The 109,183-nt window shown below is 46.9% G+C and overlaps 3 protein-coding genes across 18 annotated transcripts in view; 2 read left to right on the top strand and 1 right to left on the bottom strand.

Moving 5' to 3' along the window:
• COMMD7 (COMM domain containing 7) overlaps positions 1–13,343 on the bottom strand; it is a 19,717-nt gene extending 6,374 nt beyond the window's left edge. The window contains exons 1-3 of one of the 3 annotated variants that reach the window (XM_053890352.1): positions 13,154–13,343; positions 6,411–6,464; positions 6,215–6,317 (exon numbers count right to left, since the gene is read on the bottom strand). In XM_053890352.1, coding sequence (XP_053746327.1) covers positions 6,215–6,317; positions 6,411–6,464; positions 13,154–13,237 — 241 coding nt within the window. In that variant the 5' untranslated portion in view covers positions 13,238–13,343. The remainder of the gene's footprint in view (positions 1–6,214; positions 6,318–6,410; positions 6,465–13,153) is intronic. The other 2 variants (XM_053890353.1, XM_019458809.2) reach the window with 2 other exon arrangements.
• An 18,022-nt stretch (positions 13,344–31,365) lies between these two features.
• DNMT3B (DNA methyltransferase 3 beta) lies at positions 31,366–73,635 on the top strand. Of its 14 annotated transcripts, XM_053890349.1 has the most exons (25): positions 31,366–31,694; positions 35,670–35,775; positions 37,017–37,162; positions 46,844–47,006; positions 47,979–48,040; positions 49,808–49,915; positions 50,886–51,011; positions 51,671–51,880; positions 53,038–53,196; positions 55,958–56,065; positions 56,946–57,090; positions 57,898–57,957; positions 59,145–59,270; positions 59,431–59,475; positions 60,866–60,945; positions 61,248–61,360; positions 61,988–62,171; positions 62,735–62,819; positions 63,813–63,958; positions 64,934–65,024; positions 65,339–65,487; positions 66,569–66,654; positions 69,508–69,577; positions 70,332–70,450; positions 72,030–73,635. In XM_053890349.1, exons 4-25 carry the CDS (start codon positions 46,850–46,852, stop codon positions 72,169–72,171), a joined length of 2,571 nt encoding a protein of 856 aa, XP_053746324.1. In that variant the 5' UTR covers positions 31,366–31,694; positions 35,670–35,775; positions 37,017–37,162; positions 46,844–46,849; the 3' UTR covers positions 72,172–73,635. The 14 variants fall into 14 exon arrangements, with proteins under 14 accessions (XP_053746324.1, XP_019314344.1, XP_019314342.1 ...); XM_019458799.2 differs by lacking the exon at positions 37,017–37,162; XM_019458798.2 differs by lacking the exons at positions 31,366–31,694; positions 35,670–35,775; positions 37,017–37,162 and adding exons at positions 37,284–38,258; positions 38,405–38,524.
• A 4,039-nt stretch (positions 73,636–77,674) lies between these two features.
• Positions 77,675–108,218, top strand: MAPRE1 (microtubule associated protein RP/EB family member 1). Its single transcript, XM_053890348.1, has 7 exons — positions 77,675–77,778; positions 83,977–84,100; positions 94,504–94,649; positions 96,999–97,206; positions 99,972–100,093; positions 104,723–104,875; positions 106,475–108,218. The coding sequence occupies exons 2-7, from the start codon at positions 83,980–83,982 to the stop codon at positions 106,529–106,531; spliced, it is 807 nt and encodes a 268-aa protein (XP_053746323.1). The 5' UTR covers positions 77,675–77,778; positions 83,977–83,979; the 3' UTR covers positions 106,532–108,218.
• Positions 108,219–109,183: the final 965 nt, after the last annotated feature.

Genomic DNA, 109,183 nt, shown 5'->3' with positions numbered 1-109,183 from the left:
AGTGTCCACAAGGGCCACATATCTTGCTACGTATTAAAATAAGACCAGGCTTTGGGGTGCCTGGGTGGCCCAGTCAGTTGCACATCTGACTTTGGCTCAGGTCACCATCTCACAGTTCGTGGGTTTGAGCCCTGCATTGGGCTCTGTGCTGACAGCTCAGAGCCTGGAGGCTGCTTCAGATTCTGTATCTCCCTCTCTCTCTGTCCCTCCCCCATCCACACTGTGTGTCTCTCTCAAAAATAAGTAAACATTAAAAAATTTTTTCTTAATAGGGGCACCTGGGTGGCTCAGTCGGTTAAATGTCTGACTTCAGCCCAGGTCATGATCTCGTGGTCTGTGAGTTCGAGCCCCGCATCAGGCTCTGTGTCGACAGCTCAGAGCCTGGAGCCTGCTTCAAGTTCTGTGTCTCCCTCTCTCTCTGCTCCTTCCCCATTCATGCTCTTGTCTCTCAAAAATTTTAAAATAAAAGTAAAAAACAGGGGCGCCTGGGTGGCTCCGTCGGTTGAGCGTCCGACTTCAGCTCGGGTCACGATCTCGTGGTCCGTGAGTTCGACCCCCGTGTCGGGCTCTGGGCTGATGGCTCAGAGCCTGGAGCCTGCTTCCGATTCTGTGTCTCCCTCTCTCTCTGCCCCTCCCCCGTTCATGCCCTGTCTCTCTCTGTCTCAAAAATAAATAAATGTCAAAAAAAAATTAAATAAATAAATAAATAAATAAATAAAAGTAAAAAACAAAAAAAGTAAAAAAAAATTTTTTTTAATAAAAAAATAAAACCAGCCTTCAGTAGTAGCCCTACAGCCAAGTAATCTGTAATCTGGGAGCTCCCTGTGTCTGGGAGACAACTCGTAATGATAACAACAATCATAATATTAGCAACAGTGCAGCCACCGCTTACTGAAGGATTTTACAGTTATTATCTTTATTCATATAATGATATATGAGCTACTATTAGGAGCTCTGTTTTCTGAAGAAAACAGATTTTCAGAGAGGTTCAGTAACTTGGCTCAAGATCTCAAAGCTGTTAAGTAGCCATGGTGACAAGTAAGCATATGAGGGGACATCCAGCAACCAAATGCAATGTGGGGCCTTCCCTGGATCCTGACGAAAGCAACCAACTACAGACAAATAAAATGTGTGAGACAATGGGGACACTAGAACACTGACTGCATATTTTAATTTTAGATAATGGCACTGTGGTTTGATAAGGGGAAAAAAAATTTATTTTTTAGAGATGGTAATTAGGTATTCAGAAATGAAATGATATGACCTGAGAGTTGCTTTAAAAGAATCCAGTTTGGAGAGCAGTGAGAAGTGGACGGGTTGTACATGAAACAGTCTGGCTATGGGCTGGTAACTATTGAAGTCAGGTGTTTTTTTAAAAATTTTTTTGGGGCGCCTGGGTGGCTCAGTCGGTTAAGCGGCCGACTTCAGCTCAGGTCATGATCTCCCGGTTCGTGAGTTCGAGCCCCGCGTCAGGCTCTGTGCTGACCGCTCAGAGCCTGGAGCCTGTTTCGGATTCTGTGTCTCCCTCTCTCTCTCTCTGACCCTCCCCCGTTCATGCTCGCTCTCTCTCTGTCTCAAAAATAAATAAACGTTAAAAAAAAATGTTTTAAAATAAAAAATAAAAAAAAATAAAAATTTTTATAATGTTCATTTATTTTTGAGAGGGAGAGAGAGACAGAGCGTGAGCGGGCAAGGGGCAGAGAGAGGGAGACACAGAATCCAAAGCAGGCTCCAGGCTCTGAGCTGTCAGCACGGAGCCCAACGCTCCATGGGCTCCAACTCACAAACTGCAAAGTCATGACCTGCGCTGAAGTCAGACACCTAACCGACTGAGCCAACCAGGTGTCCCTGAAGTCAGGTGTTTTTTTAAGAATTACACACTAGTTAGTAAAAGAAAAACATTAAAACACACACACACAAACCACTGGGCTTTACACCAACCAAGGGAGGTAGTAGCCCCAGCTTTTCTACTGTAAGATCCTAAGCAAGTCACTTCTCTCTAGGGCTCTGTCTCTATCTACAAGACAGAGATTACACCAGATCAGCCTTTACAAAAAGGTTTTACTTGACCCTCCCCCTACAAGGAGGAGAAGGAGGAGGAGGAGAAGGAGGAGGAGGAGGAGGAGGAGGAGGAGAGGAGGAGGAGGAGGAAGAGGAGGAGAGGAGGAGGAGGAGGAGGAGAGGAGGAAGAGGAGGAAGAGGAGGAGGAGGAGGAGGAGGAGGAGGAGGAGAGGAGGAGGAGGAGAGGAGGAGAGGAGGAGAGGAGGAGGAGGAGGAGAGGAGGAGGAGGAGAGGAGGAGGAGGAGGAGGAGGAGGAGGAGGAGGAGGAGGAGGAGGAGGAGGAGGAGAGGAGGAGGAGGAGGAGGAGAGGAGAAGGAGGAGGAGGAGAGGAGGAGGAGAAGGAGAAGGGGGGTTTCATGGTTAACTGTTTCTCAGATACCGGATAAGCAGGTTTCTTTATTGCAGGACTTTTCAGAGGCCAGGATATGTTAATGTGTGTGTCTCTTCAAGGTTCCAAGGCTGGGGGAGTGGGAGGGGACAGTATTTCCTGCTTCTAGCTGACCACATAAGCCTTTTCTGGATGAAAACACCGAGTTGGGGACAACTGATCTGGAGGGTTGAGGCTCCTCCAGCTCTAACAAGGAGGTCTTACTGCAAGGCAGGCCCGGGATGAGGAAGGAGGTGAGGACCTCGAGGCCCTTGTATTTCAGATGAGATTGGGAAAGGCCTTGAACGCCACTCTGAGGGCTACAGATGTCATCATGTGAAGCAAACAGTTCAGAGGTGCAGCGTGACCCCCGCTGTGCTGCAGACCGTACTCCAGGCCAGGCTGGAACCTGGGATGGAAGAGCCCCGTTGGAGACGCCACTGCCACAAGAAGGCACGAAGGACTAAGAACTTATTCCGGGCTGAGGAAAAGGACAAGTGACTTATAAGTCACACTCTCTCAGCTGCTCAGTCCTCATAGTCTGAGGAGTCATAGGACCGAAACCAACTACAATACATAAAGCGAAGCTTAGCAAGCACCGAATTAAGTGCTTTGCATATATTAACTCATTCGTTCCTAATGCCACCACCATAAACTGCTTCTTATCGTTCCATTTTTCAGATGTGAAAACTGAGGCTGATTTGCCCAAGGCTGAATAGCTACATAGGTGATGTGATCGACCCTCAAATCCACGTGAGACTGCAAAGCCCATCTCTTGATTGGTACGCTGAGTTCCTTGGGGTTCTCTGCACCTATAGAAAATGATCTGCTGTAAACAATGACAACCAATCTTGCCTGAAAAACGTACGCTCGACATCCCCTGGGAGGCGACAGGATCCCCCAAGTTCAGTTCAACTCACGCAGCATATACTGAGCATCGCTTCATGTCATCACTTTACTTGTAACCTTGGCTCAGGAAAGAAGTACGAGATCTTCCTCTGACTTCAAAGAACAAGCTCTCTGTCGAAGCCACAAAACAGACACATGTAAAACAGCATGAACAATAGAAAACTGTAAGTGATTGTGGCCCAAAATGGTAACTGTAGATAAATACCATCTCTTGGGAGCTGAGAGGAAGGGAGGTCACTGCAGACTGAAGTGGTTTAGGAAGGCTTTCTGGTGGGAGTTCCCGGGCTGGGGAGGGGTGAAGGCAGTCTGACAGGGCTGAGGGGCATGGGGAGCAGAGCTAAGGAAGACAGCAAAGGAGGGAGGCAGGGACGCCAGAAGACAGAGGTCTGCTGAAAAATCAGTGTCCACAACAGCTGTTGGGTGGACAGGTCCCCACCTGCAGACAAACCCACTCCCACAGATGTAGGCTAGAGAATGAGAAAGAAGATCTGCATGCCGGGCAGCTATCCTAACGCTCACACTCGGGCGGGCACAATGTCCTAAGGATATTCACCACGGCACTGTTTCTAAGAGTGAAGGGCTAGAACTAAAATGTCCGGCCGCAGGAGACAGATGGCTAAAAGATACATCCAGTCCACGGCACATACAGCCCTGAGAAGAATGAGGTTCACATGGACAGGTCCCCATGACGTAACAGGTATGACAAAATACAAGCTGCATGAGCACTTTTATGGTTTACCACCATTTACGGCAAACAGAACATGAATGCACACGCGTGTGAAAATATAAAAGGATACACAGCAAAATTAAATTGCGATGGTGTCTGCAGACAAGAGCAGCATGAGGGTCAAAGGGGATCTTTCCCTTCTGACTCTCCAACAGCTCCGCACTGTTGTAGGTGTGCAATGAAAAATGTATGCCCGCGTTACAAAAGACCGCACATTCTCCTACAGCCTTCGGTTCACGTGCCTTTAACCCGCCACGAGAGCAAAAAATGCGAGAACCACACACACAGAGGATGAGAAAATGTCACAGTTGAAACATTGGGAGGTTCTGATTCGAGCCCCCAGAACATCAGGAACCTATGACAGGCAAAGGAAAGGACCTGCACAGAGACATGGGAGGGCGCCCAACTTTCAGCGCAGCAGCACCGGCTGAGAGCCTGGGGAACATCAGCCCGTTACTAATTTGTAAAACGTGCAAACCGGGGATGCTGTTTCACCCACTTTCAGCCGGGTCAGCATCGACTCATTCTTTGAGACTGGGCTCAAATGTCGCCCCTCTCTTTACATAAAATGAACTTTTAATTAAGTTGCCAAATTCTAGCAACTTTTTAGGCAAAACATAGCCAACAATAAACAAGACAACCTGCTGACCCTCCACCCAGATAATATAGTCACAGTTAACATTCTTTTTTGTTTTTGTTACAAAAGTAGGACTGTGGTAGTTTTATAAGCTATTATTTTTATTAAACAGTTTTATAAACTGTTATTTTTATTAAACTATTATACTGCGAAAGATTTTCCATATCATTACATTTCCTTGATAGCGTCTTTTTAAATTATTACAGAATTTCAAAAATTAGAGCAACCTTTTACTGAGGTACTATGTTAAGCATATGTTTTATATTATCTCAGTCTTCAAAACAAGCCCCCTCCACACACCAAGAAAAAACTCAGACTGGGGGGAAAACGTGAGAGAGGGGCTGCTGCTTGGGGTTGGGAGACATAGGGTACTTGGACAAAGTCACACTACTCATCGAGTGACAGGCCCACGTCTACCTAACTCAGAACATGAATTTTTGACCCCCATGATGTTCCCCTGTAGAAACAGCACATTATACTAATCTCCAACTATTGGGCTATTGGTTTCTAATTGTTCTAGACCATCAAAACAGTGCTGTAATGGATATCTCTACAGCTAAACCTTTGTGATCGCCTCCCTCCTGGCTAGAAACTTTTCCTGATTGCTCTAGGCAAACTCTACCTCTGAAACCATCTGTCATGGAAGACCTTTTCTATTTTGAATCCATTGTGGACTAATATTTTTGAAAAAAAAAACAAAACAACGAAAATTAATTTCCAGAAATCTGAAACGAAAAACCACATACAAAATATAAGCCCCAAATGGTTAAAATGGTAAATTTTACATTATGCATATTTTACCACATTAAAAAAAAAAAAATACAAGCCCGTGGGGTGCCTGTCTGACTGGCTTAATCAGTAGAACATGTGACTTTTGATCTCCGGGTTGTGAGTTCAAGTCCCACCTTGGATGTTTAATGTTTATTTATTTTTGAGAGAAAGAGAGAGAGAGAGAAAGAGACAGAGCATGAGCGGGGAAGGGAGAGAGTGAGGAAGACACAGACTCTGAAGCAGGCTCCAGGCTCTAGCTGTCAGCACAGAGCCCGACGTGGGACTTGAACTCACAAACCCTGAGATCATGACCTGAGCTCAAGTTGGACACTTAACCAACAGAGCCACCCAGGCGCCCCCCCCCCCCAAAATAAAATCTTTAAAAATATATAGAGATAAGCCCCATTTTAAAAATCAGTAAATTCAAAATATTTTGCCAGATTGCTCTAATTTCGCAAAAGGAAGCTCACTGACTACTCTCGATTTCTATACACTGCGCAGGGGACCAGACAGCAGTTTGGGGATGGAAGCTGGGATACAGACTGCACTTTTAGCTGTACCTCTAGTTCACTCTACTGCGGTGATCTGTGTACCTGGCTTCCCTCCTAGACTGAGTCCCGCCCACGTCTGGTTCTCCACTGAATGCACTGGCTCAGCGCCCAAAGCACGCTTGCCAACTCCGTGGTCTGAAACACTGTTCAAAGAACGTCTCTGGCCTCAGCTGCTAAGAGAGGCTACTCACCATTTGGAACCAGAAGGAGGCTTTTCACAATGCTTCTGAGAGGGCCAAGGCTGATCTGATTGGTGGTGGCAAACTCAGAGAGCTGAGCCAGAAACCTTTCCACCTGCAGAGAGGGAACAAGCCAGGCCTTCACTTTCTAAGCATCTCAGGGCTGTAGACCCACACTCAGCACTCTCCTTATCACAAGGTACTTTACCTCTTTTGGCTCAGTTAGGAAGTGGAAAAGCACTTCTGTCAAGGCTGAGAACTGCTGTGAAGAGAATAACACAGAACATCAGCAAAATTCTACTCCTGGGTCAGTGTTCCCACATCTCATCCACGTATAGACCCTTTGGAGAGAACACACAGGTGCTGACACCTGTCTGATCATCTTATAGTTCAAATATTCACAATACCCACTACCCAGTGTCAATATATCAGTATCACCATATTGTCTGAAAAACTTGTATATCTTAGTGGAACACCTGGGAGATATGTATTGAGAGACTGTGAGTGTATGCACACACATGCACATGCACATCTCAAGGGTCCAAATACACACACACACACACACACACACACACACAGCCTGAAAGGAAAATCATTGGAAGATTAATAGCAGTTGTTTTGTTTATATTTCCACATACTTATTATTCAAACATAAGCCAATCCAAATATATAATTTCTTATTCTGCCCCACACAAATGTTAACATACTTCATAAACTTTTTCTCTATCTGTTTTTTTTTTTTTTTTTGAGAGAACGCAAGTGGGGGAGGGGCAGAGAGAGGGGGACAGATCTGAAGTGGGCTCTTCACGGACAACAGTGAACCTTACGCGGGGCTTGAACTCACAAACCATGAGATCATGACCTGAGTCGAAGTCAGGTGCTCAACTGACTGAGCCACCCAGGTGTCCCTCTACCTTGTTTTTTAAAGCAGTTATTTCTGTGGAGTGAGATTTTGGGTGATTTTTATTTTCTTCTGTTTTCTCTATCCATATTTTCTGGATTTCTTCCCCCACAATAAACATTATGTATATAACAAAACAGTAAAATTTACACTTCCTTATACACTGTCTTAGAACACACTCTTATTCTTTTTTTTTTTTTTTTTTTTTAAAGATTTTATTTTAGGGAAGCCTGGATGGGTCAGTTAAGTGTCTGACTCTCGACTTTGTCTCAGGTCATGATGTCACTGTTCATGAGTTCAAGCCCTGCATTGAGCTCTGTGCTGAGTGTGGACCCTGCTTGGGATTCTCTCTCTCCTCTCTCTCTGCCCCTCTCCCACTTGCACTCCCTCTCTGTCTCTCGAAATAAATAAATAAACTTAAAAAAAAATTTAAATAAATACAAATGGGATGTAAGTGAACCCACACACTGCATCTTGCCTTTTTACATTCAATTATATCTTAGAGACTGATCTTGTCAGTAGATATAATTCTACCCAGTTTTTCCCCCCAAGAGTTTATTTTTAAGTAATCTCTACACCCAACAGGGGGCTTGAACTCACAACCCGGAGATCAAGAGACATACGCTCCACGGACTGAGCCAGTCAGGTGCCCCTCTACCCAGTTCTTTTAACAAGTGCATGGTATTCAACTGCATAGACAGTATAATTTAGCTCCCTAGGGATGAACATTAGTGTGTGTGTGTGTATGCGTGTGTGCGCACATGTGCTTTGTTCATGTTACTGCAATGCTGCAATGAATATCCTCCCACATATTTTTTTGACATACGTGTCTACAAAACACTTTTTAAAAATTTCTTAGGTCAAATAATATGTGCATTTTAAATTCTGTGTAAAGTGGTGCCAAGTTGCCTTGCAAAGAAGTTGCATGGATTTACATTTCCACCAGCCAATGGCACATAAGTATCTACCTTCTCAAAACTTCATAGATATTCCCTGGAAACATTTTAACCAATGCTGACCCAGGGGTTGTCTTTCTGTGGTATTTATGATAATAGCTTTGCCTAACTGGTGATTCTATATAGTAAAAACAAGAAAAGTCAGGGACAAGCTTCAGACAGTCCTCAAACTGTGAGTTTTCCTTTATTTAATTTTTTTTTTTTTTCAGCTCTGAATTTGTGGACCCTCAGATCTTTGGCTGACCCTTTGCCACCCTGAGCCTTTTAAGAAAGAGAGCAGCTGTGAAGCCCTCCAGCAGCTTTTCTATTTCCAGGCCTCAGCCTAGCATTCAGGCTCAACCTCCCTGTGAGGCCTCATTCCCCCATGTCTCCTCTCAAGGGGAGCCTCAACTTAATCTGGTCTGCAGGACATGCTGACCCCCATCCCTATCTCCACTTTTCCAAACCCTCCTTTATCCTTCAATGCTCTGCCAAGACACAATGACCCTCCCAACAAGAAAGTGACCTACCCAGATTCTTAACTTCTAAGGCTCCCTCTTGGAACCTTGCCTGAGGGCACTTAGAATGTTAAATCTTGATAAGTAAAGACTTGTCTTAGCAGAGAAGGTTCCTTGTATACGTTTGTATGGTCACAGAGCCTTAGTTAATGAAAGTGCATAGTTAAGTATTTGTTGAATAAATCTCCCTAAACACTTTCCTCATTCTTTGCCTTTTTGTATCTGCATAGCTGTCTCCCTCTGGAATGCTCACCTGCCCATCACCATCCGAGAAATCAAAAGCTTAACTGTTCTCACTAGCGAATACATGGAAAGATGCTCCAGATCATTCCAGATGAGAAATGCAAATGAGCAAAATAAGGAAATGCCACTGCTTTATCAAATCTTCAAAAATAAAGGTCTGATGACACCAGTGCTGATGCAAGTAAGTGCCAGGAAACAGATGTGCTCCCACTGCTGATGAGAGGACAAACTGGGGCAACCTTCCCAGACAGCAATTTGATAGTCATATCTAATTTTTATTTTTTAATTTATTTTTAAAAAACGTTTATTTTTGAGAGACAGTGCGAGTGGGGAGAAAGGCAGAGAGAGAGGGAGACAGAGGATCTGAAGTGGGCTCCACACTGATGGCAGTGAGCCCCATGTGGGGCTCGAACCATGAGCTCATTACCTGAGCTGAAGTGGGACGCTTAACCAACTGAGCCACCCGGGCGCCCTGATAGTCATATCTAATGTTTAAATGCTCAAATCTCTTGACCTAGTAATTGATTGCAGGAAGAACACCCTTCAGATATGTTCCCAAAGGTAAACCCAGCCACATTTACACAAAGCAGTTCATCGGCAGCGCTGTTCAGAAAAACAAAAGACTGACAGCAACTGAAGTGTCTGTCTATTAACAGAGGGCTAGTTAAACAAATTATGGTAGATGCATTTCAAAGAATATCATGCAAAAGAGAAAGAGGCTAGTCTAATCTCTTGTGTAAAAAAGAAAATGTTGTGAAGGCTACCCATATATATACAGGCAGAGGCAGACTTTTTTTTTTCTCCAAAGATACACAAGAAACTATTAAAATGTCAATTTCTGCAGAGAAGAGAAACAGGCATTTTAACTTTATACCTTGAATACTGTTTAAATTTTCTAACTGCATGTGTTGCTTTCATTTATAGCTAGATGAGAGGATTACAGACCATTTCTTTTTTTCCTAATGTTCATTTATTTAATTTGAGAGAGTGCACACATGCCCACGTGAGGGGGACAGTGGGGAGGTGGGAGTACGGGGGATGGGGGGAGGGAGGGAGAGAGAGAATCCCAAGCAGGCTCCCCACGCAAGAGTCCATGACATCCCAAGACTGCAAGATTACGACCGACCTGAGCTGATATCAAGAGTCGGACACTCAACCAACTGAGCCACCTAGGTGCCTTATTCTTCTTTATATTTTTCTGATTTTCCTCTCAAATAACCATTCCAAAAATTATTTTATTTTTAAAATATTTTTTAATGTTTATTTATTTTTGAGAGAGAGAGAGAGAGTGAGCAGGGGAGGGACAGAGAGAGAGGGAGACACAGAATCCCAAGCAGGTTCCAGGCTCTGAGCTGTCAGCACAGCTTGAGGAGCTCAAACTCAAAGACCGTGAGATCACGACCTGAGTAAAAGTTGGACTCTTCACCGACGGAGCCACCCAGGTGCCCCCAAAATTATGATTTTTAAAATCATATTCTCAAGGCTCCACATTACCTAGGACTGGCCCAAGGCATTACAGGATGTATCTAGGTGAACTCAGCACTGTACTTTGTCTCCATTTTCTGACCTGCCCTAGCAAATCAAAATTTCCCCAGCATAAGAGGCTGTGTCCATCAACCCTTTGCACACCTCACTGTGTTTAGTGGCTATTTGGGCACAGTAGGGCATTCAGATAAATACCCACAGAGTGAGCAACAAATGGTGATGCCCACATTAATACAATGATTCTTTTTCTCCTTGATATCTAGGCCTCAGTCTTCAAAATAAATTCGGCTAATAGAGTGGGTACTCGGGGAAATCTGATCACCCAACAAAAGGCAGGGAAAGGACTCTGCTAAGTTGCTCATCAGGAAGAAGCTTTCTGTGTTAAAAACCAAGGTAAAGGGACACCTGGCTGGCTCAGCCAGAAGAGCACGCACTTCTTGATCTCTCGGGGTTGTGAGTCTGAGCCCCACACTGGGTGTAGACATTACTAAAATTAATAAATAAACTTAAGAGAAAAGGGTGAAAGGTCCAGAGTGTAGTTTAAGGTTAGAATGAGTAAAAAGCAAGCTCTGGTTTTAAAGGGCGTGGTTTATATTTTTCCATGAATACCAAATTGGAGGAGGTAACTTTAGGCGTCATAGCATCCTGTAGCTTCAAAAAAGTTTTTTAGCAGCAGAATCTTTTTTATTCTCCACATGGAAGTCTTCCAGAAAATCCTGCCACACATACAAGTAAAAGCTAAGCAACCTGGGTAGGGAGGTCATCTGGAAAGCTCTGTTCTGTATATTTAATTCCCCGGAATCTAAAATCAAGCATCAGGTCCCGAATTCCGGGCTCTACCACCCCCGGTGCCTGACCTTAAACAGGTCAATTTCTGGGGTATCTGGGTGGCTCAGTCAGTTAAGCGTCAGACTCCAGCTCGGGTCATGATCTCACGTTTCAGGCGTTCGAGCCCTGCGTCGGGTTCTGTGCTGACAGCTTGGAGCCTGAAGCCTGCTTCAGATTCTGTGTCTCCCTTTCTCTATCCCTCCCCTGCTTCTCTCTCAAAAGTAAATAAATAAACATTTAAAAAAAAAAAAAAAAACCAGGTCAATTTCTTTCCCTGAACCGTTTTTCTTATCTGTAAAATGGGAATTATAACAGCACCTACCTTTTAGAGTTGCTACACATAAAGCAATGAAAACAGTGCCTGCCACATGGTACATGCTCCATAAATGACAGCTATTTTTGTTCAACCACTCTGTGATCCAGTTTCCTTAATCTGTAAAATGGGGATGATAATAAAACCTACTGCCTAGGGTGTCTGTAAAGACTCAATGACGTAATATACATAAAAGCACTTAGAAGTGCTGTATGATAAACAGTGGCTACTAGCCACATGTAGCTATTAAACACTTGAAAAAGGCTAGTCTAGGGACATCTGGGTGGCTCAGTTGGTTGAGCATCTTGATTTCAGCTCAGGTCATGATCCCAGGGTGGCAGGATTCAGTCTTTTGTTGGGCTCACGCTGAGCATGGAGCCTGCTTGAGATTCATTCTTTCTCTCTCTCCCCCTCTCCCCAGCTTGGGCTCTCTCTCTAAAATAAAGAAAAAAACTCAAAACCCTATTAAAAAGAAAAAGGGTAGTCTAATTTGAGATATGCTGTAAATGTGAACGCACACCAGAATCAGAAAAATTAGTACTAAAAAGTAAAATATCCCCCATTGATATTTTTTATGTGGATTAGATGTTGAAATGATAGTATTTTAATATACTGGATTAAAGAAAACATTAAATCAGCTTTCTGTTTATTTCTTTACTTATTTATTAAAGATTTTATTGTTAAGTAATCTCTACTCCCAATGTGGGACTTGAACACACAATCCTGAGATCAAGAGTCACAGCCAGGCACCTTCTTTTTAATTTTTACATGTGACTGCTAGAAAATGTAAAATTAGACCTGTGGCTCGCAATTTATTTCTGTTGGACAAAGGGGCTTCAGAATATGTCTGGCATTGCAATTACTTTAGGAGAAAACAGTAGGTTGTAGGGGATGCTGAGATGAAGGACAGGGAACCCCATCTCCTGGGAAGTTAAGACTTGGTAGGGGGAAACAGATGCACCTTTACAATGGTGGTGAGAAGTGTCATTTTAACCTATTTATTTTCGCTGCCTTGGTGCTTTGAAAAGGGCATCCGGCCAGCACAAGGACAGGAAGTCGGCTGGCTGGCATTTGCTGCCCGAACAGGCAAAAATCAGCCTCCCCACTTCCACTATCAAGGTGGGGGGCGGGGGAGGGGTAGACTATATGGCTTCTTTCTTTGAGGACTGCCAGGTATTCCTCTTAATTGGGAGGTCGACAGTCCCACCCTGGCCTGGCCATTACCCAAACCCACATGCGACCCCGGATTACCTGCCCCTACTCCAGGCTCCCCCACCCCCACCCCCGGGCTCCCATAGGATGCAAAGACCCTCAGTCTCCGCAGTTGGCCTCCCTACTGAACGTCTCAAATTCCACAACTCCCCAAACTCCCTAGGCCTCCCGACACCCCAGTCTGTTCCCTCGGTTCCCCACAATGCTTTCAGCCTCATCGAGGCTCCCCTCAATTCCTCTTCCGAGATCCCTCCCCGTTCTCACGCCTCCCGGAAGTCCCACGTCTGAGTCCCCACGCCCCCGGGACCCCTCAGCTGGCCCTAAGGCCTCCTTAGAGCCCTCGGCCCCCCGAACTGTCCTCAGACCCCAATTTCCCTCTCAGCCCGCCGCTGAATGTCCCTAAGGCCACACCGCGCCCCGGACTCTCCCCGCCCCCAGGCGGCCCTCGGCCCACACCCCTCCCCTCCCTCGGCCCTCGGGACCGTCGCGGGCCCGCGCCCCGGCCGCCCGGCCCACCTGCGCGCCCAGCTGGTTCAGCTGCTGCATGTCGCCGCCCACGGCCTCGGGCACCGGGTCCTGCGTGCAGTGCAGGCGGCCCATGGCGTCGGCCCGGCCTCGCAGCGCCCGCCGCCTCCCAGCTTCCTCCCTCGCCGCCGTCCGCCTCGCCGAGCTTCCGCAGCCGCACTTTCGCCACGGGCCCTCCGGCCGCCGCCGCGCTCCTCCCCCGGCCGGCCTCGGGGCGGGGCGCTCGCGGAGCCGCGGACACGCGCGGGCCCCGGGGCGGGGCAGGGCGCCCTGGCTGAGCAGCAGGAGCGTGCGGCCGCTGCGACCCCTGGAGAGCCCGGAGGAGCCCAGCCGCGAAACGCGGGATTCCATGCCGGATCTCCCGCTAGGTGACCCCAGAACACCTCAATACCCTTGGCCTCCCTGAGCCTCAGTTTCCCTATCTGTAACGTGATCCCAGCGACGGCTGCTTAACTGAGCTAATCCTCCTAAAACGTTCAGAACATAGCCTGGCACAAAGGAGGCCCTCAATCAATGGTTAGTGGCTATCATTATGATAGTTATTATGCATTCAGCAGATATTAATTGCACGCTGACCGTGCCAGGCCCCGCGGATAGAGAAGTGAACAGAGCAGGCCCAGTGTCCCTAGGAGAGCTTACATCAGAGCAGAGCAGTAAGGTCTCAAAGTTGGGCTTGCATCAGCATCTTCTGGAGGTCTTGTTGTAAAGCAGATTGCTGGGCCCCACCCCCAAAGCATCTCATCTGGAAGGGTCTAGTGTGGAGCCTGAGAACTTGGATTTCCAGCAAGTACTTCGGGACCACGCTTTGAGAACCTCTGGAGTGGAGGACACTGCCCCAAAGAAGTGCTAAGACTGTGATAATACCAGAATGGGTGGTGGTGGTCAGGTCCATGAAGTGAGATTATTATGACAGTGATAATCACTGCAGCCCCTGAAACACTTTAACCCCCAGTCTGTCTCTTCCCAAGGACCTCCCACAGCCCCAAGTAACTTTTACCCTGATCTCCATTGGACAGAGAAGAAAACTGAGAGATGCTCCCTGGAACCTAGGACAGGACTCCCAAGTCCAAGAGCCTCTTCACCTACCCTTGCACTCAACTTTGAGGGTAGGGAGGTGGTGCCTAGAAACGTGGAATGGGGGACCGTGGAAAGGACTGGCTGGCTTTCCCTACCAGGCTTTCTTCTCTACCTTTTACTAAATACCCTCTGGAAGGGTATGAACAAAATGCCTTCTACCTAGAGGCCAAGCACCTCCCCTTTAGTCATTATTTCACTCATGCACTCATTCATTAGATAATATCCGGTGTCCACTGTGGAGTAGATGCCGTGACAGGTGCTGGGATACCACACTGCAACCAGATGCAGAGCCTGACTTGGGACAAGTCAGAGTTTACTCAGGATAGCAGACACACACATGGGAAACTCACATGTGCATGAAATTGTTAACTGATGCCAAGAAGCACAAAGTGCTTTGGAAATATATGCAGAGCACTTGTCCAAGTTACCTGGAAGAGAGCAAACCTTCAAGTTACGGACAGATAGGAACTGAACTCAAGCCCCCGGACTCACCCTCCAGGAATTTTTATATTAAAATATTTTTAACCTTTTAAGAAATATCCCTGAGTAAATATAATGCCCTAGCATTATTCGTATGCCCCAGATATTTATTCATATCTTTAAGTGTTAAATCAACTTTGTTGAGGTATAATTTACATACAATGAAATGTGCTTTTAAGTATGTTTCTTTAAATTATTTATTAAAAATTTTTTTAATGTTTATTTTTTAAAAATTAATGTTTTTATTTATTTTTGAGACAGAGACAGAGCATGAGCAGGGGAGGGGCAGAGAGGGAGACACAGAATCTGAAGCAGGCTCCAGGCTCTGAGCTGTCAGCACAGAGCCTGATGTGGGGCTCAAACCCACAAACTGTGAGATCATGACCTGAGCTGAAGTCGGACACTTAACCGACTGAGCCACCCAGGCGCCCCTAATGTTTATTTATATTTCAGAGAGAGAGAGACAGTGCATGAGTGGGGTAGGGGCAGAGAGAGAGGGAGACACAGAATCCGAAGCAGGCTCCAGGCTCTGAGCTGTCAGCATGGAGCCCGACTCACAAACTGTGGTATCATGACCTGGGCCAAAGTCAGATGCTTAACTGACTGAGCCAGCCACCCAGGCACCCCTAAATTATTTTTAACTTAAAAAAATTCTTAAGGAAACCATTGGATTTCTTTCATTTCTGCTCCCACAGTGACTGGTGCTGAAGCACTCAATAAATATTTATGGAATTGAATTAACCCATGTGACCGAAAATAGACAAAAGGGGGGGGACACCTGAGTGCCTCCATCAGTTAAGCATCCAACTCTTGATTTCAGCTTGCCTCATGATCTCACAGTGTCTGGGTTTAAGCCCTGCCTCGGGCTCTGAGCTGACAGTGCGGAGCCTGCTTGGGACAGTGCGGAGCCTGCTCTCCTTGTCTCTCTACCCCTTTCACATGCGTGCTCTCTCTCTCCCTCAAAATAAATAAAGAAAAGAAAAGAAAATAGAGGGAAAGAAATCCACTCAAAGCTGCTGTCCAACACTGTAGTAACACAATGACTGTCTTACTTTCCAGTTTTCTCCCACATCACAGGTCCTTGGGGTTTCTGTGATTTGTTTTGTTTTTAAATATTCAGCGCTTCCCACTTCCCCAACCTATTTACTCTCTGATAGTCAAAGTGTGATCCTTGAATGACATGGACGCCATCTGGGAATTTGTTAGAAATGCAGACTCTTAGCACCCGTCCCCCACCCCCAGACCTGCTGCAGATTCAGGATCTGCATTTTAACAAGATCTCCAGGTGATTCCTGGGCACATTCAAGTTTGAAGTATAAATAATAACAACCATTTTTAGATGCTTACCATGTGCTAGGCTTTACCTGAAACACCTGAGTGGACAACACGTAACATCGTCTACGTATAGTCGCTCATATTGTTTCTATTTTAAAGTTTATCACGTTGCATTATTGCTGTCATTTGCACATCTGTCTCCCTCACTTACTAATAATGTTGTCTTGGGCAAAATACTAACCTTTTTGTGCCTCCATGTCTTTTTTCATTTGTAAGAATGGAGACAAAAATAGAACCTACTTGAAAGAATGAAATGAGACAACGTTCATGAAACAGCACAGCAACTGGCCCATGGTAGGTGCTCAACAAATGCTTGTTATTATTATTCCAATTTTTTAATCTTACAGAAATATGGCAATAAGCATTTTCCCCCACCTCTGATGATTTGTTTATGAGAAATTCCTATGAGGGTCAAGGAATGTTATGTTCAGACTTTCTGGGTTCTAAACAGCAAGAAAATGGCCAAATTTTCTAGGTAGGGAGAGACCATGACTGATCTCAGAAATTAGCATTTCACCCTAAACAGGGATCCGGGGGTAGTTTCGTTTCCCTGATGATGCTCTTAAGAGCATCTCGCTCTTCTTCCAACCCAGCTTCCCTCAGCCTTGAGGAAAATTCCAAATCCTCTTAAAAAAACCTCAAAATCTCAGACAATGCCATTCTTGGCTTCAACTATAAATGCTATTAGATGCTGCCTACTATTCTTCTGAGCGAGAATATAATGCTCATAACTAATCCCCAAGGATGCCTACTTAGGGCTTTACAATTTTTCAATTTTATTAAGTACTTGGCAGTTAGTGAAAATAATAGGTAAAACGGCCTTTCCAAATGTTACCCTTCACAGTCCATTCTTGGTTGCAGGAGTGGTGATTATTGTTAATGCCATAACTTTGTCGCAGGAAATGCAGACCTGGGGCCAGGCCTCCTTTCTAGAAAACCCCCGCCCCCAGCAGCTCCCATTTCAGCCTTAATGAGAGACCTTGCTCCCTTCATTCACTTTAAAATGTCCCTGTGGAGGGCAAAGGAGGCGCCCTCCCCCCACCCCTGCAAGTGAAAGGAGCTCATTAAGAAGTCCTTTCTCAGGCACGAGGATTCCCGCTGGGAATTCCACCACAGGGCCAGGTTCTTCCTGGGAGAAGGGTTGACCCTTCCTGCTCTGAAATGCCAAAAAGCATTTTTTAAAAATTAAATTTTTAATTCTGTGACAATTGTAGATTTATGTACAGTTGTAAGAAACAATAGATCCATTATACCTTCACCCAGCTTCCCTCCACGTACAGATCCTATCTTCTAAAACAAAATACTAACACTGGTAGGAGATGCAGAACATTTCCATCACCATTAGGATCTGGCATGTCACCCAAGGGCCTTATAACAGAAGGGATAGACTCCAGGTCCTCCTCCTACCAAAAACTGGGGAAGAAAAATACTATGGACATTTTCGTGTTTCCATTTATTATTATACTCATCAGACCTCCAATACTAGCTCCTTTATTATAAAAGCACATAACGGAATGCAAAATTAGAGTTGGCCTAGACTCTTCAAAACACCTATGTCATGAAAGTCATCAAAAAAGGAATGTTGGGGAATTGTTCCAGATTAAAAGAAAAAAAAAAAAAAGACAAGACAAGACAACTAAATCCAATGTGTGGTCTTGGATGGAGGTAAGCAATTGCCATAAAATATGTTATTGGCACAACAACGTGAATATACTCAACATTACCGAACTGTATGCTTAGAAAGGTTAAGATGGTCAATTTTATATTATGCAGGTTTTATTATTTTTTTTAACCACAAATTTAAAAGAGGACATTTTGGGGACAATTGATGAAATTTGAAGATGATTTTAAACTAGATAATCCTATCGTATCCATGTTCAACTTCCTTTGTACTTTGGTTATGTAGGAGAATGTTTTTGTTCTTCAGAATTACATGCTGAAAGTAAGGTACAGAGGGATGAAATGGTTCAAGAAAAAAACCCGGAGAGGCGGTTAAAAGCACAAATATGGCAAAGATAAACAGTTGTTGACTCTGGGTAGGGTGTATGGGTAGTCTTTGTATTCTTGAAACTCTTTCATCAATTTGAACTTATTTACAGAATACATTTTTAAAGGAGTGAAAAGAAGTTAAATGATCTTTGTTCCCATCCTGTCGCAAGGGAAATAAATTTCTACTTTAACTAATATATCTGAGTACTCACTCCGGGAGAGGCGCTGGGCGTTTACCTGCATTTTCTTCCTTAATCCTCTCAGTAACCCCACCAGGAGGTCTTAACTCTTATCCTTGTTTTTTGGGGGCAGGGGGTTGGGGCCTAGGGAGGAAAGGTGCTATCCAAGGTCCCACGCTGGTTAGGGGCAGGACTGAGATCTGAACTTCCCAAAAGTGCTTTTAGGATCATTCTAGAATGGCTGAGACTTCTTTCTCTGAGTTATTATTTTTGGTTCGCACCATGGACTCCTATATACACTACTACACTCTTCAGCATCTTGCCTTTTCATATACAGAGGTATCCATGCAAACAGATATCTTATGAATGGTATTCCTGGGTCTTACAATGGAATTGCTGGGTTGGCCCCTTTCATTCGGGTAGGAGTTGCGAAATTGCCCAAGATTTGAAGTCAACCCTGTGGATGTATTTGTCCATTCATGCAACATGTCTTTACTGAGAATCATGCTGGGTGCTGGGACAGAGCAGTGAACCAGACAAAACTCCCCTGTTGGGAGGCTGTTACTGGCTGAAGAAATGAGCCACTTAAAGTAGGAGGGTTAAAAAAAACAACAACCCCAAAACCAAAAAAAAAAAACCAAAAAAACAAAAAACCACGTAAATCAGGACCAGGTAGGGTGCAAACTCACCAACATGTGGAGCAGTAGAGAGATTATTGACTAGGCTTCAAATTGGCTCTGAGCTTGCTGAAAGCTGTGGGGAGAGGGGTCATTTCCTTTTTAGCTTTCTATCCTTATACTTGCACATTAATGTAAACATTCCTCTATTGTTGGACTTCTAGGACAGTTCCAATTCCGATTTTTGAATAGGATGTAGAGAAGTTGCTCACCTGTTCGAAAACCTGCCTGAATCTCAAGATTTTTCTTTGACGTAAATTTTAGAAGTGGAACTCCTAGGATAAAGGTGAAGCTGTTTTAAGACCCTTGGCCTAAGCTCCAATGGACTTTTAAACGGTCCCTTCTAGAAATGTGCTTTTTATTTAACATATATATATATATATATATATATATATATATATATGTATGTGCGTGTGTGTGTGTGTGTGTATGTGTGTGTGTGTGTGTACATATATATATGTATATATATATATATATGTGTGTGTGTGTATTTTTTTTTCTTTTTCTTTTTCTTTTTAGAAATTTGCTTTTTAAAGTACCCTTGGGAAGTTCCTAGTTTTGAGGGTGGGGGTGATAATGCCTCCACCTTAGGAGAATCTCACCCCTTATTTCAAATTCATGGTTGGAATCTCTTTGCCTGAGAAAATGAGGCCTCGGATCTCTATTGTCTGTTTTGTTTTTCTCCTCAGGACAATTATAAAATGAATGCCTGGCCTCGCCTGAGGTAGGACTGCAATGCAAATGGCCGCAGGGTGCCGAGAACACTGCCTGGGTGTAACCTTGGAGGAGTTACCAGGGGAACTTTCGCTTCTAGACCGTCTTTCTCATCTGAAAGATGGAGAAGTCCACTCAGTCATTCCGGCAGCAGGTATTTACGGAATACTTTCTGTGTCCCAGGCCCTGTGCTAGGTGCTGGGGACACGGTGGTGACCCAGACAGATTACTGCCCCGCCCCCTTCCCCCTTCCCCCCAGCAGCTCACAATCTGATGGGAGAGACCCACTGCATTTAGAAAGTCGCTCAAAGACATTGCAAAGCGGTACATTCTAGGAAGGAGGGGAGGCTGTGAGCAGGTTCGATGGGGGTGAAGCGTCCGTGGGGGTAAGCCATCTGTGGGTAGACCTGAAAGACGAATGGACTGGCCGTGGGCATAAACCTAACAACCAAGGGGGCAACCCTAGGGTTTGGGGCTTGCCACCCTGCCTTCTCCCACTCCTCCCCAGGTCAGCATGACTCAGTAAGCACTTTCCAAAGCCCAGCCTGCAGGCAGGGTTATCTGTAGTAGTCTGTGTATATGGACTTCCTGAAGCTTGGAGGGAGAGAGGGCCTGCCCAGAGGAGATAAGGACGGGTCTGGACAGGTCTGTTTATCCCAAAACAAAAGAGGAGGCAGAGTCCAGATCCAGAGCAAATCCCGGGAACTAGAATCCTTCTTTTCCAGCCCCTCAACAAGGACGGTTGTTATTATTACTATATCAGACACTGTGTTAAGCACTTTCCTCGTGGCCTCTTGTATAAACCCTCAGGAAACTTCTGAAGCAAGTACTAGAAGGGCCAGGGAACCTGAGTGACCTGGTGTTGGAAGCCAGTGCCCTAAGTCATAAGGCCTCTTCACTCTTAATTAGGCAGCACTCTATAACATGGAAACACACGTTATATTTCACAACATAACGAGGGAAACATTGAGAGCCTTTTTAAAGGGAAGAATCCAAGCCTTAGAAAAGATCATTGCTAGAGGTAAGTCCCAAACCCATGTTCCCTGACTCCCCCACATATTTACTGAGCACCTACTATGAACTAGGCCCTCTTCTAGGTGCACAGTGAACAAAATATAGCAGTGGTCAAAACAGATAAATAAGCTGTCCCTCATGGAGCTTACATTCGAGTCAGGTAGACAGGCAGTAATAAGTAAATACATAGCACATTGGACGATGGTAAGTGGAGATGGGGAGTGCTGGAGGAGGAAGGCGAAGGCTTGCTCTTTAATAGGCAGGTGAGTGAAGGCATCTTTAATAAAGTGTCATTTGAGCAAAGACCTGAAGGTAGTGAAGAAATGAGCCATGAAAATATCTGGGGGGAAGAATTCCAGGTAGAGGGAAAAGTAAATGCAAAGGCCCTGAGGTCAGAGTATGCTTGGCATGCTCAAGGAAAAGCAGAGGTCAGTGTGGTGAGAACTGAAGATGGTAGGAGGTGGGATTGGGTCAAGGTCATGGGGGCCCTTGGAAAGACTTTGGCTTTTGCTCCCAGTGGGATGGGGAGTCACAGGAGGGCTTTGGACAAAGACCGGCCTGGCTGCTCTGGAAGAGCAGACAGGAGTGGGCAAGGGTGGAAGCTAGGGACTCAGTGAGTAGGCTCGGTGCAGGATTCTGGTGGAGTGAGGACCGTAGCTTGTACCACGGTGCTGGCACTGAAGAGTGGTGAGGGTCAGATTTGGTATCAGAGCTGAAGGAAAAACTGTCAGATATGCTGGTAGATCCTGTGTGGAAACATGAGAGAAGGGTGTGAAGAATGACACTAAGGTTTTTGGCCCCATTCCACACCATCCCAGCTTCCTTGTTTGACAGTGTGGGAAGCCAGTGCCCAGCCTGGGGAAAACATTTGCACAGGGTCACTCAGTGGGTTGATGAAAGAATGAGACCAGGCTGCTGACCTTCTTCCCTTTACCATCCTACCCCCCTCAGGAGTCAAACCTGAGCTTCCAGAAATAAAGGAAAACCCACAGGTACTTCATGGTGTGTTTGAAAGTAAGAGAAAAATAAGTTAGGGTTTCAAGGGAAGAAACATTTATTGAGCACCTGTTGTCGGGTAACTGTGGTCCCTACACTAGGGTAGCTCAGAGCCTAAATACATGTGTCCCAGGGAATGAGAAGTTAATTGCTTATTGGAACTCAAAGAAGGAATAGAACTTATCTGACCAGGAAGAAATTCCTTTAGGTGTTGGAGAGGAGGTGAGATACTTTTTTTCTCCCATTAAAATAAAAGGAAGAAAAAAATTGTACGTAGGGAGTGTTCCCCTCATCCCCACACTCATTAAAAAACATAAAGACCTAGAACAGGCAATCAGTGGTGGAAAAAATTAGAACACCAATGGTCTCTGCAAGGGTTGGGGCAGAGATTGCCTGGAAAGGACAAAAGAACTTTCCAAGGTGATGATGATGTTCTGTATCTTCATAGGGGTTTGGGTTACACAAGCACACACCTGTGTATATGTGCATATAAGTGTTCAGGAATGTGTGCTTAAGATGTGTTCCTGTCTTTTATGCAAATCTTACCTTGAAGACAAAAAAGTGTAAACAAATGTTAAACTCTAGTTAATGAAATGCATTTTGAAATGTTTAGAAGGAAGTGTACTGAGGTCTGCAACTTACTTTGAAATGCTTCAAAAAGTAAGATGGATGGCCGGATGGATAAAATGTTAACAGCAAAATCTGGGTGGAGGTATAAGAGTGTTCCCCATAAATTCTTTCAACTTTGCTGAATGTTAGAATATTTTCCATAATAAAACGTTGGAAAATTATAAAAGTAACTAATAAATTGTTCCATAGTCATCTTGGACAATTGAACAGTAACTATAAAACTAGAAGTGTATATACATATGAAGAGGAAATATAGAGGAATGTTCTTGGTAACCAGGATTGTAATGGGAAAAACTTGTAAACAGATGAATTGTCCATGAGCAGGATCCGTTGTGAAATAAACTGCAGTTCATTCATCCTGTGGGGTTCTGTGAAGCAGTTACAAAGAATGACAGTCATATGTGTTGACATGGACATTTTGTCCATATGGATTGGCCGAGGAAAGGACAAGATGTTACACACATAAACATTACGTGGCCTCAATCCTACCTCCAGGACTCTGGGTTTTGCATCAAGAGTGACCTGTGTCAGGGGTGCCTGGGTGGCTCAGTCGGTTAAGCGGCCGACTTCGGCTCAGGTCATGATCTCGCGGTCCGTGAGTTCGAGCCCCGCGTCAGGCTCTGTGCTGACAGCTCAGAGCCTGGAGCCTGTTTCAGATTCTGGGTCTCCCTCTCTCTGACCCTCCCTCGTTCATGCTCTGTCTCTCTCTGTCTCAAAAATAAATAAACGTTAAAAAAAATTAAAAAAAAAAAAAAAGAGTGACCTGTGTCAGGGTTTTAAGCAGAAGCTTGAGGGCACTGGAGTAGGGGGATGAAAAAGACCTTATAATGTAAGATCCTTTAGGCATCCACCTGGGAGTAACAGACAAGAACTTCAGGTGGAACCCTGAAACCTGGAAGGTGGACTGAGGTCTCTCGGAGGCCCTGAGAACAGAAACAGAACTGGGGTGGGCCTGGGGCCTAAAACTTGTAAAGGTAAACATGGCCTGGTTACTGGGCACCTGGATTTCCCTGTCACTATCTCTACCACCAGCCCAGCTGATGTGTCTTCGGGAAAATCTCCAGGCTCAAGTCTGTGCCAATGTGCACGAGGACAGACATGAGGGCATGCGTCATTCCTTTCAACACTCACCATCCCACACGTTACAGATGGAGACGGTAAAGCTCAGCCAGGCGAGGTGGCTCTGCTGGGTAACAAGTGGCAGAAGCAAGACTTACTCAAAGAACTTCCAAAAGTTAGAAACCCATCAAGTATGGGTGAATACCTTATTTCATGATCGTCACAAAAAATGGAAGGGACGTTCTCTCAAAAGTAAGGCATGCTGTCTGTTTTAAGGCTCGGGATGGGGAAAGCAGTAAGTGGTTCACACCTGGGACCCAGGTCAAAAGCCAAAAACGGATCATGGACTATTTTGCAGCGGGGCCTCTTCTTAAAAGGGCCATTCTGAGGGGTGTGTTTCAGGGCAGTGGTGGGCAATAGTGTTGTGTTTTCTTTGCTTTCCTTTTTTTTCAAGTTTGTGTATGTATGTACATCCATGGGTGCGTATGTAGCCTCTACAGCCAGTATGGGGCTGCAACTCACAACTCCGAGATCAAGAGTCACTTGCTCTCCTGACTGAGCCAGCCAGGTGCCCCAGGGCTGTGTTCTCCTAACTGTGTCTCATACCTTTTAAAAAATCGTCTCCTTAGGCAATTCAGGGGAAGCAAATTAGGAGTAATATTGTTACCACTATGAATAATAATGATGATAAATAACTTGAGCAGTCATTCATTTGATGTCTGGAGAAATTGGGATAAAATATTATCTACAGGTACAGAAACTTGCAGAATGAAGGGAGGGCTTTTTTGCTTTCTATTAGCTACCATTGTGCCAGACACGATGCAAAATGCTCTATTTACATCTGATCACATTACTAATCTGTCTGCTGAAAACCCTCCAATGATTTCATTGCTTAAGGTCTCGTGATCTAGCCCTGCCCTCTTCACCGGATTCTTTCTCTCCAGTTGCTAGCTCGAGCCACATACGGCCTCCTCTCAGTTCTCTGTGTTCCAGGATCTTAGCAAGTGCTACTCCCAGTGCCCAGAACACACACACATTTCCCTCCACCTTGTAGCCTGCATCCCCTCAGAGCGCTGTTGGACCATCACTTTCTCAGGGAAGATTTCTCAGGCCCTAAAACCTAAAACGTTTCCTCTTATTCACCGGTGTCTTTGTCTTCTTAGCATTTAACACAGCTGTAACCTCGTAATTGTTTATGAGATAAATTGAATTAGTGTCTGTTTCCCTACTTGGTTGTAAGCTCCAGGAGGGCAGAACCAGGACTGAGTCCATTTTTGTTGTGTGCTTTGCCCCCAGCCCTTCCCACCCATTCCATAGATATCTACACCCTCCTCCACCAAGGCATCCTCCTCAGTGACAGCAGCGAGGAGAGAACTGCTTCTGTAGGGAATGGAGAGAGGAAGAGTGGCCTCCTTCCTATCCTAACTTCCATGCCCACCCCAGGGCATTTCTCTGTTTTGAAGGAGGGAAAGGAGGAGGAGAAGGAAGATGCCGGGAGCAGAGCCTCAGGACAGTTTCCCTGGCTGAGAAGGCACGGGCGGACTCACTTCCCCGGGCAAAGGAAAGTCAATGGGGCTGTGCAGGGAGCGAGGGGCTCTTCGGGAGATGCAGGGTCCCTTCACCTGCTCACCAGTGCCACCTCATAGGCATCATGCTAAAACTTTTACAGGGTAGCAAAGTGGTTAAGACCACGGCTTAGAATTTAATCTCGGCTCTCAGCACACTTCCTGGCAGTATGACCTGGAATAATTATTCTGCCTCTGTGGCCCTCAGTTTCCCCGTGTGTCACATGGAGATAACACCGCTTTCTACCTCGTAAAGGGGACGCAAGCATCAGTGTGTAATAATACGTGTAAAACACTCAGCCCAGTGCCTGGCGCAGGGTTATTCCCTTGATGGCTGCGACTAGCATGCTTAGTTAATAATAACTAATGAATAATACCTGGCCAGACTCTGTGTACCTGTCTAGGCAGGTATATTTAAAGCAGATATTTCAATGGCCCATTTTTAGGTTTGAAAGGCATGAAAGAATTCCTTCTGTGGGTCGACTGGGGCAGAGAGAAATCTGGGTGTTCCAGCAGAAAATGAAAGGTGAGGAACCCACTTTGCAAATGAAGGTGGCCTTTAATGACACTACAATTGAGACTGAGTAGTTTACAATAGAGTTCTTTCACATACCTGGGCTCAGAGAATGCCGGCAGTCACTCCAGGAAGCAGTCATTACTATTATTATTATTCCAATCAGACTGGGAGTTGACTGAGGCTCAAACTCCTTAGCATAGCACACAAGGTGGGGGGGGGGGCGGCCCACAGGGTGGGGGTTGAGCTGGGAGTCTAGTTCCAGCTCTGCCACTGGCCAGTTATGGCTTTCAGGCAAACCTCCTTACCTTGCACAGCCTCAGTTTCCTCAACTATTATATGGGGCTCATCATACTAGCCACTGCTTGTGGATCCAGCGGTGAACTGGGTTTGCCTTGGCAGCCTGGAACCCAAGGGACAGGGCTATGTGATGCTGGGGAGGCAGTGAGAGCTTTTTTCTCTGCACCTGCCAAGAGCTGGGACAGCAGAGGAGAGGAGCAGCATGAATTCCTGTATTTTGGGAGGCGCCTGGGTGGCTCAGTTGGTTAAGCGTGATTTCGGCTCAGGTCGTGATCCCATGGGTTCATGGGTTTGAGCCCCGCATCAGGCTCTCTGCTGTCGGCGTGGAGCCGGCTTGAGATCCTCTGTCTCCCTCTTTCTCTGTCCCTCCCCCGCCTCTCAAAAGTAAAAATAAACATGAAAAAAATAACAATGTATTTTTTAAATTTACTAAGCATGTTTATGGTTGTTATGGTTCAAAATGCCCTCTATATATTAACTTATATGATTCTCACGACAATCCTATGAAGTAAGTGCTCTTATTACCTCCATTTTATAGATGATGAAATCGAGGCATAGAGAGATGAAGTCACTTGCTCATAAAAATACCTACCACATGTGAAAAACCTATTATGCAACAAGCACAGTGCTTAGCACTTTGTATGTTATTAAAAGCCTGTAGCTGCTTTGAGAGTTGAGAAAACAGTGGTAGAATTCAACACAAGTACCATATTTAACCACAACTTAAGTGTAAACCCATCAATGTGTTGATTAGCATGATATTTACGTGTGCTTTAAAAAATTTTTTTTCATTGTTTATTTATTTTGAGAGACAGAGAGAGAGACAGAGCATGAGTGGGGTAGGGACAGAGAGAGGGAGACACAGAATCCGAAACAGGCTCCAGGCTCCGAGCTGTCAGCACAGAGCCCGACGCAGAACTCGAACCCACAAACACAGAGATCATGACCTGAGCCGAAGTCGGATGCTCATCCGACTTAGCCACCTAGGGGCCCCTTTGTGTGTGCTTTTTAAAAAAATTTATTTAAGTAATCTCTACACCCAGTGTGGGGCTTGACCTCAAGGCCCCTAGATCTGGAGTCACACGCTCTACCCACTGAGCCAACCAGGTGCCCCTGTGTGGTTTCTTTTTATATTTTAGTTTTTAATTTAATTTAAATTAATTAATTTTTGAGAGAGAGAGAGAGCATGAGTGAGTGAGGGGCAGAGAGAGAGGAAGAGAGAGAGAATCCCATAAGGGGCAGAGAGGGAGAGGGAGAGAGAGAGAGAATCCCAAGCAGGCTTTGCACAGTAAGGAGCCCAAAACGGACTGGAGCTCACCCAGTGCGGAGCTTGACCTCACCTGAGCTGCAGTTAGATCCGTAACCAACTGAGCCACCCAGGCATCCCTGGTTCATTTTTTTTAACGTTAATTTTTGGGGGGCATCTTTTTATTTGCATAAGCTCTAGTTTACAGAAGAGTTGTAAGACTAGTACAAGGAACTCATGAATGAATGCCTTAGCTAGATTTTCCATTTGTTTACATTTTGCTCCATTTGCTTTACCCTCTCCCCCTCCCATATATACGCATATTATTGTTTCTGAACCATCTAAGAGCAAATTGGTGATATTGTGCCCCTTTACCTCTAAATACTTTAGTGTTTATTTCCTAAGAGCAAGGACATTCCCTTATCTATGTGTTTTTTCAGATGACGAAACAAATGACCTTTAATCACAGAATTTTTGTTGTTTCCTTATAAACATTGATTACCATCGTGAGTATAATTGTGATCTGCTTAGATAAATTTTTATTTTTACTTACTATTTATTTTTAAAGATTTTATTTTTTTATTCTTATTACTATTTTTAAAGATTAAAATTTTTTTAAATGTTTATTTTTGAGACAGAGAGAGACAGAGCGTGAGTGGGGGAAGGGCAGGGAGAGAGGGAGATACAAAATCTGAAACAGGCTCCAGGCTCTGAGCTGTCAGCACAGAGCCTGTCACGGGGCTCGAACCCACGAACCATGAGATCATGACCTGAGCTGAAGTCAGACACTTAACCGACTGACCCACACAGGCGCCCCTATTTTTAAAGATATTTTTTTAAAGTTTATGTATTTATTTTGAGACAGAGAGAGAGCAAGTGAGCAGGGGAGGGGAAGAGAGAGGGAGGGAGAGAGAGAATCCAAAACAGGCTCTGTGCTGATCCTGTCAGCGTGCAGCCCTCGTAAGGCTCAAACCGTGAGATCATGACCTGAGCTGAAATCAAGAGTCTGTTGCTTAACCAACTGAGCCACCCAGGAGCCCCTTAGAGATTTTATTCTTAAGTAATCTCTATACCTAATGTGGGGCTCGAACCCACAACCAGAGATTAAGATTCAAATGCTCCACCGACTGAGCCAGCCAGGTACCCTAGCTACATGGTTTTTTAAACATCAAAAAGCAAAATCTTGGGGAGTCTGGGGGAAGAAAGAAAAATCTTTCATAAAAATATTTCTTTGGGGCCTGGAGCCTTGTCTGCCCAACTGGGTAATCCAGCATCAATGTTTTCATTTAAGGTCATTTAATGCTCCCTGTGCCAATGAAGTATTTTCTCTCTCTGGCTGTGCTGTGGAAACCGAGGCTCAGAGAGACCAGGTGATTTATCAGATTCAGGCAACTTTGGAGGTGGGATTCAAACCACAGTGTGTGATGAAAAATCCCTTTCTAGGACACGTGGGTCCATCCTTCTGAGAAGGGGTCCACCACCCTGGAGGAGGGGTGTGGCCTGGGAGATGTAGATGGCATGGCATGCCCTACCACTCAGACAGTGAGAGGAGCACTGGACACAGTCAGGGGACCTGGGTGGCAGCCCAGACCACAGTGTGACTCCACATTCGTGCAGCCAAGGCCAAGGCAGACTTGCTGAGCTCCCTTTCAAATCCACATTATGTAAACCTTCCTCCTTTAGGTAAATGCACCACCCTTCACCCAGGTGCTCAGGCTAAAATTCTAGGGGCCCTCCGTGAAGCCATCCTTTCCTCTGCCCCCTGGAGCCATCAGCACTACTTGCCCCAATCCCCACAATCTATCCCAAATTCAGTCCCTTCTCTCCACCTCCTCTGCTCCCACCGTGGTCCAGGCCACCATCCTCAGTTTTCCAGACCAGGTCCCTTCCCTGTCCATCTCCCCACCTGGATGTGTTTTAAACATCTGAGTCAGATCGTGGCTCAAATGGTGACATCCAAATTCCCTGCCATGGCTTACTAGGTCCCACGAGACCTGGCCCCCTATTATTTCTCCCCTCCTCACTCCCTCAGCTCTGGCCACACTGGTGTCCTGCTTGTCCCTACCACATGCTATCCACAAGCTGGATCCTGACCTAGGTCTTCCCCTGGCTACATCAGTCTTGTCTCCATTTTATCTTCTTCCCAGATTGATCTTATTCTCTTATTTCCTTATATGTGTTCATTTTCTGATACTCTCTACCCAGCAGGTAAGCTATGGGCTTTCTTGTCTCAATTCCTAGCCAGCCACCTGCCACATAGCAGGTGCTCAGTCAAGGTCAGGCTGCACAAGTCCATCTCTTCTCTGGGCCTCAGACCCCTCATCTGGAATGGGGTGCCTGATTCTCCTTGCCCTGACTCCTCATGGAGTGGCTGTGAAGTTCAAATGAGGTGGTGACTATGACCAATGAACTTTGCAAATTATAAAGTGCTGTGCCCTAGGGAGACGTCCTGCCCTTTTTCTTTTGCCCATTCTGGCATTCCTTCCTTTCCAGAAGATAGGACTCAACACTTGCTCATTCGGATCCTCTACTTTTTTTCTGAAGTTAGGTGGTCTGCTTTTGCCAGAGATGTCTGCATGTTCCGGAAAACCACCCCTTTGGCATCTCACCTAGGCCTCCCAGGCACTCCTGGTGGTACAGACATCTTTTTCCAGGTGGCAGATCTTGGTTTATGGATCAGAAAATGGGCCCACCAGCCCTCCCCAAAAGCCCAGCAGCTTATATATTTCTTTCCACTAACGGCATACCTCAGATGGGGGCCAAGCCCCAGGTCCTTTGAGAGATCCCATTCTTCCTACACCAACTGACTGGAAGCCAATTTTGGATGTTTGTGCCAGAGGCCAAGAAGATCTTGCTGCTCCTTCACGGGAGGCTCTCCCATTTCACTTTCATATTTCCTCAACCTCCATCCAGGTTCCTAGGTAGAACAAGATCCAATAGGTTTAGAAATGTTTGTAGCTTCTACGGAGTTTGCCATGTAGTAATTTGCAAAGGCCTGGTAAGAGATGAAGGGAGAAAGCTGTGGTTTTACTCAGAGATCTGGAGCCCTGGAGGCTGAAAACCTGTGTTCATTCATTCATTCAACAAACTTGCACTGAACGCCTCCTGTGGGCACTAGACATCCAGCTTGGAGCAAGATAGATGTGGTTTCTGCCCTCATGGAGGATAGTCTATAGTCCCTGTGTCACAAGAAAAAAACAAGAAAAAGAAAGATGTAAACAAGGAAGTTGGCAAAACAATGTGAAAGAGCTCAGAGTGCTATCTAGGGAATGAAATAGGAGGGATGGAGAGGGGAGACTGTTATGTGGGGTGATCGGTGGCAGAGTGGGAAGGTCTCTCTAGAAGATGACCTTTTGGCAGAGAACAGAAGGGTGAAAGACTGGCCATGTAGAGATCTCTGGACAAGGAATGTCCAGGAACATGCTCTATGCGTCTCAGAGCAGAGTGGTGAGAAGGCTGCCTAAAGGGGGTGGTGGGGGTGGGTGAGGAGGATAGGAGATGCAGGGAAAGGCAGGCAGGAGCCAGCTCCTATAGGGCCTTGCAGGCCATCATGTTATCATCCATTTGTTCTTTCACTCATTCATTCAATACATATTTATTAAGCATCTACTGTGTGCTAAGATACCCGGAGATCCATCCTGCCCTCACAGTCTAAAGTGTGGAGAGACACGCACAATAAGCAGACAAATAAATATATGAATATAAACACCAGGGTGCGATAAATGTTAGTAAGAGAGCTGTTTTCCAAAAGTTCAACGCCCTTTAAGGGCAGAGGCAGTGGTAAAACCTAACAGAGTGGGGCTTCTCCTTCTGCTGGTGAGGCCTGCAGGACCAGAGAACCCAGGCAGCCAAGGACCTGCCTGCCTTCCCTGTCTGCTCTCCTCTCCCCTCCCCTCCCCTCAAGATGGCTGACAAAGGCCCAGCAGGGTGGGAGGAAGGAAGGAAGGACTGGTCCGAGGGTCCAGAGGGGGTGACTGACTGGCGGGGGCAAGGCAGCGCCCTGGTAGCATTGGGGCTGAGGTGGGGGTAGAGGGAAGACTCAACTGCTGTGTGACTCCAGTGGGGGCGCTTCCCTCTCTGGGCCCTGCATCGAGACCGGCGCGTGCCAGCTTGGGGTGGGAGGGGGGGGGCGGGGAAGCAGGGTCCCCGGTGGAGCCCCGGAGTTGGGGGGATGCCTGCGAGCTCCCCATCAGGGCCGGTTCGAGGGGTGGGTAATTTAACAGGCCGGGGGTAAGGTGGGGGGGAACAGGAGGCGGTGCCTGTGGAGGAGGGGCGGAGGGGAGGCTCCGGAGTGATTTCAAATTTCCCTCGTCCCCACCCCCGGCTCCCCCCGCTCGCGCCCGGGGCCCGCTCTGAGTGGCTGCGGCGGGGGCGCCCCCGGGCGGGGGCGGGGCGAGCGCCGGGCCAGGGTTACAAGGGGCCTCGGCACCGCCCCCTCCCCACCCACTCCAGCTGCCTGGTCCGGCCTGCGCTGCCTCCGCGCCGCAGCCGCCCCCCAGCCCCGCGGACCCGGCCCGCGTGGACGCCCCTAGCGCCCCCCGACGGACGCCACCGGCCCACTGGCAGGCCGGCGAGCGGGCGGCCGCCGCGCCCGGCCGGCAGCGCGGGGGTTAAGTGGCCCAAGTAAACGTAGCTCGGTGATCGGCGCCGGAGATTCGCGAGCCGAGCGCCCTGCGCGGCCGCCCGCCGGCCTCCCGCCAGCCTGTCCCGACCCGCGGTTCGACCGCGGAGCGGCGCCCGAGCCAGGCTCTCGGCAGGTGAGCGCCCCGTGGTCCGGGGGAGGCTCGCCAGTCCGGGGGCTCCGGGGGCTGGGGTGGGGGGAGGGAAGAGACAACAGAGGGGTCCCGGGACTGGCAGGAGGGACCCTCTCTCCGGGACGTCCGGGGGAGCGGCTCCCATCCGTTTAGAGACCCGGCTTGGTAGGGGAGGAGAGGACCACTGGACCACCTGGAACAAGAAGGGAAAATAGGGCGGGGGGGTGCTATGTCTTGCAGGGATAATCTTGCTGTAGTCCCAAGACCCCGGGGAGAGAGGTTTGTCTTCAGGGAGGGAAGATGGGGTGGCCTTCCTGGGGTCTAGACTGGAAGGGAGGACGTGTTCCTCCGGAGAAAAGTGGAGCAAGAAGAGGTCTTGGTCATCAGGAGGGGGAGTCCTTACCTGGCCTCGGCTTCAGAGGGAGCCTCATTAGGGGTGGGGGAAAGAGGAGAGAGTTCAGCCAGGAAGGTGGGCGTCCGTCCCTTAAGACTTGGACTAGAGGGTTTCGGGCGAAACCCGTTTAACCCCCTCGCAGGGATGGAAGAAAAGTAATGGGTGTGGGTGCGGGCGAGCAGGTGGGCCAGGGTGTGCACCAGGGGGGTGGCCTCCCGAGGTCCTCTCTAGATGAGCCACCGGGGCGAGGCACAGCGGGACTGCCGGGACGTCCTCGGGAGGGGCTGCCCTCTCCCCTTTGCACACCTGGCCGGGGAGGAGCCCGGCTGGGGCGGCGCCACCCTGCCCCGGCCACGCTGCCTGCCCTGGGGGCTCACTTTCCATTTTTCCCCTCTTCCGGGATGAAGCCGGTCCCACTTCCCAAACTCCGCAAACCGAGGTCTCAAAACCTTTAGCACCTCCCGGATACCGGCTTCCCTGCTAGTGTGATTGTTCGACGAGGGAGAGTAGGTGTTGAGTCCCACTTGGTAGGAGAGAAAGTGGAAACCAGGAAAGACTGCGGGGTGGACTTACCAAGTTAGCAACAGGGAGCCGCTCTTGGGCTCGGGCTTTCCTGCTGGATTTACTCACCTGTGGCAAAGAAGGGCAGCCTTTCTGGGCCCAGCCCCAGGCCTGTGCCTCCAGTCTGCCCTTTCCCCTTATCCTCTGGCCTGAGAGACTGGGCTCCTGTGTTTCCCCATCTCCCCACTTACCTCGCGCCTCCCCCCTCCCCAACGCCCCCCCTCCCCACGCCCTACCCCCGCCCCCAGCTGAGAGAGTGCATGCATTAATGAGAATTACGGACAGTGAATTTGGACCGTTTCCTGATTTCTGGATGCTGTGGGTTTAGACTGGCGGAAATTTTCCCGAGGAGGGGTAACCCTTCTGCCGCTCTCAGGTGGAGGTCTCAGGACACCGACCTACCCCTGCCCTCCTCCCCAACACCTGCTCTGGCTTCTTGCGCCCCCACCATTGGATTCCAAGACTGCCTCTATTTTTCCAGGGTTGAATTGATGATACCTATTTTATAGGGCTGGTATACAGTAGTTACTCAATAAAAGTCTGCCACTGTTGGCATCCTTAGCTAGCATGTGGGGTAAGCTGGCTGCCCTCTTTAGCGGCACACGAAAGTCTTTGGCATGCATTTAAATCTGTCCCAGCAACTCCATTTCCCTCTGTGCCTTAGTTATTACATCTGTGAAATAGGAACAGTGTTACTAATAACCCTAGGTTGTGTAAGAATGAAACCAGTTTTATGCATGATTTGACATTTAACCCTCTGTGTTCCTTAGATGTCTGATGGGTGTCAATAGCTCCTTCCACACTGGGCTTGGGGAAAGGGCTCGATGGGATAGTGCTTGGCATAGCGGGTGATGAATGTTGACATCTGAAATAGTTAACCAATAGCCCCTCTTCGTAGGGCAGCCACTAATGAGAAATGGGGATGAAGGGAGGGACCTCTGCTGGCCCTACCTATCCTGTATTCCACCAAGGTACCCTATTCCTTTCAGTTAGGAAAGCTTTTCCAAATCCTTCCAAAGCTTTTCCAACTCCTGTTGGGAGTTGGCAGGAAGGAACGCCTTTGTTACTTTTTGAAAGGAGCCAGGGTTTTTGACGGGTTGGGGCCGCTTTTACCATCCGTCCCCCAAAAGTTTGAGGCCTACCTTGGAGGCATAATTGCAGAGCTAAGAGAGATCCTTTACCTTTCCTCCTTGGGGTAAAGAGGGCCAAGACAAAGGGGTTGGGCCTGGCTGCATCATGCGCCTAAAGCATAGGCATTACCTGCCCCTCCTTCAAACCCTAGAAGGGGAGGAGAGTATCTGGGAGCTGCAGGGGGTGAAAGGGAGGAGCAAGGGAGGTAGGGCTGGGGGAAGTACCTTGCCTTCCTTTCCTTCCTTCAGCCACGTGGGGCCTGCGACCCAACGGTGCCTGTCACCCCTCATTGCAGCCCCAGGGACCCGTTTCCGATTTGGGAAAGTTTTTCCAGGAAAACTTACCTTGTGATTCCTTTGTCTCAGACCAGCTCTCATGCAAGCCATCTTGCTCAGACACCTTTTCCAATTTCATCTGAGGTGGTGCATTTTATTATTTTATTTTATTTTATTTTTATGGTTTTAATTTTATTTTTGAGAGAAAGTGAGAGCTGGGGAGGGGCAGAAATAGGGAGACAGAAGATCCAAAGCAGGCTCTGCACTGTTAATGTAGAGCCCAATGCAGGGCCTCGAACCCATCAACTTTGAGATCATGACCTGAGCCCAAGTGGGACGCTTAACTGACTGAGCCACCCTGGGCTAGTCCATTTTAAATCTCTAACTCCTCCTGGGTCCTATATCATGACAAACGCCCCCACCTTCCTCCAGCACTTGATAGGTACAGGGCCTCAGCTCTGGCCCGTTCTTGTGAGTTATTTTTTAATTGTGAATTCAGGTTGCGGGATCAGAGAAGTGCAGAATTCCTCATTGCATTTTCAGACCATTCTTATCTTTGCAAAGTGAGGGGCTGATTTGTCTAACTTTTTGTGGGGGCTGATCTCATCAGATCCCTTTTGTAGCTGATGGGACCAGGGGTTATGGGCACTGACCCCTTCTCCACGTGCTGGAAAATCCATGTATAACTTGACTCCTCCAAAACTTAATCGCCTACTGTTGATGGGAAACCTTACTGAGAACATAAACAGTCTATTGACACATACTTTGTATGTTACATGTATTGTATAATTTATTCTTCCAATAATACCTAACTTAAGTTTTTTCAGGGCACCTAGGTGGCTCAGTTGCTTAAGTGTTAGACTTCGGCTCAGGTCACCATCTGCTGTGGCACAGAGCCTGCTCTGGATCCTCTGTCACCCCCTCTGCCCCTCCCCCACTGGTCCTTTCTGTCTCTTAAAATAAATAAATGTAAAAAATTTAATTTTTTCCCTAGTATTGCTAGGTTATGCAGTTAAATCTTTTTTTTTTCAAATTGTTGTACATTTCCAAACTTTTTTTCAATATATTTCTTGAAAAAAATCAGCATATATGACACCTTTAGTTCAAGCCCACATTTTTCAGGGTCAACTGTATTGTAAAAAAGCCTGTCATCCATTGGGTCATATTATTAGTCTGAGGCAATAAAGGGGCCTGGGCATTAGAATCAAGTCTGGATTTATATACCTGTTCACTCCATTTATAAGTCACTGGCTTGAGCCTCAATTTCTCCATCTGTAAAATAGTCCAAGAATGGTTGGCTAATTGCAGGGGATGTTTAAGTCTGTTGAGTTGCTATAGCTTAAATTGAGTAAATGTTGCATGTTATGGGGGCCCCCGGATGGCTCAATTGGAAGAACATGCGGCTCTTAATCCCGGTTTGTGAGTTTAAGGCCCATGTTGGGTGTAGAGACTACTTAAAAAATAAACTTGAAAAAATGCATGTTATGTAGTAAACACTCAAATATTGGCAAGTGGTTATTCTTTACTCTAGGAGGGAAACACAGTCCCAATTCGCACAGTCTCCTCAGTTTTCTTCCAGGGAATAAGCAAAGATTTAGGAGGACCTGTTTTGTGTAGGGAATGGAAGTACTTCAAAAAATGCTTCATACAAGTGAAAATCAAATTTACCGTCTTCAGATGCCAAGAAGAAACTAGTCATCACCTGTACTTTCACAATGCCAAGGTAATCAATGTTTTGCTTTTATTTGGGGGCCTCCATTTCTATGTAGATAGGACCAGGAGGCCTTTCTAAGGGACCTGGATCCAAGGAGTACAGACTGGCAAGGAAAGGTGGCTCAATTGGTGAAGGCCTTAGAGGGCACTGTGGTCACCGTTGGGGCTGGCCTTTGCAAGCAGATGGAGAATAGTTTTGGGGATCAGGGGGAGCAGAGTCTCTGGAATCTGCCACCATTGGCTTCTGTTTTTTTTTTTTTTTTAATTTTGTGTTTATTATTAGCTTGCCTGATCAAAGTTGCCTGTCACTTCACCCACAGAGATTTCATTCATTAAAACTGTGGTCTGTGGGCTCTGCCCTAGCTCAAACCCCTGTGTGCCCTCTACCTTCTCTCTGTCTGCTTTAGTTCTGTGACTCAGGGATCAAACTCCACTTTTCCAGAAAATTGTCTTTTTATAGCCTTTGAAATGTGTGAAGAGCGGTAGCCATAGAAAGACTACAGGAGATTTAGAAATGCACTTTCAAAAATGACCAAGAATTGATGGGTGGGAGAGTAAACAGTTGTCAGTGGATAAAGGTTCTTAATCAATACATTTCCTTTTGCGGGCAGGTGGATACTGAGCAGGTGTGGGATGGGAAGAGGCCCAAGGTGGCTGGGGGCTCCTAAGATTGAGAGAATACATTTCTTGGATCATCACCTCCCTAGTTTTTTTCTCCTCTCATTCTGTAACTCTTAAGTCTCCTGGCCTGGTGGAATTTTCTTTGACCATTTGTTCTTATGTTCTGCTTTTTGGGAGATGGTCCTCAGCTTCCAACCCCTAATATTTTAACTTTTGTCTTTTGTTTTGAGGTGTTCTTGTCCCAGAAATCCCATGTGTAATGGAGTCCTCATCCATCTTTTATCTCCCTGAGAGTATTGTTTTCTGTTTAGTGCTCCTTCCAATATTCATTTCTGAGGGTTTTTTCTGTTTACTTTTTCTTTTTTTTTAAAGGCTTTTTTTTTTAATGTTTATTATTTTTGAGAGAGAGGCAGAGACAGAGCAAGCAGGGGAGGGACAGAGAGAGGGAGACACAGAATCCAAAGTAGGCTCTAGGATCTGAGCTGTCAGCACAGAGCCCGACCCGGGACTCCAACTCACTACAAGATCATGACCTGAGCAGAAGTCGGACACTTAACCCACTGAGCCACCCAGGCACCCCTTTTCTCTTCTCTTCTCTCCTCTCCTCTTTTCTCCTTTGTGAGAGTGCAGGCGGGGAAGAGGCCGAGAGAGAGGGAGACAGAGGATCTGAAGCGGACTCTGCTGACAGCAGCGAGCCCAGTGTGGGGCTTGAACTCCAGAAACGCAAGATCATGACCTGAGCAGAAGCCAGGTGCTCAACCGACTGAGCCACCCAGGTGCCCCTACAGTTTTCATTTTTAATATTTAAGTTTTGAGCTTGATCTTCATGATTGAGAAGGACGAAAGTCATCTGAGACTTGAACCGGAGCATTTTATTTCTCTGTGGGACAATGACCTGCACATCCCTATGGGTCTCCCCAAATAGGAACGATGTTCTCTGCCCTTGGGTCTGTCACCAGAGGAGAGGGATCTCCTAGTGTCCTGCCTGAGAGGCACAGGCCTGGCTGCAGAGAATGTGGCTCTCAGTCTCAGGGATCCTGTGTAAGCCTCTGGCTGGAGGAGGAGCATGGCCTACAGAACAGGCTGACCCAGGGGGATACCAAAATATTTCTTTACCATCCACCCTGCAGTCCCATCTTCTGAGGCTAATTGGGTCTATTCCTAAGCAGCATTTGTTTGCTGTTGGAAGTGGACACACTTGGGCCCCAGCTGGGGCTGAAACCCAGGCTTCCAGCTCTAGGAGAAGGGACGATGCTTTCTCGGTCAGTTGGTGTTCCCAGCAGCCAGCACAGTGCTGGGCCCCTGGCTCCGTGAATGTGCGCTGTACAGCTTGACTGAAGCATTGCTCTGCCTGAGCTTTGTGGCTGCAGCACTAGAATCTAGAGGAGAGAGGAGCAGAAAGAAGCAGAAGGAAGCTGGCTCACCCGGGATGTAGTGAGAAACAGAGTATTAACTAGGCTAGAAGCCTGAACAGGCAGGTGCTGTGACAAAAATCTTCTGGGTCGTTCTGGGTTATGCAAGAGGCAGTGTGCGACACTGGGTGGAAGGGTTTGGAAAACTCTGAGCAAATCTGCATAGAGGTGTGGGCAAAATCTGTCCTGTTGTGCTCTTGTAAAAGGGTCTTAATTATATTGGGAGAGCAGTGTAGATTTTGGGGTGAACCAGCCTTGTTATTGTGTCCTCCACCACCTGGCTTTGTCCTACCACCCTCTCCTGAACCAGCTGTGGGCTCCGTGAGGATGGGCTGTTGGCCGATGTCTGCCTGTGCTTCTCAGTGCCGAGCATGGCTCCTGAAGCCCGGGGGAGTTCCTGTCTGACGCTTGTAGGAGAGTGGCCTTTGCCAGCGTGCTGCTCTGTCTTGGGAAGTTCTGTGTAAGCGCCGGACAGAGTGATTGCTCAATATTAAGCTTGATTGTCACCATTACCTAAGGCCACACAGCTAGCAGGGAGTAGAATGTGCATGGCAATGCTCTTGCATTTCTTTGAGACCTTTGTCCCCACCTGGCTTGGACCCACAGAACTGGCAGGATGCACAGATGTGTCAGGTTAAGATACCCAGGAGTGCCCGCTAGAGCCCGCTCTTTGCCTGCAGGCCTGCTTCACCACTGTTGAGACTGGCAGACCCTTGCCCATACCAGGTAATTGTAGCTAGTTTTTGAAAAAAGTGGTTTATGTGGGACGTAGGCTTTTTTTTTTTAATTTTTTTTTAACGTTTATTTATTTTTGAGACAGAGAGAGACAGAGCATGAACGAGGGAGGGTCAGAGAGAGGGAGACACAGAATCTGAAACAGGCTCCAGGCTCTGAGCTGTCAGCACAGAGCCCGACGCGGGGCTTGAACTCACGGACCTCAAGATCATGACCTGAGCCGAAGTCGGCCGCTCAACCGACTGAGCCACCCAGGCACCCCCCCTTTTTTTTTTTTTTTTTTTTTAATGTTTATTTTTGCCAGAGAGCAAGCAGTGCCTGCACAGGAGGGGCAGAGAGGGAGACAGAGGATCCAAAGCTAGCTCTGAGCTGAGAGCACAGAGCTGGACACGGGGCTTGAGCTCATGAACCCTGCGATGATAACTTGAGCTGAGGTCAGTTGCTCAACTGACTGAGCCACCCAGGCACCCGTAAAATTTCTTTTAATGTTTATTTTTGAGAGAGAGGCAGAGCGGGAGTGGGGGAGGGGCTGAGAGCGAGGGAGACACAGAATCTGAAGCAGGCTCCAGGCTCCGAGTGTCAGCGCAGAGGCCTATGGGGGCTTGAACTAGTGAACCACGAGATCATGACCCGAGCTGAAGTGGGAGGCTTAACTGAGCCACCCAGGCGCCCCTATACTTTTTTTCTTGTGCAGAGAACTTTTAAGGTTTGCTGTCTTAGCAACTTTCAAACATACAATATAATATTTTAGTTGCCGTGCTGTATATTACTTCCCAGGGATTTATTTGTACCTTTTGACCATCTTTAAGTCATCTCTACACCAAAAATGGGGCTCAAATTCACAACCCTGAAATCAGGAGGCACATACTCTTCTGACTGAGCCAGCCAGGTGCTCCCAAAATTTTGTCTTAAAAAATATACTAAAAGAATGAATACATACATACATACATACATACACACAACACACACACATATAAATATTAGGTCTTCCTGCTTATGGTAGCAGTAATCTGTAAGTCCTCCCATGTTGAATCAACTAGAAATGCTGTGTAAATTTATTTGTGTGCAGAGCTAAGCTCCCTAGAAAAATCCCCTGGGGACTAACTAGAAGAGGGAACCAGAAATAAGAAAATGTAAACTAAGGGATGTGCAAGACCTTTAGGGAGAAAACTGGCAAAAATTTTCGGTAAGGTTGGCAGGCTTGCCCTAGCATAGGAGTGCTTATTAGTAAAGCTATGATGATTAAAAGGGGTGGCAAGGGATAAATGCCAAAGGGAAAAGTCAGTCCAGAAACATCCTACATACATGGGGGGAACTTTATAAAAGAAGAGGAGTTGGGACATGCTTGTCATTACGTGTGTTTGGCTTTCCTTATAGGGAAGAATGAGATCCCTACCTCATACCATACACAAGTAAATTTAGATTGTTTAAACTTGAATGGCCATTTCATTAAATTTTTTTTTTTTTGAGAGAGAGAGAGCACAACAAGGGAGAGGAGTAGTGGTGCGGGGGTGGTATGGGGGGAGAGAGAGAGACAGAGAGAGAGAGAGAGAGAGAGAGAGAGAATCCCAAGCTGGCTCTTTGCCCAGTGTGGAGCCCGATACTGGGCTTGATTCTATGACCCCAGGATCATGACCTGAGCTGAAATAGCCAGAAGCTTAACTTACTGAGCCACCCAGGTGCCCCTTGTATGGCCATTTTCTTTTCTTCTTTTTTTTAATGTTTATTTTTGAGAGACAGAGACAGTGCGAGCAGGGAAGGGGGGGGGAGAGAGAGAGAGAGAGAGAGAGAGAGAGAGAGAGAGAACCGGAAGCAGGCTCCAGGCTGTGAGCTGTCAGCACAGAGCCTGACTTGGTGCTTGAACTCATGAACTGCAAGATGATGACCTGAGCTGAAGTCAGACATGTAACCAACTCAGCCATCCAGATGCCCCTTGAATGGCCATGTTCAAAGAAAGAAATGTTTCTTGGACAGTATCTGACTGTAAAAGTAACATGAGGATATGGTAGTTCACTCACAAACTACCCTCCCAGGAGACCTGACTTTCTACAGTTAGAGAACAAATGCTGGAGGAACATGGCTTAATGCACATGCTAGCGTATTAACTGAGACTGTGTTGCACAGACTGTCACTTGACAAAGTTTCATCTTCTCGTCATTCCCTCATTCATTGCCTCTCACTACCATCCCCCACTATGGCTGCATGGGATTTAGGCAGTCATTTGTTTGGAGCTTTTGCTATGATAAACGGGAAAGCAGTGACCATGCTTGCACTCAGCTCTTGGTAAGAGCTTTGGGCTGGGTTGATCTGTAGCAGAAGAGTCCTGTGTAACAGGATATGGAACATTTGGCATTTTTAGGTATTGTCAGTTTGCCATCTCAAAGGCTCACTCTATCCCCATTGCCTCCATAAGAGGACAGTTGAGATTTAAGGCATTGGCTGTGTGGCAGCAGGAGCAGACTACTGTGAGGGACAGACCCAAGGTGGTGGCTTTATAGAAATTTGGTCTTCACTTACCCCTTAGGGGAGAGGGCAGTGGGCTCTTCCACTCTGGCTTTGCTAAGGGACACATGACTATAGGAGCGAGCACTGCAGCTCCCAGAATCCTTTGCTCCTTTGCTTCCCACCCATCATTGTCAGAGTTAACCATTGGTTTCCGCTCCACATTTGCACACCCTTCCAAGGGTTTCCCAAATAATTGTAGGGGAAGAGGGCTGCGTTTGTTTATAGGGTAAAAAGCTTGACTCGAAACTCTGCTTTAAGTTGCCTTATCTTTGCAGATCTTTCTGTATATTCCTTGTGTTTTCTCTCTTTATTTTAAGATTTTATTTTTAAGGAATTTCTACACCCAAAGTGGGGCTCAAACTCACAACCCTGAGTTGAAAAGTCACACACTCCACGGACTGAGCCAACCAGGAGCCCCAGTTTTTTCTTTTTCTGTGAATTATCTATAAGGGTATTGGTATATAATTCCCATCCACTGAAGAACATCTAGATGTTTGTGAGTATTTTGCTAATATGAGCAGTACTGCAAGGAACATGTTCCTATAGCCATTTTTTTTTTTTTTGCATTTGTCTAATTTGACTCCTGCTGGGATCAATTATTTTAATAATTCTGATCAATATACCAAAGTTCAGTTTTTACTGTACAATGAAAGTGGCGTTTGCAGCCATGGCCTAGAGGCATGGAGCAGTTGTCCACATTCCTTCTGAATGCCCCAGAATGAAGGGATGCTTTTGTGAGGCAGAGCTGGAAAGTCTGGCAGGATGGCACATGGAAATGTGTAAGCCCCGGGTTCTTCTCAAGGTTTCATCCTCTATGTTGGGGGTCCCTAGCACCAACCACCCAGGGAGTTAGGGGAGGTCATCTCATTTCACAAATGATAAAACTGGGGTTTGAGAAAGCCATTGAGGGCTTTTTCATTCCAGCTTTCCATGGATCTGGTAATTTCTGGAATTTAGCAAAGATTTCCTAAAAGTCAGGTAAAGACCTTGAACTCTGTGACCTCATACTCTGCCACCAGCCAGGTGGGCAGCCTGTTTCCAGCCTCTTACTGTTGTACTTATTGTTCCCACTTCCCTCCTTCTCTCTGCTCACCTGGGTGAGGTGTCCCTACCCAGGTTTCACTTTTGTAACTATACTTAGCATATTGGTTTTAAAATGTCTTTAAGATCTGGCTCCTGAGTCAAGTCTAAATCTCTATCACTTAGCTGCTGTGCAAGCCTGGGCAAGGAATCTGCCCATCTGTTACCTCTGAGCTTCAGTTTACTCATCTGCAAAATGGGGCATCATAAGAGTAAGCTCTCTCTTTTTTTCGGTGAGATACAAAGTAATTATTCCATCTCAACTATTTTGTTATCTCCGACAAGGGAAGCAGCTAAGAAAGACTCGGGCAGCTGAGGGGGAGGATACAGGAGTCTAGATTTCCCTCCCAGGGGCTGTGGAGAAGACGAAATTTCTTAAAAAGGTGAATGGGAATATCTTTCAACCTCCCTTTTACTTCACGTGATCTCTAACCCCTGGGGGGACTCATGTGGGGCAGGGATGCCCAAGTGGCCCCGCCTTCTACCTACTTCTCCATCATGTCCACCATCCAACCCCCTTCCTGTATTGTGCACTTAATTAATGCAATTAACATTTACAAGATGCTGTGAAGTAACTGCTCCTGGTGCCAGCCTGGAGGAAGTGAATGACATCACTCCTCAGCCTTATAGCTGGGTCGGTGGGGGGACGAGTCCCTGAGCCTCCTCCCTGAGTCTAATTGGGGGTGCCACCCACCCTTCTGTCTGCCACATTGCATTTGGACACGTCTGACCTGGTTCAGTTGGGACACAGGCACCCTGCACTAATGAGGCAGAGCCTTGCAGGGAGAACCTTGCGGGTGAGCCCACCCTGTGCTGCTGCCCGCCCCCAAATCATGTGCTGGACCCCAGCTTCTGGGAAAGGGTCAGAGTTCACCACGCATCACGGTGGGTCCTGTCCCTCAGCCCTAAAGTTCCCCACAGTCTCTGGGATGGGTGAGGCAGTGTCCCTAACTAGAATTCTCGGGCCGCCATGTCTTGGCACGGCAGTTACAGGCACGTGCCCTGGACTGCCTAGGCATGAGTCTTGGCATTGCCACCTTGATGGGTGACTTAATTAATTCATCTGAGCCTGTCCAAAGCAGGTTGATAACAAGACCTGCCTCGGGATCTGGTGGGGGCTGAGAGAGCGGTTTGTACCACCTTTAGCTTTTACGGTCGGGACCTGGGCCCTGTTACAACAGTGGGGTGGCAAGGCACGGTTGTTCAGCTAGCACAGCAAGTACTCTGGAAAAATCCCTCCGGAAGGTGCCATCTCGTTCAGGGTGGTAACCCAGCCCAGGTTATCCTCCAGCGCTAGAAAGATCACACTAGGTAAAGCACTTGGCTTGTCTTGGGGGCCACATTATCCAAGAGGTGGTGGGAAGAGATGACGGTGATTTGTCTCTACCATTCGTTACACGCCGGTCTCTGGTACTAATTTCTTCCTGTTCTCAAGAGCATGTGGTTAAGTTTATGTGTTCTTCTCTAACTTTTCCTGGACTTGAGCACGTTAACAAGTCACACTGGTCACGTGTGTATTATGTTGCTCAACAAGTACGTGTTTTGTTGCTTAATCTGTGCCTCAGTTTGTCCATCTGTAAAATAGGGATACTATGCACCACATTGAAGGATTAAATAAGTTGATGCAGCTAGAGCACCGAAGAGGGTGTTGCATATAGGATAGTAAACGCTGAAAGAAAATTACTGTATCTTTAGGTGAGAGGATTTGTGTGAGGAGGGCCAGGTTATTACTTTTTGGAGCCAGGAGTATTGGGAGAAGCCTTCCCGACTGTCACGATGTGGTTTTGGAGTCTGAACAACAGGGAGGTATGTGGTAGAGAGAGATGGGGAAGGCTTCCAGGCTGAGGAGGCAGCTGTAGCACATGCCTGGAGGCGCGCTTCATTCATCCGGTGTGTAGAATTGGTCAGGGAGAGACACTGAGCTGGGCACCTTTCAGCCTGCGCAGGTTCTGGACGCCGGTGTGTGTTGTGACAGTAAGACAGCAAGGGAAGTTCATGTCAATGCACACCCGGGGTGATGCAATTCACATAATTGAATTATACATTGGGGGGGGGGGCGAGTATTTTAAAATAGCTTCCCTGCTGGGGTGCCTGGGTGAAGTCAGTTAAGCCTCTGACTTCAGCTCAGGTCATGAACTCACGGTTCGTGAGTTCGAGTCCCGCGTCCGGCTCTGTGCTGACAGCTCAGAGCCTGGCGCCCGGTTCCGATTCTGTGCCTCCCTCTCGCTCTGCCCCTCTCCTGTTCACGCTCTGTCTCTTTCTCTCAAAAATAAACTTAAAACAGCTTTCCCGGGCTAGCCCAGGTAGCTGAGGACCCTTAGAGCTGGTTGGTGTCCTTCCCTGAACCTTCCTCCAGTCCTCATGTGCCTAGTTTATAGGGGCAGGAGATTTTTCCTGAATGTTGGCATGCGGCTTTGGGAAGGGTGCTCTGCTCACATGTCTGCTTGGTAGACTGGGGGACAGGTTGGCGCTGCTGAGGCCCTGGGGGAAGGCCCGAGGTAGTTAATCATTGTCCACTCCTGGCTGCAGGCTCCACCTGGGCCTATCTAGGAGGGAGCCTCCTGACTGACACAGTAAAGGGCCGTCTGAGGGAATCTTGGGCCCTGGATGAGAGGGAAGCAATGGCCCTCAATTTCAGCCTCTGACCTGCTTGTTACCAGCTTCTGACTGGAAGGCCTCGCTGCCCTCCCCCGCTCCCCAAGCTTCTGTGTACCCTTTAGTGTCTTACACCCCATGACGCAGACGCCCTCCTGGTGTCAGGCTACCTAGGTTATTTAGTTCACTGGCTTGGCCAAGGGTAAGACGCTGGGAATTAATTATTACTTGGAACTACACTCCAGCAGTTTTCCTCGGATTTTGGCAGCTTGGCCTCACAGGAACTGGCCGTAGGTCAGCCAACCTGTTCTTCCGGGTCAGGGCTTGGCAGTGAATGGGGGTGAGGAGCAGCTGATCAGACCAGGTCAGGCATTCCTCTGTTTCCGTGGGGCTGGTGAGGTTCCTTAACATGTATCAAGAGAAAACAGACCAAGAAGTGTGACCCTGTACACCCTGGACCACGTGGGTGGCTATGGATCAGTGTACATTTAGAACCAGAACAATGCTTCTCTAACTTGCACATAATCACCCAGGGGTCTTTCGAACATGTTGGTCTTGACTTAGTAGGTCTAGGGCCAGTGCCTGAGATTTTGCAGCTCTGACCAGCTCCCAGGTGATTTCCAGAGGTGCTGCTCCCTGGGCCTTATGGGAAATACAGCAGGGGTCTAGTTGCCCCATGCCCTGGCCTGGGGGATGGACAGGTGCAGAGGATGGCTTTGGGACCCCAGGGCACACCGCCCATCCACCTGGGGGCGCTGCAGGCCAATTCAGACCGTTCCCCACATCGCCCCCTGGTGGATGTGGTGCCACATCACTATTGCAGTCCACCGCCCTGTAGCCTAGAGGATGTTTCTAGAAGGTACCCTGGGAGGCTAGTGTGCGTCATCTAGTACGGTGCGGTGAGTCCCCAAGATGGGGCACAGGGGATGGGAGTGCTCAGTGCTGATGAGCAGCCTTTTGTTCAGGAAGCTTTTCCCAAGAGCTCAGGAAGCTTTTCAGTCCAGAGCAATAGGGTGTGGTGGCAAATACCTCTGGAGTAGTTTGGGGGAAAGTAAGGAATGGGTGTCTGGGGGCCTCATCTACTACCTAGGTTCTAGTTTTGCCTTGGTGCCCTACCTCTTAGGTGTGATTTTTGGCCTTGGAGACTAATCCTGTCTGTGTGTCAGTTTTCCTTTTCTATAAAATGGGCGCATAATCACATTAATAGGCGTAAATGAAAGGTGCATGCTCTTGCAGCCAACATCTGTTGAAGACCAGGATGAAGGTCGCACAGCCCTTCAAACCTTCAGCGAGGACCTGGCCTGAGCTGGTCTGAGCCGAATAGCCTGGTGATGATGCAGTTACCAGGACGGGCAGCAGTGGGGAGACAAAGGCCCAGAGGTGGGGTGAGGCTGGAGCAGATGAGGAGCATGCCCCTTGTTAACTGCCCCAGTCCTTCGCCTGTGCTCCTCCATCCTTTCCCTTCTTGGGAACTTGGGACTCTGAGCCCCAGCTGGTGAGGGAGGAGGGGAGTGAGCGACAGGCCAGCAGACCAATGGGCCCCTGAGGTTGGGGTGGGGCGGGGCTTGTGCTGCCATGGAGAGGAGAGAAGCTGTTCTGTGGGGGAGGAGGGGGCGGGTGGGAAGAGGACCTGGAGATTGAGGGGAAGGGAGAGAGCAAACAAAGGGGTCAGGAGGGAAAATAATGCACTGGCTTCCTGAGGCCCTGCGGAGGCTGGGCAGGGAGAGGGGGCCAGGGGCAGAGGGGACCAAGGCTGGCTGCAGGCAGACCCGGGCAGGCGGGTCCTAAATGGCATTGTTTGAAGTGGCCGGCTAATTGCACAGAACAGCCTAAGCCTCAGACCACAGCCCAGCCCCCTCCTCTGTCCTGGGTGCTGGTGTCTGAGCCTTCGGGCCGCCTGGCCACATGGAACCAAGTCCTGAGCCTCCGAGTTTGGTGAGGGGGGCAGGCTACGGGGTGGGGGGGGGGGGCAGCCTGGGTGGGGTCCTTGGGTAGGAGTATCACCCGGAGAATATGTCAAGGGGCCTCCCTTGGCCTGAGGACGTAGAGCCATTGGTGGGAGGTTTGGGGTGTGCTGCCCCCTTGTGCCCTTGTTTCCCTGCTACCCTACCTATTCTGGCCCTCCTGCAGGAAACAATGAAGGGAGACACCAGACAACTCAACAGAGAGGAGGACGCCAGCGGGAGGGAAGACTCCATCATCACTAACGGGGGCTGCAGCGACCAGTCTTCTGACTCCAAGGATGCGCCCTCACCCCCCATCCTGGAGGCTATCAGCACCCCGGAGATCAGAGGTGGCCGGGCTAGCGGGGAGGAGGGGTGGGACAGGCCCTGCAGCTGGGACATGAGCCTCCGAGCAGGCTCGAGGCAGGTTGTGGGGAGAGGCTCTGGTCTCTGACAAGCCCCGCCACATCTCCCAGGAAAGAGAAATGGATGGAGGCAGAGCCCAGCCCGTTTCTCATCCCTGCCCACAGCCCTTGCCCCCCTTCTCCTCTCCCCTCAGCTGGGACTCTGAGGAGGTAACCCCAGGGTGATGACCCCTGTCCTTTTCCAGTCACGATGGGGGGAAATTTGCAGCATAGTCTGGGGTCTTTGGCTCTTCTGCAGAGGGACCCCTCTTCCCTTGCAGGTGATTATGTGGCAAGAAGACACTCGCCACATATGTGGGGGAGGATCTGAGGCTTGCTTCCTTTGCCATCCTGCCCTCCCTGCCCCTCCCCTCTACAGTTCTGGATCACATCACCTGGGATCCACCCCACTGAGATTTCCTGACCCAGCTGGTTTGGAAATGCCTGTATTGTCCCATCCTGTTGTTGAAATCCTCTAGAGCTGTGCTGTCCAATAGGACACTCTGCAAGGGTGCAAGTGTTCTGTTTCGGCGTGGTGCGCTAGAGTAGCCCCTAGCCACATGCGAGCACTTGAAATGTGGCCGATATGGCAGGCACTGGACTGTTCATTACTTGAGTTGGTGGCCATAATTCTGGAAGGAAATTGATGCCTTTCCTGCTGAGTACCTTCAGTCATTGTTTTGGGTCCTATTATGTGCCTGGCCCTGTGCCCTGTTGCCTTATGAATACATTGAAGGGAAATCAGATCCTGAGGGGCTCAGTTAACCCTCTGAGGATGCCAGTGGGTCTAGAGGGATCTCTGCCCCCAACCCAGAGAGGAGACTACAGGGGACAGCAGGTCAGCGAGGGAAGACACGGCTGCCCCCTGGCCCGGAGGCTGGCCCTTCCACAAAAGACAAGACCGGTTCTTTTCTCCAGGCCGAAGATCAAGCTCACGACTGTCCAAGAGGGAGGTCTCCAGTCTGCTAAGTTATACTCAGGTATGTGTCCTCATGTCCCTTGTGCAGGATTCGGGAATTCCCTTGAGTGGCATCCAGTAAATACTTGTTGAGTGACGGATTTGAAAACTGCTAAGCACACAGAGGGCTTTGAACAACCTCATGCATGAAGGCATTTTCTGCTACATGCCAAGTCTTTTTTTTTAATCATAAACATTAATTTTAGTCCATTTTAAAGTTTTTTTACTAAATGCTTCCCAGCATATTTCTGAAATTCTCATTTTCCCAGTCCGGAGGATCCAATTACATTGATAAAGTTTTAATGTAGTAAAATCGCTCCTTTTATTCCTGGAATGAGCCCAACTTGTTTGTGGTGTGTTTTCAATCTGATTTCCTTTCACATCTATTCATGAATAAAGTGGATGTGTGATTTTTTTTTTTTATTTCTTGGAATATATTTGTGTCTGGTTTTGATCTCAGGGTTATGTGGCCTCAAGGATTTTTTTCCCCTCACGTTGGAAAGAACTTGCCTTAGGGGACTTCTAACAATCATTGCAATGTCTTTTAACGGCTGCTGCAAAGTCAAGGTTTCTACTTGATCAATTTTTTTTCCACCTTAGAGTCTTCCCGTAATTTTTTTTTTTATTCCCGACATCATTTATGCCTTTCTTGTTCTTATTAATCATAGTAGAGTTTTTTTGTTTTTTTTTTTTTCCAATTTGGTTACTTTTTTGAAAGAGCTGGTGTCCAGCATTGGGAACAAAGTTATGGACAAGTGTAAATTCACATTCGCACGGCTTCTGTTCTGCTGGAGGGCAACCAGTGGACGCCCAGATGATGAGCATAAGAGCTGTGTGGATATTTGGGACTGGATGCTCAGGACACCTGTTTTAGCTCCGGTGGACCATCAGCAGGAGTGGCAATGGAACCTCTGGCCTTAGCATGTCCTCTGAGTCTGGCCTTGAGTGAGGCCTGCGTTGCTTGATTCTCTTTATATTCCTGTTGTGCTGTAAGAAAAGTACTGTTACAGTTTTAAAGAGTGAAATGGACTCACTCAAGGCCTCAATGGGCAAGCGAAGTGAAAAAATCAAGTTCTTACTATTACATCCAAAACTCAGGCTGCTTACCAGTGCACAGGTTTTTGGGTTTTGCTGTGCAGCATGGGACATGTTCTAGGGGTTCTTCATTGGTTCATTGGTGCCATTTCTTCCTGGTCCTTGTATCAGGACGCATCTCCTTTGAGCCTTTGATTTCTCCCACTTAATTGTGCAAATTGACCAGCTCTCCCTGTTAGTCATAGCCAAATCAGTCTCCCCAAGGTGCAGATCCAGATTGCATTCATACTGTGTCTTAGATTTTCTGATTCCACTGTTTTGTGTGTGTGTGTGTGTGTGTGTGTGTGTGTGTGTTTTTAGTGTGTATTTATTTTTGAGAAGAGGGGGGAGGGGCAGAGAGAGGGAGGGAGATGGAGAATCTGAAGCAAGCTCCAGGCTCTGAGCTGTCAGCACAGAGCCCGACGTGGGGCTTGAACTCACGGACCGTGAGATCATGACCTGAGCTGAAGTCAGACACTCAACCGTCCGAGCCACCCAGGCGCCCCAGGGGTTTTCTTTTTTGATCATGTCTTGAATTTGTGATCCCCAGGGTAAGCCACTGTAATGTCTTATAGGAACAAAATATTTTGAAAATATTTTCAGGTAACTTGGGCCAGTATTGTTTTCACTATGATTGACTTTTCATTCTTAAACCGTTTGGGGTTTTGTCACCTTTCGATAACATTTAAAGTTCATAATGCTTTCATTCATAAAGGATCTGACGGGTGATGGAGATGGCGAAGGGGAAGACGGGGATGGCTCTGACACCCCAGTGATGCCAAAACTCTTCCGTGAAACCAGGACTCGGTCTGAAAGCCCAGCTGTAAGTCCCCCACTTCTGAGCCCAGGCACTTCCAACCAGACACAGGCCTGCATAAACACACACACACACACACACACACACACACACACACACACACACACAAAACCAAAAAATGGTCTTGCATCCTCCAGAGAGAACTTTGGAGAGAGAGGTGAATACATGTTTTGAAAGTGGAGAATGACAGACAGCAAGGCTCACGGATAGTCAGTGAAGGTCTTCTCTCCCGTAGTAGTGTTTCAGGTTTTCAGCTCTTTTCGGACACTCCTGGCTGCAAGTGCCCGAGACTGCTAGTTTGTAGGTGAATGGCTCAAATGCCTATTCCCTCTGGGACTCATTTCCGTAAGCGGAGTCTGTGACTTAGTGTCTGGTGTGGAAACGGGTAGGCGATCGTTGCTAGTGGCCTCCCACCCCATTAGAGAACAGGCTGACGCTCGAGGACCGTGGCGGGTCTAGTTTATGATCTCCCCCAGCATATGATGGAGGTCATCCCCATTACAGAGGACAGAAGGATCCGGTAACTAACCCAAGGTTAAACATTGATTCTTGCGTGCAGGATTCGAATACAGGAGTGCACCACCCAAGTTCATGCCACTTTGAGAAAGGAGCCTAAGGGCTTCTCATCCAGCTGCTTGATCCACTACCTTCCAGAAGAAGACAACAGTCACTCTAATGCTTTGGGGGGACAAAATGTTTGGTTTGGGGTAAACTGGATGTTATTTTCCATTCAATCTGCAGGTGCCAGTTGCCTCTGACGGGCAGTGCGGGATCTGCTGTGGACCATCGGCAGCCCTGCTGGCACCCTACCCCTTCCCCCAGTAACAGGGGAGTTTCTGGGGGAGATCCTTTCAGCCCAGAGTCCTTCCCTGCTTACCCACCTCTTCACTTCTGGGGACTTGAGGCGACCCCTCAAGTCCGAAACTCCATGCCTGTAGTCACCAAAGGCCTCCTGCTTATCCTCTCTTGCTTCCAGGTCCGAACCCGAAATAACAACAATGCCTCCAGCCGTGAGAGGCACAGGCCCTCCCCACGCTCCACCCGAGGCCGGCAGGGCCGCAGCCACGTGGATGAGTCCCCCGTGGAGTTCTCAGCTACCAGGGTTGGTTCCCCGGACACCCCCAGTCTCTTAAGTGGAAGATCCGCCTCTGTCACTGTGCCACTGAAAGCAGCCGGCGTTTAACCTATATCTGTTCCTCACACTCAGCACCTTTTCAGGGTCTTGCCTTTCCTTTCGCTCCCGGGTGCTGGGTAAGCTTCTCTCCTGGCCTGATCCTGGATGGAACCCTGGTGGAATGTGAGAATTCCCTGTTGACTGGGTTCTTGCTCCTCTTTGGGAATGAGTTCAGCTCCACTGACTCCAGAACTGTTCTGTCTCGCTAGTATCTTCACTGACTGTCTTGAGGCAACCCCAGTGGTCACAACAATTCTCCACTCCTGTTGCAAGGCTGGGCACACAATAAGCATTTAAGGAAACCCGTGGCCCTCTCTGAGCTTGGCTCTGGAGTCTCTAGACGTCACTCATGCTTACTCTGCCTTTGTCCTATGTGTCATGATTCTGTCCCTGTTCTCATGGAGGTCGCTTTTTCCCACCACTCAAGGTGTGCTCACTCGTTCCTGGAAAACCAACCTTGGTGGTGTCTGTTCTCAACTCGCACCTTCACGCTTCAGGCTTGCCCGGGATCCAACTGGGGGGACCACCGGTCTCCGGTCACCTGCCTGGTTTGCTGTGGCCCAAGATCTGTGTCCTTCTGTCCACAGTCCCTGAGGCGGCGGACAGTATCCTTGGCAGGCACACCGTGGCCGTCCCCCGCCAGCCCCTACCTCACCATTGACCTCACAGATGATGACGTGATGCCCCAGAGCAGCAGTACCCCCTACGCCCGCCTGGCCCAGGACAGCCAGCAGGAGAGCTTGGAGTCCCCGCAGGTGGACGCGGAGGGGACAGATGCCGACAACACCGAGTATCAGGTACCACTGGGAAGGCCTACGTAGTAGGGAAGGGCAGCCACTCACCCAGAGGAGCCTACTCCCACGTGTCTTTTTTTTGTCACATCTGTTCTAATATTTGACTTTCTTTTCCATATGCACCAGTCCTTCCTTCACCCTACTTATCTGCCAGACATAATTCAAACACCTAATTGATTTCCCGAACATCACATTTGTACCCCCAAATAAGTGTACCCTCTTTGTACATGCTTTTGTTCGTCCTGTTTTACGTACAATTGGAGACCAGCCATTTTCACTTATTAGGAACTGGAGTTGTCTCACTTTCTTGTCTATAACCCATCTAGTGTATAGTTCATAATTAACCAGTGGGCTCAATTATTTCATTCCAGCATTGCTGCATATATACGTACGTGTCTGCATATATCATGTAGACAACCTTTTTTTCTTATGTATATCAGACTATAGGTATATTTTCATAACTTGTTTTCATGGGCATCTCACATTTTATGGTAAGCTTTTTATGTGCAAACGTCCATAATTTTTTTTTGCATTTCAATGCCTTTGTAATAACCTGTGTAATGGCCTGTGGTGGGAATACCCAGTGATTGTCATTATTTACTCTAATGTTATGTTCTGTGAGTTTTCAGTCGGCAACTTTCATTCCTAGATACTAGGTTAAATGTATTTATGAAATGTTGTAAATCTAATATAATCCCATGTTCCTATCAAATAACCAAACTGGTCCCTTATTTTCAAGGGGTTCAAACTCGTAGTTTTAATTTTTTTAAAGTAATCCTTGCACCCAATGTGGGGTTCAAACTCAGCCTCAAGATCAAGCGCCCCTCAGCTGGGCACTTGTTTTTTTAATATTTATTTTTGAGACAGACCCCATGAGAGCATGGGGGGAAGAGGCAGGGAGAGGGGGACAGAGGACCTAAAGTGGGCTCCACGCTGACAGCAGAGAGCCTGCGGGGCTCCAAATCACCAGGAGATGGAGATCATGACCTGAGCCGAGGTTGTACCTAGGCTCCCAGGGGCCCCCATGGTGGGCACTTTGGAGGGAGCCCCAAGTTGGTCCCTCAGGCAGTGGCCATTGGGGTCAGTGGGGTGGGCAGGACTTTTCCTTGGCCCAGGCAATCTGTCTCATTGGGATTCTTTCTTGTGGTTTTCCCTTCTAGGATGGGAAGGAGTTTGGAATAGGGGACCTTGTGTGGGGAAAGATCAAGGGCTTCTCCTGGTGGCCTGCTATGGTGGTGTCATGGAAGGCCACCTCTAAGCGACAGGCCATGTCCGGCATGCGGTGGGTCCAGTGGTTTGGTGACGGCAAATTCTCCGAGGTGAGTCCAGTGCAAGGTAGGCTCCCGGGCCACAGACCTGCAGTGTTTTCCTCCCTTCCTTGTACACTTGATGTTTTACGATAAAAGGCCCGTGATTGCTTTCTCCAGATGGATGAGGCTATTTGACTCAGTATGTCTAGGAAGGATAAAAATTTCTTGTTAAATAGCATAAACACATATTGAGGGTCTCATGGGGCTTAGAGCTCTGTGTGCTCTTCTAGGAGACAAAAAGCTGGAACGTTCTCTGAATCCACTTGTGGCCACTTGTGCTCTCTTTTTTACTTTTTATGGATTCCTGTGGAATTGGGAATGGCCACTTGGGTAAGCACCCTCAAAGATCTTTGGAGAAGCTTAGAAGAGACAGGAAGGGTGGTCTCTGCCTCTGGGCATCATTTAGCCCTGGAGGCATGTGGGGAGGAGCATGTCTGGCTGGGCCTAGGTGACAGTTCTGGTGACAGTTCTGAAAAAGTTCAACTCAGAGTACCGACTTCAGAGTTTGTTGATTATGTTCTTTTTGTTGCTGATGATATATATATCATCTAATGTTTTATATATATAGATTATATATATATATCTAATTTTGATATGATTAACATGATTATGTTCTTTTTGTTGCTGATATATATATCTAATGTTTATTTTATTTTTGAGAGATAGAGAGATAGAGTGGGAACAGGGGAGGGGCAGAGAGAGAGGGAGACGCAGATTCTGAAGCAGGCTTCAGGTTCTGAGCTGTCAGCGCAGAACTTGACACGGGCTCGAACCCACGAACCGCGAGATCACGACCTGAGCGGAACTCGGATGCTTAACCGGCGGAGCCACACAGACGCCTCTGTTGTTGCCGACATTAACCATTTTATGTTCTTTCTTGATGAGAGTCTGTGGGACAATAGCTGTGTTGGGCATGAATCAGCCACTTTTGATTTCTTACCTGTCCAAAGCACACTATGAGATCTCAGGTTTTGATGAGAATAGTGTAGGCAGTACTTTGCCTGTGATGGTCTCTTTTCAAAATGTTAGTCCAACCTTCAGCACGTCCAGAGGTTAGATGAGGAACAACAACAAGCTGGGCTGGGATGGAGGCAGATGTGGTAATGGAGGGCCATTCAGTACATCTGTGTGATTCAGCATCAAGTTGAGGTTCTGTTTTTTCCCACGATTTGGGCTTCCTCGGGATCATTTGCCATAAACACATTGAAATTCCCAATAGGCAGGACGAGGAGGATTTGGAGTCCCCCTGGTAGGCAGAATACACGTAGATACTCTGTTTGACCAGCAGAGGGAGCAGGTCAACAAATGTCCTGGGCTTGTGCTCTCCCTGAAGCCTCTAACTGAAGGATGTGGACTATGAGTTCTGTGAAATGAAGCAGCAAGGATTGTTTGTAACTGCTTTGGCCCAGTGAAACACAGATTGAGCTTTGCAAGGCTGGTCTGATGTTAGTAAGATGATGTGGGGGGGCTACTAGCATTATAGGATAGGGTTGCAGTGCACGTCTTGGTGTTTGGGGTACACATGGCATGCAATAGAGCAGTTCAGGACTGGGAACAGCACTGGTGTTTTCAATGTACAATCACACCGACCCCTAGTTTCTTTTAAATGCTTTTTTTTTAAATTTTTTTTTAACGTTTATTTATTTTTGAGACAGAGAGAGACAGAGCATGAACGGGGAGGGGCAGAGAGAGGGAGACACAGAATCCGAAACAGGCTCCAGGCTCCGAGCTGTCAGCACAGAGCCCGATGCGGGGCTTGAACTCACGGACTGCGAGATCATGACCCGAGCTGAAGTCGGCCGCCCAACCGACCGAGCCACCCAGGCGCCCCTTAAATGCTTTTTTTTGAAAGCTTATTTTGCGACAGAGAGAGAACTCAAGTGGGGAGGGGCAGAAAGAGAGATGGTGAGAGAATCATAAACAGGTTCTGCAGTGTAAGCACAGAGCCTGACGCGGAACTCAACTCAAAAACTGACATCGTGACCTGAGCCCAAATCAAGAATAGGACGCTTAGGCGACTGATCCACTCAGCAGCCTCCCCCCCCTCCCCGGCCCCCGCCCCCCGGCCAGTTTTTTATACGTGGTGGCAATTCCCTGTCATGGAAGGTCAGGATTAGAGGTACAAGCGCAAAACGGAAGTTGGCACGAAAGAGAGCATGCGCTGTGGGGAACCAGACATCACCTGTCTTTCAGTGCTAATCAGCATCCCGGGACAGGAGTTTCATCTCCTCCCTTTGGCGGCCTGATTAGTTCATGCAGGCCCTGGAGACTTGGGGAATATATGGGTATTTAGCCCCAATGGAAGGCCCATATCAACAAATCAACATAATTAGAAAGTGCTTACTTTTGTCAACACTATTCTCTAAACGTGTACATTAAATTCCCTTAATAAAAGGCTAAAGAGTTAATCTCAGCTGTCCTTTGTCATGCTCATGAAGGAGGGAAGGACATGTACAAAAGCACCAATATTGGAACGTCCACTGTGCGTGTCAACACTGAGATGGGGCCCACACCAGGGACCTGTGGGTCATTTGGTCTCAGAACATAACACAAATACAGGGCGCATCCTCCATTTGGAGAATCCTACTTTCTCCCATTTGGAGTGTCATGTTCACTGTGCTTCTGGCTATAGGGTGTGTCAGAGGCTGTGTACCAATTCTGTTTTCTACTTTCTCTAACCTCCTTTTCAGTCTGTGAACATGATCCCCAGGAATAAGCCTGGGAGAGATACAGGCTGCAGACGGGTGTTGATGATGGCTTTCTCTTTCAGGTGTCTGCAGATAAGCTAGTGGCCCTGGGGCTGTTCAGCCAGCACTTTAACCTGGCGACCTTCAATAAGCTGGTGTCTTACAGGAAGGCCATGTACCATGCTCTGGAGGTAACATGGTAGTCGATGGTGGGGGTCTGGACCCAAGAGCAGAGTTAAAGCAAGTGACGTACAGAAAGCCAGCTCAGGCCACAGCATAGCCAGTGCTAGCATGGAGGGGACACGTGAAGTGCGTGCAAATATGACAGTAGCCTGATGATTGAGAAGAAAAGGAAGGGATTTGAGACTTCCGTGCCTTCCCGGAGCTATGCCCCCTTCTCTGTGTACTGCTAGAGGGGGGAAGAGCACTGGGAGGTGGGACACCATATTCCTATCTGTCAAGCTTTTCCAGAGCCTCAAAAGCTGCTGGAGAGCAGCTGAGGCCTCTTCCCCTTGTCTGTGGGGGATCCATCAGGCTGTCATTCCCTTTACCTTGACGTGGAAAGAAAATGGCCAGTGGCCTCGGTCCAGCATTTGTGAGCCAGGCTTTGTGCTTAATTAGACATGTAAAACGTCATAGTGCTTCTGTAATAGGACTTAACACTTGAGGTCTCCCCAGCTTCGTTGGGGAAAAAAACACAAGAAATCTGGAGCTTTCTCAGAGGCAATGAGACTGTGCTGTGGCTGATGCCTCTCCTGTATCTAAAAGTGACAGAGCTAATTCTGATCCTCTGGCCTTTGAGAAGGAGCTGACCACTCAAAGCCCAATGGGGAAGAGATGCTCTTTGGTGCCTGCATGGAAAGACTTCATTCTCTGCATGGCCTCCTGCCTGTCTCCGTACACAGGCATACCCCCCCCCCTACCCCGGTCACATACCATAGCCCAGGACAGCTGCTAGGCTATGAAAGGGGCCAGTGTGAAGAGGAATGCAGGCCCCCGCTGGGTGAATCCCTGGGTGTGGCCTGGCAAGCATCCACCCCTCCTGTTCATCCCGCCTCTTTATCTCCACAGAAAGCCAGGGTGCGGGCTGGCAAAACCTTCCCCAGCAATCCTGGTGACTCCTTGGAGGACCAGCTGAAGCCCATGTTGGAGTGGGCCCACGGGGGTTTTAAGCCCACCGGGATCGAGGGCCTCAAACCCAACAACAAGCAACCAGGTGGGATTGGGTCCCTGGGCAGCACCCACCATCAGCTGCTGGTGGGGACAGTCTTGGGAGATGCAGTCACCCCTTGCTGCCACCTACCCTACCCCGGCTTCCCAGCGAGCTGGCAGCCCTGGAGCGCTTTCACCCTGTGAACCGCCAGGGAAGCTGGAAAAGTGAATAGGCCAGCCTTTTCCAGCTTCCCTGGTTACCCTTCTTGCTAAAGGTCAAGTATGCGTAATTGGGATTGAGTCCATTGCAGAAACTTGAGTAAATAGAAGGCCAAGACAGAATTGTCACTGATGCCCTTTTATAAATTTCTCTTACAAGTTTTTGCGTATTTATTTTGAGAGAGAGAGAGCACACTTGCGAGAGTGAGAGGGGCAGAGAGAGAGGGAGAGAGAATCCCAAGCAGGCTCCGCTCTGTCGGCAGCACAGAGCCCCATTTGGGGCTTCATGTCACAAACTGAGATGGTGACCTGAGCTGATACCAAAATGGGTGTTTAACTATTTGAGCCACCTAGTTGCCCCATTAGTGCCCTTTTGTTTAAAAAGGAAAACAATAATTAAGCTATGCTTACTGGAGAAAACTTGGGAAGACTTAACCCTTCCCCAAACCCCACAAGCCACCTCCATTCAGAAAGCAGCGTCATCCATGCTAAAGGTTTGACCGGCACCGTATTTCCTCTCTAGGTGTGGTTTCACATTGTCACTCCCAGGAATCCCAGATGTCTGAAATCCAGGATTTTATTTGTCTTAACAATCCATACGTTTAACATAGTATTTTCTGTTTTGTTTTGTTTCCCTCTCCCCACAAATAAGTGGTTAATAAGTCGAAGGTGCGTCGTGCAGGCAGTGGGAAGTTAGAATCGAGGAAACACGGTACTCCCTTCCCGTATTTTGACTATGCACTGTTTTCTCTGCACTTTCTTTCAATTTCTTGCATATACAGTGGTCACTGGGAACGAATCCAATCTGTTAAAAAGTCAACCTGAGCTCACACCTACCCCTTCACTCCCATCCCTCACAACTGCCCTCCAGGTTAACGTTGTTGGGTGTGCACACCCTCCCGGACTTTTCTATACACTAGTTGGATTCCTGCTTTCCCTTAATTTCTCAACTCTAATGGTATGTGCACCGTCAAATGTAATTTTGTCACTAAAGGGTTCTTACGATTTCTGATGACTATAATTTTCCTTTACCACGCTCCTTATAGATATTTACAGGTTGAATAAAAATATAAAAGGAATGTATAGAAACAGAAACAATGGCCATATAATATAATTTAAATTTGTTCTGGTAGCAACATTGGAGAGAATACAAGAAACAGGTGAAATTAATATAAATCATGTACTTAATCTAATATTTCCAACATTTTGGCATTTCTAAGTCAATATAAAAATTATGAGTTTGGATTTTTCTAAATCTATATTTTTACATGTCTTATGATATCTCAATTTTCGTGCTGAATTTTTCATTAGAAATAAGTGATATATTTTTTAGAGATGTCCGAGTTCCAAAAGAGCTGTTTGGTTAGCTTAATTGGGCAAGTTTTTTTTTTTTTTTTTTTTTTAAGTTACTTATGTAAGTATTCTCACCCCGTGTGGGACTTGATTCCATGACCCCGAGATCAAGAGTGCCCTTCCTACTGAGCCAGCCAGGCTCCTTCAATGGGCAGTTGTTAAATTTACCTCAAACTTAAGTATAAAATGCCTTTGCTGAGTCAGCACAAGTCACATCTCAAGTGCTCAGTCACTATCTGTGGCTGTTAGCCAGCGTGCTGCACATCAGAGGCCAGGCTTTGTCTGATGTTCCTGGTGCTGGGTCTATGGGGATGTATTCTCTTATACTCCTGGCTGTTTAAACCCCTGTAAATAAATACAGAGTGAGGGATTTTGAATTCCTCTGACTTGTCCATAGAGGGGTGGTCGGGCACGCAGTGTGGACCCATGTCATGGCCCAGGTGCGGCTGGCACCCAGGCATGGTCCTGTCCTGGGGTCACGGTTTCCCCGCACCCCCCTTCGCCCGCACACCCCAGCCACGGCTGCCATCTCCTCACCTTTCCCAGAGAACAAGACCCGAAGACGCACAGCCGATGACTCGGCCACCTCGGACTACTGCCCCCCACCCAAGCGCCTCAAGACAAACTGCTATAACAATGGAAAAGACCGAGGAGAGGAGGACCAGAGTCGAGGTGACCGTGGGGCGGTGAGGAGGCCGGCGGCCTGAGCTCACCCACTGTGGGGGGGTGGGGTTGGGGACAGTACGGAGGGCCGTTCGGCAAGCGAGTGTGGTTTAGCTGATGAGTAAGAGGCTACCTGACGCCATGTCCCATCTGCTCTTTTTCTCAACAGAACAAATGGCTTTGGATGTTAGCAACAACAAGGGTAGCCTGGAAGGTAATGTACTCTCCTTTGCAGTGGTCTTCCTTCTTGCCCTGGGTAGTGCTCAGGACGTACCCTGGCCTGTTTATCTGCCCTGTGGGAGTTTAACTGAGCGCTCTGTGCCTTGACCTTGGGCTGGGGTGCAGACATCTTAGTTGCTACATTTAATGCAGTGAATTGTCTGACTTTCACAGAGACTGATCCTGCCCCCTTGAGTATGTAGGAAGGGGTGGGTTGGCAGTTTGTCCTCAGGAAACTCCAAACGAAACCATGATCTATGACATCTTTAGTCTTTCTCAGCGAAAAGCCAGAATGGGATTTGAGGTAAAATGCAGACAGACTTCACCACCATCACTCTCTCAAGCTAACTCTGGTCCATTTGTCCTGGCTGGGAACGAGCCCCTGGAATTGCCCAGAATGTATCTGAAGGAATTCAGAATGTGTGAGGATGGATGGACTCTCTCCTTGCTTCCTCAGCCTGATGTCCGTTAGTCAGCAAATAACTTTTTGAGTGGTTCCTTCAGTACTGGGTAGGAAAACAACCGCTCCTGACCCACAGCGCTCTGGGGAGAGCTCAGGTTTGGAGCAGTCCCTGACAGTTCCAGAAACCTCGACCCGTAATCCTCCTATCCCCCAACACTCTGTCACCCATCTGTGCTTCCTGGCTGGGGATGCTTGGTCTCAGGCATTTTAATGACCCTGCCCACATGGTCAGTGATGTGGGCCATTCCTGCCTGACCTGCTGAAATGAGGGGAAGGCAGAATATCCTAATGGGAAGGGACCAATGTCCTGAAATCATGACCAGATGACAAGCGATGGGCATTTTTTTTTTTAAAGATTATTCATTTTGGGAGAGAGAGAGAGAGAGAGAGAGAGAGCGAGCAGAGAGAGTGTGCACAACTGGGAGAGGGGATCAGAGGGAGAGAGAGAATCCCAAGCAGACTCCATGCTGTCGGTGCCCAGCCTGAGCCCAACGCAGGGTCGATCTCGCAAACCATGAGATCATGACCTAAGCCCAAATGAAAAGATGCTTAACCGATTGAGCCACCCAAGAGCCCCTCACGTTCCTCTTTAAAGAGTCTCGGGAGTTTTCAGGCCAGGCCCTCCCAAGAACATCCCACTGCTGGAGTGGCCCCTGCTCGGTGTCCTGCCTCAGGTCTTCCATTTGGGCCTTGCCTCTGCCCGTCTCACGGGACTTCCTGCCTGGGGCTATGGTTCTGGCCTCTCCCCATCTCTGGAATGGGGACTGTGGGCGCTGCGACTTTGAAGTGTTGCCGAAAGGAACAAAGCGTGAGGAGTTACTTAGCTAGCATGGAGTACGTAACAAGAGCGGTTAGACTCCAGGCTTCCACTGTGATGTTGTGACCCTACTTGCCAAAAGCTGCATCCCTGTCTTTCTTACAGATAGCTGTCTGTCCTGCGGTAGGAAAAACCCTGTGTCCTTTCACCCTCTCTTTGAGGGTGGGCTCTGCCAGACATGCCGGGTAAGTCCTAACCTGGGGCTTTCCTGCTCCTTCCCCACTGCACTTCCCTGTACTGGCCCAGAGGAAGGCACCCACGTGTTGGCAATAGAGAAGCCTCTGGTGCAAACCCTGCTCTGAGCATTAGGTGCTGCAGAGGAGGCCATCCTGCAGCGGCACGCAGACCCCTGCTGGGGTCCCTGGACAGGACACCAAGCCACCCGTCATCTGTTCTGTGGCTGTGTCCTAGGGCCTCAGCCAGTGAGCCAGTGGGACCTGGTGGTCCCTGATCTCTGAATTTATGGGCGTTTCTCTCCGGCCGCCAGGACCGGTTCCTCGAGCTGTTCTACATGTACGACGATGATGGCTATCAGTCCTACTGCACTGTGTGCTGTGAGGGCCGCGAGCTGCTTCTGTGCAGCAACACGAGCTGCTGCCGGTGAGCATGGGCCATGGGCTGCGGGCCTGGTCTGTGGCCCTGAGGGATCCGAGGCCATGGTGCTGGGCCCAAGCCGGTATCCCACAGGGCCATGGTCATCGTGTCCTGGAAGTAGAACTGGGGTGTAGGGATGGGCTTTAGAAACATAGGTCTGTGAGGGGGCGCCTGGGTGGCTCAGTCAGTTGGGCGTCTATCTTTGGCTCAGGTCATGATCCCACAGCTCGCGAGTTCAAGCCCCGTGTAGTCAGCCTGCTTCGGATTCTGGGTCTCCCTCTCTCTGCCCCTCCCCCACCCCCACTCATGTGCTGTCTCTTCCTCAAGTATAAACAAACCTTAAAAAGAAAAGAAACATAGGTCTGTGAAGGCGGGCATGGCCCCCTGGAGATGGGCCATTTCTGGTGGGGAGCTTTTCTGTGCAAAGAAGCTGTGGGCTGAGGTTGCATGGGCATCCAAGGAAGAGGTTAGCGCAGCCCAGATCATGACCCTGTGCCTTCTAACCCACAGGGAGGCACAACTGGGGCCCCAGGAAGGTTTCAGGCAGTCCGTTGCTCTCTCTAGGGAAGGTGGGGTATGTAGGAGGGCTGCCCGGTGGCTAAGGCGGCCCCCCCCCTTGGCTACCTGGCACAGGTGCTTCTGTGTGGAGTGCCTGGAGGTGCTGGTGGGCACAGGCACGGCAGCAGATGCGAAGCTGCAGGAGCCCTGGAGCTGCTACATGTGCCTCCCACAGCGCTGTCACGGCGTCCTGCGGCGCCGGAAGGACTGGAACATGCGCCTGCAGGCCTTCTTCACCAGCGACACGGGGCTCGAATACGTAAGCCACAGGCTTCTTCCCCCAGCACCAACCCACCCCAAGCGCGCTCTGGAAGTCTGTCGGCAAGAGTTAATGGAAAAGATGCGTTGTCCGGACGAGCGTTTGAGAGCCTCAGACCACATCCTCTGCACAGTTCTCGAGCTTCTCTAGGGCTCTCTCTCCCCTCCTCTGTGGCCTCTCATTGATTGAAGGAATGGTTATAGAACCAACCGAGCCTTAGCCTTAGCGGAACTGAAGAGGGAAGGGAAGCCTGTGACTTACTCTTAAGTCTTAGTGGAACTGGGCTCCTTTCTGCAGTCCATGGAGGGAGGCTCCAGGTCATTCCTGGATAGGGTAACGTGTTTCTGTGTGTGTGTGTATCTGTACCAAAGTCGCATCTGTGTTCATGTCTAAGGGTAGAGTGGCCATTCTGTGCCAGAGCTCCCGAGGGGATCCCAGCTAAGAAGCTGCAGACAGAGCACAGGGCTTGTGACTCTCAGAGGAAGGTCAGCCCTCCCCTCCACCAGAGGTTGAGTCTTCCCCCTGCACCTTGACCTCCATGACCTCCTTCTTTAACCTGGCAGGAAGCCCCCAAGTTATACCCTGCGATTCCCGCAGCCCGAAGGCGGCCCATTCGAGTCTTATCCCTGTTTGATGGAATTGCAACAGGTGAGTTTGGAGTTCACCTAGGGATGCTCACCTGCTCCAGGTGTCCCGTCATCAATGCTAAGAAAACCCCCTGGGGTGACCTGTTGGTCACTTGTTCTCAGAAAGCCACCGACTCTTTGTTTCTCTCCTCAAACCTCTCCCACCATTTCACCTACCTGGCCCTCCTTTGGGCCTTTCGAAGACAAGTATATCTTAGCTGTGTTGTATTTTGTATTATGCACAAGTGTCTTGGACAGTGATTTTCCATTCCATAAGCATAGATCTGTTGGAGGTGAATTAGGCAGTTCTGAGTATCTGTAGTCTTGGTTCCCTTCCACATCCCCAGGTTGCCCAAGTATAGAACGAGCACAAGCCAACATGCGTGTTGGTCCTGGAAAGTTGGCCCAATTTAATTCATTTAATCCTCAAAGCCACCCTGCGATGCATTGTTAGGAACATCTCCATGTTACCAGAGCAGGAAGAAGTAGAAATGAGCTGCTGTGCAGTTCGCATCCTTTGTACTTAATGTGTGTACATTGGTGTCCAGATTCCTCACTCAGCGACAGCTTTTAATGACTGGGTCCGGTCATTACTGGTAGCTTTTCTCCACTCTGTTGGGCCTTATAAAGACTTGTTTGTGTCGGCACAGATAACCCATAGTAGGACTGAGCCTTGGCCATGCCACCAGACCTTAAGAGTTTTCTGAACATGGTTTTGGTGAGGATTCCTGTCCGTGTGTCTGTGTTTGACTGTGCTGGGTGATAGGTGCTGGAGTCTTGGCTAGATCCTGCTGGTGGGCTACGCCAGTTATCCATACATTTTCTTCACGAAACTCCACAAACCAGGGAGCCTGGTGTGGCCAGTGTGTGGTTTCTGTGCCCTCCGCCCGAGTTCTCGAGGACAGCCATGTCCTTGCCTGGTCTGGTCTGAGCTCTAGAGATGGCTTAGAATCACTGCAGGGAGGGCCCCATGGAGGACAACCCTAATGCGGTTTCTGTCCCTGACGCCCTGTAGGGTACTTGGTCCTGAAAGAATTGGGTATCAAAGTGGAGAAGTACGTCGCCTCCGAAGTGTGTGAAGAATCCATCGCTGTTGGAACTGTCAAGCATGAGGGCAACATCAAATATGTGAATGACGTCAGGAACATCACAAAGAGAAACGTGAGGGCTGCCTGCACCCCTGCTGGGCTCTGCCCCACCCCCTCTTCCTCCTTCAGCACTGAGCCCTACAAGTCCTTATGGCTATGTGGTCCGCTTCTCCATGCCCAGGGCTATGGTAGAAGAGAGAACCTGGGCTTACGTCAAGCTCTAGTACCAAGATCCACAAGTTGGAAATTATATTCATAAAGATTTAGATCTTAGCGTGTCTGGAGCATTAGGTCTTCCTGGGTCATTAATGGAGTTGGGGGACATAAATGACCAAACAAGATTCTAGTAGTGGGTTCCTTCCTTCCTTCCTTCCTTTCCTTTCTTTTTCTTTCTTTCTTTCTTTCTTTCTTTCTTTCTTTCTTTCTTTCTTTCTTTCTCTTCTCTTCTTTCTTTCTTTCTTTCTTTCTTTCTTTCTTTCTTTCTTTCTTCCCTCCCTCCCTCCCTCCTTTCTTTCTTTTTTCTTTCTTTCTTTCTCTTTCCTTTCTTCCCTCCCTCCCTCCCTCCCTCCTTCCCTCCTTTCTTTCTTTTTCTTTTCTTTTCTTTTCTTTTCTTTTCTTTTCTTTTCTTTTCTTTTCTTTTCTTTTCTTTTCTTTTCTTTGTTTCTTGTAGGCTCCACACCCTTTGTGGGGCTTGAACCCACAGGCCTGAGATCAAGAATCGCATATTCCACTGACTGAGCCAGCCTGGTGCCCCTAGAAGTGGGTTTTCTCAGGGCACCTGGGTGATGCTGTCAGTTAAGCATCTGACTCTTGATCGTGGCTCACATCATGATCTCATGGTTTATGAGTTCGAGTCCCAAATCAGGTCTGTGCTGACAGCAGGGAGTCTGCTTAGAATTCTGTCTCTACTTCTTTCTCTCTGCCCTTTTCTTTCTCAAAATAAATAAACTTAAAAAAAAATGGGTTTTCTTGATAGTTGCTTGGAACCTAGGCTGCATCCTTCCATCGTCGCCTCCATCCCTACCCTAAGAGTGTTTTTCTTTCACAGATTGAAGAATGGGGCCCCTTTGACTTGGTGATTGGTGGAAGCCCATGCAATGATCTCTCAAATGTGAACCCAGCCAGGAAAGGCCTGTACGGTGAGTATCCCAGCTGACCCTATGTCACCTGAGTGCTGGTCCAGGAGGAGTGGTCTAAGAAAGAACTATTTGTTTCTGGCCAGCCTTACCTCTTGGCTCTTCCCTTGTCCGTAGTAAATCCTGTCCCCCAGAGATACCAGTAAATACTGCACTGCTGATGCCCATGTCCTTAGTCATTCCAAAAGACTGCAGGTAGGAAGACTGTGGGGTATCAGCTGTAGTCAGGTGATCCCTGGGGAACCCACTGGTCTCACTATGGAGGGGTGGGCTGAAGGATTTGAACCTGGCTCTGCCATCTTGTTTTGTGGGTTCAGAGGGCACCGGCCGGCTCTTCTTTGAGTTCTACCACCTGCTGAATTACACACGCCCCAAGGAGGGTGACGACCGGCCCTTCTTCTGGATGTTTGAGAATGTGGTAGCCATGAAGGTCGGTGACAAGAGGGACATCTCTCGTTTCCTAGAGGTAAGGGACCTGGGGTCCTGAGTATCCAGAGTGCATGGGTGGGTGAGTCCTGCTGGCATTGGGGGTGGTTGGGTGTTTCCACTTTGGGGAATGACTTTGGGTTCTAGATGGAGGACATGGCTAAATCCAAAAATCTGAAACTAATGGAGTCAGGTGAGTTGATTCTTTTTAGTACATGGAAGACAATTTGATCTCGACCTCACCCTGAATCCCCCTGAAGTCTGATGGTGAAATCCTCATCTCCCTACTTTTGGAAGCCTCAGGGGATTTGACTAAACTTTGTTTTTCACTCTGGGGTCATTTTTCTCCTCCCGGTTCTGAGAACTGCTGTTTTAAGGGGCTGCCAGCAGTTCATTGACACAATAACATCAAGCATTATAGTAAATGCTGTTTATGCATTTAATTCCTTTTCTCCAAAACTTTATAGCTTGTGGTCAGCTAGAGAGGTTATAGAACTGGCTCCTTAGTTCCCTCATGGTGTGTGAACCTGGCAGAGGGCCGACGGAAGCCATATTTTGCCAAAACTGCATTCCTGCACCCACCTTCCAACTTGACAGATTTCAATTTTGAGCTACTTTTACTCCCTGTACATATAGCACATTCTGTAATTATCTGGCTTGTCCGAGGGTATATCCTCTCTTAGAACCTGCAGGTCCGGTCGGGTGTCTCTTGCCACCATTAATATCTGGGCACTTCTGTCTTCCAGCCAGATTCTTACCATTTTTTTAAAGTTTATTTATCTTGAGAGAGAGAGAGCGCGCGAGCAAGGGAGGGATGGAGAGGGGGAGAGAAGGAATCCCAAGCAGACTCCATGCTATCAGCATGGAGCCTGATGCGGGGCTCGATCCCACAACTGTGAGATCAAGACCTGAGCTGAAATCAAGAGTCAGACTTTTAATAGACTGAACCACCCAGGTGCACCCAGCTAGATTCTTGATGGGAATTGGTCTTTCCTCTTGCTGAGGGGAACCATGCCTCTTCTGTAGCAGAGGCTGCCCTGTCACCTGCCCCGGTCAAGCCCCACCCTGGCTTACACCTGAATACTGACATGAGCTCCCAGCTGCTGCCCTTCTCTCTGCAGTGTAACCCAGTGATGATCGATGCCATCAAAGTGTCTGCTGCTCACAGGGCCCGCTACTTCTGGGGCAACCTGCCTGGAATGAACAGGTAACAAGGGGCTCAAGCCGGGTCAGGTAACGGCCGAGTTAAATGTAACTAATGGTGTGAGCCCTAACTGTGAAGTCTTGTGACCCAGAGAATCATTCAGACCTTCTAGAAAGCACCGAATCTGCTGAGAAATGGCCCCAGCTGGAATTCAGACTGGTGTCGTGGTTGATGCCTGGTGGCAAGTACAGCAACTACACGGAAATCGGAGGCCAGGATTCCTTAGTCTTCTCTGACTTGTTCCCACTCTGCCCATGGGGCAGGTTCTTAAAAGTGCCTGGAGCTGGGATAGAGCAGAGTGCTAATGCCCCACCTGTTCTCCCAGTTGGTATCCAATTGGGAAATAAAAGTAAATTGTTAGATGAAGTGATCCCTGGATGAGGCCTGTGATGACCAGCCAGGTGGCAGAACGTGCTAACCTGTCTCCCTTGGATTTTCTTAATCAAGAGTTTTCACAACTTTTTATCAACCTTTTCATGTTCAAACCCACAAAGTAAACGGCATTGCTGAGGATTCGTTATCTCCTATATGTGGTTTCCAGGAGAACAACCTGCTGATTAAGATACACAATGTGATGGTTAATGTGATATCCCAGACTTGCAAATGAGTTGAGCTTAAAAACATTTCTCCTTTAGAAAGAAGGACTGAAAGCGTAATAACTTTCAGGCATTTAGCAAAGTGTGAACAGAGGGGAGAAGGTGCTGGAATAGCTTGTAGGATTTCTGTTGGGTATGCTGTGTTTTTATTTGGCTGGTCAGCCAGTGAAATGGAAAATGTCCATGTCTGGATGAAGTGGGCTCTTTCTTTCTTTTTTTTTTTTTAATTTTTTTTTTAACGTTTATTTATTTTTGAGACAGAGATAGAAACGTTTATTTATTTTTGAGACAGAGAGAGACAGCATGAACGGGGGAGGGGCAGAGAGGGGGAGACACAGAATCCGAAACAGGCTCCAGGCTCCGAGCTGTCAGCACAGAGCCCGACGCGGGGCTTGAACTCACGAACCGTGAGATCACGACCTGAGCCGAAGTCAGACACTTAACCGACTGAGCCACCCAGGCGCCCCTGAAGTGGGCTCTTTCACTCAACACTTGAGCCCTCTGTGCCAGCCACTGCTGTATGTGCTGCCAGCTTAGTGGTATGCACATTAGATGTCAGTCGCGGCTCTTATGGAGTTGACATGCTCATGGCAGATGGGTAGAGAAGACAGTAAATAATTTTGCGGTCATGGCTGGAGGTGGGGGCATCGTAGGAACCAGTGGGGACGCTTCTCCTTCCGGCAGGGCGTTAAATGAAAGAATAGAGCCATGCGGCTATTAGAGGGAAAGACAAACATTCCGGGAAGAAGGAATAGGGGAAGGGGCGATGTTGAAGAATGCATTGGAAGACCGGCTCAGAGAACTGTTCCAGGGGCCAGAGTGGCTGGGGCAGTAAGGCAAAGGACTCAGAAGTATGGGCCAAGTTATGTGGCCCTTCTGGGTCATCGCATAGGAATTCGTGAACTGTTTTAAGCAGGTGAGAGTTGGATCTCATGTTCATGGTACTTGCTCATAGAAGGATAGACAATAGCAGGATGAGGGCAGCAATGGGGAGACCAGTGAGGGTGGGTGTTCAGAGGAGGGCCCCAGGAGGCACCACCCATACATGCTCAACACAATGCGAGTATGGCTCTGGGTGGGGGGTGGTGGTGGAGTCCTGTGGAATTTGGCAGGACGGATGGATCAGATTGTGGGTAATGTGAGGGTAGGACTAACAGAATTTGCCGACCCATTGGGTATAGGGTATCAGATGAAAGGAGTCTGCGGTCTCCACAGCTTTCTGCTCAATTGTGAGAACTGAATGGCTACAGCTGTGCTGTGCAGGGCTGTAGGAGGGGTGACCCAGCCATCACCTGGTGATCACAGACCCAAATCCAGCCATTAGTCTACACACCTTGGTTGTGTAGAGCCCAAGCTGCCTTCACTCCCTTGGGTTCATGGAAGACTCAAGATTCAGGTAGGCAGGCATTTTGAAGCTTGGAAGGTGAGGTCAAGGGAATCTCTGACAGAATCTAGGGGAATGTTTTGTGTGATTCAGAGGCCCCTCCTATGGGCACCATATTCATTCTTACATCTGATTGCCTTTTGGCCTTAAAGTTCCTAACACAGGGGTTGCTGTGGTGTTCGCGAACTCTGTGCATTCAGACCTTCTGCTGGCTTTCTGCTCTGGAACTGCTTAACCCCTTGGTTCCTCAATTTCTAGCCCTTCCCCTTCTCAGGCATCTGTCTGCCTTTCTCCATTTGCAGGTTTCAATGGTAAAAGTTAAAAGAGTAATTGGTAGTATTGTGAACCCACCTCCTGTCTCTTACTTGTACTTCCTTTTAGCCATGAAAGTTTCTGGAGGCCCCAACCACCCCCCAGTGTAAGCCACCAAATCATGGGTTCGATGTGCTAGTTGTAACGAGTAGACCCACAAAGACCTAACCCAAGTTCCTGATGAAGCGCAGAGAGGGGGCCTAACTTGCTCAAGGTCACTCAGCCAGTGAACAGTTGGGGCTGGACTGGAAGGGTTTCCTGACTTTTTCCAGTGTGCTTTCCCTCATCCTGCTCTCAGGGGAGAGCTCTGCCTAATATTAAAATTTAGAAATGGGGAGCATTTGCTCTGGGACATTGGGCTGCCTCTTCAAGGGGCTAGTCTGTCCATAGCTTTGTTGCAGAGTCATGTGCTCTTGTGAGGCTCATTTTTTTTATCAGGAATTTGTAGCAAGTTCACTGCCAGAGCTCATTTTGCAGTCTTTGGCCCTCACTCCCACCTTGGGGAGCGCCTAGCCGAGGCCCCTTTATAGTTGGTAGAAAGTAATGGGTTTTGGATGTTCTCAGGCCCGTGATAGCATCAAAGAATGATAAACTCGAGCTGCAGGACTGCTTGGAGTTCAATAGGACAGCAAAGGTAAGATGTTCTAACAAATGGTCTCTGGAAACACACTTGGTGACCTCCAAACGAGGACTTGACCGTGGTGTCCAGTTTGTTCCTGCCACCCCTCCCCTCCCGCCCCCCACATGACCCCCTGGTGCTGGGCCTCTTTCACCACATCACATTGCTCTCTCCAGTCTTTAAGCACAAGGGTAGGAGAGGTTCTTGATAAACAAATAATCACCATGAGAAAAGGCAACTAGACTTTCCAATTGTGAATAGAGACACAGATTATTTCAGCTCGTCCTCCTAGTAACAACTAATCCTACCTTTGCCAAAAAAAAGAAATGTCTGCTGTTAAGTCATAGTTAATTACAAGACCTCTATAAATGTAATGTTTATATCAAGCTAAGTTTCATTCCTTCAAAACCCAGTGGGCCATTCTCTACAATCTGGGTGGGTTTTTTACTTTTGCTTAATCCTGCTTGGTCAATAACTCTGGTGTTTTCATGGCCCCCATGTGATCTCATTCATGGTCACTGTTTTGTTTATCTGCTGTTCTCTGTGAGGCTGGTCCTTCATGTTCATTAACTTCTTGGTGTTTGTGGGAAACACAAAATGTTCTTGCCCTTCCAGCTCTCCTTTTCTCATTCCCTCTGTGAGCCCATCCCTGCCCCCCTCTCTCCCACACCTGCCTTCCCTCCTGCATCTTCCCTAGGTGCTTTTGAGCCTTGACTTGACCCCAATCCTTCATTCTGTGCTCACTCCATGATGTCGTTTTGTTCTCCAGTTAAAGAAAGTACAGACAATAACCACCAAGTCGAACTCGATCAGACAGGGGAAAAACCAACTTTTCCCTGTTGTCATGAATGGCAAAGAAGATGTTTTATGGTGCACTGAGCTAGAAAGGTGAGCAGGACTGCACGTGAAGAGGGAAATCCCACAGGCAGAGAGAAAGGGGAAGAATACGTGGTTAAGGATGGCAGGACAAATGGCCAGGTGCTTGCCTTACTTCTGCACGGTCTCCCTGACCTATGTTCCTGGGGCTGGGAATAATACCTTTTCAGCGTTAGTGCTGATTTTCCTGGTAGAAATCACAGAAGGGTGGTGGTGGTGAGGAATCTGAAACATGAGGTCATTAGACGGCACCATCTCTCTGTGTTCTGGCTGTGCTGCCCTGGCATTTACCTCCCCCAACACGTTGGGGTTCCAGAATGTATGAGGAACCAGCTAAAGAAAACCCCATTGACTTGCCATTGGTCTTTCTGAGAAGATCCCTTCGGCCAAGTTGTTGGTTCTAAAGCTGATTCCTACTTAGCCACAGTCTGTCATCTTCTTCCATTTACTTGGCTAAGTTGGTAGTTAAATTATTTTGATTCAAAAAACTAGCTCTTGGATTTCAATTCTCCTGGTTTCAATTTTTTTTTCTTTTGTTTTCCCTTATTCAAAATGTAGGAAGGGCTGTGAATATTCCTTTTTACATTTTTGGCTGTGTCTCAAGGATTTGATAAGAGTACTTTTATTCCAGTTAGTTCAGTCCTACAGCTGGTTTTATTTCTGATTTGATTGAACAATAGTTTTCTTAGTATTAAAGTTAAGTTCTGATTTGTAGAAAGAAACTGGTGGGTATTCTTGCCATTCATCTCGTGGGTTATTGTGTATTTTGAGACCTAAACCTAACATGCTGGGCTGGCTCTGTGATACGGGGGCTGGTGCAGATGGCTGTCGTTTATAGGCTAAACAAGACAGAAGCCTAAGGTGTTACATCTCTGGCAGGTTTCTTAAAACCCATTCAGCCATTGGCCCATTGGTGTGCACACTAAAGGTGTTAGTTTGTAAAGCCAGGAAAGACTGAGGTCCAGTGTATCTGTAGCCTCTCACCAGGCCTGGTAGAATCCCATAGAGGAAGCTCTTGGTATATTTGGTTGCCATCTGCGTTACGTCCAGCTTGGACCCTGATCTAACAACTGGCTTTGAAGAGAGAAAGAAAATGCAGGATAAGTCAATGTAGTCACGGTTAATTATTTGAGCACATGCTGATCCATTTCTGCAAGTGTCCTTATTTCTTATTAGGGAGATTGCCTAACTTTTCTCATCTTGTGGTTTGAAGGCAGATACATGTCTCTTTGCTTGCTGTCTTGCTTTCTTGGCATGCATTCACTCATCCATCCATTCATTTTTTCACTCATTCTTATGGGAAAGGTCCACTGAGCACCAGCTGTGCACCAGGAGCACAGTGCTAAGGCTTGGGTATGCACAAAACAGACATCCTCATAGAGGAACCCTGCCCTCGTGTGCTGAAGAACCGGTGGGCCTGACCTCTGGGGGTCAAGAGAGGGCTCATGTGCAGGCCTGGTTGGCCTGATGGGATAAAGGGCAGAAAGAACAGTGCCATACTGTTCACGTTTAAGATCTTCCAGACGTGCTAAGCGTGGTGGAGGCGGGCGCTTCTGATTCCCTGTCTTTGTACTCTGGTGCCTCCCGCCAGGATCTTCGGCTTTCCTGTACACTACACGGATGTGTCCAACATGGGCCGTGGTGCCCGCCAGAAGCTGCTTGGGAGGTCCTGGAGTGTGCCTGTCATCCGACACCTCTTCGCCCCCCTGAAGGACTACTTTGCCTGTGAATAGCCCCCAGGCACCCTGAGCCCAGGAGCACTGGGGCATGTGGGGCAGAGCCAGGACCCAGGAGGTACAGCCTCAGCTCTGCCCTTCCTCTGCTCCGCGTTGTGGGGTTGCGCCACCTATCCTTGGCAGGAGCAGAGCCGTGCGACCCCCTCCTGGCAGGGAAAGCCTGAGGTGCTGCCTCCTTGTGCACAATTCAGACCTGGCTGCTAGGAGTGGCCAAACACGGTGCTCATTTTGTCTTCTAAAATTTTTAAAACTTGAAGTAGGTAGTAAGATGGGTTGTTTTTTTTGTTTTTTTTTTCCCCTCCCGGGTTTACCGCTCAGAGAAACAATGGCTAAGATACCAAAACCACAGTGCCAACAGCCCTCCAATACTCAGGTTAATGCTGAAAAATCACCCAAGACAGTTATGCCAAGACTATGATTTTTAAAAAACATCTGCAGCTCCTTGTTTCCCAGGACTGCAGTGGTAGACATGTAGCTAAGGGACATTTTAAGGGCCCTGGATGTTTTTCTTCCTAGGGCTAGCAGAAGAGGAGATGATGTCTATGTCGTTCTTGAATTTTCCCTAGCACATTCCCCTGGCCTCAGTATAAAGGGCTGGGACCCGCTGTCAGGGCCCGTGTAGAGTATTTTCTGTAATGATGATGATTTCAGCAGGGATGACCTCATCATCACATTCAGGGCTATTTTCCCCCCCACAGACCCACAGGGAGGACGACCCTTAGCGATATCCCTCCCAGTGACTGCAATAGAACCCTCCGGGGAGCTCAGGAAGGGGTGGGCTGGGTATAAATTGCCACATATTATGCGGACAGGTATGGCTTCTCGCTATCTCCCTCTTCCCCACTAGAAGGGAACAAAGGAGTAGGCTTAGGTAAGACATCCCTGCCCACCCCCAAAACGCACCCTTCCAGACTACTCTGCAGGCACAGGTCTCCACATTAGAAGTAGGATACCCCAATTCCTCAGCCTTTTTCTAAACTGAGAAGCAATGACAGCCGGGGCACAAGCACATTCCCTGCACTCTCCCCTCATCTAAGAGATTGCAGGGGGAAACTGCAATAAAAGCTCGACCCTCCTTCCAGAGATTTTAAAGTCCTTTTGTATTCCATGAGAAGTTGTTTTTAGGGGGAATGGGAGGTCGGGAAAGCTGCATTTCAGAAATGCTGTCGTAATGGTTTTTAACACCTTTTACTCTTCTTACTGGTGCTATTTTGTAGAATAAGGAAAAACGTTGACAGGTTTTGTGGGAATTTTTTTATACACTTTTTTTTAAAATCACAGACTTCTATTTTTATGTTTTAACATTTTCATAAAAAGTTTTTTTTTTTGTAACTGGAGCCACGTAACAAGTATGGGGGAAAATTGTGCCTTGTTTCAACAGTCTTGCTAATTTTTAGGCTGAAAAATGACAGATGCCTAGAGTTTACCTTATGTTGAATTAAAATCAGTATTTCTCTAACAGTCTGGTGTCCCTTCTTTTGCAGGTCAGATGGGTGGGACGTGGGAGGGCCTGATTCCAGTGGAATAGGTGGGAGTCGAAGTAGGCCCTTGGTTCACGTACCAAGCACAGTGTAGAAGTGAGAGTGAATGCAAGCCAGGGAGAGTGGGAGAGAGACTCCTAAGCAGGCTCCACACTCAAGCCTGTTGCTGATGCCGGGCCCAGTCCCAGTACTCTGGGATCATGACCTGAGCCAAAGTCAACAGTCACACTCAATGGACTGAGCCACCCAAGCACCCCTCCAGGCTGTTTCTTATAGCTCTTGGGTAGCTGATCAAGATGATTTAAGGACTCCAGAATCCGAAGGCTGCTTCTGCCAGTTCTCTACACCTTGGTTGGAATCCCTTGCACCTGGACGCACTACTCCCAAGTTGTCCTGTTCAGTCACAGGACTCACGGTAATGGCCCTAGGAATCTAACCTGTGGCCGCACCTCTTTGGGTAGAGTATCCCCATTGCTCTGCAGGACTTTCCCAGCCGGCCAGCCAGGTGTTCCAATACCCCAGCCCATCATGCCTTAGTCCTATCACTAGAGCTACTAGATCTAGCCTTTGGTCAGGGACTAGGAGCCAGTGAAAAATTTCAGTGCCTCTCCCGAGGTTCATCTTGGTCAGCTGATGCCTGCCGAGGGAAAAAGGTTTGTAAACGGCTGCACATGCAATGAGTCAATTGAACATCAGCTGCACGTGGCAACTATAAGCCTCTTCCTGTAAAAAGTGTTCTAGTCCTGGCCACCTCCATGACTGTTGTTGTGGGCCTTATTAAGGCCACTGTTGGAATGGGGGATGAGAAACGTTTTGCAAGACACCATGGTGAGACAGTTGGCAATTAGCAAGCGGGCTGGCACTCCTGAGGTGTTGAGGTCCCAGGGGCCTCGGCTGCCCTATTAAGCTGGGTTCGTGTGCAGTGCTGCACCAAATACCAGGGCAGAATGAAGCGAAATAAACAGCCCCGGCCTCGAATCCCCAAGAGAGGTGGTGGACTAGCCCTCCAGGTGAGGTGCTCTTGGGTGGCCTGGTCCATTTGTGGGGCAGGTTGGGGGTTGGCTTTGGAGGGGCTGTCGGAGCTGTTCTTTAAACGAGATGGGGGGCTAGGTTGGTGTCTACATGATCCCTGGCCCGACGGCAAGGGGGAAAATGCGACGAACATTCTGATCTGGGGAAGGGGTTGGACCTCGTGTTACCTGTAGGCCTTTTCTGGAACAGTCTTCCAGTTGTCTGGAGCTCTATCCAGGAAGATAACATCTTTAGCAGGTAAGGAGCATAAATCCTGTCCACTTCCTAGGGCTGCTGTGAGTGTTCAAGGGCATGATCTGGGTAAAGAGCTTTGTCTGGTGCCTGACATGTAGTAAGCCCTCATGTGTACTGGATGGCTTTGTGATAACAAAAGCCACTAGTCAACGCAGTGTTAATGCCTGGGTGCTGGTAGTGATGGTGACATCCGATATTTATTCGTGTATTAAAGTCTTAAGGAAGAGCAGGGCAATAACCCCCCGGGTGCTGGGCTGATGATGCAACAACATCTTGTGTTCAAGTTGTGTTCATCACCACCCCCACCACCCCCCCTGCCCCTCGATCATGTTAGGGTCCCCTTGCTCCTTGTTAGGGAGAATTGACGAGGGTGGCTTTGGGATCTGGCACCCCAGAGTCCCGTGGAAGGGATCTTGCAGAAATATATTTTCTGATCCAGTATCCATTCTATTTTTTTTTTGGTAATATTTAATTTTTTTTTTTAACGTTTACTTATTTTTGAGACAGAGAGAGACAGAGCATGAACGGGGGAGGGTCAGAGAGAGGGAGACACAGAATCCGAAGCAGGCTCCAGGCTCTGAGCTGTCAGCACAGAGCCCGACGCGGGGCTCGAACTCACGGACCGCGAGATCATGATGACCTGAGCCGAAGTGGGCCGCTTAACCGACTGAGCCACCCAGGCGCCCCCAGTATCCATTCTAGAACCATGCATTGCCCTTGGTTATTTATTTTTGAAACTTGTGAAATATACAGAGCCATGCATAAATCCCAGTGTTTCAGGCCTTATAACCTAGTGTCCTCTCTGAGCCTTGGTTCATCCTGAGGTCTCAGCATCGCAGAAGGGAAACTGGTGGGCATTACTGGAGTTGGTGATATTTACTCTGAGTCTTTGCACATGCTGTCCGGAACAGCCTCCTTGCCAAACTAGTCCTCCAGTTCTTACTCTCCCAGGAAGCCTTCTTTGCCCCCATTCAAGGCAGGATTAGAAGCCCTTTCCTGATCTGAGTCCTCCTTCCCTGTGGATAGATAGGAAAATTTATCTTAGCACAAAGCACACTGTATTATAACTTAGTTTTGTAGTCTTCTCTCCCTTGAGCTTGTGAAGTGCCTAAAGCAGCCGAGACCTCCCAACACCAGTTTTTAGCTCAGTAAACTTGTCATATGTTTGGAAAGCTTAGGCCTTGAAGTCATACTTTTTGTTTTGTTTTTGGAGAGGGGACTCACATATTCTACCTGCAATAAAGAGATCATTCCCACGTTAAAATAATTGCTTAAAAACCCATGTTGAAGTCTTCAAAGCTATTTTTCCTGCTGGAGAGAAACTTTTTTTTTTTTTTTTCCTATTCTCTGCCCTTTTGCAGTCAAGGCTTAATCTGACCCAGATAATCTTGGCTAGCACCCTCCTGAGTAACACTCAGACTGGAAACTTTTAAAAGCCCAGAGGCTAGGGGCACTTGGGTGGCTCAGTCAGTTAAACATTCTACTCTTGTTTTCAGCTCATGATCTCACAGTTCGTGAGTTCGAGCCCCACATCAGGCTCTGCACTGACAGTGTAGAGCTTGCTTAGAATTTCTCTCTCTGCCCCTCACTGGCTTGTTCTATCTCTCTCTCAGAATAAACATTAAAAAAAATTAAAACAACAACAAAAAACTCAGAGGCTAGGGGCGTCTGGTTGGCTCAGTTGGTAGAGCCTGGGACTTTTTAACTTGGGTCAAGAGTTTGAGCCCCTCTTTGGGCCTAGAGCTTACATACCTCAATTTTTATTTTTTTTAATTTTTTTTTATATATTTATCTTTGAGAGAGAGAGAGAAAGACAGCACAATCAGGGGGAGGGGCACAGAGAGGGGGAGACACAGAATCCCAAGCAGGCCCCACGCTCTGAACAAAGAGCGCCAGGCTGTGCTGGAACTTAACAACGTGAGATCACGACCTGAGCCGAAGTCTGAAGCTTAACGGAGTGAGCCACCTAGGCGCCCCCATAGAGCTTACTTAAAAAAAAAAAGTCACAACTAAAAGCTCAGAGGCTATGTCTGGTTTTTGCTTACTATGAAATACCTAGGGCCTGATTGGTCAGAAAAAAATATTTGTGGGACACATGAATAAATGATACCTAGACAAAACCCAGCTCAAAACCTGGGTCAGCTTCTGTGATGCTGGGCAAGTCAATCTCTGAGCCTCAGCTTCCTCTTCTTTAAAGTGGGTGTAACTCATTCTTTCAGCAAAGTCAGGCAGTGGGACACAGACTGAGAAGATCCTTGCTTTTGTGGAACTTAAGGAAAGGCAGACAAAGGCATAAACGAATAAACACGAGGACTTCATAGGCACTGAGAGGAAAATAAACGGATGATGAGATCACAGGGTCATAACAGAGTGTTCGCAGGATGTGTCTCTGAGGTGACTTTTAAGTCTTTCCTCAAAGCTCCTACCAAGTATCTTTATTATCCAATAGCCCATTTTTGTAGAAATTCATTGTAATACCGATTTTTTTTTTTTTTTGGCTCCTGGGGTGGAGAATTTGTAACTGGATTCTTCCTACTAGGCAGGCAAACCCGGACTGGGGCGGGATCTCATTGGCTTCGGCAGACCACGTGACTGATTGCCCTGGCAGCCGGCGTCCCGCCCCCGGGGCGCCCGAGCAGTCTATCACTGGCCGGGCCCCGCCCCTGGCGCGCGGCTCAGTCCCTCTCTATAAAAGGAGCCGGCGGGGACTGACGAGCCTGTACGTCTGCGCGTAACGGGGCGGGGGGTGCGTGTGAGGTCATCGCGCGGGCGGGCGGGCGGGGTCGGGCGGTTTGAACGAGACGAAGACGGAACCGAAGCCGGGCACAGGCAGTGGACGCGGTCCCGCCGAGAGCCGGTGAGCCGGCTAGCGGGCACGGGGCGGCGGTCAGGGGGTGGCCGGGTGGGCTTCGGGCCGGGCAGGCACCGGCGGGCCTTGCGGGCAATGCCTGGGCCGCTCCTCGAGGCCGTGCAGATCGGGTCGGATGGGGGAAGGGCGGGGCCGTGACCCGGCGCGCGCGGACTGGGCTAGGGGCGCGCGCCGAGTTCTGCCATGGGCGGGGCCTCGGGCCGGAAGTGGGGGCTGCCCCTCGGTAGCGTGGGGGCTTCTGGGCCGCGGCCTAGGTGTGGGACCGGGACAGCGGTAGCGGGCGGTTCCGGGTTGGCCAGTCCGGGTAAGGGGGTGTGTGTGGTTGAAGTGAATCCTGCTAGGAGCTCTGGGGACCCCCACTGTAGGAAGCTGTCGCCTGGTGGTCAAGCGTTCGGTTTTGAATTCAGACCTGGGTTCCATTCCTTGCGGTGCGACCTTGGGCAGGTGCTGGAACCTCACGGCCTTAGTTTCCTCATCTGTAAAACGGGGACAATGATAAGACTACAGAAAGCTTTTATCACATTATGGGGCAAGAAGTAGGCCAGCTCAGTGGACTCCTTCCTTTCTTCATGCGGTATTTGTTGAGCGCCTACTAAGTACTAGGTGTTGTTCTGAGCGTTGGCTATAACCCAGGAGCAGGAGGCAAAGGCGTCTGCCTTGTGGTGGGGAGACAGATAGGAAATAAGAAAATGAATATATGGACAAGATAATTTCGGGATTATTTCATATAATTACTATGAAGAGAGTATAACAGGGTGATAGGAACAGTGTTTTTCCAGTCCCTGCTTCACAGCTGCCCTGAGGTGCTTCAGGTCAGAGTTCACCCTCTGCCCCATTTTGAAGATGAAGATCCTGAGGCCCATTGAAGGGAAGGTACACTAAACCTGACGTTCACTTCCTGTTGGGGTGCTGTAAGAACTGTGATAATAATACACTTGATCTTAGCCAAAAGGCCAAGAAGCGATAGAATTTGATAATAATAGCTATTTGCTAGTTGGGCATTTGCTGTGTGCCAGGTATTGTGTTAAGTGCTTGCTGTGGCATTGTATCATTCAATATCACACTATCTCTAAGAGATCCTATGTTCATTTTTAAAAATCTTTTAATGTTTATTTTTGAGAGAGAGCGAGAGAGACAGTTTGAGTGGGAGGGAGACAGAGGCAGAGAGAGAGGGAGACAAAGAATCCCAAGCAGGCACCAGGCTCTGAGCTGTCAGCAGAGCCCGATGTGGGGCTCAGACTCACAAACTGTGAGATCATCACCTGAGCCGAAGTCCGAGCTTAACCAACTGAACTACCCAGGCCCCCCTGTTCATTTTTTTTTTTTTTAAATCTATTTATTTTGAGCAAGAGAGAGCATGAGCACATGTGCGCACGGGGAGGGGGCAGAGAGAGGGGGAGAGAGCATCCTGAGCAGGTTCTTCACTGTCAGCACGGAGCCCTGACCCGGGGCTGGAACTCAGGGCTGGAACTCATGAACCGTGAGATCATGACCTGAGCTGAAACCACGAGTTGGGTGCTGAACCGACTGAGCCACCCAGGCTCCCCAATCCCGTGTTCCTTTCTACAAATAAGGGACTGAGACTCTGAGAGGTCAAGTGATTTGCTTTATACTGTCCAGCAATTGACCGAAGCCACATCTGTGATGCAAGAGTCAAGGCTCTCAACACCTGTATTATGCTACCTCCCTGAGAGCTAGTGTGTTTCATACCAATGTGCCCCTTCTGGTGGTGTGTCAAAGTGCCTGGCACAGTTTCTGGCACACAGAGAAGCTCAAGACCTGATGTGCTTTTCACTGGAGTGTTTTCACTTAGATCTCATGTAATCCTCACCACCACCTTGTGCAGAATGTATTGTTCACCGTTCACAGGTGAGCCATTTGTGATCCAGAAAGGGTCACATGGCTTTTGTCTGGTGGCACCTTCCCTCCCCCTTTCCATAGGGCTCACTATGGTGCCTTGGAAGTAATAGGGTGCTCCTCAGCCAGCATCCAATCAGAATGGGTTTCAGAACCTGCAAGGAGAACTGTGAAGGAGGACAGATACCTGGGGAGGTTAAAGAGCTTTTTCAAGGCAGTTGAAACCTGGATCATGGAGCCTTCTAAAGGTGAGGCTTGCATGATGGTCATGGGGTGTGCCATTGAAGCCAAGCGATGGAATTCTTACGGGGGAAGCTGTAGGTAGCTGTAGCTCTGAGAACTAGGCTCTGTTTTGACTGCCTGGAAGAGCCAATTAATTGGTTGAGTCAGTGGATGTTTATTGCATGTCCACAGGGTGCCTGACCCCATGTATTTAGTGGCTGCAGAGTTTGCGGAGCACATGGGACCAGGTATTAATGTACTGCTAATGAAAGAGTTTTAAATTATATGATGATGAAAGGCCATTAACGTTTTCTGAGCTGGGGTGTGGTCAGGAGACACACGTGGCTTAACCAGCTGCTTACATTTTATGGTAGCATGACACATACAATACCCGCAGTGTGTATGAATGTGGCCAAAATAGATTACAAGTGCTTAGCCTGTGACCGTGCTTTTTGTTTGGATCTATCTGTCCTTGGTCCTTGGTAATAGTGTTTTGCACACAATATGCGTTACATTTATTCATTCAGGGATTTTAAACGGGGGAGACACTTGATCGGATTTATGATTCAGAAAATTCTTTGTGGCTGCTGTGTAAGGACAGATTGAAGCAGTGAGACTAATTTGAAGGCTGCTGCAGTGGATCGGGATAAGAGATAGTGGGGCAGGTCTTGGGCACTGTTTTTGGCACTGCAGGTAGGAGGATGAGTGAGACAAGGCCCCTCCCTGCCTGGATCTTGTTTGTTTAATACCTGGTATGTGTCAGATACCACACCGAGTATTTTATGTACCTTACCTCATTTAAACCTCACATCGTAATTTTTAGATAGGTGGCATTCCCTCGTAAGGTAACTGAGGTGTACTGAAGTTAAGTACCTTGCCCTGGGTCATACAGGGAAAGAGTGACAGCCTCACACTCAAACCCGGCTCTTCTTAGCTGGAAATCCTCAGCTCTTTTCATAGAGCATATTGCCTCCTGGCCCAAATCTGAAATGATTCAGAAATGAAGAGATAATGACAATCCAGTGTAATAATACCTATCATAGAGATTTGAATGAAGTACTGTGGGATCAGGAATTAATTTCCCAGTGGAGTCTGGAATTAAATTGTGTTGGCTTCCTGTATAAAATGGTTTTATCGTCTGAATGTAAAAGCTCAAGAGTGTTGACGGTTTGCTTTCTGAAAAAAGTGTACATGGATACAGTTTTCTGTCTTTGACACTGTCCTGCCCACCTGAAAACAAATAGCATTTATTGCGTGCCTGCTGTGTGCAAGGCACTGTGCCAAGTGCTGTGGGGGATAGGTGAATGGGGGATGTGAGAGCACAGACCTGATGAGTTATTTATCCTGCCAACCCTTAGTCACCCCTGCTCATAAAGAGGAGATTGGTTGGGTAGATCACTGTCTCTTCTAGCCCTCTCATTCGGTAGCTGTGTGACTCATGAGGCTTGCAGAAAACCGGTGTGGGAAAACCAGCTCATGCAGTAGGCACGAGGTGGATGGAAGGAAGTGCCACGAGAGAGCATGAGGTCTCATGATGGTTCCAAATTTGCTTTGAGTTTTTGTTTCCCCAGTTGGTAATATTGATGTCTCAGGAAATGAGAGAAATTCTAAGTGTCAAGGTCACTATGAAATCCAGTCCTTTATAGTTCGTTGTGTGTCCTCCTGGTAATTGCCCAGAGATTTCATTGGGTCTGGATTAACCTGACCTTAACTCACATTGCTTGAGTTTTCCTTTCCCACAGTCCTCTACCAGCAGTTAAGTCATTTGGTCTTTTTCACATGTCGGGGAGTGAGAATTCTTGTCCCCTTCAAGGTTCTTCTAGCTGGACTAAGAATCAAATTGACATGAGACAGATTAACAGGAGAAAATCAAATTTAGTAGGTGTATATATGGAGAATTTGCATCGTCATGGGAATTCCAAAGACCGGCAAAATGAGGTCTATATGATCCTCTAAGGAGGGGTCTGGGATTTCAGAGGAAAGGAATGCACTTCACAGGGCGATAAGAGCAGGTAATTAGATGTTTGCCCTACCATACAGATGGGTCACTCATTTATCTCTGCTAATAACCCTTTTTCTTGGGAAAGACCCCCAGTTTAGATTCTTCTGTGTGATTAAGGAAGGGACAGAAGTTTTTTGTGCACACGGGGTCTCAAGTGCCTTCAGCTCAAAATAATCCACATGCCAAAGTGGCACGTTCTGGGGGCGTGGGGTTGGGGGGCTGCCCTGAACCCCTTCACAGACTTAAATGAGAGTGTGATTCTACCCTGTTTAAATCCCCACAATGGATTCTTTAACAATTACAGAATAAAATCGAAACTCCTTACCTTGGCCTGCGGAGTCCTGACGTGATCTGGCGTCTTAATTTCTTTTTCCTCTTCTGTTCCTGCTCTCCTCCTGGCTTGCTGGGCCACAGCTACCTTTCACATCTCAGTGTGGCTGTGTCCTTCTGAATCTTAAGCTCAAACATCAAGTCAGAGAGGCTTTCCCCGACTACATTCCCCACCACCCTTATTTCCTAAATGGTTGATAGGAAATGACATTTGTTTGTGGGTTTGGTCTGTGTCAGACTTCCACCGATAGAGTGTGAACTACTTGTGGGCAGGCAACTTGTTTCTCTTGCTTTTCCATTTCTTTGGCCCTTGAACAGTGCTTGGTGTACATTTGTTGACTGAATGAGGATGATGATGGCATCCACATTTAATAGCATTTTAAGTTACTGTGTTTCTGTGTGTTTGTTGTTTTGCACCCGAAAGCCTAGCAGAAGGTTGAGGGGCAGCATTTTCTAGTGGCTGGGAGAGAATGTGGATGGTGGGGCTGGACAGGTTTGGCTGCCATTCCCAGGGTTTCTATGTTGAGCCTCTCTCCTCATCTGTAAAATGAGGAGAACGAGGTGAACCTTGCAGAGAGTTGTCGGGGTAAATGACAAATGTCTGTGAAGCTCCTTAGATGTCTTCCTGTCCCCAGGTGGTCTAGCAGAGAATAGCAGCAAGGTCTCTTCACTGTAAGGTTATTTCCCAACATGTTTGTAGTACTTAGGGTTTTGAAAAGTTTTATTTACTGTTTTGATTAGAAAAGTGGATATAGTCTTTAAAGAAAATATGGAAAATAGTGAAAACCAAAAAGAGGAATTAATAAAAGCCCACCATCTGGGGGTGCCTGGGTGGCTCAGTCAGTTAAGCGTCTGACTCTTGATTTTGGCTCAAGTCATGATCTCATAGTTCGTGGGATCCAGCCCCACATTGGGCTCTGTGCTTACAGCTCAGAGCCTGTTTGGGATTCTCTCTCTCACTCTCTTTCTCTCTCTGCCCCTCCTCTGCTCAAGCATGTGCTTTCTCTCTCTCTCTCTCTCTCTCTCTCTCTCTCAAAATAAATAAATAAACATTAAAAGAGAAAAGCCCACTCTGAAGGAAACTTCTGTGAACATTTTGATATGGTAATGGGTAAGTTTGGACTGACATTTTCTTTTTCTTTCTTTCTTTCTTTCTTTCTTTCTTTCTTTCTTTCTTTCTTTCTTTCTTTCTTTCTTTCTTTCTTTCTTATTTGGGGATAGAGAGTGAGAGCGAGTGAACAAGGGAGCATGCGAGCAGGGGGAGGGGCAGAAAGAGGGGGGCACAGAATCCCAAGCAGGTTTTGCACTGTCAGCACAGAGCCCAATGCGGGGCTCAAACCCATGAATTGTGAGATCATGACTCAAGCCAGAATTAATAGTCGGACGCTTAACCGACTGAGCCACCCAGGATCCCCTGGACTGACATTTTCTGAACAGAGAACATTCTTGTTCATGCATTAGCCTTCCTTCATAAAGCATTTAATCATCTCTTTATATAGTGTCTTTGTTATCTTCAAATTTTATACAAATCACATTAGAATGGGGCCTAACTTTTAGGCTGGTGGGTGTTGGGCAATTCATCCAGGGTCATGCTTATGTGTGGCACTCCAAGCTGGGGTGGAATCGTAGTGTTTGATTTGGCCTCTTGGGGAAGAATGCGAAGCTTAAAAATTGTGTACTACAGGTTTGGGTGACTCCAGGAAATGGCTTGCTCTCCCTTGCATGCCTAATAACGTGAGCCCTTCTCTTTTCCTCACCTGCTTCCTCACCTGTAGAAGATGGCAGTGAACGTATACTCAACGTCCGTCACCAGTGATAACCTAAGTCGACATGACATGCTGGCCTGGATCAATGAGTCTCTGCAGCTGAATCTGACAAAGATCGAACAGTTGTGTTCAGGTAAGAGAAGTCCACTACGCCATTTTTCCAGGAAAGCCTGCAGGTCCTTTAGGAGTGCACAGGCCTGTATCTGACTGCAGAGGCCACTGGTTCAGGTTCTGTGTCAGCCCTGCCCTAGTTCCACTTCTAGAAGGAACTGTGCTGAGAGGGTGCTTCTGGCCCGCGTGCCACCATCTCTACATCCTGCCGCCTGCTGCCTAGCCCGGCTTTTCCATCTGCACGCTTGTGCGTCCAGATTTGAAATATTTTATTTGAAGATGGAAATTATAATTGTTCTAGTTTTGTATTTTATCAGTGGCATTTCTTATTCCCAAGTAGCACAAGACCAAAGACCTGCAAATGCCATCTCAACCACAGTTTTATGGAACTGTTGTTTAACAAGGATTTCGCGGAGAGGTAATGATTTAAAACAAGAACAAAAACGTGTTTTGTTTTTGTGTATACTAATTGACATTTAGAAAACTGAAAAGAAGAAAATAAAAAATGCCCATAGTTTCAGTATTCAGAGAAAACTGCCCTTGGGGTTTGCTTTCACTTTTCTGTGCACATATATATATTTGTATATGTCCCAGCTTTTTTCAGTTAACTATGTTGTGAATGTTCTCTGGTGTCATTCACTGTCATAAAAATGACTTTGTTGTTTAAAGTTTATTTATTTATTTTGAGAAAGAGAGAAAGCATGCATGCACACATGAGTATGGGAAGGGCAGAGAGAGAATCCCAAGCAGGCTCTGCACTGTCAGCACAGAGCCCGACCCAGGGCTTGAACTCACAAACCGTGAGAGCGTGACCTGAGCCCAAACCAAGAGCCATCTGCTTAACCAGCTGAGCCAGGTACCCCAAGAGATGACTTATTTTTTTTTAAAACGTTTATTTTTGAGAGAAAATGAGGACAAGTGGGGGAGGGACAGAGAGAGGGGGACAGAGGATCCGAAGCAGGTTCTGTGCTGACAGCACAGAGCCTGATGTGGGGCTTGAACTCACGAATCATGAGATCATGACCAGAGCTGAAGTCTGATGCTTATCCAGTTGAGCGCCCCCAGGTGCTCTGAAAAATGACTTATTTTTAATGGCTATGTACGGGGCGCCTGGGTGGCCCAGTCGGTTAAGCGCCTGACTTCGTCTCAGGTCATGATCTCACGGTTCATGGGTTTGAGCCCCGCATCGGGCTCTGTGCTGACAGCTCAGAGCCTGGAGCCTGCTTCGGATTCTGTGTCTCCCTCTCTCTCTGTCCTTCCCCTGCTCATGCTCTGTCTCTCTCTGTCAAAAATAAATAAACATTAAAAAAAAAAATTTAATGGCTACGTACTATTTCTTTGGATATGCTGGAGTTGTTTAACATCTTCCTGACTGGGGACATTTAGGTGGTTTCTAATTTTTCCATAGTGATTTCTAGAAATGGAATTACTAGATTAAAGGGTATGAACTTCAGGCTCTTGGTAATTATTTTTCATGAAGGTGTTATTGGTTTCTATGTCCCCTGAAGACTTTCTGTCTCACCTTTTGAGGGTTGTGCTACCTGCTCCTGACTGTCCTGACATGATAAGAATTGTGTTGGGGTTACCAAAACTGGATCTACTACAGATAGGAGGTGGGGTCAAAAATATGCCAGAAGGATGAGATGTGTATTCTGCTGCTCCTTCAGTTGTTAATCTTGTTTGTGGGGTAGAGAATTAGAACCCTCAGCTTCTCATGGTAGTAACAGTAGTGGTCCTTTAATTGAACGCTTACGTGCCAGGGTCATGTAAATGTTTTTCCAATATCTCTTCGTGTAACTCTCACTATACTTTCATGAGGTAGAGATGTTTATTAAGCTCAGTTTACAGATGAGGAAATGGGCTTAGAGAAATTGAGTGATAAGTCCCCAGTTATACAACCAAGAACAGAAATGAGATTTGAACCTTTGTTTAAATCAAGAGCCGATGTTCTTCAGCTCCTATGCCCTCCTTGCTCTCCGGACTTTTCTTTTACTGGTGCCATTTGTATTGATTTAAACTGACTGGTTTCAGGAGCACCTGGGTGTTCAGTTGGTTAAGCGTCTGACTTTAGATCAGGTCATGATCTCTCGGTCCGTGAGTTCGAGCCTTGTGTCAGGCTCTGTGTGGACAGCTCAGAGCCTGGAGCCTTCTTCGGATTCTGTGTCCCCTCTCTCTCTGCCGCTACCCCGCTCACACTGTCTTTCTGTCTCTCTTTCTCTCAAAAATAAACATTAAAAATAAAATGACTGCTTTCATTTGTGTGTTTTTTTTTTTTTTAAATGAATTCAGCTTCTGTACTTCCTTATTTTATAGTTAGGTTCTAGTCTTGCTCTTGGTTTCACTTGCTTGGCTTGTTATATCCCCTGGGATGTTTAATCTGGGTTTTACAGGTGGTCAGAGGAAGGCTTCATGTAAAGTTCTGTAGTGAAATGGTGCCTATGAGTCATGCTTGTTTCTCAGTCGTAGTGGGCACAGGTTGGGTGCGGGCACAGGTTGCCAGCCTTAGATCTGTGCTGCCTTTCCCCTGGTTTCCGTTCACTTCCTCAGTCCCATCACCGCATCCCCATTTGTTTGAGGCTCTTAAAGCACTTGTTTGCCCCGTGATTTGTGACTAATGTGGGGATGAGGTCATCCTAATTTTCATTGGGGCCAGCTTTTTCACCAGCAATTTCTCCCTAAAATTTATCTCTTTCCATATATATACTCTGAGGTGTATTTCACTTACTCAATTGGAAAATGAGAACTCTTTTCATGTGTAGATAAGTGGTACATATATGATCTGGCTCCAGATTTATCTCATTCAGACAGGGAGCTGTTGTGGATAGTCAGGACTGGGCATGAAGAGGCTTCAGTCTGCTCTGAGCCATGTGATTTTGGACATGTCCCTCTATGTTCTAGTTCCTCATCTGTAAACTAGGGAAGTAGGACCAGGCCCACCTATTGGGCTGTTCTGAGGCCCGTCTATAAAAATAGCTCTCAGATACTGATTCTTGCCAGACTCTGGAGGTGAGTGTAGATCTCTCTGGGGAGGGTGCATGCTTGTCTTAGAGAGGAGACTGCCCGTGGGGCACAGCTTAATGCATTACAGAGCCTGGTTTTGAACCACATTTTTCTGACCACAGAGCCTACACTCTGCTGCATACGTGATAATTTTTTTAAAAAGAAGCATTTGGAAGAGAGTTAAACAAATGTGAATTACATATCATTAATTACAGTGATACTATCTCATTAAAAACCCCTGTGAAGAATTTCCACTTTGTGAGCTGCCTGCCGTTTTTCTTACCCTAGATAAAGTGCTTTTCCCTAGCAGAAAGTGCTAAGTGCAGGACACTTAACCGTGACTTGTAAACAAACTTTTATTCATTCGTAGCTAGTTTTCCTCTGGAGAGCTGTTTAGGAGTTCTCTCCAAGTATGCAGATGTTTGCATTGTGTTTCACCCTGATGCTTAGAAAACCGGGTCTCGGCTTTCAGTATGAGACCAAACAGGATGAGCTGCAGAAACCGTGTCCCTGGAGAAGGCCTGCTGCCAGGGGATTGGAGTCATAGAGAAAGTGAGCTTCCTCAGACTCTTGAATTTCCCAAGGCCTAAGCAGCCTCCCAGTAGCCTTTAACCAAAGCTGGTGCCTGGTCCCTCCTGGTCTCACCTCTGATAAGCATAGCATCAAGCTGACTGGAATTTTCTTTCAAATACAAGCCTAGAAGGGTAGGGATAGGTTTTTCTCTGGAGAGGGCAAAGCTCTGAGTTCCTACACAACTAATGTGCCGGTTGCCTGTGAAATGGCCAAGTTTTGTCAGCATTGTGAACCCCCCACCCTCCTCCCCGTCCCAGCAGTGAAACAAGCCTTGCTTGGCTCTTGTGAGGTAAGGCGAGGATAACTTTCAGAGACAGAGTTGTCAGGTTGTTTCAAGATGTATTTCCATTTCATAGTCTCCCTGTTTTTGAGAGCTAGTCATCAAGTATTTTGGAAGAACAGCCATCAAGGAAAAACCCCTAATCACAGAGAATAATTTGGATGAGGGATTGCTTGTGTCAGAGAGGGGATGCTGGTTGCTTTTTGTCAACCAGTCCTCTGTTCCATATTCAGGCCCCTCTGCATGTTTCCAAGGGTCCAGCGTGGTGCTTTGAACCTGTAGAGTGGCCCTCACTGAATGTTCTCGTCTCCGCTTTCTCGGATTGTCTTCTGTTCTCTAGCCTGGCCTCCTCCATGGTTCCTGTGCTGCACAGAATAGGAAAGGTGTGAGGTGTGCAGACAGTCCCTGGCAAATGCTAGATTTCCTTTTTCCTCAGCTGGTTGCAGGAGCCCTCGAGTTTCTCTAAACAGCCTGTCAAGCTTGCTCATGCTGCTCCGAGTGTGACCACGCCCCTAGCCAGGCCTCCTCCGCTTTTTCTCCTCAGGTTTTCCAGACACTCATCTGGAGCCACGATTCCACTGTTCTTCTAGTGTTTCAGGCCTCAAAAGAGGCTAATTCACCAAGTGCAGTATGTCTTCTGAGGGATGCTTTGGATCCCGCCCCTTTTCAGTTTGCTTAGTGCTGCCACAGTGGCCTAGCTAGGCACACGTTCCCCTCGGGTTCCCCTGCCCCCACTCTCTCATACTACAGTGGTCCACAGCCTTTCTCAGAGACCCCAGCCCCCCCTTCTTCTTTTTTAAGAGAGAGAGTGTGCCTGAGTGGGGGCTAGGGGCAGAGGGAGAGGGAGAGAGAGAATCTTAAGCAGCCTCCATGCTCAGTGCAGAGCCCAACCCTGGAATCATGACCTGAGCTGAAGTCAAGAGTTGGTGGTTTAACTGACTGAGCCACCCAGGTGCCCTGAGACCATGTTTATTGAGTCACGACTCTGTTCAAGAAAGTATCTCTTCCAATTTTTTGCCTGACTCTTCAAGCACCTCCTTGATAAAGTTTTTTCTTTTTTTTAAAATGTTTATTTTTGAGAGGGGGGGAGTGTGCGTGTGTGTGCACGTGCACGGGGGAGAGGCAGAGAGAGAGGGAGACAGGATCTGAAGCGGGCCCCGAGCTGGCAGCACAGAACCCAATGCCGGGTTTGAACTCATGAACTGTGAGATCGTGACCTGAGCCCAAGTTGGGCATTCAGCTGACTGAGCCACCCAGATGCCTCAAGAAATTTTTTTCTAATATAAGTAATTTAGGTCGTCCTTATGGAACATTAAGAAAACCATAATTTGCTGTAATGTCACAATTAGTGATAGTCATTGTTATCTTTTAGATGTATTTTCCCCCTTAATTATGGCTTTATTTATTGAGCACTTACAATAGGCCAGACACTTTCCAGAGTGCTTTACACATATAACCTGGGAGATAAGGACTGTCATCGCCATTTTATATGTGGAGAAACTGAGGCACAGTTAAGCAACTTGCCCAAAGTCATTCATTTTAGCTGTACTTTCAGTACTTTCCTATAAGCGTTAAACATAATCGACATACACTGTATATATAGTTTTTATTTTTTGAATAACTGAAGGTTTCAAAGTGGTTTAAAATTCAAAAGGAACAAAAAGATAAAGATAAAAAAAGATAAATTGAAAAGTTTCCTTCTAACTCTGTCAACTAGTCACTCCCATTTTTGCTCCAGAGAGAGGGTATATGTACAGGCAGAAACATCCATCCATATTTTATGAGTGTGTGTTCTCTTTTCCTCCTTTTTACACAGATGGTAGCATGTGTAATCACATTATATATTCCAAAGTGTTTCCTATCCATATAGCTGATGCCACTTTGCTTTCTTTTTGTCTGTGTAAGACCTACTTTCCTCAGAGCAGTCCCCTGTCAGTGGACATTTGGTTTCTTTCCAGTCTCTTGTTCTTACAGACCCTTAAATTAAATAACAAGTACAAGCGCATGTATGTGTTGGACAGTTTTGTTTCCTGCTTTTAAAATCAAAATAGGATTATTTTTCCCATGTTAAAATATCTTGAGCCTGATTTTTTTTTTTTTAATTTTTAAATTTTTTTGTTTTTTAGAGAGAGTGCATGTGAGTGGGGTAGAGGGGCAGAGAGAAAGTTTTTTTTTTTTAATGTTCATTTTTGAGGGGGGGGAGGGAGAGGGGGAGGGAGAGAGAGAATGAGACTATCTTAAGCAGGGTCCGTGCTCAGCGCGGAGCCCAACATGAAGCTGGGATCATGACCTGAGTCAAAATCAAGAGTCGAATGTTCAACCAACTGAGCCACCCAGGGGCCCCTTGAGGCTGATTTTTTTTTTTTTTTTTAAGTTTATTTATTTATTTTGAGAGAGAGGGGGAGGGAGTGGGAGAAAGAGGGAGACAGAAGGGGGCAGAGTGAGGAAGGGAATCCCAAGCAGGCTCTGCACCATCTGCACAGAACCTCACATGGGGCTTGAACCCATAATGACCTGAGCAGAAATCAAGAGTTGGACGATTAACCATCTGGGCCACCCAGGCGCCCAAGGCTGTTTTTAATGTCTGCGTTAATGGCTCCTCATAGCCCTCTTTTTCCAAATTTTATTCCTCCTTTAAGATGACTGATGCCTCGCCTATTCTCTAAAGTCTGAACATGCTTACATTTAGTAGTTAGTGTGTTTTCTGTGTGATGTGTTAGAACCTTGGGAGCTCTTCATCTGGAGTCTTCTGATAGACAAGCATCTCTCGCGTGGAATGTTGGCTACAGCTTTCATCTCATGCTTCAGGGCTCTTCGCACCCGAAAGGATTGAGGACCAGTGCACTTGAGATCTCGCAGGCTTTTGGAGTAGGGGTTGCACTGTTTCGTGTTCTCTGCTTGCAGCACAGATCTTGGTAGGGGGGTGCCGTAGCAGTTGGTGAGACTCGTGGTTGACTCAGTGACATAAGCTGGTTCTGCCCTAAGTCCGTCTACATCTTCAGGCCACAGATTACGTGGGCCTGTTCTCCTGCCACAGATCGCTGGGTCAGCAGCCATCTGAGAGGGGCCCTGCTTATGTTGCCAGCCTTTGTTCTTAAGGCAGACTGGACTGCAGGCTCCTTTTAACCTGTTCTGTATCCAGTTGAGACATTTCTAGGCCAGGAGTTTTCAGCCCTTTTGTGAAAGGCAGCTGATAAATTTTTTTCTTTCAAACATTTACCTTCTTTTTTTGTGTGTTCTAATTATAGAAGTAATATTTACTGGGGCTCCTGGCCAGCTCAGTCAGTGGAGGGTGTGACTCTTGATCTCAGGGTTGTGAGTTCAAGCCCCATGTTGGGTGTAGAGTTTACTTAAAAACAAAACAAAAAAAATTTTAAAGTAATATTTACCATAGTACATACTTGAATATTTAAAAGATAGAATGCATCCAGTACCATCCCCCAGAGATGGCCACTATTTAGTCATTTTTGATCTAAAAAACAGTAATTTCATATGGTTTAACCTGATAGGTTGTATTTTCTTCTAGTTGTTTTTCTATACATATGTATTAAATGACTATTTATATATATGAAGATATTTTGTAGATAAGTTTTTTGTATCTTGCTCTTTCTTTTAATATTAAATCTTGAGTTCCCCCCCAAAATAAAAAAATGTATTTAAAAAAAATTTTTTTATAGTTTATTTATGTTTTGAGAGAGAGAGAGAGAGAGTGTGAGCAGGGGAAGAGCAGAGAGAGAGAGAGAGGGAGACACAGACTCCAAAGCAGGCTCCAGCTTCAAGTTGTCAGCACAGAGCCAGACGCGGGGCTCAAACCCACCAACCACGAGATCATGACCCGAGCCGAAGTCAGACACCCAACCTACTGAGCCACCCAGGCACCCCCCCAAAAAATGTATTTTGGATACTTGCATAATTTCTCAGGAAGATGGTGTGCTAATTGATTGCTCTTACTGTTGGACATAAAGGTTGCTTCCATTTTTTTTTTTTAACACCCGTGAATAAAGTTAGCATAGTTTTGTAAGTGAATCTTTGCCCTATTTTTTTTTTTTTTTAATTAACTGCCTTCGACTGGACCCCCGGATGTGTTTATATTTCTTTTGTGAATTGTCCAATTACCTTGTCCATTTTTATGAGGTGTTAATGTTTTTTTTAATGTATCATTTCTCTGCTTCAGCCAGCTATAGTGTAGCAGCGTGGTATATCTTTTCTCCCCATCTAGGAAATGCTTCTTTATTCAACTATAAGTTGTTCTAAGAGGATGTAAGATGATGGTACTGTGCAAAAGAACGGTGGGCGGGGAGTTCAGGATACCTGGGGTCTGGTTCTAAGCTTGCTCTCTGGCCTCTGTGGTCTTGGCCACAGTTTTTCGTCCTCAGTTTTTAAATTTATGATGGCTCTAAGGATTCTTCTGGCTCTAAAATAAGGAACTGTGATAGTTCATCAAACAGGTTTTTTCTGAGAGGCATATGACTACTGCTTTTAAGTGGTTTTGGTTGACTTTAGCCAGAAGTTCATGGATGGCTTGAGAATAGTGTGCATTTAGTAAATGCACATTATTTTGCTGTTTCAGAAAATTTCCTTTCATGTGTAGAGCAGTGCTGTGGGTATAGATGCTTAATAGATTATTTTCTGTGTGTGTGTGTGTGTGTGTGTGTGTGTGTGTGTGTGTGTGGGTTTATGTGCATGCGCTTTTTAAGCTGATTTTTATGCATCACATTTACATTACAATTAGTAAATTGTGATTCTTTTTATTTTTTTTTTTAATGTTTATTTTTGAGAGAGACAGAGACAGAATGTGAGTGGGTTAGGAGCAGAGAGAGAGGGAGACACAGAAGCAGAAGCAGAAGCAGCCTCCAGGCTCTTGAGCTGTCAGCACAGAGCCTGACGTGGGGCTCGAACCCACGAGCCGTGAGATCATGACCTGAGCCGAAGTCGGACGCTCAACCGACTGAGCCACCCAGGCGCCCCAAATTGTGACTCTTTTTAAATGTAACAGATTACCCTTCTTTATGCTCTTAGTTTGTTAAAGACACTTGGTCATTGTCCTCTAGAATGTAGGAAGCTCTTGGTGTCCCTATTTTAAAAATATAAATACTGCTAATTGAATCCCTGGACCTAGAATTCCTTCAGTATATTTTTGTTGGACAAGAAAGTAAATCTGGCACCTCGAAAACCAGGCTTTCACTTTCTGATGCTTGTTTCTACTCAGACTGTCACTGTGGTCACTGAAGTGCTTCTGCCCTTTGCATCTTCTTTCCAAAAATGATGATAATGGCACTGTTATGCTAGAACTGGCCGGGAGCCAGATTGGCCTGATTTAAAGTAAGTTGACAGTGTGTATTACAGCAGTCTCGCTCTGCAGAATGCCCCTTGGTTCGTCCCTCGGTTTCTTGTCCCTACCCCTGGTTGGCTCCTTTGGCCCTTTAACCTTTAGCCCTGCAGGGACAGTTCAGTGCACTGGGAACCCTTCCCTGTCTGAGGAGAGTGTGGTCTGGTAGGCATTAGAGGAGTTACATTCATGGACATTTTAAGCACCAAGGAAATATTTTTGGGGGTGGTGATGGGAAAAAATGGGAAAGTGGGGGGAAGGAATGAAATTGGAAAGCAAATGGGATGAAATCTGTGTAATGATTGTCTGTAGTTACTTTAAAAAAATTAAATGGGAGAACACAAAAGTGTCTTCTATTTAACTTTCTTTATAAACTGTTGGGTTAAGTTTATGTAGAGATGTAAAACCTCAGGGAGACAGTCATCTTAGAAAAATATTTATTTAACCTAGGGCAGAGGATGGATCTTTAAAGTACTTGGGAAATCCCTACTCTTGCTAGTGGAGAGGAGGGTATGTCCTTGCAAAAAACCAGAGTCACCTCTCTTTCTGTTTTTGCTCTTCTAGGCATTCGTTTTCTTTTTCTTTTCTTTTTTTTTAAGTTGTTTTTAGAGAGAGCACACGTGATTGGGGGAGGGGCAGAGAGAGACAGAGACAGAATCCCAAACAGGCTCCACAGGGTCAGTGCAGAGCCCGATGTGGGGCTTGAACTCACACCCTGAGATCATGACCTGAGCTGAAGTTGGACTTAACCAGCTGAGCCACCTATGTGCCACTAGGGTTAATTTTTCTTTATAGTGGTCATTTTATTGTCATGCTGGTTTGTTACAAAGAATAGTTTTAAAATTTCATAGAAACATTTCTTTTTTCCTCATCACAGGCTTCTGCATTGCAAGTGTGTTAGAACTTAGGTGAAACCAGTCTTGTTACTGATTTTGAGAAATTGACTTTGAAGTCATGTGGTAATGAAGCTTTTGGGTTTTATAGATCTACCTTGTTATTTTTTTAATTAATTAATTTTTTTGAAGTAAACTCTACCCCCAATGTGGGGCTCAAACTCACGACACCAAGATCAAGAGTTGCATGCTCTATCAATGGAGCCAGCCAGGCACCCCAGTAGGGTCCAATTAACAATTTTTTGAATTGTACATGGGTTAAATAGGTCTGAGTAAAAGTTCATCCTGCTTTTTTAATCGTAGCATTTAATGACCTAAGTGTGTATTTTATTCTCTTGTTGTTCATTCAGGGGCTGCCTATTGTCAGTTTATGGACATGCTGTTCCCTGGCTCCATTGCCCTGAAAAAAGTGAAATTCCAGGCTAAGCTAGAACACGAATACATCCAGAACTTCAAAATACTACAAGCAGGTTTTAAGAGAATGGGTGTTGACAAAGTAAGTAAATTTTATTCTTTGATTTAGATTTTTCTTTTTAGGTTGTTTCTTAACTAGTAATTGTTACTAGTGGACATTTGCCCCCCTTCCCCCCTCCCCCCCCCCCCCCCCCAGCCCAATTCATATAGTTATCTTTTCTCCAGTTAACATAGAATTTACTGGGAGCAAAGCTTCCCTCTACCCTCCTATCCTTGGTTCTCCTGTTGTTTTTCTCCTTTATTTTGAAGTTACTAGCGTTTGGAGGAATCAACCTGTAAATCTGTCCTCATGATTTTTTTTTTTTTTTAATAATACTGTTTAATCTTTATTAGTCTGAGATCTAATCCTTTTTATCCCTGGATTTACATCTGTAAAGCATAACAGATGGTAGAATAAGTAGTTCTAATAGAGAAGATTCTAGAAATACTTGCTTTTTATAGCAGGGTATAGGGAAGATCCCTTGTGGGTGCTGGCAAGTTCCCTTTTGCCCCCAATGATATTTGAAGGTACCAGAAACACAGTCCACCAGACTTCATTAAGGACAAATGTTATCTCTGTTTTAATAGATAATGTATTACTGCAAAATTAATGTTTCTCCCCTCCCCCCTCATTAGAATGGTTTGTTCTTTTATTTTTTTAAATTTTTTATTAAAATTTTTTTAATGTTTAGTTTTGAGAGAGAGAGATAGACTGAGTAGGGGAAGGGCAGAGAGAGAGGGAGACACAGAATCCGAAGCAGGCTCCAGGGCTTGAACCCACAGACCATGAGATCATGACCTGAGCCAGAGTCAGACACTCAACCAACTGAGCTACCCAGGCTCCCCTAGAATGGTTTATTCTTTTAAGTCATTTTTGGGGAAAAACATTTTTTTAGTAAAGTTTGTAATCACTCATTATCTTCCTGGTGTCTCTGGTCTGTATTTACTATGAAATCAGTCTTATTTTTATTTTAGTTTTGTCTCTATAGAATACATAGAACATACATTTGTATTGAATGAAAATCATTTTGTTACCAGGCATAGTTTAAACTAGGTGTAGCTTATTATATGCAGTAATTTTTCTTTTCATAGAGTTCTATTTTATTTTATTCTATTTATTAAATTTTTCTAATGTTTATTTTATTTTTTGAGAGAGAGAGACAGAGCGTGAGTAGGGGAGGGGCAGAGAGAGAGGGAGACACAGAATCTGAAGCAGCTCCAGGCTCTGAGCTGTCCATAGAGCCCGATGCGGGGGTTAAACCCATGAACTGCAAGATCATGGCCTGAGCCAAAGTCGGACACTTAACCGACTGAGCCACCCATACATCCCTATGCTTTATTTTTTTCAACAAGGAAAATTTCTAAAGCATACAAAAGTAGAGCGAATAGTACGATGATCCCTCATGATCTTCAGCAATTATCATATCATGGCCAGTTTGTTTCAGATATACCTTTACCCCACCTGCTGTAGTCAGGGAGTATTGAGAAGTGAGTTCCACATGTAAGTGGAACTTACATGTGGAAGTGAGTTCCACATTTGTTTGTAAATGCTTCAGTATCATACAAAGTAATTTCTTAAAATTGTATTTATTTGCTTAGAGGGGTAGATATGGTTCAGATTATTACATACATTCTTCTTTATAAAAATACAATTGCCACTGGAATCCTTGAAGAGTTAAAAGATAATTACACTCTGGCCAACAGTCCAACAATTTGAGGTCATAACTGATAACACGATCCTTGTACAATAAAAAAGTTTACAGGGTCCTTAAAGTATATTTTAATAGGATTGGAATTACTTGAAAAACATAACCGTTTTGTAGAAATCTGTTCTGGGACTGATTATGTACCTTGAGCGGTTTTTAAGACAGAATTTTTTTCCCCCCTTTCTTTTTTTTCTGGATGAATTTTTTTTTTTTTTTTTTCCCAGTTTTACTGAGATATGGTTGACACGACAGAATTTTCTTTAACAGTTCATTATAGGTACCGGTGGTTGGTTTGTGCTCTAGGTTTCATACTTTGTGATAGGCACTGTGGCCGTGCAGGTTGCATAGGAGATTTACTCTTTACAGTGCAGTGACATGTCTTACGATGCCTTTGGATATGTGTATGTGACTTCCATATGATACAAATGATGCTTATTCTTTTGCCTTTCTAATTCCTTTTGATGGACTGGGAGGGTGGTTGCCAGGTCTAAGTACTTTGTGGAAAGCAAACTGAATTAAACTTGCTCTATAAACTTTCAGGGGCTTACTTAGCACTAAGTTCTTGCCTCTAAAAAATTTTTTTTCTCCTTTTGGCAGAGCTTTATACTGATTTGATGCATGGACATGTTTGATGCTTGCCAAAAGCCTCTTGCTTTGGGCTAAATAGTCTTGATATTTCTCTGCAGATAATTCCTGTGGACAAATTAGTAAAAGGAAAGTTTCAGGACAATTTTGAATTTGTTCAGTGGTTCAAGAAGTTTTTTGATGCAAACTATGATGGAAAAGACTATGACCCCGTAGCTGCCAGACAAGGTCAAGAAACTGCAGTGGCTCCCTCCCTTGTTGCTCCAGCTCTGAACAAACCGAAGAAACCTCTCAGCTCTAGCAGTGCAGGTAAAACAACAAAACAAAAACACCATTTCCAAATAATAGTATTCCAAGTATTCATTCAGCCTTCAGTCAGAATCTCTTGAGCAGCTGTTGGCTTTGGGAGATTAAGCAGCTCACTCCCAGCCATGTGGTATGAGCATGGGTTGTGGCACCAGGCAGACCTGTGTTTGTTCTTGGGTCACTGTCGCCCTGTTTAAGCCACTTCATCTCTGCCCCACAGTTTCTTTGTGTATAAAGTGGGAATTTCAGTACTTGCCCCAGAGGGTTATTCTTGAGGCCTGAATGAATTCAATGAATTTAATTTTGTCAACACTGTTTACTTGTGTGGGGTAGAAATTCTTCAGGTCAGCTCACATAGAAGAGAGCTTTAGTTTGAACATGAGGACATTTCATAGGACCCTAGGATGGGAAGTTACAGCCAGATGTGAATACCTAGGAACTGAAGGAGTTTCCTAGGTCTCTTAGGGACTGTGCTTGGCTCTCTGCATCATCGTTCTGTCTGCAGACCAGCTTCCTGTGCTTACTTCAGGCTTCCCTGTCCTCCCTAAAATTTGAGCTGCTTAGTGGCTTTGGCTTGCTGTGATGCCAGCAGAATCTGGGAGGCAGTTTTTAGAGACCTTCTCTAGAAGGTTTTGGCCTGGTAGGTTTCCCAAAACCTGTAGTGTATTCATAAAACACACATACGCTTTGGGACAGGGCAGGTGTTCTACAAATGCTAACTCCTTTTCCAGAAGGTAGCAAGAATATTAGTTAAGATCCCATAGTACCTTGAGAGAGAGGCTGATCCATCTGGTAGATAGGGACATTGAGTACTCTTAATTTTCATAGCTTTATGGATATACAACTTTATTAAGATGTGATTCACTTGCCGTACAATTCATCCATTTAAAATAGACACTTGAGTTCTTTTTAGTATATCTACAGATATGTTCAACTATCACCACATCCAATTTTAGAATATTTTTATTACTCCCAAAAAGAAACCTCGTGTGTGCCCTGTCGCGGTCACTTCCCGTTTTCCCCTAGCTCTTCCCTTCCCCTCAACCCCAGGCAACCACTGATCTGCTTTGTCTGTGGATTTACCCATTCTGGACATTTCACATAAAGAGGATCATAGAGTATGTGGTCTTTGTGTCTGGCTTCTTTCATTTAGCATAATGTTTCCCAGATTCATCCACGTTGTAGCACGTGGCAGTACTTGGTGGTTTTTTTTTTTTTTTTTAATTTTTTTTTTTTTTTTTTTCAACATTTTTTATTTATTTTTGGGACAGAGAGAGACAGAGCATGAACGGGGGAGGGGCAGAGAGAGAGGGAGACACAGAATCGGAAACAGGCTCCAGGCTCCGAGCCATCAGCCCAGAGCCTGACGCGGGGCTCGAACTCACAGACCGCGAGATCGTGACCTGGCTGAAGTCGGACGCTTAACCGACTGCGCCACCCAGGCGCCCCAGTACTTGGTGGTTTTTAATGGCTAAGTTATACTGCATTGTATGGCCGTACCACGTACCATGTATCTGTTCACCACTTGATGATCATTTGGGTTGCTTCCACTCTTGAGCTGTTATCAGTAGTGCTGCTTTGAACACTCCTATATAGGTTTCTGTGTGGGCCTATGTTTTCATTTCTCTTGGCATATATCCAAAGGTATATACTTGTGGAACACAATTCTTGGGTCATGTGGTTACTCTGACCTTTTGCAGAACTACCTATTTTCCAAGTGGCTGCAGCGTTTTACATTCCCATCAGCAGAGTGTATGAAGGTTCTGATTTCTCCAAATACTGGGTGTTAGCTTCTTAGAGTGGGGATCTGTGTAGGTAACCCTGTACATTTTCGTATTTCAGGTGCTGGTAACAGGCAAGTGGAGACTTGTAGTAAGCATTCAATCTTGGGGATGAACGCAGACTAGAAATCATCCAGAGGAATGCCTGTACCTGTGGGTGAAAGGCCTTATGGTTACTGAATAGTTTGGGGTATCAGGAAGATCAGATACTTTTAAGCCTGGCATAATGTGCAGCTTTACAAAATAGTTGCTGAATACATGATTAAAATCATCATGGGTGATAAATTTACCTCAAGGTAGCCCATCCTTGATTGTTTTAACTTGACTGCTCTTTCCATGTTTTAACTTCACTACCTTTTTTGGCTCTACGTACAGAGAAGTTGTAAATCCTAGTCAGGGTGTTGCTTTTCTCTCATAACTCTCCTAAACACCTTTTAAAAGTGAACAAGGTGCAGGTTTTGAGGTAATTAGCGGTAACAGCAGTCTCTACCACCCTCCCCTTCCCAAGCCAAGAAGCTTGAGGTTCTAAGGTAGAGGGCATCTGACTTCCCAGATGGGGAACCTTGGGCACCTGACAGCAGCTGGGGCTGTGAGCTCACTCCTGGCATGAAGTTTGCCTTTGCTCCATGGAGTTGTCCCTGTTAGTGGATTTGGTTGGAGCTAGGTTAAGGTGGACCGTCTGTATGCGCCAGAATGACTGTGTCTCTTTCAGGTGATAGTCCTCTTAACCCCAGTGGAAGAAAGACCTCACAGAGGGATTCATTCCCAGCACCAAAGGTGGTGGCTAAAGTCAGTACCTGACTCTGCTGCCAGGATAAAAACCACCTTGGGCAAACGTGGGAGTGCAGTTTTGCATGCTGGGCTCTCTACGTTGGGTGCCTTCACTATACAGCTGTGGAGGGCAGTTGTTCACAGCCTCCTCTTGCCCCGTCCGTTCTTTTGGTCTTGAAATTTCTCCTCTTAAAAAAAGCTCTGCTCCTCTCTCAGCTCCACAGAGGCCCATTGCGACCCACAGAACTACTGCAACCCCTAAGGCTGGCCCAGGTGTGGTGCGAAAGAATCCTGGTGTGGGCAACGGGGATGACGAAGCAGCTGAATTGATGCAGCAGGTAGGCACCTCCTCTGTCCAAGACGGGAGTCACTTCGGGGGACGGACTCTTGGCAGCACTGACCACGGGAGGGCTGTCGGTGCTCTTGTAGAAAGACCTGCCTCGTCCCCCTGCTGAAGCAGTCCTCGTGACATGTGAGCACTTTGGGTGCTGTGTGAGGACTGTGAGTGTGCAGGTGGAGGTGGAAGAGAGGGGTCAGGCGTTTCTAAGATCTGTTAGTGTGACGGAGACCGATGTCTTTGGAAGCCCACCCCTACGCTAGAACCCTGTTGAAGGTTTCTGGAACTGTTAGGGTTCTGTGGGATTCAGAGAGTGTCTCTTGAATTTTGGCTCTGACAAAAGATGAAGGAGAGTTCCTTTCTAAATTGTAATTAAAAAGAAGACTGCACGGGCTCTCTGCTGAAATCCTGGGTCACTAGAGATCCAAGTTACGGTGGAACTGGTATGGAAAGCCCGCTGTTGCTCTTTTGTTCTTAATCAGTTCAGTGATTTGAAATGCATACTTCAGGATTAGTTAGATGTCCTGAAGGTACTTGTCAGAGGTCTCTGTGGATCTGAACAAAGTTTAGACTTTTACGTGTTTTCTCACCAGTTTGTAGAGTTTTGTTTGTTGGCTTGCTTTTGGATGATTCTCTTGATTAATTCCAGTTTTAAAATCAGGGATGCTCTATGATTCCTGTGAGTTTGAGATTGAATCCTTTCACTTTCCTAAAAGCCAAGTCTTAAAACCTAGAGGCAATGGCCTCACTTTGACCTGGAACCTCTCGTGACCCCAACCCTGCTCCTTGGAGTTCAGGACGTAAGAACCTGCCAAGAGATCACAGTTTTTTGTTTTGTTTTGTATTGTTTTGTTTTGTTTTGTTTTGTTTCATTTTGTTTTGTTTTGCTTTGTTTCAGTCTTCGATTTCTGCATGCCCTGTGCTCCTAGGTGCCATGGGAGTGTCAAGGTGACTGGGTCACCGTCCCCATTAGTGTGGCTGCCTTGAGTGCCCACTGGGCGTGGTCACTGTGAAGTACAGAAGTCCTGGAGAAAAAGACTTCCCTGAAACTGTTGGTTTTCAGGCAAGGATGTACACGGGAAGCAATCTCAGAGAAAAGCAGTGTTGCTGAGGCCAAAGCTGGGTGGCCAGCACAGGGTTGATCTTGTACTGTGTAGGAGAAGACACAGCGGCTTCTGTGAGACTGCTGCTCTTGGCTCACTCAGCTCGTGTCCTGTGTGATGGGGCACAGGCTTTGGGTTCTATACATTTGGGGATTTTCCTGACTCTGCCATTTAACTTCTTGGGGTCAATTAACCTCTCTGAACTGACTGTGTGTTGTGTGAGGTGGGGCTAATATTTTGCTCATGGTAGTTGATTGGGCCACATGAGCTGATGTGCTGTCAGGTTCTTAGGGTGGGGTTTGGGATAAATGGGGAAAATGGCAGTGGATAAGAGACCATTGTAATTATTATGGCTGTTGTCTGTGGTCCTGATAGAGTGAAATAGATTCTGAATTGTCTGTCTTTTTTTTTTTTTTTTCTTTTTTTTTTTTTTTAACGTTTATTTATTTTTGAGACAGAGAGAGACAGAGCATGAACGGGGGAGGGTCAGAGAGAGAGGGAGACACAGAATCTGAAACAGGCTCCAGGCTCTGAGCTGTCAGCATGGAGAGCCCGATGCGGGGCTCGAACTCACAGACTGAGATCATGACCTGAGCTGAAGTCGGACGCTCAACCGGCTGAGCCACCCAGGCGCCCCTGAATTGTCTTTCTTAAAAGTTCACAGGAGCCCGATTGTCTTGGTGAAATATACAGATGTTAATGATAAAAACAAAAATAGCTGACGTTTTGAGAGCCGTTTGCCATTGCTCTCCCGAGTGCTTCAGTTTCACTTTTGCACTTTTGTGTTAGTCCTGTGAGGCCTCGCAGACCAGGACAGTGTGCCTGGGGAGGTTACGGGTCCTGCGCTGGGGTTTGAGCCAGCTGCCTCACGCCTGCCTCAGAAGTACTTTGGCTTGCACGGGGTTTCCATTTTAATTTTTTTTTAATGTGAAGGATTTTTTAGATTCTCTCCAGGTTGCCAGAGTCCTTAACCTGTAATACTCTGTCACTGATCCCTTGGCTCATTTACATGATCTGTCTGGCCCCTTGGAAGTATTTGAATTTGTGCCCCTTGATGAAGGTGAAGAGGTCTGGGGAACGTGACTGATGTGGGAAATAGAGCAAGATGCGCTTCTTACGATAAGAGGACAACAGTGTATTCTTCACAGATTTCCTCGTAGTGTTCATTTCCTTAGGAGGGCTGCAGTGATTGCACCTTCTTAAGGCATCCTGGAGAAATTTACTTTTGGTTGAGTCCAAAGCAGCACTGTTCGAAAGAAGGAGAATGCAAACCAGAAATGTGAGGCATATCTATAATTTAAAATATTCTAGTAGCTACATTTAAAAAAGTGAAAAGAAACACATGAAATTTCTTCTCATGACCCATTACCGAATCTATCCAAAGTGTTATCATTTTAACATGTAATCATTACAAATAATTATCAATGAGATATTTTATGTTTGAAGACTGTACTAGGTCTTTGAAATCCAGGGTGTATTTAATATTTACAGCCGGTCTCAATTGCACTGGCCACATTTCAAGTGCCCAAGTAACTACTTGTGGCCCCCAGCTACCATAGTGGCCAGTGTAGGTCCAAAGCATTCTCCTTGGGTTTCCTAGATTATGGCTATTACTTTACTACAAGAGAAGGTTTGAGAGTGGCATTGATGACTTGCCACAGAGTTTTAATAACCTCATTAGTAAGCATTTAGAGGAGTGGGGAGTGAAAGCCAGTGACTTATTAGTGTATACTGAGTATTTCGTGTGTGTTTTTTGTGGATACATAGTTATCGAGTGATATCCTGGAGGAGTGCTGCGTTGGCCCCACAGGTAGGGTCCAGAAGGCTGGGTTCTGGTGCCCTTGATGATTTGTAGGCCTGAGGAGGTTTGAGTGGGTTTGTGGGTGAGGCACTAGTGAATCGTGAGTGGTAGACTCCAAAGTATAGCATACCTTTTGAAGCCATTTTGACTTCCTTTTCATCCTGTCACTGATGTGATTAGAAGGCCTCTTCCCTGGCTCTTGGATCTTGGAACTGAGGATTTAAGGCAGCTTCCTACTGGTGGGGTTGGTCAGTTCTTGCCCTGCTATCCCCTGGCATGTTCTGCTTTGGGGCTGATAGTTTAAAGAAAGCAACAAGCAGCAGTGAAGTGATTTCTGTGGTTGATAAAGGATGAGCGAAAGACTGTTTAGAACCTTGATTCGGGTTGGTCTGTTCAGGCCTTTGATGATGAACATTGAAATTAAGTAATTGACAGAATGGTCCTGGTGGTTCTTGTCACCTGCTCCTCATCTCTGGAGGCTTCGTGATGGCAGCTTCTGAAGGGGGAGTTTTCTTCCACCCTAGGACAGGACTTGATCCCTTTGACTGTAGCTGGCTGCTTTGTGAGGTCATGGGGAAGCTAAAGAAGTGGTTTGCTTCAGATTCCAGCCAGTTTAGAAGGTTGGACGAGATTTCTGCAGTGCCTTTCTGGCTCTCAGAATTCCCTGCTACCCAATTGTTCTCCGCAGCTGCACCTTTGATTTCCTGGCTTGACCTTCCCTGTGGCCCCGGCCTGTGTGTCCTGTGAGGATTTTGTGCTGCGTGGTATGCCTTTTAATTTGCATGTCGTGAGAGTTAAATCAAATTCACATGTCATAGATTTGAATACACTGGAATGAAGATATGTATCGTGCTTCAAATACGCAAAGGGCCCTGAGAGTTGTTACGACTTTTATTGCTCTTGGTTGGATAGACCTGGCCTAAGCACTGAAATTTATTTCTTCATGGACCTTTTGGGGGGAATGAGAGCCCCTCAGCAGGGCGCCTGGAGGATTCTGCAGCACGCATGGTGAGCCGATGGGATGCTCAGTGGAGCTAGCTGTGGAACATGGTGGGTCTGCTCCTTGCTTCCGTGTCCTGTCTCCCTTTTGAAACTCTCTTGGGAGAGAGACAGGTGCCAGGATCCTCTCCTCTTCTTTTGAGTCATGGATCGCTTCCCCCGTCCCCAACATACGGCAGCCCGGTAAGAACCATTGAGTTTTCCATGCCCAGGCCTCTGTCACTTGTAGCTGTGTTTGACTAGCAGTAGTCATCTTTAGTCTTCCCCTCCTGGCTCACCATTTCTATCCTGATTCTCTGGACCGACTGTCTCTTTCCATTGACCTTCACGTGCAGAAAGACTTGGATTTGACTGACCAGTGCCCTGATAAGCACACAGTTTATGATTGTTGGCCACCTTGCTTTGCTGGGTTGTGGACTCTGCTTCTGTATTTGTCTCTGGATCCCATCTTTTTTTCTCCTTGATCTTTTCTCAGTCCCTGAGAAGTTCCCTCATGTTTCATGGTGTGGCCTGCCTTTTCCTTGGGGTTGTTAGAGTCAAGATGGCCATGAACAGGCCCACATTATTTCTTTGGAGATGAAGAAAACTGATATTAAACTAAAGTGGGTGTTTGTCCCTGTTAGAGAGTTTGATGGAAGGCCACCTCTTCTTCTGGGTTAGCAGGTGGTGTGATATGTTACTGGTATATAAATGCCAAGTATCTCACCCTTTTCAATGTCTTATGCAGGTCAACGTATTGAAACTTACTGTTGAAGACTTGGAGAAAGAGAGAGATTTCTACTTTGGAAAGCTAAGGAACATTGAATTGATTTGCCAGGAGAACGAGGGGGAAAACAACCCTGTATTGCAGAGGATCGTGGACATTCTCTACGCCACAGACGTACGTGTTGACATGAGGATGTTTTCTTGCCATTTGCCACCAGAGAAAATAAATTTTATCTGGTTGGTGTCAGCCGATTCAGTGCTGATGCTTGTATGTTCCAGCGTAGCAGTTATCAAAAGACTTGAACTTTGACCCCTCAGAGTCAGCTAGAGAACACCTCTGCTCAACCTCCGCCTCTGCCTTGACGTCTGTGAGCCTTTGAGTCAGGAAAAGGACATGGAGGTGGCTGGCTTGCCCTGCTTCTGTAGTTCATGGCCCCTGACAGGCGATGAGTGCTACAAAATGCTCATAACGCCACCATCCCCACTCCACCCCCTACGGCTTGGACCCCTCAGCCTGAGGTGCTAGCTCCATTTTATCATGACCTGGGAACCAGGTACTGGCCCCTTTTTGATGTTCCCTGCCCACACCTGTCAGATTGTATCTTTGTGCCTGGTTCCCATTTCCTCCCAGTACTTTATGGGCCAGTTTCTTGGGATCCGTGTGTATTATTACACAACCGAAGCTGCTGATATTAATCATGACACATTAGCTGATCATGGAAGACTGATTTTCCCTAGATTTAGGATTTGCTATCTCGCTATGTTCACTGTTGACTGGCTTTACTTTTGTGTGAATCTGCATACCTAGCAAGGTCTGTAGGATCAAGCTGCAGTGTATATCTGAGTGTTTTATGGTATAGCAGTATACAAACATAAGGTAATATTAGTATTGTCATTAACACTGTTCTCTAAACATATCAAGTGAATTTGGGGGGGGATCGAGACATGATGAAAAAAATACTTTGTTCAATAAATCCTTATTCCGGGCTTGCTCTGGGCAGCTAATGAAAACAGAGGTGATGAAGATATAGGGGTCCTTGGGCTAGTCTGAGTATTATTTTAGTGGTGTCATATCTTAGGTAAATCCAGCTGTAGAGATTTAGTTTAAAAAGAAAAAAAAAAGATGGTGGTTGAAGGAAGTCGGATTTTTATGGTGGCGTAGCCACTGTCACATGCCAGAATGCCCGGAGCCAGTGTGAGGCGGGAGCCGTGAATCTGCTGTTTTCCCATGCCACTGAGGTGGAGTCAGTCTTACCGCTCTTGTGGGTATTGGGAGTGTCTTGGGTGAACCCACAGCACCTGCAATTGCATGAGTGGTTCCTAAGTGTGATCAAAAGCATGCGGAAAGGAAAAGCAGGCTGTGGGACAGCTTATTGACGGGAGATGGCGTTATATTGAACTCCATCATGACTTCAGGGATTTTTGAGGGTAAATTTTCTTTTTTTTAAAACAACCTTTTTGAGGTATAATTGACATAACGAACCGTACACGTTTAAGTACAACTTGATGTGTGAAATCATCGCCAAAATCAAGAAATCAACTTTTGAGAGTAAATTTGTGCTCAGTTTTTTTTGCCTTTTGTGAGATTGTTTCTACTGTCTAAGAAAAGTAGTGGTCACTGGCCTTGTGCTATTAAATGTCAAGTGTGTGGTAGAGACAGGAAGAGCCGTAGACTTTGAGAGGCTTTCAGTATGAGGAAAGTGACCCCACAGTAGAAACTGATGGTTTGCTTGGTGCTGAGTAATAGCTTTCCCCTCTCATTTTCCCATTTTAGGAAGGCTTTGTGATCCCTGATGAAGGGGGCCCACAGGAGGAGCAAGAAGAGTATTAACAGCCTGGACCAGCAGAGCAACATCCGAATTCTTCACTCCAAATCATGTGCTTAACTGTAAAATATTCCCTTTTATTATTCTTAGAGGACTCACTGGTTTCTTTTCATGAGCAAAAAGTACCTCTTCTTAAAGTGCACTTTGCAGAAGTTTCACTCTTTTTCCAATGAGTTTGAGTTAGGAGCTTTCACCTTGTAGCGGAGCAGTATTAACACCTAGCTGGCTCACCTAGGGAGCAGAGAGGCCGACCATGGGGCTCCCCGTGTGGACGCTGGTAACACTGATTGCTGGAGACGGTGTTTTTATGTAATGCACTGAGGTGGAGACCTCAGTAGAGAAATGTAAAGACTGATTTGAATTTTAAGCTAATGTGAAATCTTGGCAGAGAACGTTTTAATAAATAAATGCCTTAAGAGTATTTAAAATATGCTTCCATATTTCAAAATATAAAATGGAACGTGACAGATTTACGTGTTTGACATTGTGTCTGGGAAGGAAGGGCCAGACCTCTGGACCTTTGGTATCTGCTGTTCACAGGCCTTGCAGGGCTGTTTGAATCTGCAAAGGCCTACACCTTGGCCCAGAAGGAAAGTTTAAAAAGTTGCTCTGTAAAGCCATTTGGTGTCCTTGACCAGTTGTATCCCTGCCCTGAGAAGCAAGAGGCATTGTTGCCTGGACGAACAGAGGGTGTGTTTCAGCCCTGACATGTTTGAGTTGTAGAGCTTCAATTTCAGTGAACATTTCTCTGACCATTTTTCCAGTTATCCCTGAAATTTCTATGTATTGTGTTTTTTGGGAAATGAGGTGTGTCCAGTTTTTAAATCTAACAACTACTTTTGGGGACTTGCCCACATCTCTGGGATTTGAATGGGGGTCGTGTCCCATTTTACTGTCTTTTAAGTTTACATTGAACATGTTTCTCTTCTCTGCTCCCCTTGCCCACTGGGGACTCCTCTTTGGCTCCTTAAAGTTTGCTGCTTAGAGTGTAAGTTCAGCAGGCAGGTGGTCACGCTGCAAGTTCTTTCTGGACCTCTGGCAAAGGGAGTGACCAGTGAAGGCCATCGCTACCTTGGGCTCTGCAAGGCTGGGTGTTCTTGGTACCTGCTGTCCACAGCCCTCCACTGTTATCGGAATACTTTGCCAGTGCACTAATCTCTTTGGAGATAAAATTCGTTAGCGTGTTACTAAATGTTAATTTTCTTTTGCAGAAAATACAGTGCCGTGTCTGAATTAATTATTAATATTTAAAATATTTCATTCCTTAACTCTTCCTCATTTGCTTTACCCCTAGCCTATTCAGTTCCTTTGTTTGGCAGAATTCTGCAAAATGTGTGTCACCCACTACTGAAGATTGTTCAGCCCCTGATGTATTTGTATTGATTTGTTTCTGGTGGTAGCTTGTCCTAAAATGTGTGTAGAAAGCAGATATTTTATGATAAAATTGTTGTGTAGTGCATGCTCTGTGTGGGATTCAGAGGAAAACCCAGATTCAGTGATTAACAATGCCAAAAAATGCAAGTAACTAGCCATTGTTCAAATAACAGTGGTGCTATTTCTCTTTTGTGGCCTTTTAGACTTTTGTTGCCCTAAAATTCCATTTTATTGGGAACCCATTTTCCACCTGGTCTTTCTTGACAGGGTTTTTTTCTACTTTAAACAGTTTCTAAATAAAATTCTGTATTTCAAGAGTGTCATGTCTTCTGAAGTTTGTCTTGCCCTGGGTATATTCTTTTAGGTTCAAATGGTAAGGGGCCAATTCTTCTTTCTTAAATTTGGACTGATCTTTTCAAATCTTTCACTGTTTTTTTCAAATGTGCTTATTTCTAAGCCTGTTCCTTTTTTCTCTGTTCTTGACATTACATTTCTCGGCTTCCTGCTGTTAGACATTCTCATGTTACTGTGAGAGGTTTTTTGAGAAGTCCAAGGCTTGGCCCATCTGCCTTGAAGTCTTTTCAGGCGGATTCCACCTGAGAAACGTACTGCTGGATAGTGCTTGCTGGATACCATGGGGCGATAGCTTTTTCCCCCCTGAAAGTATGTTTCAAAGGCAGTGGACACAGTCTGAATCTATGAAATAACCTGAAATTGTCATCATTTTTCCCTCCTTTTTAAAAATTCTGTGCCAGAAGAAGTGAGTTCAGAAAGAGACTTGCTGCCATTTTCAGTATGAAATAAATGGGTAGGAGGTAATTTTCTGTGTGGGCTTTAGGGTGCCTGCCACAATCATGGATGCTCTGTAAACCCAACTTGATGATTTTGCGTAGGGTGAAATCCATATTACTTCCTCTAGAAGTTAAGAGTATGCGCCTTCAGAAGGAATTTGATACCCCATGTGTTGGTAATCTACAAGAAGATGCCTCCAGGCATGCTTAGAGTTTGTGAAGATACTGTTGGGTAAGGTGCGCTGAGAAGTTAACCCTGGAAGGAGTGAAGCTGCTACTGCCTGCACCTCTGACCTAAGTCTTTTGACCTCGTCCTTTCGGCTGAGGACTGTGAAGTCTTTTGATCTGACTGGTTCAGGTTAGGTCACTGGTGCAGTTAACTTGAATAAGCTGCTTGGTTTGCTTGGCAAGTTCTGTGTTGTTTGAGGATAGGTAAACAGACGGGTCCTCTGGCTGGATTTGGATTTAGGATTCACTCAGGCTGGTGGTCCT

This window comes from Panthera pardus, unplaced genomic scaffold (assembly GCF_024362965.1).
Source record: "Panthera pardus isolate Hobbes unplaced genomic scaffold, ASM2436296v1 HiC_scaffold_25, whole genome shotgun sequence".
In the NCBI taxonomy this organism is placed as follows: domain Eukaryota; kingdom Metazoa; phylum Chordata; class Mammalia; order Carnivora; family Felidae; genus Panthera; species Panthera pardus.
This window is presented reverse-complemented; position numbering and strand designations above follow the sequence as displayed.

What these genes read in the sequence shown, in the direction of transcription:
- DNMT3B (XM_019458796.2), top strand. Translation starts at nt 46,619, where the DNA reads ATGGAACCAAGTCCTGAGCCTCCGAGTTTG. An exon ending in ACCCAACAACAAGCAACCAG is followed by an intron (nt 57,091 to 57,897) that starts GTGGGATTGGGT and finishes CCCACAAATAAG; the next exon opens with TGGTTAATAAGTCGAAGGTG. An exon ending in GTTTGATGGAATTGCAACAG is followed by an intron (nt 62,820 to 63,812) that starts GTGAGTTTGGAG and finishes GACGCCCTGTAG; the next exon opens with GGTACTTGGTCCTGAAAGAA.
- MAPRE1 (XM_053890348.1), top strand. Translation starts at nt 83,980, where the DNA reads ATGGCAGTGAACGTATACTCAACGTCCGTCACCAGTGATAACCTAAGT. An exon ending in AGAGAATGGGTGTTGACAAA is followed by an intron (nt 94,650 to 96,998) that starts GTAAGTAAATTT and finishes ATTTCTCTGCAG; the next exon opens with ATAATTCCTGTGGACAAATT. An exon ending in TCTCAGCTCTAGCAGTGCAG is followed by an intron (nt 97,207 to 99,971) that starts GTAAAACAACAA and finishes CTCCTCTCTCAG; the next exon opens with CTCCACAGAGGCCCATTGCG.